Genomic DNA, 118,977 nt, shown 5'->3' with positions numbered 1-118,977 from the left:
CTGGGCTCCCACTAAAGTCATGCTGATCCCAGGACCTTGAAGTCCTTTTACAGAGAAACTAGCGTCCAGACAATATCCAGAAACCGAGGCTGCCCAGGCCCAGCTCCTCGGCTCCCTGACGTCAGAGTGCACCTTCCCCCGTGGAGACAAATAGCCGAGGACGCTCAGCTGAGAAACCCTCTGTCTCCTCGGCTGGAAGCAGCCCCAGACGCAGGCCCATGGGAAAACGCTGACCAGGAAGGCCACGGCACCCTCCCCTACCTAAAGCCCCAAATAAAAAGCCCCACCCGTTTCTTAACGGGGAGCTAGCAATTTGGGGGCCCCTGGCCCTTGCTTTGCTGCCCCTGACTGGTGAAGGAAAGCTTTCCTTTTCCCCCAAGACTCTGTTCTCGTTATTTGGACGGGCATCGGGATCAGAAACCAAACATTCAGTAACCAAGGGTGCAGCCGCCACGCTCCTCTGCACCCGTTCTCCTGGGGAGACTGCTCCGTGGGCTGCCCACACCCGGTGGTGTGCTCCTCACCAGGGACTCAGGGCCGCGCTGCTCCCCTCCCGCCTCCTTTCCGAGCCCCACTTCGCTCGTCTGAAAGAGGAGCAGGAGTTCCTGTGGAAAGCCAGGATTTGGGGTCCGCTCCCAGCTTCACGGCCTGCTTGTGCTGTCCCATTAGAAACATTTATTCAGTCACAAACGGCCCTGAGCACCTACTGTGTGCTCCTCCGAGTTTTCAGCGCTGGGAGTTGTCCCGGGCAGGGGGCATCGCCCAGGAGCCTTCCAAAGGAAATGGGTTCTGTCCAAAAGCTCACTTCTACGCCCTCTCTGCCCCTCGCTGTGTGTCCTGAGGGAATTCCTCCCCGTCTCTGGGCTTCTGCTTTCTCATCTGCAAAGCCAGGCTCTGGGGAAAAGGAGGTCCTGGACCCCCTCAGCTCTGACACAGTGGGGCTTGGTCTCAGAGTGTGTCTCCAGCTGCGAGTCAGCCCGTGAGCATCTCGGACAGTGACCATGATGCTCCAGAGGCGGGCTGGGCTGAGAGGAGGCCACAGTCACACAGTTGCTCATCTGAGTCCTTCCCCTTCGGGCCGTTAAGGGCACCCAGGGCAGAGGAGGATCCGGGGCTTTCTGAGCCTGTGCGGACCCTGGGCTCTGAGCTCCTGCGAGCTGCCCAATGCTGCTGCTGCGACAGAAAATCTCTCCTGGCGTGTTGGTGACTCCCAAGCCTGCCCACCACGGATGGTGAAGTTGTGGACTCTGAAAGGGAAGCACAGAGAGGCCACATGGCAGGAGGAGAGGATGAGGCAGAGGTCCCTCGGAACCGTCCATGTCGCCTGCCTCTCCTTCCCTCCTCCTTCCCGCCCACCCCTCCCTTCTGTCACAGCTCAAATTGGTCCGCACCCTGGAGGAGTGGAGACCCTGAGGCGTTGGTGGCGGAGGTGGGGTCCCTCGGAGTATGCTCAGTTCGGACCACTTCCTTTTTCTTCTGGTTGAGCCTACCTTCTCTTCATTCTTTGAACAGCTGGGGACATGAGTGAATGCCCCTGGTGCCTCTGTCACTCATTCGTCAGTTCTCTCGGCGCTCCTCGCCTTATTAACCCGGGGGTTCCCTACTTTATTCAGCTCATGCTCTTCTTTTGAACAAGATGGGAGATTTATTGGGAGAACACAGGGAGCCCCAGAACAAACAGAGAATAGGCTCACCGGCCTTCCCCAAAGAGCAGAGCCCGCGGCTGGTGAGACAGGAGAAGCCAAGCCTGCTCCCTTCCTTCCCCACCCTGGGGCCACATAGCCACCCAGGCCCCTCAGTCAATCCTCCTATCTTTTAAATCTGTTGGTTTCTCCCCACTTCCACTGCCATCACCCTCGTCTAAAGGACTGTCCTGTTTCACACTTGGAAAATTGAAATGCCCTCCGAATTTTTCTCCCCAAGTCCACTCTTGCCCGTTTCCAGTCTGTTGCCCTCCTCGCTGTGGCCAGTGTGACTTGCTGCAAATGGAGAATTTATTCAGTGGTTGTCCTTGCTTCTGGGATAGTCTCCAGAATCGTAGCGTGGTGTGGAACTGGATGATGGCTCCCCCAGGCTCAGGGCCCTTGTGGTGGCCCCTCCCTCCCTGGAGGATTTGGCAGCCCTATCCCTTATTGCTCTCGGGCAGGGCACAGGGGCTGAGCAGCTGCAAGAACCGGCATGGGCTTGACAACTTCTCCTTCTTCTGTGGCAACGATGGCATTCCCGACAGAGCCTGCCTTGGCAGCCTGAGTCCAGAGGGAAGGTGCCATGCAGCAGAGCCACATGGTGGACACATTGCGTGAGAGATGGACAGACCTGATAGTAGGCCCCTGAGATCGAGGTCTCATTTGTTATTAACCATAACCCAGCTGCTCCTCACTGATGCGCGTGGTCCACGTGACCTCGCTCATTGCCCCATCTCTGCTGGAGCCTTCAGTGCTCACACAAGCCTGTCCTCACTGATGCGCGTGGCCCACGAGCCCTCGCTCACTGCCCCTTCTCTCTGCTGGAGCCTTCAGTAGTTACACAACGTGCTCCTTCCCACCTGAGGACGTGGTCTGTTATTCTCTTTTGAAAGAATGAGAGGCACATGTTTTCCAACCACCCCAGGGGTTCAGGCCACTTCTGGAATAATCCTCATATTCTGCAGCTGTAGGAAATAATATTTAGAGATAGGGACTCACCCAAGTGAGATCGAACCTGAAGTGAGTTAGCTCACCCGTTACACAGCAAGCCAATCTCTGACACTGGGTGCGGTGGAAGAAAGTAGGAATTTTATTTTTGCACAACGCTGAGCAAGGAGAGAGGGCAGCTAGTGCTGAAATCCCAAACTCCCCAAAAAGCTAAAAGGAAGGGTTTTTATTTGGGGTTTTAGGTAGGGGAGGGGGAGCATATGGCCTTGCTGGTCGGAGCTTTCTCTCCAGCCTGTCTTTGGCCTTGAGACACTTGCAGAGAGGAGGGAGCCCATGACCTTGCTGGTCGGCAGCTTTCCCACCAGCCTGTGCTGGGAGGAGATAACGAATCCAGGTTGCTGTCCTTGGCAGTGTCTGTCCACATGGTGGACAGTGGATTCTGGAGCCAGGAAGCCAGGAGTAAACAGGGAATGAGTGTTTTGGTATTAACCCCATATATGCTGAGTTTGATGTAGGGAAACTGATATCAGGGCTGGTATCAATTCACCTCTATTTTATGTTCATCCCTCAATCTTGAGGGATTTGTGGCGGCAACTGATCTAGCAACTTCCTGCTGAAATGGGGCATAGGTTGTTTCATCTTACTGAACCAGTCTTTTCATAACGTGGTGATTCAGCTAGGCTCCCAAAGTTAGGCCTGTATCATGCAAGTAAGTAAGCAGGTATTTAATAAGAAGTTTTTCTAGAGAAACAAAAAGAGAAAAACAAGGTTTATGGTTGGAGCAAATTATAAACCAGTTCCTGAGCCCAGGGGGAAGATAATCAAGATTCCTAGAAGTCAGGGTCGAAGCATCTTTTGCAGTTTGAAATGTCTCTGATGGTGTCATCGGGCACTCAGGTAGCTTTTTGAGTGGCTTGCACAGCAGCAGACATGAATCTCTCTTAAGTTTACATCTGGTCCTCCAGCTTCAGTTTGTAAGGCTACAGGAAAAAAAGGGCAGGCTTAGTTTTCAATGATTTTTAATGAAAATGATGGGGAAAAAACCCCTGAAAATGTTAGTTTGGAGGCTTCTAGCCAGATATTTCAGGAAGCTAGAAGAATTCAGGATCCAGTCCAGTTAACAGATGTAACAAAAATCTTAAAGACAATTGATAAAACCAAAATCCAACATCCACAAATATGTATTATAGTCTTTATTGAAACACAAGTTTTCTCTCTCTAAAATCACCCTCAATTTCATTAGACATAGCTAAATTAAGACTAACTGGTTTGCAAAATAAGTCTAGTTTTAATAAATTTGGCATAATTATTTACGTAAGTACAGCAAGAATAGCAACTGATTATACAGGGTCTTTCAAATCTGCTTTGCTGGATTTTTTTATAAGGAATCTCTTTAAGGTCCTCCCCAAACCAGGAAAGTCAGACCAAGAACTTGTCATCAGATTCCGCCTGCAGTACCTACAGATTTGGGTGAGTTCCCCTGTTCACAAGATCCTCAAAATATTGAGGTTTCTTGTACCTGCCAGAGGGAGTGACATCCTTTGCTCAACCTTACCAGGTCACTGGAAACTCATAAGAATGGTACCAGGCCCATATTTCCAAGTGGCTTTATTCCAGAAAGTCAACCTTCATTCCTCAAAAGCTGTCTGGTCATATCTGAGCCTGTATGTTTTTCTCAAATATGATGTTCCAGTCAAAGCCTTGGTATTATAACTGGTGTTTCCAATGGTGTCCTGTTATAAGAAGAACAGATTCTTATTGGACTTATGCAAGCAACCATGTTGCCATGAGAATAAGAATACTTACTCATCAGGAGTTTTTACATTTTTGGAGGGCTCAGATAGGCAGAAGAAGATAAATGCTTCAATTTTGTTTACAAATTGCTATAAATCATAGTTCCTTAAGAGAATAGAGAAAAAGCTTTTCTTAAATCTGTAAAAAAACAAAAGCATCAAAAATCAGCAATACGTCAAGCAAAAAGCCATAAAAATTATAATCATCCGTATCAGTTTATTCTATCCTGTGTAATTGGTTCTGGATCTTAATCTTCTGTCAGCAGTTTCATGAAGTCATCAGTTTGTCTGTTAGAGTTCTGTAATTTCCTACCCAGTTCAGTTTTATAATCTGAAAGTTTATTGGAAACCTGTATTCTAGAGTGTCAGAGTCCATTCCATGAATCTCTCTGAAGATGAAACATATTTGCAAAAACACCAGAGTAAAACAACTGTCTGTAAATAACAAATCATTCAAAAATGATTACCATTCAAAAATGGTAAGTGACAAAGACACTTGACCATTCTTGTGACATGTGATACTTCGAGATAATAACCAGAATCATGGCTGACAATCTGAACAGATCAGAATTTTAGATAATTTTTAAAATACTTATATCAATAACACTCATTCACATAATACCATTTAAGAAAGTTTATCATTACTCATCTGACAACATTTCCCATGTAATCTAATATGCCAAATAAGCCTAATTAGCTTAGCATTTTTTTCTTATAGGAAGAGAGCAAATTTCTCTGAGAAGTCCCAGGGGCCCTCTGAAAATCCACAGAGAAACTCTCCCTCGTCTTCCAGGTCAAAAGAAAGCCTTTATTCAGGACTTGAATATTTGTGTGTGGTGGAGCTTGTCAAAAATATTAAAAGGTAAAGAAAAATATTTTTTACAACCTCTTTATTAAGAACAGACTAAAAGTTTAAGACGAGTATCTCTTTTTAAGAGAGAGAAGGCCAAATTTTAGTTTTGCACCCGTTTACGCTTGACATTGAAACTTATTTACTTAATACTTTTATTTCATCTCAGCCAAACTGACCAGACAGAACACTCTTTAGGGCTTCACTTTCACAAAGTTTCAGTTACCTAGCTTTTCCATCAGAATTTGTTCCAGTACTTTAGGACAAATTTATCTTTCTTAATTCAAGAAACAAAAATATTTCCACTCTTTATACCTTTTTTTTAACTGTAAACATACATTTTACTTTTCTTGTACACAGACCTTTTAGAAATGTGCGTTTTTTCATAGAAAGTTCCGCAGAACACATAAAACATGTTTATCAATAAACCTAAGCTTTGGGGCTGGCCCCGTGGCCGAGCGGTTAAGTTCGCGCGCTCCGCTGCAGGCGGCCCAGTGTTTCGTTGGTTCGAATCCTGGGCGCGGACATGACACTGCTCATCAAACCACGCTGAGGCAGCGTCCCACATGCCACAACTAGAAGGACCCACAACAAAGAATATACAACTATGTACCGGGGGGCTTTGGGGAGAAAAAAGGAAAAAATAAAATCTTAAAAAAAAAAAAAAAAAAACATTAAAAAAAAAAAAAAAATAAACCTAAGCTTTTCAGTTTCTTTGCTATAAGAAACCAAAAGCAGACAAAGCTATGCTTGGTAGTTAGCCTTTATTATTTTATCTTATGTGGAAATGACCTAGATGCCCAATAAACTGTTATTATTTAATTTAACCTAGGAAAGCTATAAAGCTGAAGTTTCCAAAAAGATTTTGGAAGCTGTTTTTTTAAGTATGCAGACTATAAAACATAATTATTGTACTTAAAAACTCTTACTCAGTTTTAACAATTATGTTTACATTACTCTTAAAAACTTCACGTGACATTACAGCAGTTAACTGTCATTTGAAGTTTTCTGTGCATACACCATAATACATATAATTATTATTAAAGAGTTTTCCCCAAAACTTTGATCCTTTCACATTCAGTTTACCTGTCTTTAGCAATTATATTTAGATCATCTACAAAAACCTCATGAAACATCAAACAAAATTAGTCATTACCCTGAGTTATCAGTTTTGCTGATAAAGTTTGTGGCAGAGATGGCGTGAGCCCACTTGCCCAGTAAACCCAGGCTGTCCGTCTGCGTCGCATCCGGTGCTGACAGCTCCGAGGATGCGTCTGTTCTAAATCAAAGCGGCAAACTGAAACAGGCTTTCATTCACCAAAGGTCGCTTTATATCATGCTAAATTACTTTTCTTTTAAAAGTTCCGACATATTCATCAAAGACTGCATTCCGTCATGAGAGATTTTGAATCCTCTCTTTTCTGAAACAGGTTTCGCAGAACGGACATTACAATTTTTAATTATTGTAAAAGTTTGCTTGTTTTTACTTGTTCAATTTTAGATCAGGAATGTCAGGGGAGTTGAAGTGGAGCTCAGCTTGCTGGGAAGCTCAGCGATAGAGTAGAGGAAAGCAGCAGATTTGGGGTCGGCTGCAGGCATGGTTAATTATTTAATTATTTTCTCGTAAAGAGGCAGTAAAGTATTTATGACTTTATTTAGAAGCCTTGAAAGGTTAAAATAGGTTTCCCATGGTTGTAGCTGGCTTTTTCCAATTACCTACATCAATTTGAATAAACTGAAACTGCCCCATTTTGACCATTTTAAAGTGAGATCTCTTTAGCAGGTTTAACACAGCCTGAGGGTGGGTTTCTAGGTTTCACAGAATCAGGCAGGGGAAACGTTCAGTGACACAGTGTTTATGCTCACAACATAATCTATAATACGATCAGACAAAGTGATGTAATCATTTTACAGGAAGCCCATATAAATATACCAATTTTAGAAAACTTTATCTTAATTTTACCAACTCTTATACTTTTAATTATAACATATTAGTATTCCATTAACAGGTTTCGGATTACAATATTATGTAGGGAAAGTATTCCCAGGTAGACACAAGATTTATTCCCAAAAAATCATTCAGGCAAAGTTGACATAACCTCTTCACATAATATTAAACACTTTAATCTCTACAGTCTTATCAACCTGAGCAGCCTAACTGTTGCCCCAAACAATTGTTGATCGTGTGTCCCTGTGATTTCTGCCTCCTGACCTTTTGCATTTTTTCAAACAGGAGTGAATAGAATAGGTCTGGCCGATGTCCTTTAATGTTGGGGGGCCACTAGGGGGTCCCTTTAGCCCATCCAACCTTACACAGTGTTTTATTAAAAGCTTTGTTTTAATTTTATTCATGTCTGTTCCATTTATCCCATTTTCCTTTGCAGTAACTAGCTAAAGATTTCTATCCAGTTGGGATGAGCTCTGCGACTCTTCCCTTCTGATTCCTCTTTGTTAACTTAATGTTTTCATTAGTATCTGTACGCCCACAAGAAGAAGCTGAGACCCCAAGTTTCATTAAGTTTTTAAGACTAGTCGTTATATTTTCTTTTTAATTTGGTCTTTTCATAGGTACCAATAAAACGCTATTTATGACGAGAGCTCTCCCAAAATTTCTCAATTTAAGGATCCATTGTTTGGCCATTTTCTCTCTGGAGTTTAAAGACTATTGTGGCCATGCAGTGTTACAAAAGAAAATTATCCCTTTTAGACATTGGCTTATGACTATAATTAGATAATTAGACCACTACTCAGAATTAGCCCCACTGGGCTCTGCTTGGGGACAGACAGCGTGTTTCTCATTCTGATACACAGAGACAGACAGACACACATATGCAGACACAGAAAAGCCAGGCATGAGCGAACCAGTTCCCAGATTTAGGGTAGAAAGTCCTACAACTGTTCCCACTCCGAATGCACGCCCAGATGCCCCTCTGCAAACAGAAAGGACCCCAGATGGTTCCTCCGTGAAGGACAAGGGACCCCAGATGGCCCCTCCGTGAATGGGAAGGACCCCAGATGGCCCCTCCATGAATGGAAGGGACACCAGAGGAGGGGAAGGAAGTTCACAGGTGTCCCCGAGGAGACTTAACCACATTTCAGACAGAGTCTACCGACTCCCCAGAATGAAGAACAAACAAACAAACAAATCTGGAGCCTGTTTCCTTGCCATGAGAAAATGTGCCCAGGGTCAGCATGCCGGGCCAGACAGAAAGTACTGGGACAGTCCCTAGGGCAAGTCACCCAGGCAGCTGCTGGACTGCTTCCCAGGAAATCCCAGTCGGCCCTGGGCTGTGGAGCCATGGGCAAGAGCCTCCTGGCTGGCACGCCAGATTGTTACTACCTACAAACATAGGTTCCTTACCCACCACAGAAGAGGGGCCAAATAAAAACTGGAATGCCTGGCTTATGGCAAGGAAAGGGTTTTTATTTCGGATGATATCAGCTAGGAGATGAGAGTGAGCCCTCAAATTTGTCTTGTTTCCTCTCGTCTCCCTGAGGTTCCCACCAGAACAGCCCGTAGGCCTTGGGACACTGCTTGCAGGGAGGAGGAGATGATAAGGAACCCAGGAGGCTGTCCTTGGCCGTTTGTCTCCATGGCAGACAATGGATTCTGGAGGCAGGGAGCTGGGGAGTGAGCAGGGAAAGAGTGCTTTGGTTTTAGACTCACGTACACTGGGTATGCAGGGGAACTGATATCAGGGCTGGCATCAGGGGTCCCAGAAGGAAGGCCCCGCTTGTGTCCCAGCCCTTGGGCCCCACCCCCTCGCACTCTGGGAAATTCCCAAGTTCAAGAGGGGCTGTGACTGCCAAAAAGAGACAGGGAATCTCATCTTCCTCTTGGACTTTTCAGGATCCAATAGCAAAGACATCAATTTTAGGAACAGCCAATTTTGGGGCTGGGCGGTGGGTATAGTGCAATACTTGTACAAATATTGTCCTGAATTCTCCCAACAGCCCCATTTTCTAGATAGGAATGTAAGGCTCGGCAAGGCCAAAGCTCACCCCAAAAGCCCACCCCTCGCCCGCCTCCCTTCTGCCCTCTCAAGGGAGCACCATCCAACCCAAGGCACAGAAATGCCAGTCCCGGGTGCTGGCTCGGGCTGTCCCTTCCCCCAGGACCTTGGCCCTGCGTGGTCAGCCTCCCTCCAGGCTTCGCCACCCAGCTCAGGTGTCCCTCCCTGGGGACCTTTCCAGGCCTCTCCCCTCCCCCATCTAGAGATAAGTTCTCCCTCCCACGGCCCCTGGGCCCTGGTCCACACTTCTGGAAGGGTGTGTTCAGCAGTGTTTTACTTGTCTCCTGACTGGTCCTTCTTCCCAGGCATGATGGGTTCCCTGGGGACAGCCCAGGCTCTGGCTCTGGGTGGCCTGACGGGTTTGTGCGCGGTCACCTTGGCTGAGCTGGAACTGAAGCTCCCAGAACGCCCTTCCAGCATAGCCCGGTTCAGCGGGGGCCCCAGACTTGCCCCCCGATGCACTCGATGTGAAGGCAGAGGGGGAGCAGCCACGTCCTCTCACACTCAGAAGAAGTGAGGGCGCCAGGGGCCCGCTGTGGCACTCACAGTGTTGCTCACCTGCAAGGGATGGATTCAGTGCCAGGCGGCCAGGCCACAGCTGCTCCAGCTCCTGCGAGACCTTCCTTGAGCCTTTCTTGACTCCTGGGTTAGGCAGGTGCTTAGCCCAGGAAGAAGGCAGCAATTTCTCCGAAGGTGATCCTACCATCAAAGGTGTAGGCCTGGAGGTGGGGACAGAGGCATTAGGGACCCTGTTCTTCCTCTCGGGCTCCAACTCAGCCTGTTGGGTCCCACGTGTCCTTGCTGCCCCCACTCAGCCATCTTCTCTTCTTCGTGCCTGTCCTGCGGCTCCCAGCACTGCACATGGCAGCCACTGCCTCCCTCGGCTGGCCAGCCCGCTCCCACATCGCGTGGGAAGGTTTGGGAGCAGAACTTCTCGGAGAAATGGAGAGTGCCAAGGCGCTGGGTGGGATGAGCTTGATGCTGGTGAGAGAAGGGCCGGTGAGCTGGAGCAGATGAGGGAGGGGAGGCCAGGAAAAGCCCACTCCAGAGAGGCAGGCAGAGAGACCGTGCAGAGCCCCTGGCTGTGGAGGGGAGGCAAGAAGGGACGGCTGAGGCACGTCTCGGAGAGCTCCCTCTGGCCGTTGTGTGGACACTGGTCTGCAAGGGACAGGAGAGCAGGCAGGTGGCCCAGAAAGGTCAGTGCAGCATCCAGGTCTGAGGTGGTGGCCGGCCCTGGGAGGGAGGGGACATAGGAGCGGACAGAGAAGGACACAGCTTGAGGCAACACTGAGGGGTCTAGCTGGGGGCACTGCTGTGAGGGAAGAAGGGATACGCCAGGACGACCCCAGATGGAGCTGGGGAGCTGGGGGGCGGGGAGGAGCGGGGATAAAGGCATAAAGTCGCGTCAGGTTCCAGGTGCCCATTTGCCACCCACTGTGGATGCTGAGAGGGCGGACTGCAGGGCATCGATGCACCATGGATGGTACTTAAAGCCCTCAGGATGGATGTGGGAGTGACGGGAGGAGAGGCGGGGAGCTGACCCCACATCTAGGGGTCAAGGAGACGAGAGGAACTGGTGAAGGAGGCCTCAAAGGAGTAGCCAGCAAGGCAGGAGGGAGGTCAGAAAAGTGAGCGTGTCTTGTGTAGACTTGCTCTTTATCTGATGGCAAATAATCTGAAACAGTCTGAGAGTAAATAGCAATTGTTAGAAACCTGGGACCTGGGAGGGCGCCCACCGTTCCTCAAATGATAAGAGCGCTCACGGCACCTAGACTGTCTGACAACGACGTGGGGTATGGTGCGCCTGCTCTCCGCGTTCCAGGGAGTCAGGAGCCTGGGCACGTGCCGGCCGAAGGGCCTCCGTGACCCAGCCCAGGAACGAGCCTGGGACCGAGACTCATGAGCTTCCCCGGGAGACAGCAGTACGCGTGTCGTCACACCTCGTTGCTGGGGGAACTGGGCACGTCCTGTGTGACCCGGCCAGGAGAGGTTCGAGGAAGCTTGTGTCTGGTTTCTGCTGGGCTTCACCCAGCTCCTGTTCCTTTGCTGATCCACTCTGTGTTCTTCTGCTGTAAAAACGCCTTAGCCATGCCTGGGTCCAATGCTGAGTTCTCCGGGGGCGTCCTCTACCCCGGGGGTGGTCCTGGGAACCCCAACCCAAAAGGGTTAAGTGAAATATGCTATTAAAATTATAAGCAGAAAATCTGTGACCTGGGAGTGATTTTCTTTGCAGAGCTGTCACCTTTTCTAAAGCCTATGAAAGAAATTTCTTTTTCAGGCCCCACACAATTCCTCATGGAAAAACTTTTAAACAGTTTCAATTGATCGTCTTTCTTTCTGTCCGAGGTGTATTTTTCTCAATCCATATGGACATTGGAGACAATTAACATTCTTTGACCTAATGTGAAATGTGAAAACTTCTAATTAAAACTGTGTCTCTGCCTCATGGGCCCTGGGAATTTTAAACGAGTGGACATGAGTGTGTTAGGAAGCCAGGAGAACTCCAGCCCTCTCCCACTGGGCTGCACGGCCTCGAGCCTGCATGGGAAGTTCTGGGCTTACTGGACCAAGGAGGGGGCACGAAGAACGTGCTGATCTCATTCAGTGTCAAGACTGTCATCACCATCTCTGTGCTGACAGCTCCCCAATTTATATCTTCTTCCTGGACTCATCTCCTAACTCCGAAATCATCTCCCAGCTGCCAGGGACACGGCCACTTGGATGTCTGACAGGCATTTCAATCTCATCTAAAATCACCCCCATGGGGCCCTTGTCCAGATCTGGAGGCCTCCTGTCCCGCCAAGCAAAGAGTAGCCAGCCTCCTCCAGGAAGCCTGCCCCTGATCTTGGGGCCCCGTGTCAGTATTCATTTGTTCATCTTTTTGTCCTAGCCCACGGTCATTGTGAGCCTGTGGTGCCGTGTGCCGGGCACTCTGCTGGAAGGGGTGGCGTGGGGCGACCCCACCCAGTGCAGGTAGCGGGAGACGCAAGAGTTGAGAAATGACTGTAGTCTCTCGCCTCCTCCAGGCTCCTCTTGTGGCCTCTACTTGCCTCCAAACCAAAGAGTGTGCTCGGGTGCCTTTAGGAAAAAAAGGGCGTTGTTGTTGGAAAGACAAAGTCAGCCCGCAGGCTGCCAGTGCCCCGTGCTGGGTGTTTGTGTACAAAACAGAGCTGGGCCTGGGCACAGGGGCCCGCTGTGGGGCGCACTGAGGCCCCCGGGCTTGTGTCCGTCTGACCGTCTCTGGCACAGACGACCGTGGAGGAGGGGGCAGGGAGGACACTGCTCCCGCGTGACACAGCCGCGACCCTGGGGCTGGATTCCCGCCAGACCCCAGTAACACAGTCCCTGAGAGTCAGCACTGCAGGGACCCCTTGACACCACCCAGGCCAGGGGGCTTCACGCTTGTCCCCAAACCCTTCCTTAAAGGGAACAGCACGTGGCAGTGATTCCAAACTAAGAGCTGCTGTGAGGGCCCAGGCCGGGGTGGGTGGGGGCCACGGACTTAGGAGAGGGGGCTCTGAGGACGCCCAGGGCTGTGGGGGGCAGGGTGTGGAAAACTCGGAGGCTGGCTAACCTCTTTTGTCACTGCTGCTGCTGTCGGTGCTAGGGAAATTGAGACCCACAGAAAGGAAGCAGCATGTCGAGGTCCCCTGGTGACTGGGTGGCCCATCCAGGCTGAGAAGGAACCCAGCTGCCCATGTCCTCAGCCTGGGCTCTGCCCTCAAACCCAGGCCCTTCCCACCCAGAGAAGAGGAACGTGCCAGGAGGTGGGTGGTTCTGGGGATGGAGTGGCCACCGAGGGTGCTTCGCTGGCAGAGAGGGCGGTGCTGGACCAGGAGACCAGGAGAAGGCTGCCTTCCAGAGACGGGTGCAGGAAGAAGTTGGAGGGGGAGAGGATGGGGGATCGTGGGACATCACAAGGAGCCCCTAGGTGCCCCGTGCACCTGCCCAGAGGAGGGCGCTGAGGCAAGTGGATATTGGCTGTCCAGCTTCAAAGGGCCAGGCTCAAGTTCCCTCTGTGGGGGGCAGCTGAGCCCCCGCCCCCAAGGGAGGGGAGACGGGAGTGTCGGGGTTGCCAGAGTCTGCTCCAGATGTCTGTCAGCACCCCTTCCTGAGTGTGTGCACGCGGCTCAGGCACCTCACTGGGCGCAGGCCGGCACTGGCCATCGCACCTTCGCAACCCTGTGAGTGAGGCCTGTGGTCCTTGTTCTCCAGGGAACCTCAGGCTTAGAAATGCTCAGGTGCTCATGGTGAGATGCTCGGCAGAAGGTGTGAGCCGACGTCCGGTCTGCGGGCTTTCTGGCCTCTTAATGCCACTGGGGACTCGGCCTGTGCTCAAGACCAGCAACCTGGCCAGCTGCGAGGTGGCCCTGAGTGCTGTGTGGTTTTCACCATCCGGGGCCCATGCTGCTTGTCTCCAGTTAAAGGAAAATAGCCCAAGCCTGCCCTCTCCAGCCTGTCCCTTTGGGGTCCAGCAGTTACATGGGAACAGAAGGGACATTTGGGGACTTGAGTAAATTCCATTTTTCTCAGTCAGGGGGACATCTTCATCTAGGGGTGAAATTGCAAATAGACTTGACAACACAATTATGGAGGATTCATGTGCAAATGAGTATGTCAAATTTCATTTCATTCATTCATTCATTTGTTCATTTATTTATTTATGCCACTGTCCTGTGTTTCTTTTTGTTTTTTTTGCTGAGGAAGATTTGCCCTGAGCTAACATCCCTGCCAGTCTTCCTCTACTTTGTATGTGGGTCCCTGCCACAGCATGGCTGACGAGTGGTGTAGGTCCGCACCCAGGATCCAAACCCACAAACCCAGGCCACTGAAGTGGAATGCACCAAACGTAACCACTGCGCCTCCAGGCCAGCCCCTGTCCTCCGTATTTTGAAACTGATTTCCACCTGGCCAGGATTCTCAACACTTTGACTTCAAAGGGGCATTGTAGCCAGGACAGACTCGAGAGCAGAGGTCAGGCCAGGGAGCAGGGACACAGCCACCCCCAGGGCAGTGTGGCCTCCAAACTGAGAGGTGCCTTGGTCTTGGCAGGCTGCCTGGTAGGAACGGGAGGCCACCTGGGGGAGGCCTGAGAGACACTCAAGGGTCCTGCTCCACGTGCCACCAGCTGCCTGCTGCCCACGATTCCTGGTGTGCTGGCCTTGTTCTAGAGACATCACCTTCCACCTGCCTTTCCTTGTAACACTGGTGCGTTTGCTTACAGAGTTGTCCTCTCTGATCCTAGTGGGGTCAGTCTGAAATACCAAACCTGGTGGAGCACAGAGGATTTTGTAGCGTTTTCTGTGGACACCCTCCCTCTGAGGTGGAGGAGTCCAGAGGGCAAAGGCGAGATCCAGGGGCCCTGGGAGGCTCCTGCAGGCACAGGACTGGGGACAGCCCCTTGGGCCAGGGTGCCCCCAGGGCAGCAGGGCCTCTCCTCCCATGCCCTTCACGGCTGGGAGATGGACGGGAGGCAGAGGGCCCTTTCGCGGGGGCTGTCCTCTGAGCTCAGCGCTGTGGTGGCACTTTGTAGACCCCATCACACTTTCCTACCCGCAGGAGAGAGAGGGCCCCTCTTACACGTGGTTGCTTTACAAGTAACGAGTTACCTACATCGGGCTGGGCGTGCAGTAGCCTATAGGAAACGAGGTCTACTACGCGCCTCATTTACCCCACATCCGTAATCTTCAAACCATCCTGCAAAGTGGATGTTATCACCATTTTACACAGGAGAAAACAGAGTCTCGGAGAAAACAAGGACCTTGTTCAAGACTACACAGTCAGAAAGCGGTGGAGGCGGGGCTCAAACTCAGTCCTGGAAATCCCCAGGTGGGTGGCACTTTCGTGCGCCGGCCAGCACAGGCGAGGTCCTCGGCGAGTCCTCGACGCTCACACAGGACGCCCCGGCGCGGGGGTCCAACCTGCGCCGCGCCCTGCAGCGCCCGCAGCCCCCGGAGCCCCCGGGCCGAGCAGCACTGAGCCGGCGCCGGGCGTGCGCGCGGGGAGGGGCGCAGAGCCAGCCCGGCCGCAGCCACCGTCCGCGGTGCCGCCCCGCCAAGGCGCCGCAGAGAAGGCGCGCGGCCGCCCTGCTCGCGTAGCCCCGCGGCGCTCCTTGGTGGGGTCACGCCCCGGGAGAGGCAGGGCAGTGACCACGTGGCTGCAGGCTGCTGGGTGACCGCGGGGGAGGGCGGCGGGAGAGGACTCAAGGCTGGGGGTGGCTCTGGGGACCCACTGCTCCACTTCCTGCCCGGGGCGGGGCTTAGTGAGCGCTGTGTTTATGTAAATAGAACCATACGGTTTAAAAATTACATGTATTATATATTTAACTATAAATAAAAATTGTATGTTATATGTAATTGTAAATAAGCAATTATATATATATATATATATATATATATATATATACAGCCAGCCCAGAAGCGCTTTCAAGGCAAGCAGCTTACTTTGGCCTCACAGCATGACAGAGACTCAGGAGATAGTGCTGCATCAGCCATGTCCTTTGGAGTGACCCCATTTTGGTTGGTGACGCTTTCCTTGGCCTTGCTCCTTGTCCCCACTTCCCCGGGGCATCACGTGGGAACACCCGCTCCGCTGCACTGCTGCGACATGTCTGTCCTCCCCAGTCAGCCGTCCGCCCTGGGCCGATGCGTCAGACCGAGAGGAGAACGGAGGTCGGGCCCTGGGGAGCCAGCGCTGGGGAAACATGAACGCTGTGTTTAAAGGGGAGAAGGCACCCGGGAAGCACAGTGGTCCCCAATCCGCGGCTTCACTTTCTGCGCTTTCCGGTACCGTGGTCAACGGCAGTCTCAAAATATTGAACGGAAAATTTCAGAAATAAACAATTCATAAGTTTTAAATTGTGCACCTTTCCAAGTAGCATGATGAAACCTCGTGCCGTGCCACTCCGTCTGTCCGGGACGTGGGTTGTCCCTTTATCCAGTGGATCCACACTGTACACCTGCCTGCCTGTCAGTCGTTTAGCCCCCTCGGGTCCCAGCTCCACTGTTGCTATATTGCAGTGCTTGTGTTCAGATAACCCTTATTTTATTTAATGGCCCCAAAGTGGGAGAGTGGTGATACTGGCAATTCAGGCGTGCCAAAGAGAAGCTGTAAAGTCCTTCCTCTAAGTGAAAAGCTGAAAGTTCTCCATTTAATAAGGAAGGAAAAAAATCATATGCTGAGGTTGCTAGGCTCTGTGGTAACTTTTGTTACAGTAGATTGTTATAATTGTCCTATTTTATTAGCTATTGCTAATCTCCTACTTTGCCTAATTCATAAATTAAACATCATCATGTACATATGTATGGGAAAAACCATAGTATCTATAGGGCTCAGTACTGTCTGCAGTGCAGGCATCCACTAGGGGGCTTGGAACATACCCCCAGTGAATTAGGAGGTGTACTGTATTCATTTTTGTGTCCCCGGTGCCTGGCACTGAGTCAGGCATGAGTGGTTCCTAAATTCTTATTGAATGGACCTGTCCTTCTGGAATCATCCTCCACACTGCGCTGGAGAAGTGGGCAGGCGCTCATCGCAGAAGCGCTTCGCAGGCCGTGTGAAGGCGTCGGGACCTTAACCGGAGAGCGCTGAGAGGCCCTGAGGCCCCACTCGAGGGAGGGACGCAGCTCGCAGCTCGCAGCCTGGGCTGCAGTATCAGGAAGGACAGAGGAGGACAGGACTGAGGCCTGGGGTGGGGTGGGCCTGCGCTGGCTTGCAGGCTGCTCCCGGCATCTTCTTAACACCGTTGACAGAGGTGCCAAACTGGCTCGGGACCTCGAGGTGAACAGACAGCCTTTTGCGTCAAGAGCTCCCCTTCTCTCAGTTACCTGCCCCATTAGGAGTCGGGTCTGCAGACCAGCCACATTCGGGAGTCTGCATGGAAGGAGGTTTTTACTATTTCACAAAACCCAGCTTCTTTCCAAGAGCGATGGATGTTGTTAAGGGGAAGTCTCTCTTGCTGGGCTGAGAGCAGAGCAGGAGCTAAGAGGGGCTGAGAAGGGAACTCAGAGGAGCTGAAACCTCCACCTGAGACACAGAGAGAAACTACGGTTTCCTAGAGATGGGCAAGTCCTGGAGGAAAGCGGCTAGGACAGAGGGAATGGGGACGGACGAGGAGGCCTGGCGGCCGGAGCCTGAGGCCAGCCTGTGTGGGTACAGTGCAGGAGCTCCTCCGGGGGGCAGGGGCTGGCGGGCTCTCGAGCAGGACCAGCCCTGTGGAGCAGCTTCGCTCTGTGCTGTTCAGCCCTTCTCCCCACCTGCAGAATCTGGTACAAGGAGCTGCGGGACGGAGCTGTCTCCCGTTCAGTTTGGGGTGGGCTGAGCCTCCACTCGGGGTCCTCGTGCATCTCGCAGGTGACGAGATGGGAGATGACCATAAGCAGAACTGATGCAGTGGAAGCAGGTTTGGAGCCAGAGGGGAACTTGAAAAATTCAAAGAAAACGGGGAAGGCCTTGGAAAGCCATAGAGCGCGGAACGGGGCTTTCGAGGCTGTTTGTCAAAGGGTCTTCAGCGCTGCTCAGGGAGAAGTGCTCACGTTTGTCTTCAGACTGAAATGTTTTCTTTGGTGATTCTGTGTGGAGACAGCCCTGGCCCTGCTGTATGAGCATGAAGGGAAGAAGGCCTTGCTCTGGAGTCGGGGCAAAGGGCTAGGTGCCCGCTCTGCCTCTTCCTTCCTCTCTGCTCCTTTTCCCCCCTTGACTTCTTCTGTCTCTCTGCAGCCTTTGCTCCGTCACTTTCTCGCTCTGTTTCTCACATTTTCTTTCTCTGTCACTTACCCCTCCCTTCTGTCCCACTACTAAACTGAGCAGGTTTATTTGAACAACAAAGGGCAGTATTTCTTTTAGAGAACATGCCATTTTGTTCACAAACAAGATTCACAGAGTCAACTCTCAGAACCTATTCATGGAAAAAACCATCGGGAGATCCCGCCGGGCGGGAGGGGCTCTGGGGGTGGTGGGCCCAGTGCCAGAAGTGGGTCTGGAGGGAAAATGTTCATAAGAGTTTTCACTTTCTGTCCTTTGACCTTATCCACCATGCCACCTGTAATAATACAAATAAATACGTAAATAATAATAATAATTAAGGTCACCATTCACTGCTGTGTCGGGCACTGTGCTAGCTGTTTTGCATACATCGATCTCATGGCCCCTTTAGCAGATGAGGAAACCGAGGCTCAGGGAGGTCACAGAACCCCTACCTGGCAGCCCGGGGCAAATCTGACTGACCCCAAGCCTGGTTGTTCTCTGCTAGGACGGCTGCCCTGTGCTGATTGCTTTTGCTTGAGGCTTTGAGGAACCTGGGGAAGGAGCTGGAGCTGCCTTGTCATTGTCCCCAGGATGGCAATGCACAAGCAAGGAGGGTGGTGCCCTGCCTGCGGTCACTCAGCCCATCAGCAGTGATGGATTGGAGGCCAGGCATCTGAGTCTGGGAGAGGGGCAGAAGGGGGCTTGGGACCACGCCCGTGGCTCCAGGAGGCCTCTTTCCTTGCTGTGTGGCCCCTCTCTGGGCTGCACCTTCCCCATCTGGAAGTGGGGGTCTTAGACTCCCCCGTGGGACCCTGTGGAAGGCTCCGGCCCGGGGCTGGGAACTCCAGGAAGAAGTCCAAGGGCTTTCTCTCTCAGACTGAAATTTCACCATCCAGCTGACTCCTGCCTGGGATTTTCCTAGCTGAGAGCTCGTCCTGTGGACGTAGAGGAGTCAGCGCGATGCTGTGAAAGAAAGCTCTCTGGACGCGGCTACAATGAAGTTGGGTTCACAGGGCGTCTCCTCCCAGCATAGCCTGTCCAACCCCACGACCAAGGGGACGATTCTACCCCACATCGCCCCCGCCTCCCAGGCCACCCTGCATCTGGGATCCACGGGGCTGCCAGGGTGAGACGTCCAGCACCTGTCGTGCGTTCATTTAACGAGTGTTTGCTGAGCACCCACCGTGGGCGGCACCGTTCTGACACAGGGGGCTCGGCGGAGGACAGAGCAGACGAGCATCCCTGCCCTGGTGGGTCTCACACTCTAGAAGAGAGGCAACGAAGACCAACAAACGGGACGAAATGCTATGTTAGACAGCGTCAAGTGATCAGGGAGACAGCAAAGAGAGGAAGGCAAGGGGGAGCACGCGGGAGGGGTCGGTTTAGACAGGGCAGCCTGGAAATCAGACCGCCTCGCCCAGGCCCCGCTCCCTCCGGGGGCCCCCACCGGGCCCGACCAGTCCAGGCTCCTTTCCCTGGGGCCCAGGCCCTTCCTGTTCTAACCTCAGCTTCCCACACGTGCTTTGCGGCCCCCGCTCCACACAAGCAGAACATCTTCCCTCCATCGCCTCTCCAGGTTGGCACACGCCCTTCCCACAGTTGGGAACGCCCTCCCTCCCGTCTCCGCTGCTTTAGAACGTGCCTGGGGTTCTGTTTTAATCAGGACTGGTAAGACGACAGACATGGAGATGAGTGCCTTGAAAGAAGAGTTCATTATTCACAATTCCCAAGAGGATGGGGCACGCCGCACCACACCACACTGTGCAGAGCCGCCCGTGGAGCCCAGGGCTGGTCCGAGACAGGAGGAGCCAGGGGAAAGTACGGTGGGAGCCTTTATTACTAGAGTGGGGGAAGGTGTGGGGGGCTGTTCCGCCACACGCCCAGCCGGGTGAGCAGTGGAGGCAGGTAGCTGGGAGACCAAAGACAAGATCCGGAGTTGGTGAACGAGACACATGGGTTTATCGGGAGGCGCTTACAGGGAGACCCAGGGGCGGCCGTCTGGACAGCAATGTGCACCCGCTACCGCAGGCGCGGAGGGGGCTCTTACAGAGGCAGGGGACACAAAGGCCATTGCCTGCCAAGGGGCTGTTCCTGGTACGCCCAGCGTTCCCAGGAGCAGTAGCTCACGTGGAGGGCTGTGTGTCCCTTCAAGACGCGACATTCTTAAAGTGAGATAAGGTGGGATCTGGGCTGGCCAGGCCCTGGATTGTGACACATCCCAGAAGCCGGGCGTCTTGCCCAGAAGGGAGCCTGAGGGACACATGCTTGTGGTGGGCTTGTGGGCTCTTGCTGAGCAAGCAAGGCCCCGGACACCTACACTCCACCTGCCATGTGTCCGAATGGCCCTCACAAACTTATCATGTCATTCTTCTGCTGAGTCCCTGAGCCAGACACACAGAGGAGCATTGTAACCAGATGCCACAACAGCAATAGAGATCACAGCAAGAGAACAAAATCAATAATAAGAAGGCAAGAATGCCAAAGGACACCTTTTGCCAGGTGGAGGGGGGAACTGAATCCAAGCCGAGACCAGGGCAGCGGACAGGGAGTCAGTAGCCTGTGTATGGGTGCGGAAGGAGGCCATCACAGAAGAAATGTTACGAGCATAGTCTGGGAGAGAGACACAACGTTCTGCCTTGATCAGAGCACAGGTCCTCCTGGGCGGCAGTGAGCACATCCAGAGCTATCCTATTTTGTAACATTACTTGTCTCATTTGGGATATTCCCTCATTCAACAGTGTTATTGCGTATGTGGTGTGATCAGAGCTGTCACCACATGTTGGGCGAGGGCAGACACGTGCATTCTACAGCAATGGCCACAGCTGGTAGGGTGAAGATGGCGAGAGGGTAAAGCCACCCTGCTGTGTGTAGCACACAGTGGCGTGCCCAGACTGCCTCCCAGTGAGACAGAGCTGTTGAAGGGAGGACAGGATGAGTGCAGGGTTGTAGCGGCACCCGCATGTGCACCTGCCGGTCCAATTACAACGCAGACAGGGCCACGCGTGGGCGCCACGAGCCCACAACCACCCCTGAGCAGAGGCACAGGCTCCTCTGACGGTGTTGTTTTGTCTCCCAGCCACATATCAGCAGTAATGAGAATTGTTTGGTTACACACTGCTTTAGGTGTCCACCCCATGTTTTTTTTTAATTGAGGTCATAATAGTTTATAACATCGTGAAATTTCAGTTGTACATTGTCAGTCACCATGTAAGTGCTCCCCCTCACCCCTTATCCGCAGCCCCCAACACCCTGCCCCCTGGTAACCTCTAAACTGGTCTCTTTGTGCGTTTATCTTCCACATAAGAGTGAAATCATATGGTGTTTGTCTTTTTCTGTCTGGCTTATTTCACTTAACATGATACCCTCAAGGTCCGTCCATGTTTTTGCAAAAGGGACGATTTTGTCTTTTTTTATAGCTGAGTAGTATTCCATTGTGTATATATATACACCACATCTTCTTTATCCAATCATCAGTTGATGAACACTTGGGTTGTTTCCACGTCTTGGCTATTGTGAATAGTGCTGTGATGAACATAGGGGTGCATAAGCCTCTTTGAATTGTTGATTTCAAGTTCTTTGGAATAGATATCCAGTAGTGGGATGGCTGGGTCATATGGCATTTCTATTTTAATTTTTTGAGGAATCTCCATACTGTTTTCTATAGTGGCTGCAGCAGTTTGCATTCTCACCAGCAGCGTATGAGGGTTCCCTTTTCTCTACACCCTCTCCAACATTTGGGTTTTTTTTTTTTTTTAAAGATTGGCACCTGAACTAATATCTGTTGCTAATCTTGTTTTTTTCTTCTCCCCAAAGCAACCCCCAGTACATAGTTGTATATTCTAGTTGTAGGTCCTTCTGGTTGTGCTATGTGGCACGCCACCTCAGCATGGCTTGATGAGCGGTGCCCTGTCCATGCCCAGGATCTGAACCAGCAAAACCCTGGGCCACCAAAGCTGAGCGTGCAAATTTAACCACTCAGCCACAAGGCCGGCCCCAACATTTGTTATTTTTTCTCTTAGTGATTATAGCCATTCTAATGGGTGTAAGGTGATATCTTAGTGTAGTTTTGATTTGCATTTACCTGACAATTAGTGATGTTGAATATCTTTTCATGTGCCTATTGGCCATCTGTAGATCTTCTTTGGAAAAATGTCTGTTCATATCCTCTGCCCATTTTTTGATTGGGCTGTTTTTTTGTTGTTCAGTTGTGTGAGTTCTTTATGTATTATGGAGATTAACCCCTTGTCAGAAATATGATTTGCAAATATTTTCTCTCAGTTGGTGGGTTGTCTTTTCCTTTTGTTCCTGGTTTCCTTTGCCTTGCAGAAGCTCTTTAGTCTGATGAACTCCCACTTGTTTATTTTTTCTTTTGTTTCCCTTGTCTGAGTAGACATGGTATTCCAAAAGATCCTTTTAAGACGGACGTCAAAGAGTGTACTACCTATATTTTCTTCTAGCAGTTTTATAGTTTCAGGTCTTACCTTCAAGTCTTTGATCCATTTTGAGTTTATTTTTGTGTGTGGGGAAAGATAATGGTCTACCTTCATTCTTTTGCATGTGGCTGTCCAGTTTTCCCAGCACCACTTATTGAAGAGACTTTCTCCATTGTATGTTCTTGGCACCTTTGTCGAAGATCAGCTGTCCATAGATGTGTTTTATTTCTAGGCTTTCAGTTCTGTTCCATTGATCTGTGTGCTTGTTTTTGTACCAGTACCATGCCATTTTGATCACTATGGCTTTCTGGTACATTTTGGAGTCAGGGATTGTGATACCTCCAGCTTTGCTCTTTTTTCTCAGGATTGCTTTAGCTCTTTGGGGTCTTTTGTTGCCCCATATGAATTTTAGGATTCTTTGCTCTATTTCTGTGAAGAATGTCATTGAATTGGGATTGCATTGAATCTGTAGATTGCTTTGGGTAGTATGGACATTTTAACTATGTTTATTCTTCCAACCCATGTGCATGGAATCTGTTTCTATCTCTTTATGTCATCATCAATTTCTTTCAGTAATATCTTATAGTTTTCATTGTATAGGTCTTTCACCTCCTTGGTTAAGTTTATTTGTAGATATTTTATTCTTTTTATTGCGATTGTAAGTGGGATTGTGTTCTTGAGTTGTCTATTAGTTTGTTATTGGAGTATAGAAATGCAACTGATTTTTGTAAGTTGATTTTGTACCCTGCAAGTTTACTGTAGTTGTTAATTATTTCTGTTAGTTTTCCAATGGATTCTTTGGGGTTTTCTATATATAAGATCATGTCATCTGCAAACAGTGAGAGTTTCACTTCTTCACTCCCTATTTGGATTCCTTTCATTCCTTTCTCTTGCCTAATTGCTCTGGCCCAAACCTCCAGTACTATGTTGAATAAGAGTGGTGAGAGTGGGCACCCTTGTCTTGTTCCTATTCTCAGAAGGATGGCTTTCAGTTTTCCCCCATTGAGTATGATGTTGGCTGTGTATTTGTCCTATATGGCCTTTATCATGTTGAGGTCCTTTCCTTTTATCCCCATTTTATTAAGAGGTTTTTTTTTTTTTTTTATCATAAATGGATGTTGGATCTTTTCAAATGCTTTCTCTGCATGTATTGAGATGATCAGGTGGTTTTCATTCCTTATTTTGTTAATATGGTGCATCACATTGATTTGACCTGCAGATGTTGAATCATCCCTGTGTCCCTGTTACAAATCCAACTTGATCATGGTGTATGATCTCTTTGATGTATTGCTGAACTCGGGTTGTCAATATTTTGTTGAGGATTTTTGCATCTATGCTCATCAGTGATATTGGCCTGTAGTTTTCCTTCTTTGTGTTGTCCTTGTCTGGCTTTGGTATCAGGGTGATGCTGGCCTCATAGAATGTGGTAGGAAGTATTCCATCTTCCTCAATGTTTTGCAATAGTTTGAGAAGGATAGGTAATAAATCTTCTTTGAATGTTTGGTAGAATTCACCAGAGAAGCTGTCTGGTCCTAGACTTTTATTCTTCAGGAGGTTTTTGATTGCTGTTTCAATCTCTTTACTTGTGATTGGTCTATTCAGATTCTCTATTTCTTCTTGATTCAGCTTTAGGATTAAGAGTCTAAGAATTTATCTATTTCTTCTAGATTGTCCAATTTGTTGGCATATAATTTTTCATAGTATTCTTTTCTTTTCTAATTCTGTGCTATCCATTATAATTTCTCCTCTTTCATTTCTAATTTTATTTATTTGAGCCTTCTCTCTTTTTTCTTAGTGAGTCTGGCTTAGGGTTTGTCAATTTTGTTTATCTTCTCAAACAACCAGCTTTTTGTTTCACTCATCCGTTCTACTGTCTGTTTCAATTTCCTTTGTTTCTGCTCTGATTTTTATTATTTCCCTCCTTCTGCTGAGTTTGGGCTTTGTTTGTTCTTCTTTTTCTAATTGTTAGGTGTAGTTTGAGATTGCTTACTTGGGATTTTTCTTGTTTGTTAAGGTGAGCCTGTATTGTGATGAATTTCCCTCTTAGGACCACTTTTGCTGCATCACATATGCGTTGGTATGGTGTTTTCATTTTCATTTGTCTCCACATATTTTTTTATTTCTCCTTTAATTTCTTCATTGATCCATTGGTTGTTCAATAGCATGTTGTTTAGTCTCCACATCTTTCTCAGCTTTCTTCTTGTAGTTAATTTCTAGTTTCATAGCATTTTGGTGAGAAAAGGTGCTTTACATGATTTCAGTCTTCTTAAATTTATTGAGGCTTGCCTTGTTTCCCAACATATGGTCTGTCTTTGAGAATGTTCCATGTGGACTTGAGAAGAATGTATATTCTGCTGTTTTTGGATAGAGTGTTCTATATATGTCTATTAAGTCCATCTGGTCTGGTTTCTCGTTTAATTCCACTGTTTCTTTGTTGACTTTCTGTCTGGATAATCTATCCATTGGTGTAAGTGGGGTGTTGAGGTCCCCTACTATTATTGTGTTGTTGTTAATATCTCCTTTTAGGTTTGTTAATAGTTGCTTTATGAACTTTTGTGCTCTGTTGTTGGGTGCATAGATATTTATAAGCGATGTGTCTTCTTGGTGGAGTGTCCCTTTTATCATTATATACTGCCCTTCTTTGTCTCTCTTTACCTGTTTTATCTTGAAGTCTAGTTTGTCTGATATAAACATTGCAATGCCTGCTTTCTTTTGTTTGCCATTAGCTTGGAGTATCATCTTCCATACCTTCACTCTCAGCCTATGTTTGTCATTGGAGATGAGATTTCCTGAAGGCAGCCTATTGTTGGGTCTTGTTCTTTAATCCATCCAGTAACTGTGTCTTTTGATTGGAGAATTCAATCCATTTAGATTTGGAGTGATTACTGATATATGAGGGCCTAATGCTGCCATTTTATCACTCGTTTTCCAGTTCTTCTGCATTTCCTTTGTTTCTTGTCCTATTTCAGACTAACAGTTTCATTAGGTAGTTTTATGCTGGTTTTCTTAGTCTTGTCCTTATTTATTATTTGTGTCTCTGTTCTAATTCTTTGTTTAGTGGTTACCCTGAGGCTTGTAAGAAAGATCTTGTAGATGAGATAGTCCATTTCCTGATAGCTTCTTATTTCCTTAGACTAAGCTGATTCCATCCCCTCTTCTCCTCCTCCTAAGTTATTTTTGTCACATCTTACTCCATCTTATGTTGTGAGTTTGTGGTTAAAAGGACAAGATTACATGTATTTTTAATGTTTTCCTTCTGTTTATCTTTATTGTTATAATTGTTTGCTAACCTGTTCTTGCAGAGAGCTCCAATTTTCTGATTTTGTCTACTTATTTATCTCCTTACTCAGGGCTTTGAACTCTTTTTTTCAGGTATGAGGGCCTCATTGACCATTTCTTGTATGGGGTCTTGTGGTGATGAACTCCCTCAGCCTTTGTTTATCTGGGAAAGTTTGTGGGTTTTTTTCCAAAATCCCCCCAGTATATAGTTATATATGTTAGTTGTGGGTCCTTCTAGTTGTGGCATGTAGGACGCCGCCTCAATGTGGCCTGATGAGTGGTGCCATGTCCGCGCCCAGGATCCGAACCATAGAAACCCTGGTCGCCGTAGCGGAGTACGCGAACTTAACCACTCAGCCACGGGGCCGGCCCCATATCTGGGAAAGCTTTTATTTCTCCATCATATCTGAAGGATAATTTTGCTGGATAGAGCATTCTTGGCTGACAGTTTTTGTCTTTCAGAATTTTGAATATATCATTCCACTCTCTTCTAGCCTGTAAGGTTTCTGCTGAGAAATCCACTGGAAGCCTGATGGGGGTTCCTTGTAGGTTAATTTCTTCTGCCTTGCTGCTCTTAATATTTTTCTGGATTGGTAAGTTTGGAGGTTTTGGGTGTCCCCTCCACGATGAAGGGTGTCACTGTGATAGCCTGGTTTAAGCCTATTCCCTAAGGGGCTAAGAGACCACCCCAGCAGGGCCCACTTGACAGTCCCAGGGCCAAGTGACCACATGGGTCTGGGTAGGAAGCTCTTGTGGCAGAGGCAGAAGCAAGTTGTTCTGAGTGCCCACCTGTGGCTGCACTGTCTCCTTGATTAGCTTTTGTCTGTAGATGTGCTGTCAGATCAGGTCCTTGTGTCAACATCTGATATGCACTGGGTTGGGTGTGTCTCTCATGTTCATTCACTTGACATATTGCAATGGTCAGGCATCTTATCCAGTGGGCTAGGGCACTATCTTTTGTCTTTGGTGTTTCAGCAAGCTATTCATTCATTCCACCAGCCCTGCAGCCGTGGGGCTGTGTGACAGGTGAAAATGTCAATGTATGTTCCTCTGATCAGCCCACATCTGTACTTGGTGGCCAGTTAAATGCATACCTCGGTCACTGTCAATGTCTGTGGGAACACCATACGTGGTACAGAGGTGTTCAGGCCTCTTTTAGTGGTCTTCTGTGTGGCCCTCTTGCTGGGGTATGCCTGCAGCAGTCCTGTATATGTGTCCACACAAGTAAGGGCATATTGACAGGCATCAGAGAGAGGCAAGGGCCTGATGTGGTCCACCTGCCAGCACTGAGCAGGCTGGTTGCCTCTGGCAACTTGGCCTGTGTCCCAGGGAATGGCCGGGGGTCTCTGCAGACTCAAACCCTCCTCTCCTAGAGTGAGTGGTGTTTTAACTAGTTGCTCTTTCAAACTTTGTAGTTCAAATCCTGCTTTAAAGCAGCAAGAATGTTTTGAAAAGATTTTATGGTAAATGCTTTTATAAACTATCACCTCCAAGTTTTGGTCAAACTTTTATGTTTATGTATTGAACTTGCTTAAAACCAGGCATACGGGTAATCAGGTGACACAGTGCACCACTTTCTTTAAAAAACTGATGAACATATGCACTGCATGTCAGCCAACAGAGACAGCTCTCTACAGAAACACATGTATTTTTGTAAATTTCTAGCCCATTACTACACCGGGCAATCTTGCCCCTCAGGACTTCTCTGACAGCTCAGCCATCCTCACATGCACAGGTAATATACATTTGCATCATTCCACAGTGCACCCTTCCTGTCCCACAGTGAGTCTGATGGTGGAAGACTTCTGCTACCACAGGAGGGGAAGATCACGAGAGCAGAGGCAGCATGGGGCTGGCTCAACAATTTCTGCCAGTCTGAGAGGAAGAGCGGCAGGCAGGTGGGTGGGTGGGGAGAAGTCAGTTTGGAAACAATGTTTAATCCAAGGCCCTTCAAAACATTGCAGAGAACTTGACTGGGAAACCCATCCCTTCTCTGCCTCTCAAGCCACACTTGCAGCAGCAGGCTTGCAGGCCAGAAGGCAGTGGGATGCTACAGTGATGCAAGAAAACACCTGTCAACCAAGCATTCTGTAACTGGCAAAACTGCCTTTCAAAAAGGAGGGAGAAAGTAAACATTTCTAGATAGACAAAAGCTGAGGGAATTCATTGCCACTGGACATGCTCTGCAAGAAACGCTAAAGGTAGTCCTTCAAGTCGAAAGGAAAGGACACCAGAGAGCAACCTGTAGCCATACAAAATATAACTCTTTCCAGTAAAGGTAAACACATGGACAAATACAAAAACCCAGTATTATCATAATTTTGATTCATAACTCCACTTTTTTACAGGATTTAAAATAGAAAGGCATAAAGAATAATATGTTAGTGGGTACACAATATATAAAGATGTAATTTGTAACATCAATAACATAAACAAGGGTGAAACTATAAAGGAGTAGTTTTTGTATGTGATTAAAGTTACTTAAAAATATTTTATCACTTTAGAAGGTTATGTGTAATCCCCACAATAACTACAAAGAAAATATCTATAGAATATATACAAAAGGAAATGAGAAAGAAGTCAAATATGTCACTACAAAAAGTTAACACTAAGGCAGGCAGTAAGGGAGGAAACGAGGGACAAAAACTCCCAGAAAGGGCAACGAAAATACTCCATATATTACAACTGTGGATATCTGCCATTATACATTTGTCCAAACTATGAACGTATACCACCAAGAGTGAAGCCTAAGGTAAACTATGGACTTTGGGTGATTACGATGTAGGGGTCAATGTGGGTTCATCCTTGGTAAAAAAAAAAAAAAAAAAAAAAAAAAGTACCATTCTGTTAAGTGATGTTGGTAGGTAATGAGGGAGGCTATTAATGTGTGGGCACAGGGGGCATATGGAAAATCTTTGTACCTCTCTCAATTTTGTTATAAGCCTAAACTGCTCTAAAAAAAAACAAAGTCTTTTTTTAAAAAAGCTGTAAGGGCTGGCCCCATGGCGTAGTGGTTAAATTCAGCGCCCTTCACTTCAGTGTTTGGGGTTTGCAGGTTCGGATCCTGCCCACAGTCCTACTCCACTCATCAGCCATACTGTGGTGGCAACCCACATATAAAGCAGAGGAAGACTGGCACAGATGTTAGCTCAGAGCTAATCTTCCTCAGCAAAAACAAACAAACAAAAACCTGTAAGACATACAGAGAAAAAATAAGAAAATGGCAATAAGTCCTTCCCTATCAGTAATCATTTTAAACGTTAATAGATTAAACTCCCCAATCAAAAGACATAGACTGGTGTAATGGATAAAAAAACCAGAATCTAACTATATGCTGTTTCCAAGAGATTCACTTTAGATTCAACAATATGCAAAGGCTGAAAATGAAAAAAATAGAACATATTCCATGAAAATAGTAACCAAAATGAGCAGCGGTGGCTATACTAATATCAGACAAAGTAGACTTTAAATCAAAAACTGTTACAAGAGATAAAGAAGGACATCGTATAATGATACAAGGGTCAACTGACCAACAGCATATAACAATTATAAACATATGTGTACCAAACATCAGAGCTCCTAAATATATGAAGCAAACACTGACAGAATTGAAACAAGAAACAGAGAGATTTACAATAATAGTAGGACAATTCAGCGCCCCACTTTCAATAATAGATAGAACTACAAGACAGAAGATCAGCAAGGAAACAGATGCCTTGGACAACACCACAGACTGACTGGACCTAACAGACACACACAGAATGTGCCAACCAACAGAATGTGCACTCTTCTCAAGTGCACTTGGAACACTCTCTGGGACAGACCACATGTAAGGCCACAAAACAAGTCTTAATAAATTTAAGAAGATTGAAATCATACAAAGTATCTTCCAATCACAATGGAATGAAACTAGGGAAGTCAACAGCAGAAGGAAAACTGGAAAATACACAAATATGTGGAATTTACAACACACATTCTTATGTGTTGTAACCAAGGGATCAAAGAAATAACAAGGGAAATTAGAAAATATCTTGAGACAAATGAAGATGAAAACACAACATACCAAAACTTATGGGATGCAGCAAAAGCAGAGCTAAGAGAAAAATTTATAGCTGTAAATGATGACATTAAAAAAAATATCTCAAATCAACAACCTAACTTTACACCTTAAGGAACTGGAAAAAAAAAAAAAAAAACCAACAAACTAAACCAAGAGCTAGCAGAAGAAAGAAATAACAAAGATTAGAGCAGAATCCAAAAAAAAAAAAAAAGAGAATATGGGCTGGCCCAGTGGTGTAGTGGTCAAGTTTGTATGCTCCACATTGGCGGCCTGGAGTTTGCAGGTTTGGATCCCGGGCATGGACCTACATGCCACTCATCATGCCATGTTGTGGTGGTGTCCCATATGCAAAATAGAGGAAGATCGCTACAGATGTTAGCTCACTGCCAATCTTCCTCACCAAAAAAAAAAAAAGAGAGAGCGAGAGAGAGAAGAGAAAACAATGAAAGAAAGAGTTGGTTCATCAAGAAGATCAACAAAATTGAACTTTAGCTAGACTGACTAAAGACTCCAATAGCTAATATCAGACATGAAAGAAGAGAGAATATTACCAATTTTACAGAAACAAAAAGGGTTATAAGAGAGTACTATGAACTGTATGCCAATAAATTGGATAACCTAGAGAAAATGGAAAATTTCCTAGAAACACAATCTATCAACACAGAATCATGAAGAAATAGAAACATGAATAGACCTACAACCAGTAAAGAGACTGAATCAGTAATGAATAAGTCAGTAATCCCAACAAAGCAAAGCCCAGGAACAGATGGCTTCACTGGTGAATTGTACCAAACATGCAAAGAATTAACACCAATCCTACTCAAACGATTCCAAAATACTGAAGAGGAGGGAACACTTCCCAACTCTCAGCTCTGCGGCCAGCACTACCTTGATGCCAAAACCAGACAGACAGTACAAGAAAACTACAGACCAATGTCCCTGCTGAGGACCGATTCAAAAACCCTCAACAAGCAGGGGGAGAGGGGTGGGTGACATGAGTGAAGCGGGTCAAAAGCTACAAACTTCCAGTTACAGGATAAGTCAGTCATGAGGATGTAATGCACACCATGGTGACTATAGTTAATAGCACTGTACTGCATATCTGAAAGAGAGAGTAGATCTTAAAAGTTCTCATCACAAGAAAAAAATTCTGTAACTATGTATCATAACAGATGTTAACTAGACTTACTGTGGCGATCATTTTGCAATACATACAAATATCAAATGATTATTATACACCTGAAACTAATGATGTTTGTCAATTATACCTCAATAAAAAACACCACCAAAAAAACACTGCTTTAGGTTAAAGTAATTAAAAAGTTATTTAAAAAATCACTTTAATTTTAATAACTCACTGCCCCCCCAGAAAAAAAGAAAACCCTGAAAAAAGAAAGTTAAACATATTGGCTTTCAAAATTGTCACTATTCAGTGTAAGAAAGTATGTCAATTCTTTAAAAGATCCACATCTTTAAAAGAATTGTTGCAAGGGACATTAAATGGGGACATTGAACAGGATAGGCGAAACCACTCTCAACAGAGGGGAAAGAGAGTTCCTTGTGTCCGTGTCTAGAATAAATAAAAAAAATCGGTAAGCCTATACTATTCACATGTAACTCAGTAGAGACTCTTTTCAGAAGGACTTTCTGAATATTGGCCACGACATAGATGATTATGTGCCAGGTGATTGTGAGGTTGTTCAAAGTAACGATCTCTAACAGATGCTTATTACCATTAGCATTAGAGTGAGGCATTTCCTTTTTTTTTTTATTAAAGATTGGCACCTGAGCTAACATCTGTTGCCAATCTTCTTTTTCCTTCTTCTTTTCTCCCCAAAGCCCCCCAGTATATAGCTGTATACTCTAGTTGTGAGTGCCCTGGTTGTGCTAGGTGCAACGCCCGCTCAGCATGGCTTGATGAGCCACCGGTGCCTTGTCCATGCCCAGGATCCGAACCGGCAAAACCCTGGGCCGCCGAAGAGCAGCGCATGAACTTAACCACTCGGCCAGGGGCCGGCCCCATGGCATTTCTAATTATTTCCAAGATTATAAACTCCTTGAAATTAGGATCATACTTTTTACACCTTGAGATTCCCTACACCATTAAGTATCATGACCTAAACATAACTGTTTATTAAATTAAATTGACTGCATAAGCTGAAGGTCTAATGGCATGGCTATGATTTTATTTTCAAATTCTAAGAAAATAAAATTTATTAAAAAATAAAATCTATTTCTCATGTTATAGTAGACTCACATGAAACTCGGAAAGCTTGTGAAATTAAAATGTATTATGATGGGGGACTGGCCCAGTAGCATAGTGGTTAAGTTCACATGCTCCCCTTTGGCAGCTTGGGGTTTGCCAGTGGAGATCCTGGACGCACACCTATGCGCTGCTTGTCAAGCCACAGTGTGGCAGGAGTCCCACATAAAAAGTTGAGGAAGATGGGCATGGATGTTAGCTCAGGGCCAGTCTTCCTCAGAAAAAAGAGAAGGATTGGCAGCAGTTAGCTCAGGGCTAATCTTCCTCAAAAAGAAAAGCAGCATTATGATGGGACTGGCCCAGTGGTGTAGTGGTTAAGTTCCCATGCCTTGCTTCGGTGGCCTGGGGATCATGGGTTCAGAGACTGTTGTGGACCTACACACTGCTCATCAAGCCACGCTGTGGCAGCATCCAACATACAAAATAGAGGAAGATTAGCACAGATGTTAGCTCAGTAACAATCTTCCTCAAGAAAAAAGAGGAAGATTGGCAAAAGACGTTAGCTCGGGGCCAGTCTTCCTCATCAAAAAAAAGTATTATGACTAAGAAAAAAGCTCTTATCAAGAAAAACAAATTTATATAGATACTAAACAATTATCCATCCCTTAACTGTTGCTTTAGTTGATCAACTTTGTATGTGGATAAGCTGTATACATTACCACATTTTCAAAAATAAAGAACTAGTATGAATTAAATTTCAGAACAGAGTAATTAGAGATAGCCTTTAAAATTCTGAACTTTTTTCATTAGAGATATTTGGTTAATTATTAACCTTTTATTCCTACCAGTAGAGGAAGGAAAGAGTCATGTTATAATAATTCACTGGCTACATACAATAACTTTGTGCATTATATCAAATTATGAAGTTGAATTAGACCACACTGCCACAAAAGCTAGAAAAACAATTTTGCATAATTAAAGTTAAGATACAAGTTGCTATTAGAGTGACTTTTAGGCTGTTTGTTAAGTAAGAAATATCTGTGAGCAGTAAGGTCTGTGCCAGGCTAGGAATCCTATGACGGTAACATATAACATAAACAAGAATGTGCATTCATCACAGGTATTCAATGTTGACAGTAGGGACGAGACAATATTCAAGTAACACTAATAAAGAGTAGGGATAAACAGTTTTAATCACTGTGATTAACAACAATAACAACAAAATCATGGCTTTATTCTAGGAAATGTTTTTTAAAAATCCGAAACAAAACAGTAGCCAACAAAATTCAACAGCACACTAAAAGGATTATACACCATGACCAAGAGGGATTTGGATGGTTTGACACACAAAACGCAATCAGTGGGCTATACCACATTAAAGAATGAAGGACAAAAACCCATGACCATCTCAATTGATGCAGAAAAAGCATTTGACAAAATTCAATACTCTTTCATGATAAAAACACAACAAACTATGAATAGAAGGAAATTGTATCAGCATAATAAAGGCCATATATGACAAGCCCACAGCTAACATCATACCCAGTGGTGAAAGACAAAGCTTTTCCTCTAAGATCAGGAACCAGATAAGGATGCCCACTTTTGAGACTTCCAATCAACACAGTTCTGGAAGTCTTAGCCACAGCAATTAGGCAAGAAAAGAAATAAAGATCATCCAAACTGGAAAGGAAGAAGCAAAATAATCTGTTTTTAGATATGATCTTACACGTAGAAATGCCAAAAGATTCCAGGAAAAATTGTTAGAATAAACAAATTCAGCAAAGTTGAATGATATAAAATCAATATGCAACAATCTGCTACATTTCTGCACATGAACAATGAACACACCCTAAAAGGGAATTAAGAAAACAATTCATTTACAACAGCATCGAAAAGAACAAAATGCTCAGAAACAAACTTAACCAAGGAGGCAAGACTTTTGCCCTGAAAATACAAAATGTTGCTGAAAGAAATTAAACAACACATGGAAAGACATCCTGTGTTCACAGATTGGAAGACTTAATATTAAGATATCGACACTCCCCAAAATGCCCCACAGAACCAATGCAACCCTATAAAAACACCAACGGTGTTATCTGCAGATATAGAATAATCCATCCTAAAATTCATACAAAACCATAAGGGATCCCAAATAGCCAAAACAGTCTTGAAAAAAAAAAAAGCTGGAGAACTCAGACTTTCTGATTTCAAAATTTACTACAAAGTCACAGTAGTTCAAAACAGTGTCACACTGGCACAAAGATAGATATATATAAGACTGACGAAATACAGTTCAGAGATAAACCTTTGCATACATGGTCAAACGATTTTTGACAAGGGTGCCAAGACTATTCAATGGAGAAAGGACAGTCTTTTCAACAGATGGTGCTGGGAAAACTGGATATCCACATACAAAAAAAAAAGTGAGTTTTATGCTTATATTACACCAAATACAAGTTAATTCAAAATGGATCAAAGATCTAAATGTAAGAGTTAAAACTATAAAACTTTTAGAAGAAAACATATGGGGAAAGCTTCACGACATTGCGTTTGACAATGATTTCTTCACTACAACAGCAAAAGCATAGGCAATCAAAGAAGAAACAGATAAACTGGACTACATCCAAACTAAAATGAACTGTGCATCAGAGGGCACAATAACCAGAGAGAAAAGCCAATCAATGGAACGGAAAAAATATTTGCAAGTCATGCATCTGATAAGGAGCTATTATCCAGAACATACAAAGAACTCTGACAACTCAACCACTCAGAACTTAGTTTAAAAATGGGCAAAGGATTTGAAGAGACATTCCTCCAAAGAAGACATCCAAAGCACCAATAAGAACATGAAAAGGTGCTCAATACCACTAATCAAACAGGAAAGTGTTGGTGAGGATTTGGACAAATTGAAACCTTTTTGCACTGTTGGCGGGAATGTAAAATGGTACAGCCATTAAGGAAAATAGCATGGCACTTCCCCCAAAAATTAAAAACAGAATTACTGTATGACCCAGCAATTTCACTTCAGGCAACATACTTCAAAGAACTGAAAGCAGGGTCCCAAAGAAACATTTGTACACCCATGTTCATGGCAGTATTCACAATAGTCAAAAGGTAGAAGCCAGCCAAGCGTCCATCAACAGATGAATGGATAAACAAAGCAAAAACACACAACAGAATATGTATCATTCAGCCTTGAAATGGAAAGAAATTCTGACACATGCTACAACATGAATGAACCTTGAGGACATTACGCAAGGTGAATAAACCAGTCAAAAAAAGGATAACGCACGCATGGTTCCACTTAAATGAGGTACTTGGAGAAGTCAAAATCAAAATTAGAGAGCGAGTAGAACGGTGGCTAACAGGGCTGGCAGGAGGGGAAATGGGAGCCACCGCTCAGCGGGTAGTTTCAGTTTTGCAAGTTGACAAGATTTCTGCAGACGGAAAGTAGTGATGATTGCACAACAAAATGAATGTACTTTTATTGCCACTAACTGTACACTTAAAAACGGTCCTTTAAGATGGCAGATTTTATGCATATTTTACATATTTACAATTAACTTAAAATAAAATTAATCAACAAAAAAACCTTTTTAACTGAAAAAAAAAAAGTGATTCTGCATCACTCCATCCAAGTGGTCAAAACTACCACCACCAATACTGGGACATACTAAAGGTTTTTGTTCTGGGGAGAAATATGCTTATCTGGAGATGACGAGGAAAGTGTCAGCAAGTTATTCATGTGATAAAGTACATGTGACAAAATGTCAACACTTGGTAAATACAGGCAAAGGGTGTATGGGCGTTTATTTTACCATTCTTGCAACATTACTGTAAATTAGAAATATTTCCAAAATCAGGGGGGAAAGTTCTGGTTGGCCAGGTTTGAGACTCTTAAACCATGCACCAAAGATCATTTAAACAGAAACCAGTAACTTTTTCTTAAACATAGTATAAGAGAATCTTTTATCATCTTGAATTTCTTAGGTATGATTATCACTTTACTTTCTAGCACCATGAGTTTTACCCTATATAGGTGAAGTTTTCCAATAATTGGTACCTACCCCATTAAACGCCAAAATACTGTATTAATAACTTGACAATTTTTCTTAAAAAGCACTACTTTATCTTTCTTGTTTAGAATATTTAATGATCAGGGTCATCAACATCTGCTCCAGCAGATAGCTGGGTTTTTTTCTGCTCTCACAAGTGTTTATGGGGGTATTTATATAAAGCAAAATGACACTGCAGAACGTGGGTTTCTGACCTGCATGACTCGCTATTATCTGATCATGTCTTTATGTGCCTGCTTTTTACAACTCACTTTCCAATTTGTGCTTTTAAGTTTGTTGAAAGTCAGTGTAGAGATCCTGAGACATTCTTTTGAGTAAAGTGCATAAACTTCATGCTATTTTGGCTGTTCGAAGGCTTTCATGGTGAGATTCTCACATATTTTTGAAAATCAAAGTTGCCAGATACCCTATCTCAATTTGTATCAGAGTAGGATTTATATAACTAAAATGGATTACTAATTCTTGGATTTAGTCATATTGACTAATCAGAGATTTCCCATAATTAAATCTGCAGAGACTATTAAAATAATTTTAAAATATCACAAAAATAGAATATAGCCGTAAGCTATAATTATATCCCAATTGCCCAACTGCTATCAGCAACTGGCAGAGTGATTTTCAATTATATTCACATATCCTCTACCACAGCATTTCTCAGTTTTTTTTCATTTCTCTTTCTAGGAGAAAATTTAAATTAATTAAAATAAAATAATTAAAATTCCCCCAACAAGAGAAATACTAAGAAATAAGATTTCATCAGTATTTCACTTCCACCCCAACTTGGATACTGCAATTCACTTCCACACTAACAGCCTGGAGCCAGCATCAGACTTCGCCAGTTTAAGGGCTCAGTCCTCCAGAAGACTGCCCCTATTTCGGACGCCAGCTGCAAGTGGAGTCCGTCCCCATTTCTGACTGACTGGTTACAAATATGGAGGCTCCCAGGATCCCCTCAGGTTCAAGAATTCACTAAAATGACTCACAGAACTCAAGAAAGCGCTATATTTACAATTAGTTTTATTATAAAGGATTCAAATTAGGGGGACCAGCCAAATGAAGAGACACACAGGGTGAGGTCTGGAGGGAAAGGCAGAGCTCGGAACCCTCTCCATGTGGAATCAAGGCACCTCAGCGTGTCCACCAGTCAGGAAGCCCCGCTGAGCTTCAGTGTCCGGAGTTTCTCACTGGGGCTTGACTGTTGAGGCATGACAGATTACACCACTGGGCACGTGACTGAACTTAATCTCCAGCACCCCTCACCCCGCAGAGGTCAGGCCTGCCCAAAGTCTCTAATTGTGTGGTAGGTCATTCTGGTGACCAGCTCCCTCCTAAAGCTATCTAGGAGCTTGCTAGGAGTCACCTCATTAGCATCACAAAAAACATTCCTATCGCTCAGAAAACCCCTAGGTTTTAGCAGCTCTCTGTCAGGAACACAGGATAGAGACCACACAAATTTCTTATCATACCACAATCAGGTAAACTGAACTTTTGAAAGGACACAAATCACTGTAATCTAAGATCTTTTTCACTCACCAAGAACCAATTTTCATCCCCACTGATAATGCATCCTCTAAGACAATGAAGAGACAGCCCCCCAAACCAGAAGGGAATTTTATTGTATAAAGTTTATAGAAGTATGACTAGTATTCCTCTGTACAAAGTTCACAACAAATGGTTTAAATACAACTGAGAGAAGTGCGAGTCCTATGACAACATTTGATACAAGCTGAACCATTTACAGATACACTAAAAAATTTTTTTAAAATATCTTCTTTCTCCAAAGAGTCCACTGCGCATTTCTTAGAGGTGAGGACACATCCCAGGCAAGGTCACAATGGCATCTTATTGCCCTCGATGCTGATTTTCACTGCATGTGCAGATCTGCTTTTTTTCCTGATATCTGTGAACTTTCTCATCTGTTTATCCAGTCGACTGATACCCTTTTTGGAGGTCCCCTGAAACTAAGAGTGGGGTAAAAATGAAAGAGCAAATTATCGACATACATAAATCAAACTCTGTTTTCACCTTCTTTTATCTGAAAGTTAGCAGTCAGAAGAGCTCCTAGCTGAGGAACAACCAGAATATGCTGTGACGACTCCAGGAACGACAGAGCAAATGTACTCAGCAGGGTGGAAAAACACACTAAACTCCCTCAGTGAAGAATTATGTTGTCTCTGCCTTATTTTCAAATTTTCCCTCAGTCCACAGAAATCTCCTAGAGAGAAAGGGGGAAAAATTAAAACTATGATTCCCCCAGTTGCATCAGATTACATTTTGACTGTATGTGCTCCCTTCCAAAGGCCAAATGCAGAACTGACCGCTTGACACATACACCTGTAAACAGTGTTGGCATAAAGAATAAAGACCTTCTCAGGCAAGGAAAAGTCATCTGAGAAAAGCCTTCAGCATAATGGATGCGGTCAGAGGATCAGTAAAGCAAACCCGTTTGGTGCGGGAGCTCTGGTTTGAGGTTTGGGGTGAACACCTGCTCTGCCTCAGCAGATTCCGTGACCCTGGGCAAAGCACGCCCCTGGCTGTCCTCCTGTCAGGACTGCTGTGAGAAGGAAATGAGATGCTAATGTCAAATACAAGCACAGAGGCTAGCACACAGTCAGTGCTCAAAATAACTATCAGCTATTACTATTGTTACTACTACTCTGCAACCAATTAGATTTATGTTAAATAAGTATACTTGACATGAAAAGAAAACTAAATTAAATCTCTTGCTCCAAGAGGCTTACTACTTTTCGCATCTCTTCCTGCTTGCCCTTTCTGTTTAAACGTTTGGTTATTAGGTTATTTCTTCTATGTTTTGAAAAGAGCGTCTGTCTTGAAAAGACGTGGTCTCCTAGAAATCGACACCTTTCAGAAATGCTGAAAAGGACTGCCATTTACATCAAAGATCACGGGGAACTCTTGCTGACTACAGTGTTGCTACCAACTCTGATCTTTAAGAATCCTGACTGGTTAAAGAGAGGTGGGTTTTTCTAATTCTTCTCCCCAGATGTTACTACTGAATCACCTGTGACGCTCAAGTCAAAGAATGCTAAAATAAGGTAGGGCCTAGGAGACAGCCAGGGTCAGTGCCAGACTGGTGAAATTCTTTTGAGTCGGGGAGCCTCCTAAGTCTTATCCCACCTCTGGACTCAGCTGCCACCTCAGACATGAGGCACGGAAGTCTAAGTCATTCCTGAACAAGAGCCATGTTGATCATCCTAGATTTTCTAAGAACACCGCAATTCCAAATATTATTTTGTATCAATTTTATACTTGGCACTAGTACTCTGAATTAGAATAAAAATTCTTTATCAGAGGAGAAAGAGCTACACAATTATCAAATACCCCAGATTTCCTGGACAGCAGCAAATATCTGGCCTCCTTTCAGACAAGGTGCTGTGACTTTTAGCACTTGTAGACAGTCCATATAGGAAGCCTTAGCTGCTAAGATCTCTGTCAATTAGCCAACTCCCAGCAGCTCTCCATACCAGCTTGGATTTCTCCTTGCCCACTCCCAGGACCTTCTGTAACAGGCTGGCCCTCCAGCCTCAGCACCTGAGACACACCCTGGCTGTGCGGACCCCCTCCTAGGTACAGCTCCTAAGACTTGTGGCCAGCAGATGCCAGGCTGAAAACACACGGAACACAGTACCCAACATGCCAAATTCAATGACCTCTCTCCTGATTCATCAATGCTGTACCACTTCCTTAGGATAGTAAAAGTGTATGCCGCATTGCTTATCAGTGAAAACCCAAAAGCAGCTTAAAAGATTAGCAAGGTGGGTTTGCTTAAAAAAATTATGGTGTACCTGTATTATGATACATTAAGTCACTGAAGGATGTTTACTCAACTGAATTTTTACCATGTTAGGTAAAACACAAACCCAACCAGGTATAAAATATTATGATCATAATTTTGCTTAAAAGTTTTAAAAAAAACAAAAAACCCCAAAAACCAGTAACAGTGCTTTTGTAGATGTATGAAAAGGACCAAAAAGAAATAACCCAAAATGTTAATATTAAGGTTTGGTGGGATTACAAGTCACATTAATTTGTTTGTGCTTTCCGTATTTAAAAGTTGATATAAAAACATGCATTGCTTTTGTTGTTTTAATGTTATTTTAAAAGCATTCTGTGGACTAAATTACCATATACACATACAGTGTAGTGTGGGTTACTGCATTATTTAGGAACGAAAAATCAGAAGCCAGAGTAATTAGTAAATCACATATTCACACAATGGACCATTATGCAGCCATTATAAATGATAAACATATAAGGTGGTTTAACAAGGGGAAGTGATCAAAATTATATACAGTATAATTTTAATTATATTAAAGTATCAACAGAAAAAGGCAAAAATATCAATTGCTTTTGAATTGTAATTTTCCTCTTTATAATCTCAAATTTTTCTACAATTATAACCATAAAAAACTAAGTTTGAAGCACTACCGGAAATACACTTAGCACATCAAACTGTTAAAAGTGGCGACTTAGAGGAAGAGCAGAACTCTAGGAATGGGGTTATTCTGTAGTGTTTTATACTATGTAATTTCAAAAATAAAAATGACATTTAAAACAAAGAGTTTCGGGGGCCAGCTCCGTGGCCGAGTGTTTAAGTTCGTGCGCTCCGCTGCGGTGGCCCAGGGTTGGGATCCTGGGCGCGGACATGGCACCGCTCACCAGGCCACGTTGAGGCAGCATCCCACATCCCACAGCTAGAAGGACCTGCAACTAAGATATATAACTGTGTTCAGGGTGGGGTTGGGGAGATAAAGCAGAAAAAAAAACGAAAAAAAAAAAAGGATTGGCAACAGCTGTTAGCTCAGGTGCCAATCTTTAAAAAATAAATTAAATAAATAAATAAATAAAACAAACAGTTTCATTTGAAAGCCACTCACTCCAATTTTCTTCTTGGAAAATGTTTTCTAATAATACTCATGCGTGTCTCTGGAATCTGGAAGCCCTAGGTGAATACAGCAGGACTCTTCCTGAGCAGGGAAACAGCATCAGGTGGTTTAAGGACAGTACACTGAAATGTGACATGCGACCACCAGCCCCCAAACTGTGCGTTATTTTTTTTTGACAGAGCTCTGTAAGTCAGACTCAGGCCCAGATAAATACCAGCACATTATGATCTTGGGAGCGTTAGGGATGAAGCAAAGGAACTCTGCTTGAATTTCCCTCTCCTCATGCTGGTCACCCCTCTGCTCTAGCAGGAGCCTGGGCCACTTGTTCCCACCTCGCCATCACCTACAGGGAGGGTGTGATCAGAACGAGCAATGCGAGCAGATAGGCATATGCCCTTCAGGACACAAGTATGTTCCAGAGTAGACTGGCCACTAAGATTTTTTATTACATTTTTTTACCATATTGTAATTCTCAATTCTCAAATATAAGTGTTCTAGGGAAGAAAAAATATTACGGAAGAAAGAGCTAAAAAGAGGGAAGAGCCACTGGAAAAAAAGCAAAAGTAAAAAGAAAGAGGGGTTGCTGGTGGGGAGAAGGGCTATCAGGGGACGTGGACATGGATAAAAGAAAGAACAAAGGGAAAGCAGCATAAATAAAGCAGTTCCTGGCACTAACTAGTGCTCTTCTACTCTTTATTTAGTCTCAGTAAATAAAGTGTGCTTTGTCCTGATAGTAGCTTAACAGCAAAGTGAACTGGCAGGAAGGTGAGTGTAGTCCATGGAAACAGGAGCCAAAGTAGGGGTCACGGAGAAGTCACACAAGGCAGGCAACACAGTCAGACTCTCAAGAGTGCACTGCAACAAAGGCGCCTCTATCAATCTCAGAGTGGAGCAGGCCCTGAGTGCAGCTTTAGGAACGTTCCAATGTCTCTTTCATTTTTGACCATGCACTGACTAGTACGAATCAAATCTACCTCCTAAATATTCAGTGCGAGGCTTTATGACTCCTCTAATGCATGTTGTGAGTCACTGACAACAGGGAAGAGGCCACTTCTCCTCCACCAAGTAGCTATTAACCAGCTGATGCACCTGTAATGCAGACCAGCATAATTCTGGGCCTTAACAAAATCCGTATTTTTTTATTTTGCTGAGGAAGACTTGCCTAGGCTAACATCCATTGCCAATTCTCCTCTTTTTTTTTTTGCTTGAGGAAGATTGGTCCTGAGCTAACATCTGTGCCAGTCTTCCTCTATTTTGTATGTGGGACACCGCCACAGCATGGCTGATGAGTGGAGTAGGTCTGTGCCCAGGAGCCAAACCCACGAATCTGGGCCGCCAAAGTGGAGGGCGTAGAACTTTAACCACTTGGCCACTGGGCCGGCCCATAAAATCTTTTAATAAAAACAGCTACCAGTCAGGAAGACCAAAATGCTTAACAAGGAAGTAATTATTAATCTCTGGGGTAATGATAAAGGAAGGGACTACCATATCAATTTCTAAATACTGAAGAGGAGGGGCCGGCTCCGTGGCTGAGTGGTTAAGTTCACGTGCTCCGCTGCGGCGGCCCAGGGTTCGGATCCTGGGTGCGGACATGGCACTGCTCATCAGGCCACGTTGAGGCGGCATCCCATATCCCACAACTAGAAGGACCTTCAACTAAGATATACAACTGTGTACAGGGGCGTTTGGGGAAATAAAGCAGAAACAACAACAACAAAAAGATTGGCAACAGTTGTTAGCCCAGGTGCCAATCTTTAAAAAATAAATAAATAAATAAATACTGACAAGGACTTGAGTGTCATTAAGTGCCTATTAGGATCACTATTTCAGATATTAGGAGGGGGCCTGGGCCTTTTGTGGCTCAGAAAGCATGCGCACACGTGTTTGTCCTTGAGCTGATGACAATTCAAACCCATGCACAGAGCATGCTTCCTTGGGGATACCTCCGGGATAAAGTCTGGCAGGGCCAGGCCTACAGGGGCATCCTGTTGCCTTCAATGCTGAACTTGACAGCACGGTGCACTCTGCTGAGTCGTTTCTGTTCTGCAAATCGCCTCTTATGCTTTTCCAATCGGCTTAGGCCCTTTTTAAGAATACCAGGCTAGAACGAGCAGTTTGAACGGAGAATAAAAAAAGATTACTGAGAAGCAATGAAGATCACAGAGTATATTTACAGTGATGACAGAGCAAGTGTCTACCCTGAATATTTCACAACAGAATTACTGCAAACAGTTGAAGAGAAAGGGAGGGGTAGACTGCAGGAGCAGGTGACTGCTGTTTCCCATGGTTCTAAAAAATGAATGTATCAGAACACTCGAAGCTGCAAGACTCAGTTGGAATAAAGGGATTAATAATAGGAAACTTCCTGGCTTGATACTGGTGCTTTAAGTCTGAGGTAAAGTTCATCAGCAATGAATGACCTGGCTACGTAAGAGACCAGAAAACAGCTCTTTAAATCAGATAAATCTCAGAAGCTGCTAAAGGTTATGAAACATGAAGTAAAAGACAAAACAGTAATTTGCATTTGGATCTGCCTTGATGTTCCCCTCTGGCTTACCCTGGATGACTCCATTTCCACATTCCACTTGGGCCTGACAACATAGTCCTTGTTTGAGGGCATGGGGACCCTCGCACGGGCACAGAATCCAGGATCTCCAGGTCTCAGAGCCCTGAGAACAGGAAGAAGAGCATGCTATTTACGGAGCCAATCATAGCTGGGCCCATCCCATTCAGCTGCAGACCTGTTTCAAACCTCCGCTGCCCTCTCAAGGTCACCCCATCCTTCCTCCTGCTGCCTGTCTTAGCTGGCCTCATCATCACTCCTGCTACCGTAGGCATTCCTCAACTTCCCTCCCAAAGCCAGCCTCCCCAGCATTTTCCTGATTCCTTGTCACCTCTCCTCAGTTTCAGGTACAATCTGCCCCTCTCCCTTCCAAGCCTGGTTCTTCCATCAGGATTCTGAATCCCAATTTCTCTAGTCTAGTGGAGTCGCTCATGAGTTCACTTGTGAGGTAAAAAATCAGGTAGTCAAAATGCGCCCCCAAAACTGAATATGCCCATAAAATAGTTTACATGGTTTTGCATATGCAACTCATACAGTAATTGTTTTGTCTGTTTCTTGTTTTTTAAACATTTTTGAGATAAGCATACACTCACGTACAATTGTAAGAAATAATACAGAGATCCAGTGTCTCTCCCAATGGTAACAACATGCAAAACTGTAGTGCAATACCTCAACCAGGATATGGATGCTGACAGAATCCACTGAATTTTATTTCCATCTCCCCAGTTTTACTTGCACTCACGTGTGTGTGTATTTAGGTGTATGCAATTTTGTCACACGTGGAGGTCTGTGTACCAACCACAAGGACCCCTCCTGTTGCCCTTTTGTAACATGCCCACCTCCCTACCCACTGGTGACCACAAATCTGTTCTTCATTTCTATAGTTTTGGCATTGCAAGGATGCTATATAAATGGAATACTACACTACATAACGTTTAGAAACTGGCTTTATCTACTCAACTCAATGCCCTTGAGGACCCATGCAAGTTGTTCCATCTATCAATATTTTGTTTCTTTTAATTGCTGAGTAGTATCCTATGGTGCAAACGCACTACAGTTTAACTATTCATCTGCTGAAAGACATGCGGGTTGTTTCCAGGTCTGGACTATTACAAAAAAAGCTATACATTCATACATAGATTTCTGCACAAACATAAAGTTTTATTTCTCTGGGATAAATGCCCAAGAGTACAAGTGCTGGACTGTATGGTGGCTGCACGTTTAACTTTATAAGAAACCGCCAAACTGTTTTCCAGAGTAGCTATACCATTTTACTCACAGCAATATAGGAGTGATCTAGTTTCTCTGCATCCTCGTCAACATTTGGTGGTGTCACATACAGTAACTTTTATGTACAAATTGAGAACTACCAGGCTAAAGTAAGACTATCGTTATCCAAAAGTAAAGCCTACTGTAGATGTCTGGCCATTCAAATCATTCAACCTTTAGGTAACTATCCACCATAGTGGTAAATGGAGAGTGAGCATATGTGTGTCTGTGTGTAGGATTGGGGAGAGGGGAGAGGGAAAAGAGAAGGATAAAAAATTCTAAATTGTTTCTACTCTTTGCATGGTTTACTCCATTCTTAATATCAAGCTTCTGTAACTCCATGTACATGACTAGATTAACTGGCTAGCCAAAGAAAATTTCCTGTAACTCTCATTTTCTCCCTGAAGCCACCATCTGTCTCATCATCAAACCCATCCATAAACAAATGACACTTGCCCCCTCTAGCTCATCTCCTCTTCTCCTCTTGCAGTCTGGGTGCTGCCTGATGGCCAACACTCATGGCACAAACCCCTATGCAGCATGTGCACCACCCAAACCCTTGGTCATTGCCTTACTTCAGCCACTCACTCTCCTCTAGGCTCTCCTCCAACACACAGGACCACAGCTGCTTACTTGCCTTCCCTGGCTACTCTGGCTACCCCCTTGCAAAACTGTTAAGTTTATTTCGTACTCTGTACTTTCTTGATTCAACAATCTTTTCTATGGAGGTAACTACCAAATCTATGTCTCAAATTCCAAGTTTCTAGACCCATGATATTTTTAGGACTATCTCACCAGGCATCTCACATTTAATATGCTCAAAAGAGAACTCACCTGTGTCCTCAAATCTATTCCTCCTCTCCATTTTAGTGAACGGTAATACCATCGTCTCAGTTACTTAGGTTAAAGTTTTGGTTGGCATCCTCAACTCTAGCCAACTCCTTGCCCACTAAGTCACCAACTCCTTGCAAGTTTGCCTCTACTAAGTCTCCTCAACCTTCTGCTTCCCCACTACAATCTCAGTTTGACTGTATCACTGCCTTTGGTTCCTCTGCCCTCCAACCCATCCTAATCCGTGACACCAGCATCACCATTCCAAATTAAATCCGATGTCTTCATGTCCATGTTCAAAAACTCTCTACGGAATCATAGAGAGAGGGAAAATTCCTCATCTTGATTTAAAGCCCATCAAAATTTGGTCCACATTTGCATTTCCAACCTTACCTTCCCCAATCTCAGGCACCACACTACTGCCCAACCACTCCAGTACACTTGCCATTCCTAGAACAGGCCTTGGATGCTTACCCTCTATCTTTGCTTAAGCTTTCCCCTTTGCCTACAATCTCTCTAAAGACTTTTTGAGAGCATCAACTATTTTTAATTAGATTTTGTATTTCCAGAGCTTAACACAGAATCTAACTAGGAGCAACAAAATCTTTACTGAGTCAACTATTTCTCCACTTCCTATATCCTCCAGAGAACCCAATACAATGCTTTGTGGATATTCAACAAATGTTAAACTGAAAATCATCCCCTACCATGTGAACCCAACATCATTTCATCTGCTATTCTTTTTGCGTTTTTTTTTTAGGAAGATTAGCCCTGAGCTAACTGCTGCCAATCCTCCTTTTTTTGCTGAGGAAGACTGGCCCTGAGCTAACATCTATGCCCATCTTCCTCTACTTCATCTGTGAGACGCCTACCACAGCATGGCTTGCCAAACAGTGCCATGTCCGCACCCGGGATCTGAACCAGCGAACCCTGGGCCGCCAAAGCAGAACATGTGTCCTTAACTGCTGCGCCACCAGGCTGGCCCCTGCTATTCTTCTTAAAGCATCAAGCAGAACATTCTTATATAGTCTCAGAAGAAAAAATTAATATAAAATTCTTACTTCTCCTCTCCTGTCAGCACCTTTTCCAGGTCTCTTCGGGGTGTCTGACCACCAGTGCTGGGAAAAAAGTAATCAGTGAGATACTAGGAATGTTAGAACCTTGTAACTAAGAAAAGAAGATCAAACTTAAGACTACAATTAGGTCCTTTACACTGGATCATGGAAAATAATTCCTAACCTTGTAAAAGTACTATTTATTTTAGTGATTATTTGCATACCAAGCATCATTATGGGTGAGCAGGACCTCCTATACATGTAACTAATGACCCTGCCATCCTGGATGTAACTGTATCCAGTTTACTGACACAAACTGAACGAGTAACATTTTTTTCCCTAAGAATCTGGGAATGGGACTAAGAAAGAGAAAGTTTTTTCCACAAGTGGCTGGAACAACACAAGCAAACTCCACAACTGTGGCAGAGGCCATATTCTACCAGAATGAACCAAAAGAGTCTGGAAGGGGGTGTGAACCTTCACTATACACTATCACATTTAAACCAGAAGGGTATTATGAACCACACAGACATATCAAGTTGAGAGGAAAAACAAAATCCTACCATCTTACAGGTTTCTTAATGATCTTATTTAGAAAAAAACTTACTTATCGCAACAGTAATATTTACTCCACTTACTCATACCTGTTCCCTCATACCTGTTCATTCTTCGTCGTTGAGGCATTTGTTCTAGATCTCTCTGCTCCCTTTCTTCTCTTGTCATTCCTTTGTAGTTTGAGGTAAGACCAAATATAGGCCGAGACCATTCATCTGTAACAAGGAAAAGTCAACTATTTAGTCCACAAAGTAGCATTTCTACTACTATTTCTTGAAATAATCACACCCTAGTGTGATGCCATATCCCAGGCATTTAGAGGACTCTTTTCTTAAAGATATCATTATTGCAGGACCATTGATAGGATAAACACAGCATAATACCAGTAACATAACCAGCTCCAGCTGATTGAGAAAATTCAGCGTAAAAAGATCAAGTAAACCTATAATCACCACAGAGGTTTACAGAAAGTAACATGTGACTCACTCTGACAGTCATCAACTAGCTGTGCTGGCATTTCATAGTCTAATTTCCAAATTTACTGAAAACAGAAAATCTCGAAATTCCTCTACTTTCTTATTCTAACCCAAAACAAGCTCCCTTAATTGTCAAAATGGTCTAAATCTTTACAAACTACATTTTAATAGTGCAAGTGTAGAGTCTGTACTGATTAAGTCTAAGAAAGCTGCTAAGGTGAACATGAAAAAAGTACTCCATGCCCACTGTCTAGTCAATAAAAGTCCAGAGGTGCCAGCTGCTGTTTCTGTTCTGAAACATAATGTGGCTCACTGCTGCATTTAATACACTATGAAAACAAGAGAGGGCCTTTACAGACAGAGCAGCAGGTGCTGTCAAACTAAGAAAGAAGCAGAGCATCTCGGGGTCCATATATCTTTAAAAACTGATCGCTGCCCCCACCCCTGGATTCAGAATCACTGTTGTAGTAATTTATGGGTACCAGGGGGCACATTCTACTTCTCTCAGTCTAGAGCAAAAAGAGGACCGGAGAACCACTAAATAATAGCATCAGAAGTTTATTACTTGATAGGCAATAATTGTAGACTATTAAGAAGATCAAACATGTTATATTTCTCGTTTATTAACAAAACTTAAATTCCTCTGAAAGCTTTTGATAATCTTAAAAATTCAACAGAAAAATAAATACTGTATTCAGATACAGAAGTAGTTACTTTTTTTTTTTTGAGGAAGATCAGCCCTGAGCTAGTATCTGCCAACAATCCTCCTCTTTTTGCTGAGGAAGACTGGCCCTGAGCTAACATCTGTGCCCATCTTCCTCTACTTTATATGTGGGATGCCTACCACAGCATGGCTTGACAAGAGGTGTGTAGGTCCACACCTGGGATCCAAACCAGTGAACCCTGGGCCACCGAAGCAGAACGTGCGAACTTAACTGCTATGCCACCTCGCTGGCCCCAGAAGCAGTTAATTTTTTGATCTAGCCTTAAGTTTAAAAAATTCCTTCCCAACATGAAGCACAGGAAGAGTTAATGAGGATGATGAAAATACACATGATTTTCATCCTCAATATTGAAGGATTTCATAAACAATATGCTGTTGTTTAGATGAACTTCAGACTCCTCGAGATTTCTCTGGTATCATTAAATAGTAACATGCAAAAGCCTTTGGAGACCATTATAAAAGTAACAATAAGGCAGTGGCTAACATTTCTTGAGCACTTACTATGTGCCAAGCACTGTGATTTATGTACATCCTTTCATTTCATCTTTATGATAACCCAAAGTAAACACATAATTCTGTGTTTTACAGGGACGAAACCAAGCTTAGAGCTGAAATCACTAGCCTAAGGATATGCAGTGAGGCAGGTGGTGAACCCAGGACTTGAAGCCAGGTCTGGCTGACTCTAGGGCCTGCATTCTAACACCTCTCTCTCTATATGTTCTTGATCCATGATCAGAAAATGCATGATTTTACTTGCTGTATTTACTACTGGATAGCACACTTAAATATACTGAGAAGCACTAAGTCCAAGGGGAAAAAAGCTGGTACCTATGAAAATTTATCTAAAAGCCTTCCTATTCCACTTTATTGACTCATTTTAAATGAATATTGGTAAAAATATACTGAGTTTTTATATATACATGTCTCTTTCTATACATAAACACAACAAATAAAAAGCAAAAGGTACATACTGATTAATTTCCCTGCCATGTCCTTGTTGGACCTTGATTCCTTGGGGTGTTTATAGAGATACATCACTGCTCGTCCAATCCCACTATGCTTCAGGGTTTCCTGGCTCACACTAGGCAGCTGGGGAACATAAACACACACATGCATATTAATCACTCAGAAGCTGGGAGTCCTGCCAATCTACTCTAGAGGACCTCTAAGATCAGGTTCATTCACAATAGAACAAATAACAAAGAATTTCTTTTTCAGGATCTATAGACATGGAACACAAAGATACTTTGTGTTCACATCAGGAGGTGAGAGTTCAGTATTACCACTCACTCAAAGTAAAAAACTTCACATGAGCAATTTAGAGGTTAGCAATTTAACACAAGAGTCAGCACAGGCCTCTGAACCAAATAAACCAAAGTCTGAACCCAAGCATAGCCATCTGCTAGCTATGTGAACTTGGACAAGTCATTTAACTTCTGGGTCTTAATTTCCTCACCTGTAAAATGGAGACAATATACCTAGCTTGCAGGTTTGTTATGAAGAATATATGCACCAAAACATATATAAAAGTCCTAGCACACATGAGGGTCCTCAGGAATTCCCTTGGAAGTTAAACAGCTTGCCCAAGGTGTCACAGCCACATAAAGGCAGCCCAGCTCAAGATTCAAATGCAGGTTTATCTGACTCTGAAATTGGTGCTCTTTCTATATCAAGTGCCTCCCTGGAACATGCCCACTACTGCACTACTCTTCTCAGATAAACCACAGCTACTCCAAGATCTTTCTCTTTCAATACTATAGTTACATGAAGTTTTAAAAGGCCTTCCCCCTTTATGCTCATTTTATTTGGTGTGTTCCTAATAAACATACTTAATAAAACCTCTCTTCCGGCAGGCTATGGCACAGAGAATGTATAAAACACAGAGATTGTGATAACACAAACCACATTAGGTAATTAAGGAAGAGCAAACATCATCTGCCTCTCACCTCTTGCAGAATCTTCAACAGCTCCTCTCGAATCTTCAGTGCTGGCAAACTCCTATCTGGTAGAGGTGAGAGCCATTCTTTGATGGCAGACATCACACCACTGTCAATAAATGTTTCTTTAAGGTCCTGCCTGCAATTAAAAAAAAAAAAAAGTCTATGAACTTTGATTCTACTGTAGCGTCCTTTCACTTTTCTTAGATATTTAGTGATGATTCCAAAAACTGCTTTTGAAGAGTTACTCATATACGCGATTTACTGAGTACCTATTCATAATTTGAAAAGCAATATGAAATTTAGTTCCTATTTGCAAAAAACAGACTTGACAGGCAAAGATAATCTGTTAAAAACAAAACAAACCCAAATTATACAAGATAGGTTAATACTGATATGAACGGCACAAAGAATAAAGAACTTCAATTATTACAACTAAAAAAATAATGTTTACTCTATCAGACTAGTGATTCTCAAACTGTTTCAGGTGATAGAGAACCCAGAATTGTGCTATTCTTTGCAGGACACCAGGAATAATACCATTATCCTAGTAGAAAAAAAGGTCAATGAAATCCTGATATTTAAATTCCATTTTATGTACTAGAATCAATTATATTAATAGAAAAAACATGACGTCATATATATGCAACATGGCACAGATAATTCTGCCTGTGGGGCTAGAGGTAGAAATTTTCTACTGGAAAGTCCTAGACCATGCTTGTTGGCTCACTGGTATATTAATGCATTTCTTCAGCCATCAACAGTAGGCTGTGGCTAGGCTCAAGGAGAAATCAAAGCTGTTCAGGACTAAGAGCAAACCAATGAAAGAGGTGGGTAGCAAGGATCTACCAAAGAAAGGCTTCTGGGGCCGCCCTGTGGCCAAGTGGTTAAGCTCACACGCTCTGCTTCGGTGGCCCAGGGTTTCGCAGGTTCTGATCCTGGTCGCAGACCTGGCACTGCTCATCAGGCCATGCTGAGGCAGTGTCCCATATAGTAGAGCCAGAAGGACCTACAACTAGAATATACAACTATGTACTGGGAGGCTTTGGGGAGAAGAAGAAAAAAAAAGAAGAAGAAGATTGGCAAGAGAGGTTAGCTCAGGTACCAATCTTTAAAAAAAGAAAAAAAAAAGAAAGGGCCCCTATTCCAGAAGGACCAATGGTGTAATTCATCATGTAATGGGCCACATAAGCCTTGTACAACACAGGTATCAAAGTCTCCCAGAATTTGCTCTGTTCTCAATCACGTCAGGAAAGCAGACGCAATTTTACCAGACTCAAAATGGTCTATAGAGAACAAAATTAGAGGCCGGCCCAGTGGCATAGCAGTTAAGTTCACACGCTCTGCTCTGGCGGCCCAGGGTTTGCTGCTTCAGATCCCAAGTGTGGAGCTACACACCGCTTATCAAGCCATGCTGTGGCAGGCGTCCCACATATAAAGTAGAGGAAAATGGGCAGATGTTACCTCAGGGCCAGTCTTCCTCAGCAAAAAGAGGAGGATTGGTGGTAGATGTTAGCTCAGGGCTAATCTTCCTCAAAAAATAATAATAAAATAAAATAAGTAAGAACAAAATTAGCAGTTTCCAAGTTTTTCTTTCCTTAATATTTGTTTGCTATTTGTTTTGTTTGCATCAGGCATCAAAGTTTAAGACAAATTTGTGAGGAAGCAACATAATGTAGGGAATTCCATTATTATTTTTCCATAAATTCATAGAAGGCAATCAATCTTCAATTATCTCTGGAACACAAGTACATAGTTTGAATATCATTCCATTAAAAGGAAAAAACTTTTTCAAGAAAACAGAATACGTACTTCTTAAGGTGCATGACCACAGTAGGTAATAATGTTAATTTTTTCAATGCTGGCTTTTTTTGATTGTTCAACTGTCTGTCTTCCTAACCAGAAAGAAAAAGATTTAAAAAAAAAAGCAATTATTAATAATGAATTATAACCATCACAATTCTAAACTTTAAAATAAAATCAGCAATGTCTCTGAGAAATTATAATTTTTCCTACAAGGAAGATAATTAAATAAAGAACGGACTTTTTGTACAGCCTCAAATTCTCTGTGTTGCTCAAACCCACACAACTACTAAAATAATTAGCTTCAAAATTACAAATTGAAAGAACAATTTTAATTTAAAATATTGCCATAATAGTCAAGTTTTCAGAGTTCATTCAGGGTAAATACTATATATGGGAAAATTTGGTTTATCATCGGGAATAATTTTCCAGCTATGAGGCTTGTAAGATAATGAAATATGTTACTAAAGAAGGGTTTAGTACTTGCTTGGGCATTTTTTTCTATTTTTTTAATTATGGAAAATATTGAATTCTACAAACATAGAAAACAAAATAATATAGTCCTGGCATGTACATTTCAACAATAAAACACACATGGCCAGTCTTATTTTAGCTCTCTCTCTAGCTACTTTTCCCTTCACCCTTGAATTATTTTGAAACAAATCATAGACACATATCACTGGATCCATATATACTTCATGAAGTATCTCTAAAAGATGAGAACTTGTTTTTAAGCATAATACTTGGCTGGAGGCCAGCCCCATGGCCGAGTGGTTAAGTTTGCGTGCTCTACTTCATCGGCCCAGGGTTCACAGATTTGGATCCTGGGCACAGACCTACACACCGCTCATCAGGCCATGCTGTGGCGGCATCCCACATAGAACCAGAATGACCTGCAAGTAGGATATACAACTACATACTGGGGCTTTGAGGAGGAAAAGAAAGCATAACACTTGGCCAATTTTTACAATTTGGGCAGAATTTTAAAATGCAATGAGTTAAACACAATCCCTTGATCAGAGGCAAAAGTATGACATGAGTTTATAGCATAATAAACAAGAATTTATAATTTTTTATATGTGAATAAACACCAAATTTTGTGGTAAACAGCCAAACCCAAGAGTAAAATCACTCCCCCATAAAACGAGGAAAGCCATTCAGCTAAAAAGCCTCATTTTACTTAATGCTTAGTCTTTTCACTTTTTTCCTAAACATATTACTAAAAAACTAAAATTATCTCCATGCTTAAAATTTAGAACAGCAAATGCTTTATTACAAAAATGAAAGTATCTTTATACAAGGGTTAAGCCAAAAGAAGAAGCCATACAAACAATTAAGTGGGAGAAAGAAAAGATGAAGCTGGAAGGGACCCCTCACCTCAGCAGCTTCATTCATCTTGACGATCATGGCGCTCACAACATCGTCGGCGTCGCTAATGAAAGTCCCCCCATCACGGTTGCGTCTGCGCTTGCCACTCATACTCTTTTTCCGCTGCAACATCATCTCAAAATCCGACAGAAAGTCCATACTAAGCAGTAACACAAAATCAAGTGAAATACAACTTCCCTTTTAAATACACATTTCCTTTCACCACAGTTAAGAACCACAACTTTCTTAATTTTAACCCAACCCAATGAAGTGCTACCTTGTTTTAAAGTGCAAGTACTTTTAATTTGCTTTTAAAAGAACCGGTGACCCTAGATTTTATGTTCAACTTCTGTACTACCCCAACTGTTATACAGTAAACACTAATGGCCCTAAACTTTCCACAGACTATATTCACACGTGCATGTATCAGCCCGAGAAGCAACATTTCCAATTTCACGTTCTCATTCAGGGGACGCTGCCTGCAATTCCATGGCTCTGTTTTGGTTGCACTGCTTTTGCGGGGAATAGATTGGTGTTCAACTACTTGAATATTTTTGTCTTACATAGCATAAGTAGAAAAAAAGAAAAATAACCTGCTGCTTGTTTTAATAAAAAGTACACTCTCAAAACACTGTGAGTGAGATAAAGATGGACATCTACAGACTTGCTACAGGCCTCAAATCTAAGTTTTCACCTCAATCATTACACTTAACAAGGCAGTTAACCTGCTCTCTGTCACAACCATATAAATAAGATGACATGATTTATATGATAATTTAATTTATATAACTTAATCTCCAAAGGTATTGTCAAACTCATTCAGTTCAATAATTCATGTCACTAGGAATTAAAAAGGAAACTATTTTTTAAAGCATTATCTTTACAACTATAAACAGTAACTAATGAATCATTCCACATTTCACAACTTTGAAGATATGAGATTGTTCTGAATACAGATTCCAACCATCTCAACAAAAGTACGTGAAATATAATCAATTACTTTGTATTTAAGACTTCAGGCTTATTCACCCTGGGACCCCAAAATTAGCTCTTCTCTCAAAAGACATTTTTTATTAGGTTATTTTTCAGAAGAGCTTACTCAGTAAGATATAAATTAAGAGCCTGGCACCATATAACTCCAGAAATTAAGACAGATGAGCAGAGGGCAAAGGAAAGAAAAATAACAAAAGCAATTAATTTTCAGACAGCCGAGGGAGGAAAAATGGACAGGCTCTTTCCTACACTTAATCAGGAACCAAAATGAGAAACAACAAACTCTGATAGTCTCTACCTGCATTTAAAAAGTTCTCTTTAACAAATTCCTTTTTAAAAAGGCAAAACAAACATACTGTTTTCCTCTCTTTATGTTATCATCAGAATCTGAATCTTCTGCTTCTTTTATCTGTGTTTCACTTTTTTCTTCTTCCAAATCTTCTTGGTTAAAACCCTAAAGACAAGGAAAGTTAGCCAGAGTTATCACAACCTCATAACAAATGATTTTCTTCTGTATAACTGCTCTTAATTCTTTGCATTTTTAAAGTAATACATTCGCAAAGAACAAAAATTAAATAGGTACAAAACGCATACAGAAAAGAGCTCCCCCAGTCTAGCCACTAGTGTTGTTTTCTTGTGTCTCCTCCCAGAAATAGCCTACATTTATATAAGCACTTCCACACATGTATACTTCCTACTCTCCTTTATTATACAAATGACAGCACACTATACACACTGGGTACAGAATACTGTTCTGCACTTTCCACATGTAACAACAGAATCTGGAGACCAACTCATGTGGTATCAAGTATCCTCGTTCTTTTTAAGGCTTTAGACTATTTACCATGATTGCAACTCCTATTTTTTAATACATTTCCCTACTGACACAATGTATATTTGAAATTTTGAGAAATATTTGCCACACTGTCTTCAATAGAGGTTGTACCAATTAACTCTCCTTCCAGCAAAGTGTGAGGTGCATCTGTTCCCCATCTCCTCACTACTATAGCAGGTTGTCAAACGTTGATATTTGCTAATCTCTGGACTGAAAAACAAAAAGACATCTCTATCGCTCTTTTTGCATTCATTTATTATGAGGAAGGCTGGGCATTTTTTCATGTTTAAAAGCTACCTGTAATTATTTCTCTGTAAACTCTCACTATGCTATGCCCATTTTTCTGCTGAATCTCTGTCTCATTGGTATGGAAAACCTCTTTAAAAATTAGGGAAATTAGCCCTCTGAAAGTGATAGGAACTACATAATCCTCGCATTTGCACAGTTTGATTTTGGTTATAGTAAGGTTTTCCAGGCATAATCTTTCATTTTTATGTAACAAAAATGGTCAGGGGCCGGCCCCATGGCCAAGTGGTTAAGTTCCCACACTCAGCTTTGGCGGCCCGGGGTTTTGCCAGTTCGAGTCCTGGGTGTGGACATGGCACTGCACGTCGGCCCATGGTGGGAAGGCGTCCCGCATGCCACAACTAGAAGGACCCACAACTAAAAATGCACAACTATGTACTGGGGGGCTTTGGGGAGAAAAAAGGAAAATTAAAATCTTAAAAAAAAAAACCACTCTTTAAGAAAAAAAAAAAGGAAATGGCCTGTCTTTTCTTTATAGCTTCTTTTATGCCATATTTAGAAAGGTGTTCCAGTGGTTCACCTAGCATGCTGTTTTTCTGACTGAACTGAACCTATAACCAAGTAGATGTTAACTCTCCAAATTAGAGAAGCCTATCTCGTTCCTGTCAAATGCTGCTTAACTGAGTGTAAGCTCCATGAGGGCCACGTCCACACAACCCCTGGCATCACAGCTCTCAAATACTTGTTGAACAAACTCTTCCTCTCTGTTTGCCTAGGGTTTACTTTGTTATTTTTCTACCATCTTGAATTAGACTCTAAATTCATCCACTTTAGTTCTCTCTTCCTTTAGGAATAAAAGTACTGATTTGTTTTTTAACTCAAGAACTATTTAACAAGGAAGTTTTAAATTTCTGGGGGGCAAGGATGTTTTGTTTGCTAATTTTATTAATTTTCATTTCATTGGATTGCATTCAGAAAATATCGTCTATACTTTGTACTTTTTGCAAAAGCTTGATCTAAAATTTATATTGAAATGCAAAAAACCAAGAAAAGCCAAGACAATCTTGAAGAGTAACAAGCTTAGAAGACATAAACAACCAAAAATTAAGTTAGGTATTAACGGTACTTTTACAGACTTTGGCAAAGGCCTATGACAACTTCAACTCCATGTATACCCCCAATTTGTTAGCGCTGTCACACATTTTAATTTTCTATGTATTTTAAACCACATCAGACGTGACTTTGTTTTGCATGGTCAATACTCATTTAGACTTATTCACATACTTTTGTTGCTCTTTTTTCCTTCCTGCATCCTTGATCTCCCACCTAAGATTTTCTTTCTGCCCTTAGTATTTGCTTCAGTTGGTATATTGATAAGATGACATAAGGAGGGAATCTTCATTCCTGAAAAGTATTTTTGCTGAATATAACAGACTTCTGAGTTTGCAGTTATTGGATTCTACTGTTTTTGTTGAGAAGTCAGCTGTTAATCTAATCGTTACCTCTCTGAATGGAATCTTTTCCCCTCTGGCTGCCTGTAAGACTTCTGCGTTTTGTTTTCTTGCAATTTTACTAGGATGTATTTAGGTGTAGATTTTTTCTATTTATCCTGCTTGTAATCTGTAGAACTTCTAGAATCTATGGCTTTATGTATCATTTCTTTAAATATTGCTTCTGCTATATACACTTTCTCCCTCTCTTTGTGGGGTTCCAATTCACCATGTTAAACCTTCTCACGTATACTTTATGTTTTATTCTTTTACATTTTCCATACTAATATATCTCAATGCTTCATTCTAAATAGTTCCTTCTAACCTATATTCCAGTTCACTCATTTTCTGTTCAAATATATCTGCTGTTAAACTCATCCACAGAGTTCTTAATTTCAGTTATTACATTTTTACAGTTCCACAATTTCTACTTGGTTCTCTTCCAAATCTGCCCTTTTTAAAAATTGTTTGCTCTAACAAAATTTTTAATCTTTTATCTCCCTGAATATATATACATATTTGTAAGGCAATATCTAAAATTCCTGTTATCTAGAGCCCCTAGGTCTATTTCTACTGTTTGTTATTAAGCTTGTTTCCTCTTAATGTTCTATGATTGTGTACCATACTGTGCATTTGAAAAACTACAGAAATAATGTGAGTTCTCTGAGTATGTTACCTTTGTCCTGAAAGGATTTTTGTTTGCATATGCTGTGTCCCTGAGAGCACTAGCCAATGGATTAAGTAGGTTACTGTCAAATTAAGTCACTACTCAAATTTCTGAGACTAAGGTTCTTTATGTTGCTAGATGACTCAAAGCTGGCCTAAAATCTGAGCAAAAGCTCCTTTACTTCCAGCTCACCCGTAATCTAAGAGCCCCAAGCCAGAGCATGGGGTTTTCAGGGTCTCCTAACCTTAACAGGCCCTGACCTCTAAGTTTTGTCTCTTGAGCCTTCAGGCCGTCAATAATATAATCAGCCTCTCAGCCTGAACAGGCAAACATCGCAGAAAAAGCAGTTCTAAATGCTGAGCTTACCTCTTTAGGTTTCTCTTTTGATGGTTTTTGGCTTAGTAATTCTTTGCTATCTTGCTCCTCTGCTGATGAGCAGATTGTTAAACATTTTGTCTAGCTTTTCTAGTTGTCCTTAGCAGAAGACTGGTCCAAATTATCTAGCCTGCCATTGCTAGAATCAGAAGTCCCAAAACTAGTGTCACTCTTTCTCTTTAGCATTAGAAAGTGCCTTTCGTTCTCCCTTAATGCATTTCCTCCTTCCCTTACTTCAATTTTGCCTGTTATTTTCCTTTTATGCCTGCGTAGACCCTTTTATTTCACTTTCTGAATCCCTTTGTTCTCGATTTTTCTACTGACTACATCACAGTTGCTTACTTCTACTTATTAGAATCACCTATTAGAGAACCACTGCCATAAAAACAAAGAAAAGCATAGTCAAAGAGGAAATATTTCCAGGGCCGGCCCAATGGCATAGTGCTTAAGTTTCCAAGCTCCACTTCAGCAGCCCAGGGTTCACTGGTTCGGATCCTGGGCATGGACCTATGCACCCCTTACGAAGCCATGCTATGGCAGGTGTCCCACATATAAAGCAGAGCAAGATGGGCATGGATGTGAACTCAGGGTCAATCTTCCTCAGCAAAAAGAGGAGGACTGGCAGCGGATGTTAGCGTAGGACTAATCCTCCCGAAAAAAGAGGAAATATTTCCATCTTAATACTTACTGTAAATTCTTCTTCCTCTTCATCACCAGATTCTCCAAATATGTCTGCAATAAGATTTCTGGAAGATAATATAAAAAAATTTCATCTGCTTTCTTTTTATTTGCAGAGGGACCATAAAATATTTTTCTAACAGTATACAATTTACTTATAGTAAAAATGTACAGATCTCAAGAGTCCACTTCAATGGGTTTTGACAAAAGTACACATTCATGTAACACTACCCTAATCAAGATACAGAACAACTCTCTCTCCCCAGAAAGTTTCCCTGTGGCCGTTTCTGGTCAGCCCCCGACATCAACATTCTACACCTAATCAGCACTCTGATTTCCATCACCAGATTAGCTTTGCCTGTTCTTGAACTTCACATACATGGGATCAGACAATACGTCCTCTTTCCTTCCTTCACTTAAGATAGTATTTTTGAGATTCACCTGTGTTGTAGTGTACAGCAACAGTTCAGGGACCAAAATCCTGAATCCCTCTAAGCTGTGCAATCGGGCAGGATATACTGTATTACACTTCAACATGAAATCTTAATATAAATCTAAAACTTAAAAGACAAACCCCTCTCTACCACTTTCTAGGAAATCTTGAAAACTCATGTTATACTGTCACTTACTCTTCTTCATTCCCTGACTCACTATCACTCCCAAACAGATCCTTCTCTTCATTTTTCTTATCAGATAATTCTTCTTTCCCTGCTTCTTCTTCACTGTCAGATGCTACAGTCTTCTCTCTTTTGCCTGATTTGTCTGATATAACATCACTGTCAGAGTCATCTGCATCAGAGACAACACGACTCTTCTTCGCTGCTGCTGAAAAAGAAAATTACCGTCAATCTTATCCCATCATGGTCATCGTACTGCTAAGTACAACAGGTACTCTAAAATGGCAGCACACGGCAACAATCAAAGGTCTCCTGACACACAGTTTAGGATAAAAAATTAACTAAAAGATTCATTCAGAGTCATCTTATAATTATTTGTTGTTGTTTACAAAAAGTGGCCAAAAGACAAAGAATGAAATCAACAGAAAAGCAGGCATCAACAGCTAGCTTTCCCTTTGAGGAAGTGAGAAAATAAGATGAGACTGATGTGCAGGACTAGGATCCCTTCTATGCTGCCTAGTATTAAGCAGAACTAAAAAGGCCTGGACATTGTTTTGTGGGATCCCCATGGCTCCCTGACTGTCCATGGTCAGGTTGGAATTTCTCATCTCCCTTAGTAAACCGACAGATGTGTGGTGCTCTTTCCTTGTATAACAACCGTCAGGTTATAAGGGAATATGTCTTTTCCAAAAAAGATAAGTTTCATAAAAAAGGTAATCAAGTAGTAAAGACTGGAATACTCTGCAGAGGCATGAAGTCTCTAAGTAGAGCCCCTTGATAACTTCCTTGAATTTGGGTACTCAGTCATGTTTAACAGATGGAGAGAGGTACCTGTGGGAGCTCAGTCACTGTCTGGATGGGATCTAGTGCATTAGCTGTCAAAGACTCACAGCTAACTCTGGATACGACTGCGTTTTCATGGAAACATATTTCTTTGAAACATTACCCTTTCTAGTTAAAAAAACCAAAAACACACTGTTTCATATTCCCATTGAAACTCAGTCAAGTTTATCATTTTGAGGAAGTCAGAACTTAACAAATGCTGCTGGAACAACTCAAAGTAAATTTAATACTAAGATTAGCTTTTGAAAACCAGGGCAAACCAGTAATATTTTAGAACATCAAGTTGAATGAGAGAGTACAGATACAACAGTCCAGAAAAAGAAACAATACTTCATAGTTGTAAGCTTAGACAGTAAGTAAAGCTACCTATACACAGCCCCAAATACTTCCTTACTTGCTTTCTCTTCATCTTCACTATCAGAAAGCACAGCAGCTTTTCGCTTCGCTACTTTCTCTTCCTCCCCCTCTTTTTCTTCATCTTCATCACTGTCCATTTTTGGCCTTTTGGGTTCTTCCTCCTCGCTGTCAGAACTGTGAAAACTTTTCCTGTCTATATGGCTATCTGAATGAAAGGAGTCATTTTGCATTTCTGCGTCCTCTCCCTTATTCTCCCCATCGCTATCATCTTCCGACTCTGGCTTCTGTTTGCGTGTGGCGGCATCCTCAGGTTCCGAATCACTGGCAGGCCCCTTCTGAGGCTCCTCACTCTCAGAGTCACTGACTCGGGGTTTAGGGAGCTCCTCGTTTTCAGAATCACTAGCCTGGTTCCTTGGGGGGTCCTCACTTTCTGAATCACTAATTCGGGGTTTGGGAAGCTCGTCATTTTCTGAGTCGCTGGCTTGGTGCCTTGGGGGGTCCTCACTTTCTGAGTCACTGACACGGGGTTTGGGAAGCTCGTCATTTTCAGAGTCACTAGCTTGGTGTCTTGGTGGGCCCTCACTTTCTGAGTCACTCACACGCGGTTTGGGAAGCTCCTCATTTTCAGAGTCACTGGCTTGAGTCCTCTGAGGCTCCTCACTTTCAGAGTCACTGACCCGAGGTTTAGGAAGCTCCTCACTTTCCGAGTCACTAATTTGCGGTTTGGGAAGCTCCTCATTTTCGGAGTCACTGGCTCGGTGCCTTGCGGGTTCTTCACTCTCAGAGTCACTGACTTGAGGTTTTAGAGCATCCTCTGTTTCAGAGTCACTGGCAGGACTTTTTGGGAGCTCCTCAATCTCGGAATCACTGGCAGGATGCTTTCTAACACCTTCATTTTCGGAGTCACTTGCATGCCCATTAAGAAGTTCCTCATTTTCAGAGTCACTAACAGGTAATTTCCTGGTTTCCTCACTCTCAGAGTCACTCCCTTGGTGAGTGACATCCTCATTTTCAGAATCACTTGCAGGAGGCTCTGCATGCTCTTCAGATTCAGAGTCACTGTCTTTTTGTCTTTGAAGCTCCTCACTTTCAGAGTCACTAGCATTAAGATTTGAGGGGTCATCATTCTCAGAGTCTGTCACATGATGTCTTTTGTTGAGGCCATCTTCTCGATCACTAGGTTCATTCTGAAAAATCAAGGGAGAAAAGATTAGGAAAGTGCAAAAAGATTTTGGTGGTGAAATGTTAAAAATCGTCAACATTTTAAAATGTAACTATGCAAACTTAAACATAGAACTCTTGTCCTATACCTATACAGAAACATCCCACTTTAAAGAGGGTCGTCTATTTACGAAATGGCTAACATGGTCTGAATCCCAAAACTGAGAAAGATAACCAGTCTTCACCAAATCTGTGAAGTACACCCCCAGATTACTAGAAAGGAGACATACTCTGAAGAGCTAAATTAAAAAAAAAGCCTAACATTCTCAAAATCATTCTAGCTACTAGATCTATTTTTCAAAGAAATATAAATAAACATGTACCCAAATTCTTTTAAAAGGAGCACTCTTGGGTTTTAAAGGTTAAAATTATTTTAAGGGAAAGAACTACAAAACTTTACGTAAAGAACCATATTATTTATAGGGCACATTCTTTCAAGCAAATCTAAACAAACCAGGAGAGCAGTTAATATTACTAAGGACCTAATAAGAGGCAAATATCATGCTAAGCTCTCTCCTGTTGGGTGGTGCATTTCCTCCTCACAACAGTGCATTTCCTAAGAAAACTGAGGCTTGGAGCAGTCTTGGTGATACGTACAGTAACTGTGGTACAGAAGTCTCAGTTTCAGGGAAAACACGACTAATTAACCACACTAACACGTGACGCTACATGAAGGAATCTGAAAGCACATGCTCTAGAGGACAAACTTGATCTGTGCGCGTTATAGCTATGTTTCTAAAAATGCAGAGGAAAACATACAAAATTAAACATACCAAAATACTAATAAGTAGGATCTGGGGAGTTTTTCCCCACCTGGCATCTGAACTTTCAATAACATGGTGATTAATATTCTGGTTTAAAAAGTGAAAGTATTTCTGTGTCTGAGTTTTCCCCCTTAAAAATTTACTGAGCCAAATATTTCTCCTCGGAATATATGACAGACATATCTGAACTTACCACAGATAATTTTCAAGGAGCAAAGAGTCTTTAATAATCTACATGCCCACCATCATGTTATGAAAATAATTAAGTGATTAAGAGAATTCAGTGACAAGATATATGGCATGAAAATGTTTCACCAAACTCATAAGTTAACTTGTCTCAGGCTCATTTAAAGAAGATTAAGTATGCTGTGTCTACAGCGTCAAAAAATTATAAAATAAACTTACAAAGCAAAAGTCTGAGGAGTTGTTTTCCTCCATATTTTATTACCATCTTGATAGCACCGAGTTCCAGAGAAACAGTAATTGTTATACATATTCATTCAAATATAACATGCTCAGGAAACTTTCTAAAATCATAAACTTTTCAAATTTCCCACAGGCATTTTTCCTACATTCTCACTGGGAACTCAGCAGACACTGGATTCCTTGTCAGTTATACATCTTATTATGCCACTGAAACCAGCATTTATCTACTAAATGTGATATTAGGACAAGAGAAATAACAGAGAATCTTGCAATACAGTACAATACTCCATATACTGCTAAAGGTTTACTTTGAACCATACTCAATACTTTAATTTTTATATTTTAAAAGAATGTAAATGAATCTAAGCCCTAAGAAGGCATGCATTTTTTGATCTGTTGTCTTCATTCAGGTATCTTCAGAGCACAGAAAGGTGCCTGGTACATCACACAGACTCACAATAAAGAATTCGTTGAATGAACAATAAAGGAGTTAAGTGGGAATAATTTAAAGTGAGGAATAATTAATTCAACAAGCATCTCTTTAATGTCTACTATGTGCAAGGTGCTAGGAATCAAAGCTGAACACATCTCAGTGCCTCACCTTAACAAGCTGTTGTCTAATGAGCCAACCAAAACAACAACATAGTGCAATAAGGACTATTATGAAGGTAGGCATGATGTTTTGAAAGCCTACAGGAAGTGATCTTTATGAGACTGAGCCATAAAAGGTATATAAACAAAGGTATTTGCCATTAGTTTGTGATGACTGAGTTAAGAAGTTAACTAGACTATTGGGGGTGGGGGCAGGGGGGAGGAGAACAGGACACACGATGACACACAAGTACCAGCAGAGACAACTAAAGCAGGAGGCAACAGAGAAAATTGTAACCGGCTTTTGGAATGCTTTCCACAACATACCATGACATAACGAAGAGCATGTTCATATGTGACAATTTATTTTAGCTGCAACAACAGAAACCACCTCTGGCTAGCTCCAGAAAAAAGAACAATCTTCTGAGCATCAAAGTGGGATGAATGACCAAAGAAAGACTCAGGAAGGGTAGGCACCAAGGCAGCTCAGAGAGCTTAGAAAAGGGAACTCAAGGACCTTTTCACTAGAGCACTGTCATAACAAGACTCAGCTTTAACCATGCTAAACTTAAGTGTCTAGGATCTAAATTTTAAGTTCCCAGGAGAGACGGATCTAGCTGGCCAAAATACCAGATGTTGTAACTCGGCGACTCAACAGGTTACAGCCAGAGCAGGGGCACAGCACTGGGAGCCACTCCCAAAGAAAGAAGAGATTCCGTGAACTGGGCAGTCATCCCAAAACTTATCTGCTACACTCTGCCCTGCGTTTCCTGACACGTGGTGTATGCATTCAGACCACCATTATAAGGACATTACATACAATAACCATCGTAAAGTTAGGAGTTCCCATCAGTTTTTGAGGAATTTTTAGACTGATTTCAGCAATTAATTTAAGTTGCAAACTTAAAAAAAAACAAAACACATTTTCTTAAATTCAGATATGAGTACAACAAATCACCAGTAGGAACTGCCATTTAAATGTCATTTTCTTAATAATGTAAAAAATTTCCTCACTGTAACTGTCAGAGAAATTGAGCACTCTGAGCCTCCTAGCTCCACAATGCCTCACACCCTCTGCTTACAATTGTTCACCTTGTAACTACTAGTTACCCATACTGAACCATCATGGTAGTTCATCTCTGCATACAAATAGGAATCCCACTCCTTATGGGCCAGGGCCACAATATACATGCACAGAGATAATTAACATTTTAAAATTACAAAGTAAATAAAACTACCAGAAGGCAAAAGTCAATTTGTAAATTTCAAAGTAGTACACGAATGTCAAATAGAAATCCTCACAAAAAAATCAAACAACTCAGGACACTTGTTTCTTCCCTATCCATTAGAAGAGTCAAACTCCAAGCTGTTGAACTTGCACACTTACCTACCATTATAAATTGGTAAAACACACATAGTAAATTCCACGAGGAAATATCTATAGGAGCATTTTCAAAAACCTGCACCTTAGTTCCAGAAGATATATTTGACATCCTCATCTCGGAGTCTGTCAAGTACATATCTTAATTAGGAAATAAAGGAATCTGAGAAGCCCAGGCATTAACCTACACAACACTGTGAATGCAGTGCAGCTCATGGAGTGCAGCAAGGCTGTGACTTTGAGAGCCCAATTCACAGGAGGCACACACACGATAAAATGAAGCTACGTACCAGAGTGACCTTTGTCTGTCAAAAGCTCACTGATCGTAGACTCAGTCAAAAACAAAAGCACTTCTGATGATTACTGGCAAAAGAAAATTCTACACAAAGCTTAAGAGTTTACAATAATGAGGCAAACTGCTGCCCACCTCTCCAGACTCATTTCTGTCCTCTCACCAACATCAACCCTATGCACAGCACCAGCAGTTTCCAAACCAGTATGCGTAAGAATCATTTGGTGAATTCTTCCACCAAGAGTGAAAAAACATACTGATTTTTGTGCTTCTCACCTCCACATGTTAATCCAGTAAGTCTAGGGAAGGGGTCAAAGAATCTACATTCTACATTTTGATATCTAATCCAAGGGACTCTAGGCTGCAGGTTAAAATTCTCCTGCAGACAAATGGAACCACTGACTTCATTATGTCACCTCCATGCCTTTATAAATGTTGTTCCCTCTGCCTAGAATATCCTTCCCCCACCATGTCCTTTTCATACCTCAAAACTGGACAAAAATACCCCATTCCTGAACTTCTTCCCTCTAGCTAGAATGGACTTTTTGCAACATAAGAACATGGACATCAGTGTCAGAAAGATATGGGACCCAAACCGTAGCTCGGCCACTTTCTACTGTGTAATCTAAGAGGAATCTTCTTAACTTCTCAAAGCATCAATGTCCTCAATCTGATGGAGTTAGGAAGAGTATCTATACCTTAGAGGGCTAGTCTGAGGATCAAATGCATGTAAAGTAGTTAGCACAGTGCCTGTGAGCACTCAACAAACGTTATCAACCATTCATAATGAAGTATCTTGTTAATTATTAATTATGAAGCACTCCCCCTTCAAGACGTGGCTCAAATATGTCATCTGTGAAGGGTGAGCTGGTCAATCATTCCTTCCTACATACCCCCATAGCATCTTGTACCTCCACCTCACTGAAAGGTGACTGTTTACCCATTTTCTCTTCATCAGAGACCAGTTTTTAAAAATGTTATCTTTTACCTTCAGTATACAGAAGACACTCAAAATAAATTCACCAAAACGAAACAGAAATTCCATAAGACAACTGCTTAAGAGAAAGGAACCAATGCAAAATAATATTTTTCTCTTGAATTTGGTAGATTTAAAGACAATTTGGTGGACTTAAAGACAAAGGCAGAAGCCTAACACAAAGAAAGGAAAGCACAGATGGAATCCAAAGAACTGGTGAGAAATAGGGCAAACAAGGAAAGAATGGCCAAAAAGAATTCTCTAGCTACTTTGAAGTACTCCCCCTGGGAATGCTTTCATTATATTAGTACAAGCTCTCTGTGGAAAGAGCCAAACGACAGGAGACTGCCATCTTTACTCAATTCAAAGTGACACTGGAGCTAATGGGGCCGACATCAACCTCAACAGCAGACGGATGGTTAGGCCCACTACACTTTGCCCACAGTCAGAATAACAATGAGAGGTTAGGCTCCATTTCCAAACAACCTCTTCCTCAACAGTCCCGTACACTATTTTTTTCTGTGAGACCCTCAGGAGGGGAACACTCTACTTTTCTATGCAGATGAAATCTACAGGTTCTGGATTTTAAATACATATATCCTTCAATATAGTTTCCATGGAACAGAAACCAGCTGACTACAACCCACATAACAAATCTCATGCTGTTCAAGAGAATATTCAAGTAAAAACAACAAAGATTAGAATTCCAACTAGTTATATAACTAGGTCACATTTGTGCTCAAACTGCTTTACTAAAAAATCATGTTTTCAGTGATGACTATTCAAAAAGATTTTTAAAATCTTTTCCCCTTTCCTTATCTGTCCTACCACAAAAGGTGTATGAAGAGTCTGAGTTCCCAAGTGCTCTACAGAGAACAACTATACTTGATGAAAATCCCACTGATGTTTACATCCTGCTTAGGAACCTAGTCAAAAAGATGTCAGTACCCTAAAAACAAATAATTTAAATATGTAATCAAGTTATTACTGCAATTGCTTATATATGGATTTCTTTTAAAGACCAAGCCTAAGCTCAAGAACACTACTTTTACATTTTATTTCAGGGCCCAGCCTAGTGGCACAACGGTTAAGTCTGCACATTCCGCTTCGGCAGCCTGGGGTTCACTGGTCTGGATCCCAGGCACGGACCTACGCAGCGCCTGTCCAGCCATGCTGTGGCAGGTGTCCTACACAGAAAGTAGAGGAAGATGAGCACAGATGTAAGCTCAGAGCCAGTCTTCCTCAACAAAAAGAGGAGGACTGGCAGAAGATGCTAGCTCAGGGCTAATCTTCCAAAAAAAAAAGGAAAAAATAAAAGAAATAAACTTTATTTCATATGATAAGTCTCTTTTGCCTTAAACTAGTGTAGCCTCAACTTCATAAAGATTAACTCTGGACTAGCCCCCCTAAGAAATAATATCTGAGAGTGACATCAGCATCACAGCAGAGTGAACTTGCCTAGGACTCTCATCCCTCCAACATACAACAAAAAGGGGCAACCATACTCCAAGAGAGGACATCCTAACACAACACAAAAATGTCAGACACACACACATGCAGCCATATGACGGAGGGCAGAGAGGCTGGAGCTCCCCTTGGAAGAGTTGGAACGGGGTAAGAGAGAACTTCGCTCCCTCCCCTAAAGACTGTGAACTGCAACTGCAGGAGGCTCCATGAGGGAAGGAATGGGTGAGGGGTCGCTTCTTTGCAGGAACAAGGACTCCCTAGGGCCCCTGCAGCCTAGAGGGAAGCCCTCTAATGGTGTGACCTCATCAAGCCAACACCCCAGGAGACCAGAATGTGAGAGCAGAGCGAGAAAGCCTGGAGGGCACGCAGGAGAAAGTGCCCTCCCCCGACCTGCCCCAGGCCCATTTCTCCGCCTGGGATCTCGGCTGAAGGCAGAGGGCTCAGAATAGGCGGCTCTTGACCCTCATTCAGTGGTGATAGGGGAAAACTGCAACCAAATAATATCACAATGTATAAGAGCCAACCCACCTCCTCTAGCACTATCAGACACTACACCAAATCTCCAGACCAGAGAGAAAATGACAAGCACCCAGAATTCAGTCCTGAGGACACAGAAATATGTAATCTAAATGACAATGGATTCAAAATAGCTATCATCAAAAAAACTCAACGAGTTCAAAGAGAACAGAGAAACAATTCAACAAGCTCAGGAGCTACTTCACAAAAGAGATTGAAACTATCAAGAAGAATCAATCAGAAATGTTAGAGATGAAAGATACATTGGAAGAGATAAAACAAAATATGGATTCCCTGAATATTCAAGTGGACATCAGAGAGGACTGTATCAGCATAATCGAAAACAGACATGTTGAAATGCTTCAGACAGAGGAGGAGAGAGAACTAAGACTAAAAAGAAAGAAAGAAGGTCTCTGAGAAACATCCAACTCAAGTAGGAAATGCAACATAACAATTACAGGTATTACCAAGGAGAATGGAGCAGAAAGCTTGTTCAAAGAAATAATAGCAGAGAACTTCCCAAATCTAGGGAAGGAAATCCATGTGGAAGAGGCTGCCAGATCTCCTAAATACGTCAATGTAAAAAGACCTACTGCAAGGCATCTAGTAGTGAAACTGGGAAAACTGAATGACAAAGAAAATACTAAGGGTAGCAAGGCAGAAGAAAATAACCTACAAAGAAACACCTATCAGGTTTTCAGTGGATTTCTCTGCAGAAACCTTACAAGCTAGGAGAGAATGGAATGACATATTCAAATCTTTAGAAGACAAAAATCTTCAGTCAAAAATATTCTATCCAGCAAAAATATTCTTCAGATATGAGGGAGAAATAAAAACTTTCCCAGACAAACAAAAGCTAAGGGACTTTGTAGCCACGAGACCCCACACACACAAGAAATCCTCAAGGCGGTCCTTATACCAGGGGAAGAAAAAGGGGGAGAAAGGTGTCACAAAACACAGAGTAACAAGATAAACAGGGAGACAGAATCAGAATAGGATAGCAAATACTCAAGTATAGCATTAAGCTAAAGGGAAGTAAAACACCAAAAACAAAGATAATCTTGTCATTTGAACCACAAACTCACAACACAAGATGAAATAAGATGTGAGAAAAACAACTTAGGAGGGGACGAGGAAGGGGACTGAAGCCATTTAGACTATGGAAATAAGAGGCCGTCAGAAAACGCGTATCTTACACATGAGATTCTGAATACAAACCTCAGGGGAACCACTAAACAAAAAAGCAGAACAGAGACACAAACAATAAATAAGGAGAAGACAAAGAAACACATCATAAAAAACTACATAATTCAATGGGTAGACCAAAACACACAGGATGAGAAACAAAGGAAATGCAGAACCAGAAAACGAGTGATAAAATGACAGTATTAAACCCTCATATGTCAATAATCACTCTAAACATAAATGGATGGAATTCTCCAATAAAAAGTCAAGAGTGGCAAGATGAATTAATGAACAAGACCCAACAATACACTGCCTCCAGGAAACACATCTAGGTCCAAGGACAAACACAGGCTCAGAGTAAAGGGATGGAAGAGGATACTCCAAGCTAATGGCAAACAAAAGAAAATGTTGCAATACTTATATCAGACAAAGTAAACTTCTAGATAAGACACATAAAGAGAGACAAAGAGGGGCAGTATACAATGATCAAAGGGACACTTCATCAAAAGGAAATAACACTTATAAATATCTATGCACCCAACATAAGAGCATGAAAGTTCATAAAGCAAGTATTAACAAATCTAAAAGAGACATTAATAACATCGCAATAGTAGTGGGGTAAACTCCACTCACATCAATGGATAGATCATCCAGACAGAAAACCAATAAGGAAACAGTGGAATTAAAGAAAAGCTAAACCAGTTGGACTTAATAGACATATACAGAACACTCCATCCAAAAACAGCAGAATACACGTTCTTCTAAAATGCCCATGGAACATTCTCAAGGACAGACCATATGTTGGGAAACAAGGCAAGACTCAATAAATTTAAGAAAACTGAAATAATAACAAGCATCTTTTCCAATCACAATGCTATAAAGCTAGAAATTAATTACAAGAAAAAAGTTGAGAAAGGGACAAAGATGTGGAGACTAAAGAACGTGCTACTGAACAAGCAATGGATCATTGAAGAAACTAAAGGAGAAATCAAAAATTATCTAGAGACAAATGAAAATAACATACCATACCATCTCATATGAGATGCAGCAAAAGCCGTATTAAGAGGGAAATTCACTGCAATACAGGCACACCTTAACAAACAAGAAAAATCCCAAATAAGCAATCTCAAATTACACCTAACTGAATTAGAAAAAGAACAAACAAAGCCCAAAGTCAGCAGGAGAGAAATAATAAAAATCAGAGCAGAAATAAATGCTCTTGAAACAAAAAAGGCAGTAGAAAGGATCAATGAAACAAAGAGCTGGTTCTTTGACAAGATAAATAAAATTGACAAATCCATAGCCAGACTTACAAAGAAAAAAAGAGAAAAAGCTCAGATAAACAAAATTAGAAATGAAAGAGGAGAAATAACAGACACCACAGAAATATAACCGATTACGAGATAATACTACGAAAAACTATATGCCAACAAAATGGATAATGTAGAGGAAATGGATAAATTCTTAGACTCTTACAACCTCGCCAAGCTGAATCAATAAGAAACAGACAATCTGAATAGACCAATCACAAGGAAAGAGATTCAAAGAGAAATCAAAAACAACCGAAGAATAAAACCCCAGGACCAGACGGCCTCCCTGGGGAATTCTACCAAACTTTCAGAGAGGATTTAATACCTATCCTTCTCAAGCTATTCCAAAAAATTAGGGAAGGTGGAACACCTCCTAACACATTCTATGAGGCCAACATCACTCTGATATCAAAACCTGACAAGGACAACACAAAGAAGGAAAACTACAGGCCAATATTGCTAATGAACATAGATGCAAAAATCTTCAACAAAATTTTGGCAACCTGAATTCAGCAATGCATCAAAAGGATCATACATCATGATCAAGTGGGATTTATACCAGGGACACAGGGATGGTTCAACATCCGCAAATAAACATGATACACCACATCAACAAACTGAGGAATAAAAACCACATGATCATCTCAAAAGATGCAGAGAAAGCATCTGACAAGATCCAACAGCCACTTAGGATAAAAACTCTTAACAAAATGGGGATAGAATTACCTCAGCATAATAAAGACCATATATAACAAACCCACAGCCAACGTCACATTCAATGGGGAAAAACTGAAAGCCATCCCTCTGAGAAGAGGAACAAGACAAGGATGCCCTCTATCACCACTCTTATTTAACATAGTACTGGAGGTCCTGGCCAGAGCAATCAGGCAAGAAAAAGGAATAAAAGGAATCCAAATAGAGAGGGAAGAAGTGAAACTCTCGCTGTTGCAGATGACATGATCTTATATATAGAAAACCCCAAAGAATCCATTGGAAAACTAACAAATAGTTAACAACTACAGTAAACTTGCAGGGTACAAAATCAACTTAAAAAAATCAATTGCTTTTCTAGACTCCAATAATGAACTTACAGAAAGAGAACTCTAGAATACAATTCCATTTACAATTGCAACTAAAAGAATAAAGTACCTACGAGTAAATTTAATCAAGGAGGTGAAGGACTTCTACAATGAAAACTCTAAGACATTACTGAAAGAAACAGATGATGACATAGAGATGGAAACAGATTCCATGCACATGGGTTGGAAGAATAAACATAGTTAAAATGTCCATACTACCCAAAGCAACCTACAGATTCAATGCAACCCTAATCAGAATCCCAATGACATTCTTCACGGAAATAGATGGGGCAACCAAAGACCCCGAATTGCTAACACAATCCTGAGAAAAAAGGACAAAGCCGAAGGCATCAAAATCCCTGACTTCAAAATGTACTACAAACCCATAGTGATGAAAACGGCATGGTACCGGTACAAAAACAGGCACACAGATCAATGGAATAGAACTGAAAGCCCAGAAATAAAACTTCACGTCTATGGACAGCTAATCTTTGACAAAGGTGCCAAGAACATACAATGGAGAAAAGATAGTCTCTTCAATAAATGGTGCTGGGAGAACTGGACGGCCACATGCAAAAGAATGAAGGGAGACCATTATCTCATGCCATACACAAAAACAAACTCAAAATGGATCAAAGACTTGAAGATAAGTCCTGAAACCACAAAACTCCTGGAAGATAATATAGGTAGTACGCTCTTCAACATCAAACTAAAAAGGATCTTTTCAAATACCATGTCTTCTCAGACAAGGGAAACAAAAGAAAAAATAAACAAGTGGGAGTTCATCAGACTAAAGAGCTTATGCAAGGCAAAAGAAACTAGAATCAAAACAAAGAGACAACTCACCAATTGGGAGAAAATATTTGCAAATCATATATCTGACAAGGGGCTAATAGCCATAATATATAAGGAGCTCACGCAGCTGAACAATAAAAAAAAAAAAAAAAACAGCCCAATCAAAAAATGGGCAGAGGAGATGAACAGGCATTTTTCCAAAGAAGATATACAGATGGCCAATAAACACATGAAAAGATGCTCAACATCACTAATCATCAAGGAAATGCAAATCAAAACTACACTAAGATATTACCTTACGCCTGTTAAAATGGCTATCATCACTAAGACTAAAAATAACAAATGCTGGAGAGGGTGTGGAGAGAAGGGAACCCTCATACACTGCTGGGGGGAATGAAAACTGGTGCAGCCACTATGGAAAACAATATGGAGATTCCTCAAAAAACTAAAAATAGAACTACCATACAACCTAGCTATCCCACTACTGGGTATCTACCCAAACAACTTGAAGTCAACAATCCAAAGTAACATATGCACCCCCATGTTCATAGCAGCACTATTCACAATAGCCAAGACATGGAAACTATCCGAGCGCCCATTGACTGATGATTGGATAAAGAAGATGTGGTATATATATAGAGAGTGGAATACTACTCAGCGGGAAAAAAAAGACAAAATCATCCCATTTGCAACAACAATGAAAGACTTGGAGGGCATTATGCTTAGCGAAATAAGCCAAACTGAGAAAAACAAACACGAGATGATTTCATTCATAGGTGGAACATGAACAGACCCACGGACAAAGAAAACAGTTCAGTGGTTACCAGGGGAAGAGGGTAGGGAGTGAGCACAGGGGGTGAAGGGGAGCACTTATGTGGTGACAGTCAAGAAATAATGTACAATTGAAATTTCACAATGATGTAAACTACTATGAACTCAATAAAAAAAATTTCCAAAAAAAAAATCTGCCCTACACACTATAGAGGATAATTGTAAGGTAATTAAGGGAAGCTAGATTCTGTCACCCTAAAATACGCCCCTTGACATAAAATTTTGAGCTGAAAGCAATTAAGCAGCAGCAAATGTGAGAGACGCTCTAACTCCCCCTTTTTTCCTGCCTAACAGCAGGATATAAACTCTCCTTTTACTGGAGGCAGGTTAACAGCTCAGAGATGCCACCAGAAGAATTGCACAAAAACCTTACTACATTGGTTTCTTCCCATCTCTCTACCTTCCCGGTTTGCCATCCTAGAAAGCCTAAAATTGCTTTTCTTTGTCCTGTCATTTCTCCAAAAAAATCATTCTTTGCTGAAGATGCTATATAAGCCAGAATTCTAAACCATCTCCTTCCAATCTCTTCTCTGTGTGAATTTACTTTAAAAAAGTAAACTAGGATCTAGAATCACAATAATTTAATAGCCTATATCTTTCAAGCAACATGCTGAATTTCCCCACATCACTAAATATTCTTTTAAAATAATGTGAATGGCTGCAATGCCATCCTTATTAATGTGCCAGTTACATTTTAGTCACTCATTTTTCATATTGTTGAGTATTGTTTCCTTTCTCATGCTTTCCATGCCTTGCTTGTCCATTTCCGTGTTCTCAACCTAAGGGTGGTTCTGGCTCCTCACCTAAAGGGACATTTGTGAATGTGAGGTGCCACTTTTGGTTGTCAATGACTGCAGAGGATATGCCACTAGCATGTCATTTAATGTTTGAGAACCAAGACCTAAATGTCCTGCAATATACAGGCCTGCCCCCAAAAGACAACAGCTGGCTTACTCAGAATTCTTTGTTTAGGAAAGCAGCACCAGGCCGCCGCTCTCTATGCAGGGGTGGCCACAGACAGGACCCATCCACACACAGGTAAGTGACTTAATGAGATGAAAGAACTCAAAGGGCCCAATAGAGATTATGGTAACATACAAGTAAAGTATACTGAGTCCTTCTAGAATTTGAATTGGGATATACAGAGAGGTTCAATTAGTAAAAGAAATGAAAATGAAGCCAAATGAGGACTTCTGGTATGAAAGCATACAAACCTCTGCTGACTCACTCTCCAGTGAAATTAGTTGACAGTATTTAAAAACAACCACTTAAAGAGTCTGGAAATGGTCCTAAAGGCAAAGAGCATATGAAGCAGCATTTATCCAAGAAGATCCAGAAAAATCTGGTAAGACAGGCAAGAGTCAACTGGTATCTGAACCAAGACCACTCCCCTTCCAACCTCACAGCTAGGCAAGGAGGAGACTCCACCTCAGGCTACTGCAACCAAGAACACAGGGTTCCCTCTCCTCCAGCTCCCAGGTAGAACGTGTGCTACCCAGGAAGAGCAGGACATCACCGTTTCTCATCTTGCATCCAACTTGCTGAGGCTAAGTTCCAGGAGATTGTGATTTAGAGTGGGGGCTGCCATCTTCTGTTCAGCCCTCAATCACAGAATGAAGGCTCTATCCTGGGCCCAGCACACTGAGAATACTGGGACCCTGCCCTTGCCCCAACTTGTGAGACAGGGGTTCCATGCCAAGAGGGGCAAGCTAAGAGCACCTCAGGCTGCTAGCCAATGTCCACTCCCCAATGAGAGCTCAGCTTCTGCAGCGGGGGTGTCACTCAGAGAGAAACCTGCCATCGCCCTCCACCACCAGCTCTAGAGCCTTGGCTCAAAGATTTTGCATGGGAAAAAAGAAGCTACCTGGCTTACTGCCTGCTAATTGCTCATCAAAGAAACTGGCTTCATTTGTTACCAAGCTTGGGGAAGTTGAGGCTAAGACACTTTCAAGAATACTGCAAGTTGTGGTTGGAGGCACTTGGGAAGAGAGTCAAGATGCAGGAAAAACGACACTAGCTAGTTTGCAGGAGAGGACTAGGGAATAAGACAGCTGGGAGAAGTCATCCTGGGGTCAGAACAAATCAAACACAGACCTTGGAAACTTACACCTCCAAAGGAGCCCCAATTTCATTGGATTAGCTCGTGGAGCAATTTTTGCTGTAGGGCACTGTTGAAAATAATAGAGCAATCAGTGGAATTTAACAGCTGACTGTGGTTAGGGAAAGAAAAAAGAGCCCTACTAATACTACTGTCATCCCAGGTGTCTGTGGGCATGCCCCAAACTGCACATCCCTAAGAGGCAGTTACCAGAGATTTAAAATTGTAGGTTAGGAAACAGACTTCACTAAAATAATCCAGCTAACCACTAAACAAATAAGCAAATAACAAAAAAAGCCCCTGCCGTGGGGGGGGGACCAGCACCCTGAGTTGGGTACAATAATTAGAGCCTCCAGTTTCCAACAAAAAATTAAGAGGCATGCAAAGAAACAACTATGTCCCATACATTAGCAGAAAAGAAGGCCACAGAAACTGCCTGTGAGAGCAACCAGATGTCAGATTTATCAGAAAAAAACTTCAAAGTAGCCTTTGTAAAAATGTTCACAGAAGTGAAGGAAACCATGATTAAAGAAGAAAGCACGATGTTCACATCAAAGGAGAGAATTTGTCTACCAGACCCACCATACAAGAAACACTGCAAGAAATTCTTCAGGTTGAAACCAAGTGACTTCAGATGGTAACTAGAATCTAAACAAAGAAACAATGCACACTAGTAAAGATAACGCAATCATAAAGAAAACATAAATGCATATTTTCTCCTTTCTTACTTTAACTAATTTAAATAGCAGTTGTATAAAGTAAAATGTATACAATGTATTGGTCTTTAATATATAGAAATGTAAGATATGTATATTTGCCAATGACAGTACAAAGGAAGTGGGTGGGATAAAAGATGGTTAAGGAAATGACTTAAGATAGTAAAGCAATAACTATAATAATGTATTGTTGGATGTGTAGCATTAACATACAATACGTATAACAATAATATTGTAAAAAGGAAAAAAGAACAGAGTATGAGTAACATTTCTACATATCATTGGAATTACACTATTGTAAATTTGAACCTGATTCTGATAAGCTATATGTGATAAACCCTAGAGCAACCACTTAAAATACACAGCAAAAATATTATTAAGAAATTAAAATGCACAAAGTATTAAAAATAACTACACTACAATAATTTGTTAACAGATACACAAGATAAAAAGATGGATAGTGTACCAAGAAAATTATAAAATGTTGAGGGGGGAAGAGTAAAAATGTAGAACTTTAGTATTCATTTTAACTTACCATCTTAAAATGGGCTATTATATTTGATGTAAGCCTCAAGGTAATCCACAAAGCAAAAACCTATAATAGATACACGAGAGACTAAAAAAAAAGGAATCTAAGCATAACACTACAGAACAGCATCAAATCACAAAGGAAGAGAGCAAGAGAAGAAAGGAGAAAAGGAATTACAAAACAGCCAGAAAACAATGAACAAAATGGCAATAAGAAGGCCATACCTATCAACATTGACTTTAAATGTAAATGCACTAAATTCTCCAATCAAAAGACAGAGGGTGGCTGAATGGATAAAAAAAAAAAAGACCCAAACATATGATGCCTATAAGAGGCTCACTTCAGAAGGACAGACACACACAGACTGAAAGTAAAGGGATGGAAAAACATATTTCATGCAAATGGAAACCAAATGAAGGCAGGGGTAGCTATGTTTTTATCAGACAAAACAGACTTTAAGCCAAAAGCTCAAAGAAGATACGAAGGTCATTTTGTATTGATAAAGGGGTTAATCCAACAAGAGAATATAACATTTGTAAATATCGAATATGCAGCCAATGTCGGAGCACCTAAATACGTAAAGCAAATATTAACAGACTTGAAGGGAGAAATAAGACAGCAGTACAGTAACAGTAAGGTACTTCAATACCCCACTTTCAACAATGGATAAATCATCCAGACAGAAAATTACTAAGAAAATACTGGACTTAAACTACATGTTAAACCTGATGGACTTAACAGACATTTACCGAACATTCCATCCAACAGCAGAATATACATTCTTCTCAAGTGCACATGGAACATTTTCCAGGATAGGTCCTAAGTTAGGCCACAAAACAAGTCTTAACAAATTTAAGAAAACTGAAATCATACAAGTCATCTTTTCCAACCACTTGGTATGAAACTAGAAATCAATTACAAGAAAACTGGAAAATTCCCAAATATGTGGAAATTAAATAACATGCTACTGAACAACCAATAGGTCAAAGAATTCAAAAATATCTTGAGACAAACGAAAATGGAAACACAATATATCAAATATGATGGGATGAAGCAAAAGCAGTTCTAAGATGGAAGTTTAAACACCTACGCTGAGAAAAAAGAAAGACCTCAAATTAACAACCTAACTTTACACCTCAAGGAACTAGAAAAAGAGGAACAAACCAAACCCAAAGTTAGAAGAAGGAAGGAAACAAAGATCAGAGCAGAAATAAATGAAAGAGAGACTAAAAAGACAACAGAAAGGTCAATAAAACTAAGAGCTGATATTTGGAAAAGATAAACAAAACAGACAAACCTTTAGCTAGACTTACCGAGAAAAGAGAGGACTCAAATAAGTAAAACTACAAATGAAGGAGAAGACGTTACAACTGCTACTACACAAACACAAAGGATCAGAAAAGACTGAGAACAATTATACACCAACAAATTGGACAACCTATAAGAAATGGATAAATTCTTACAAACATACAACCTGCTAAGACTGAATCATGAAAAAACAGAAAATTTGAACAGACCAATTACTAGTAGGGAGACTGAATCAATAATCAAAACCTTCCTAACAAAGAAAAGTCCAGGATCAGATGGCTTCACTGGCGAATTCTACCAAATATTTAAATACAAATTAATACCAATCCTTCTCAAATTCCTCCAAAAAAGCAGAAGAGGAGGGAATGCTTCCAAACTCATCTTACAAGGCCAGCTTTACCCTGATACGAAAACCAGACAAGGACACTACAAGAAAAGTACAGGCCAATATCCCTGACAAACATAGATGCAAAAATCCTCAACAAAATATTAGCAAACCAAATTCAACAATACATTAAAAGGATCATATACATTAAAAAGACCAGCACGATCAAGTGGGATTCATCCCAGGGATGCAAGGACAGTTCAACACTCACAATTCAATCCCATGTGATACACCACATTAACAAAATGAATAAAAACCAGATGATCATCTCAATAGATGCAGAAAAAATTCAACATCCATTCATGATAAAAACTCTCAAGAAACTCGGTAAAGAAGGAATATATCTCAACATAATAAAGGCCATGTACGACAAGCCCACAGCTAACATCAAATTCAATGGTGAAAAGCTGAAAGCCTTTCCTCTTAAGATCAGGAAGAAGCCAAGGATGCCCATTCTCATCACTTTCATTCAACGTAGTACTGGAAGTTCTAACCAAAACAATTAGGCAAGAAAAAGAAAATAAAAGGCATCCAAATCGGAAGAGAAGGAGTAAAACTGCCATTATTTACAAATGACATAATATTACATACAGAAAACCCCAAAGATTCCACAAAAAAAACTGTTAGAATAAACAAATTCAGTAAAGTTGCAGAATCCAAAATCAATATACAAAAATCAGTTGCATTTCTATACACTAACGACCAAAAAGAGAAAATAAGAAAACAATCCCATTTATAACTCCATCAAAAAGAATAAAATACCTAAGAGCAAATTTAAGCAAGGAGCTAAAAGACCTGTACAAAGAAAACTATAAGACAGTGATGAAAGAAATTGAAGAAGACACAAATAAAAGGAAAGATATCCTATGCTCATGGATTGGAAGGATTAATATTGTTAAAAGGTCCATACTACCCAAAGCAATCTACAGATTCAGTGCAATCCCTGCCAAAATTGCAATGGCATTTTCCACAGAAATAGAACAATCTTAAAATCTGTATGGAACCACAAAAGATCCCGAATAACCAAAGCAATCTTGAGAAGGAACAACAAAGCTGGAGGCATCACACTTCCTGATTTCAAACTATATTACAAAGCTTTAATAACAAAAAAAGTACGGTACTGGCATAAAAACAAACACAAAGATCAATGGAACAGAAGAGAGAGACCAGAAATAAACACACGCATATATGGTCAATTAACTTACCAGAAATGAGCAAAAACATACAATGGGGAAGTAGTCTTTACAATAAATAGTGCTGGGAAAATTAGACAGACACACGTAAATGAATAAAACTGGACCCTTATCTCACACTGTACACAAAAATCAATTCATATTGGATTGAAGACTTAAATTTAACACTTGAAACCATAAAACTCCCAGAAGAAAACCTAGATAGTAAGCTCCTCGACATCAGTCTTGTCAATAATTTTGTGGATTGGACACCAAAAGCAAAAATAAACAAATGGGACAACATCATACGAAAAGGTTTCCGCACAACAAAGGACACCATCAACAAAATGAAACAGCAACCTAAAAAACTGGAGAAAATACCTGCAAATCATATACCTGGTAAGGAGTTAATATCCAAAATATATAAAGAACTCATACAACTCAATAGCAAAAAAAACCTCCAATCTGATTAAAAAATGGGGAGAGGAACTAAATAAACATTTTTCCAAAGAAGCTATTCAAATTGCCAACAGGTACATGAAAAGGTGCTCAACATCACTTATCATCAGGGAAATGCAAATCAAAATCACATAAGATACCACTTCACACACGTTAGAATGAATGTCCTTAAAAAGAGAAAAGATAACAAGTGTTGGCCAGAATGTAGAGAAAAGGGAACACTTGTACACTGTTGGTGGGAATGTAAATTGGTGCAACCAATACAGAAAACAGTACAGAAGTTCCTCAGAAAATTAAAAATAGCACTACACATGATCCAGCAATGCCACTTCTGGGTATATACACAAAGGAAATGAAAATAGGTTATTGAAGAGATAGCTGTACTCCCATGTTTATTGTAGCATTATTTACTATAGCCAAGATATGGAAACAGTCTAAGTGCCCATCCACAGATGAATGGATAAAGACATTGTGTGTATATACATACGCAAAGCAACATTATTCAGTCATGAGAAAGAAGGAAATCCTGCTGTTTGCAAAAACATGGACAGACCTTGAGAGCATTATGCTAAGTGAATTAAGCCAGACAGAGGAAGACAAAAACTGCATGGTATCATCTATATGTGGAATCTGGAAAAAAACAAAAAAAGGCAAACTCAGAGAAAGAGTGAGTGGAAAACTGGTTGCCAGAGGCTTGGGGGTTGGAGGGCGAAAATAAGGAGAGGTTGGTAAAAAGAGCACAAACTTTCAGCCATAAGATGAGTACGGTCTGGGTATCTAATGTATAACATTTTCACTATAGTTGATAACACTGTATTGTACAACTGAAATTTGCTAAGAGAGTAGAGTGTAAATGTTCTCCTTCAAATAAATAAATATGTGAGGTGATGAATATGTTCATTAGCTAGATGGGAGGAAATCTTTCACCACGTATACGTATATCAAACCACCACAATGTACGCTTGAAATATTTTACATTTTTGTCAATTATACCTCAATAAAGCTGAAAAATAAAAAAGCATAGATGTGTCATGCCCCCCAAAAGATCTGAACTTCTGATAAACAGAGCATCCCAAAGGGCACTATAATGGTATGAGCTGATTGGTCTAGCAAAAGATTCAATAACTAAGTTGAATTATACTAATTTCTCTAAAGACTCTCGTTTTGCAATAGTAAAAAGAACTTTGATTTAAAAAAGAAAAAGAATTAAAATGCTACATTAGAAAATATTCACTTAATGAAAAAGAAAGGAGACAGGAAGGACAGAGAAACAAAAAGAGACATGAGACATACAGAAATCAAAAGTAAAATGGCAGACTCCAACTCTATCAAAACACTACATGTGAATGGATTCAACAAGCCAATCAAGGGACAGAAACTGGATTAAAAAACCTGATCTAAATAAGTTGACTACAGGACACACACTTTAGGTTCAGAAACAGAACATACATTCTTCTCAACTGCATATGAACATTCTCCAGGATGGACCGTATGTGAGGCCATAAAACAAACCTTAATAAATTTACAAAGTATATTTTCAGACCACAAGGGAAAAAAAAGAATTTTAGTAGGAAAAATGTTCAAGAACAATGTGACTATGAAATTAATGAAGCAATTTAACTTACTAATCATTAATGAGAATACGTAATTGGGAATAAATTTAACAAAGAAATGCAACATTTGTACACTGAAAAATTACAAATCACTGTTGAAGGAAATCAAGAAAGACCTAAATAAATAAAAAGACATTCTATATTCGTGAATCAGTAGACTTCCTATTGTCAAGATGACATCTCCAAAGTGACCTACAGATTGAGTGCAATCACTACCAGAAGCTCAGCTAACTTCTTCGCAGAAAATGACAAACTGATTCTAAAATACATCTGTAATTGCAAGGGACCCAGAAGAGACAAAAAATGTTGGAAAACAACAAAGGAGAACTCACACTTCCTGATATCAAAACTTACTCAAGGTACTATGGTACTGGCACAAGTGACAGACACAGACATGAATGGATTAGAACTGAAGGTCCAGAAAGAAACCCACATATTTCATGGTCAACTCATTTTTGACAAGGGTGTCAAGAATATCCAACGGGGAAAGCATAGTCATCTCAACAAATGATGCTGGTACAAGTGGACAGCCATATGCAAAAGATGAAATTGGACCCTTATCTCACAGTATACAAAAATTAACTCAGAATGGATAAAAGACCTAAATGTAGGAGCTAAAACTATAAAACTCTCAAAAATAAAACAGGGGTAAATCTTCAAGACCTTGGATTTGGCAAAGGATTCTTAAATATGCCACTAAAAGCACAAGCAACAAAAGAAAAAACAGATAAATTGGGATTCATTAAAACTAGAAACATTTGCGCTTCAAAGGGTACCAAAGTGAAAAGACAACTCATATAATGGGAGAAAATATGTGCTCATCGGTCTGCTAATAAGGAACACGTACCCAGACTACTTAAAGAACTCTTACAACTAAATAATAAAAAACACAAATAGACCAATTAAAAAATGAACGAGGGATCTGAATGAATGAACTTTTCTCCAAGGAAGATATACGAATGGCCAATAAGCATTTGAAAAGATACTCAACATCATTACTCATCAGGGAAATGCAAATCAAAAACACAACAAGATACTACTTCACATCCACTAAGATGTCTATCATCAAAAAGGTAACAACAAGAGTTAGCAAGAATATGGAGGGGCTGGCCCCGTGGCCGAGTGGTTAAGTTTGTGCACTCCGCTTTGGTGGCCCAGGGTTTTGCCAGATCGAATCCTGGGTGCAGATGTGGCACCGCTCGGTGGGCCATGCTGAGGCAGCATCCCACATGCCACAAGTAGAAAAACCTACAACTAAAAATACACAACTATGTACCAGGGGACTTTGGGGAGAAAAAAGAAAATAAACTAATACGGCGAAATCAGAACATCATACACTGCTGGTGGGAAAGAAAACGGGGCAGCCACTGTGGAAAACAAGTCTGGCAGTTCCTCAAACAATTCAGCATAAAGTTACCATGGCCCAGCAATTCCACTCCTAGGCACATACCCAAGAGAAATAACCTACGTCCACACAAAAACTTCTACATAAATGTTTACAGCATTACTCATAATAGTCAAAAGGTGGAAACAACAATGTCCATCGACTGACAAATTAAATAAAATACAGCATATCCATACAATGAAATATTATTTGCAACAAAAAGGAATGAAGTATCGATATATGCTGCAATATGGATAAACTTTGAAAACACTACGTTAAGAGAAAGAAGCCAGTCACAAAAGACAACGTTATATAATTCCATTCATACTAAACCCAGAAGCGAGAGGGGTTTGTGGGCAGGGAGATGATAAAGAGGTAATAACTAAAGGGTTTCTTTTTGAGGTGACAAAAACATTCTAAAATTGACTACGCTAATGGTTGCACTACTGTAAATACAGTCATGCAACACATAATGCTGTTTCGGCAATGACAGAGGTCCCATTAAGATTAGTACCGTATAAGCACCATGGCAGCATGAGTTCACCCGAGACTCTCTCCCCTCCAAATTACAACCAAAAAGAGTAACTGCTTTCCAAACAAAAAAAAATCCTAATAACAGAAATTGTCAACCACCCACAGGAGCCAAACAATGGAGGGTAGAGAGGCTGGAGCTGCCCTCGGAGGAGCTGGAATACGGTAAGAGAGTAGTTCACTCCCGCCCCTAGAGACTGGGATTGCTGCCGCAGGTGAGGGAAGGAGCAGGGGAGGGGCCGCGTGTCTGGGGATTGTCCAGGACTCCCACCACCGGTGCAGTGGAAACCCTCTAATGGGGGAAAGCTTTCACATGGGTGAACCCCAGCCAGGGCCCCAGGAGACCAGAAAGCAAGAGCTGATCCAAATCCAGGTCAGCACGCAAGAGAAAGTGCCCCTCCTCCCCCAGCCCGCGCCATCCCACCTGAAGGTGGAGGGCTCAGAACACATGGCTCTCGATCCCCATCTAGGGGCGACAGGCTGTAACTGCAACCGAATAACAGCATCATGCGTAAAAACCACTCCTCTACCATCCAGCAATTTATGAAGGCTCCAGTCCACAAGGAAAACCATAAAAACAAAGAAGTATGTCCCGAGGACTTGGAAACAGGTAAACTACGTGACAATGAATTCAGAGTAGCTATCATCAAAATACTCAATGAGGTAAAGGGAAATATAGAGAAACAACTCAACGAGTTCTGGAGTTACTTCACAAAACAGATTGAAACTATAAAGAAGAATCAATCAGAAATAGAAGAGATGAAAAACACAATGGATCAGATAAAACAGAATATGGATTCCCTGAATGCCCATGTAGACATCATAGAGGAAAAAATTAGCATAATCGAAGATAGACTGGCTGAATGGCTCCAGACAGAAGAAGAAAGAGAACTAAGAATTAAAAAAACTGAAGAAAATCTCCGAGAAATAGCTGACTCAATGAGAAAATGCAACTTAAGAATAATCAGAATTCCTGAGGGTATGGAAAAGGAATATGGAGCAGAAAGTGTGCTCAAGAAAATAATAGAAGAGAACTTTCCAAATCTAGAGACTGAGAGAGAAATGTGTGTGGAGGAAGCTTTCAGATCTCCTAAGAGTTGCCAGTGTAAAAAGACCTACTGCAAGACATATAGTAATAAAAATGGCAAAAATGAATGACAAAGAAAGAATACTCAGGGCAGCAAGGCAGAAGAAAATAACCTACAAAGGAACCCCTATCACACTTTCAGCACATTTCTCTACAGAAACCTTACAAGCTAGGAGAGATTGGAGTGACATATTCAAAACTTTAAAGGATAAAAATCTTCAGCCCAGAATACTCTATCCAGCAAAAACATCCTTCAGATATGAGAGAAATTAAATCTTTTCCAGACAAACAAAAGCTAAGGGACTTCGAAGTCACAAGACCTCCACTAAAAGAAATCCTCAAGAAGGTGCTCATACCTGAAAAGAGAAAAAAGGGAGAAAGAGGTCACAAAACACAGAGTAGGGAGACAAATAGATAGAATCAGAATAGGATAGCAAATATTCAACTACAGCATTAGGATAAAGGGAAGTAAATCACCAAAGCAAAGATGATCTTACTCTAACCACAAACTCACAACACAAGTTGGAATAAGAGATGAAAATTAATAATTTAGGAGGGGAGGAGGAAAGGGACTGAAACAGTCTAGGCTAAGGAAGTAGGAGACTACCAGAAAATGGACTATGTTATACACGAGATTCTGAATACAAACTTCAGGGTAGCCACTAAACTGAAAAACAGAACAGACACACAAAACATAAATAAGGAAAAATCTAAGAAACCCACCATAAGAAATTGCAGAAGTCAAGGGGTAGGCTAAAACATACACGACGAGAAACAAAGGAAACACAGGAAAACCAGAAAACGAGCAACAAAATGGCAGCATTAAGCCCTCATGCATCAGTACTCACCCTCAATGTAAACGGACTGAACTCTCCAATAAAAAGACACAGAGTGGCAAATCAGATTAAAGAACAAGATCCAACAATTTGTTGTCTCCAGGAAACACACCTCAGCTCCAAGGACAAACACAGGCTCAGAGTGAAGGGGTGGAAGATGATACTCCAAGCTAACAGGAAACAAAACAAAGCAGGTGTCGCAATACTTATATCAGACAAAACAGACTTCAAGATAAGACAGGTAAAGAGGGACATAGAGGGCCAATATATAATGATCAAAGGGACACTTCATCAAGAAGAAATAACCCTTATAAATATCTATGCACCCAACACAGGAGCACCAAAGTTCCTAAAGTAACTATTAACTAACCTAAAAGAAGATATCAAAAATAACACAATACCAGTAGGGGAGCTCAACACCCCACTCACATCAATGGACAGATCATCCAGACAGAAAATCAACAAAGAAACAGTGGAGCTAAACGAAAAGTTAAAACAGTTGGACTAAATAGACATATACAGAACACTCCATCCAAAAACAGCAGAATACATGTTCTTCTCAAGCACGTATGGAACATTCTCAAGGATAGAGCATATGTTGGGAAACAAGGCAAGCCTCCAGAAATTTAAAAAAATTGAAATAATAACAAGCATCTTCTCCAATCATAATGCTATAAAGCTAAAAATTAATTACAAGGAAAAAGCTGAGAAAGGCACAAGGATGTGCAGACTAAACAATATGCTATTGAACAAGCAATGGATCACTGAAGAAATAAAGAAGAAATCAAAAAATACCTGGAGACAAATGAAAATGATAACATGCCATACCAACTCATATGGGCTACAGCAAAAACTGTATTAAGAGGGAAATTCACCACAATACAGGCACATCTTAACAAACAAGAAAAACCCCTAATCAGCAATCTTAAACTACATCTAACCGAATTAGAGAAAGAAGAACAAACAAAGCCCAAAGTCAGCAGAAGGAGAGAAATCATAAAAATCAGAGCAGAAATAAACGCTCTTGAAACAAAAAAGGCAGTGGAAAGGATCAATGAAACAAAGAGCTGGTTCTTTGAGAAGATAAATAAAATTGACAAACCCCTAGCCAGACTTACAAAGAAAATAGAGAGAAAGCTCAAATAAACAAAATCAGAAATGAAAGAGGAGAAATAACAACAGACTCTACAGAAATACAACAGATTATAAGAGAATACTACGAAAAACTATATGCCAGCAAAATGGATAACCTAGAGGAAATGGATAAATTCTTGGACTCCTACAATCTCCCAAAGCTCAGTCAAGCAGCAGCAGACAATTTGAAGAGACCAATCACAAGGAAAGAGATTGAAACAGCAATCAAAAGCATCCCAAAGAATAAAACCCCAGGACCAGATGGCTTTCCTGGGGAATTCTACCAAACTTTCAGAGAGGATTTAATATCTATCCTTTTCAAGCTATTCCAAAAAATTAAGGAGGACTGAACACTTCCTAACACATTCTACAAGGCCAACACCACGCTGATACCAAAGCCTGACAAGGACAGCACGAAAAAGGAGAACTACAGGCCAATATCGCTGATGAACACAGATGCAACAATTCTCAACAAAATCTTGGCAACCCAAATACAGCAATTCATCAAAAGGATCATACATCATGATCAAGCGGGATTCATACCAGGGACACAGGGATGGTTCAACATCTGCAAATCAACGTGATACACCACACCAACAAACTGAGGAAGAAAAACCATATGATCATCTCAATAGATGCAGAGAAAGCGTTTGACAAGATCCAACAGCCATTTATGATAAAAACTGTCAACAAAATGGGCATAGAAGGGAACTATCTCAACATAATAAAGGCCATATATGACAAACCCACAGCCAATGTCATACTCAATGGGCAAAAACTGAGCGCCATCCCCCTGAAAATAGGAACAAGACAAGGATGCCCTCTATCACCACCCTTATTTAACATAGTCCTGGAGGTTTTGGCCAGAGCAATTAGGCAAGAAAAAGGAATAAAAGGAATCCAAATAGGGAGGGAAGAAGTGAAACTCTCGCTGTTTGCAGACATGATCTTATATATAGAAAACCCCAAAGAATCCATTGGAAAACTTTTAGAAGTAATCAACAACTACAGCAAAGTTGCAGGGTATAAAATCAATTTACATAAATCATCAGCATTTCTATACTCTAATAACCAACTAACAGAAAAAGAACTCAAGAACACAATACCATTCACAATCGTAACAAAAAGAATAAAATACCTCGGGGTAAATTTAACTAAGGAAGTGAAAGACCTATACAACGAAAATTACAAGGCTTTTCTGAAAGAAATGGTTGGCGACATCAAGAGATGGAAAGACATTCCATGTACAAGGACTGGAAGAATAAACATAGTTAAAATGTCTATTCCACCTAAAGCAATCTACAGATTCAATGCCATCCCAATCAGAATCCCAACGACATTCTTTACAGAAATAAAACAAAGAATCCTAAAATTCATATGGGGCAACAAAAGACCCCAAATTGCTAAAGCAATCCTGAGAAAAAAGAACAAAGCTGGAGGCATCACAATCCCTAATTTCAAAACATACTACAAAGCCACAGTAATCAAAACAGCATGGTACTGGTACAAAAACAGGTGCACAGATCAATGGAACAGAACTGAAAGCCCAGAAATAAAACCACACATCTATGGACAGCTTATCTTCAACAAAGGAGCTGAGGGCATACAATGGAGAAAAGAAAGTCTTCTCAACAAATGGTGCTGGGAAAACTGGAAAGCCACATGTAAAAGAATGAAAATTGACTGTTCTTTTTCACCATTCACCAAAATAAACTCAAAATGGATCAAAGAACTAAAGCTGAGACCTGAAACCATAGGGCTTCTAGAAGAAAATGTAGGCAGTACACTCTTTGACATCAGTATTAAAAGGATCTTTTTGGACACCATGTCTTCTCCAACAAGGGAAATAATAGAAAGAATAAACAAATGGGACTTCATCAGACTAAAGAACTTCTTCAAGACAAGGGAAAACAGGACTGAAACAAAAAAACCACCCACTAACTGGGAAAAATATTTGCAAGTAATACATCCGACAAAGGCTTAATACCCATGAAGAACTCACACAACTCAACAATAAAAAATTAAACAACCCCATCAAAAAGTGGGCAGGAGACATGAACAGACATTTCTCCAAAGAAGATATACAGATGGCCAATAGGCACATGAAAATATGTTCATCATCACTGATCATCAGGGAAATGCAAATCAAAACTACACTAAGATATCACCTTACATCCATTAGAATGACAAAAATATCTAAAACTAATAGCAACAAATGTTGCAGAGGTTGTGGAGAAAAAGGAACCCTCATACACTGCTGGTGGGAATGCAAACTGGTGCACCCACTATGGAAAACAGTATGGAGATTCCTCAAAAAACTAAAAATAGAACTACCATATGACCCAGCTATCCCACTACTGGGTATCTATCCAAAGAGCTTGAAGTCAGCAATTGCAAAAGTCCTATGCACATCTATGTTCATTGCAGCATTATTTACAATAGTCAAGACGTGGAAGCAACCTAACTGCCCATCAACAGATGATTGGATAAAAAAGATGTGGTATATATATACAATGGAATACTACTCAGCCATAAAAAAGAACAAAACCGTCCCATGTGCAACAACAGGGATGGACCTTGAAGGAATTATGTTAAGTGAAATAAGCCAGATAGACAAGGACAATCTCTGTATGACTCCACTCATATGAGGAATTTAAATGCGGACAAAGAGAACAGATTAGTGGCTACCAGGGGAAAGGGGGGTGGGGGGTGGGCACAAAGGGTGAAGGGTTGCACCCACAACACAACTGACAGACAATAACGTACAACTGAAATTTCACAAGATTGTAACCTATCATTAACTCAATAAAAAATTAAAAAGAAAAAAAACCAAAGTTGATGCAAAAAAAATTCATGATGAACACAATATGAAAATTTGAAAAACAGAGAGAGTATTACTGATTTTTCCTCTTACCTCAGGCTCCAATATAGAGCAGCAAAGCAGTTACTGATCCCGACTTTAAGATTTTGATATTTTGTTCCTATTTTTTGCATTAATTTTAAGCTTTAAAATATTATCTTGAGTTTTTTCAAAACCTTTCTTAGAGATCTAAAGAAATGCATGCAGAGCAAATACTGTAGATGAAATCAATTTTAAAAACTAGTCTAAACTCTGAAATGCAAATGGAAAAGTCTTTCTTTTTCCGGTATCGTTATCTGGAAAATCATGTTGTGAGTCCATTTTGTGGAAAGCAAAATAGTGCTCCTCCCCAAAGATGTCCATGTCTTAATCCCCAGAGGCAGTGAATATGTTGCTTTACATGCAAAAAGGACTGGGCAGATACAATTAAGGATCTTGAGAGAGGGAGATTATCCTGGATTATCTGAATAGGCCCAAGATAATTACAAAGGTCCTTACAGGTGGAAGGCACAAGGGTCAGAGTAAGAGAGACAGAAGCAGAGGTCAGAGAAACAGATTTAAAAAGTTATGGTGCCAGTGTTGAAGATGGAGGAAGAGGCCACAAGCCAAAGAATGCACGTGGCCTGTAGAGCTGGAGAAGGCCAAGGAAATGGATTCTCCCTTAGAGAAGGAACACAGTGCTGGTGACACCTTGACTTTAACCCAGTGAAATCCCTTCTGGACTTCTGACCTCCAGAAGTGTACGATAAGAAGTCCTTGTTGTTTTAAGCCACTACATTTGTGCCAAGCTGTTACAGCAGCAACAGGAAACTAATACACATCTTTTAAGGTTTGGGGCCTGAAACCTCCAGTGCTCCACTTCATACAACCGTACTCTTTTAACATGCCATGGCTTCTAGAAAATATTTTTAATGGGCAAATACAAAATTTCTGAGAAGCCACTTTAAACAGGCAAAAGAGCATTGATATTGGGGCTGGCCCTGTGGCCCAGTGGTTAAGTTCACACACTCTGCTGCAGGCGGCCCAGTGTTTCGCTGGTTCGAATCCTGGGTGCGGACATGGCACTGCTCATCAAACCACGCCGAGGCAGCATCCCACATGCCACAACCAGAAGGACCCACAACGAAGAATATACAACTATGTACCGGGGGGCTTTGGGGAGAAAAAGGAAAAAAATAAAAAAATCTTAAAAAAAAAAAAAGAGCATTGATATAGAACTCAACACTTAATAAGGGTATGACCAGAACTCTCAAACTACTAGTAGTTCAGCAAAATAAGAAAATGAAAAGTACAAAAATATGTTCATGGCAGACTTCATTTATAATACCTAAACGGTCTAAATGTCAACAATTAGGAAACTGTTGACTAAGTCATGGTGCAGTGATATTATGAAATATTATGCAACCAGTCAAAATTATGCTGTGACAATCTTGAGTGACATGAGGAAATACTTAAGTACAATCTCCACTAAAGACATAAAAATATTACACATACAAAATATACAAAGTAAAATCTCAAGTAACTTAAAATACATATATACATTATATACATAAGGGAGAATAAAAATGCAGGAAAATATAAAAAGCTAGTCATCTTTGTGATAGGAGCACGTTGATTTTAATTTTCTTCTTTAAACTTTTATATAACTTCCAAATTTTCAACATGCACATTTATTTATTTACAATCCATCTCACTACTAAAAATTAATTGAAGACACTTAAAGGTAAGCCTACATTATGTTTCTAACTGAAGCATGAATTCATGAGTCAATCTGGTGCTATTTTCCTAGGTGGAAACTTAAGATACTACACACTAAATATATTGTAATAATGTTTACATTATCAAGTAATTTCTACCTATCAATTAATATATTTATTCAAACTTAGCCTAAATGCTTAAGAGCACACAAAAAACTGAGAGCCATCAAAATAACTAAGTCTTTCTCCCAGTCCATCTGACCTCTGATCTCACCTGCCCCTTGCCTACTCCACTCTAACTACACTGGCTCCTTGGTGTTCCTTGAAGATGGCAAGCACGCTCCTACCACAGGGTCTTTGCCTGGAATGTTCCTCCCCTATGTAGCCATGTGAATATTCCCTCACCTCCTCTGACGCCTTGATTCGAATGTCACTTCCTTAATAAGGCCTCCATGTACCTCCTTATTTAATACTCAAACCTGCCCTCCATCCTGGCACCCTTCATTCTGTTTCAACTTTGTTCTTTCTCCACAGCATTTATCATCTTCTAACAAACTACAATTTTTTAAAAAATGTATGTTGTTCAACGACTTTCTCCCTCTACTGGAAAATAAACTCAAGAGAAGGACTTTAGTGGTGGTGGAACCTCATTTAGTCTCTGATATGTCAAATGAGCCTGAGACACAGCAGGTGGTCAATAAATATTTGTTGGATATGAATACACTAATGACATGTCAAAGGACAGAGTTAAGAATAAATCTCTAACAATCGTACCTACTATTTAAAACTGGACAATTTGCTGTGCATGTGTAATCAAGCAAAATATATGGCATATAAAGCTCTTAGAAGAAAACTTGGCCATCTGTATCATTCCTGTATGTTTCAGTTTGTGTTCACCAAAGACTTCCAAGTGACTTATTGAAAACATCCCAATTTTATTTTGTTAACACTGTGCAGTACAGACTGTATAAGCAGAGAAGCAAATTAAGTAGGTTTAAAAACATTTATGTATTAGGCCAAATAGGCTGAAATGCTGTATACAAGATCCAATAGTACTGTGCACTATTAAGCCAAAACAGCTTTTTAGATTACACTTGCTGTTATCACACACATTATAGACAGTGGAACAGTTCAGATGGAGAAAGCCAAATCCTGGTATAAATTCTGATACGTGATAAACCCCTATAACTTTCGATTTCAACTGATACTTGTCCAGATTGCAAATGCTCATTGTCCCAGTAAGACATCATTTTGGGAACGGGGAAGCCCAGTCAAATATCAAAGGCCCGGCCCATTTTATGAATCAATATGCACAGGTGAAAACTGCTTAATACCTGAAATGGAACCCAATCAGAACTTACTTCCCTCTGATGTCATAAGTAACCAGACTCTCCCTATTTATTTACTTACTTTTAAAGCAATTCTCAACTTAAAATGCTTTACTCCCAGGGTGTGAGGTATAAACCCTGAGCCAAGGTCTCTATAACTCCTCAACAAAACAGGTCTCACAGAATGCAAGGGACAAGTCTCCCCGAAGATGCCGTGTAGCCAATACCTCTGAGTGACGTTCTACACTTCCAGTGTCTGATCCAGAGTGCTGCTCATTTACATCATCCTCACCGTCTGACCCTGAATCCCGTTCATCCTGCACTGGGGTAGCGCCACCATCATCTGCTTAAAAATAAAACAAAAACCCACTTAAGGTGTAAGATGGATGACATCTACAGCTGAAATGAACACAAATGAGTCAAGAACAATGCAAGAGCAAAGGTTACCACCGATGAGGCAGAACTAGTGATGCTGACACTGTGAATAAGACAACAGGATAACACTTATACAAATACCAACAATCATGACATGTATTGAGACAAATGTGGCAGCAAAAATACATCATAAAAGGAACATGAAGCTTAAGAAACATCACTAAGGACCAAGTGGACAACCTCTAAGTAACAGTGTGCTCTTTAACTATTTCAACTTTCTGTGAAAAACTGCGTCTGTTCTCTCCACAGCACGCACTTACCACCTCCTAATGTACTATGCGACTTACCAAGTTATTCTGCTTACTGTGGGTCTTTCCTCACTTGAAGGAAAGTGCCAAAAAAGCAGGGATTTTGGCTCACTGCTGAATCCCTGGAGCCCAAAACACTGCCTGGTACCTGACGTACAGCATGTATTTGTTTATAAAACAAGAGCACAAGGAACTCCAGTCCAGAAACAGTGCAAACTCAAAGTAAAGCACGTACTATACTATTACAAAGTGGTAAAAAAACAAAATCATTTGCTACCTACCTTTAACCAATACTTTAAAGATATAAAGCAAAATTGAATTGAGAGGAATTTAGGACTGTTGGAGGATATGGGAAGATTTGGTTAGAAATTTAATAAAAAAATTTTTTAAATGAATCAGTCAACTACAGGAAAACCAAAAAGCTACATAAGGATCGAATTATCTTACCAATGAGCTACTCTACTTAGCTAAGGAGGAAAGAATCCCTATATAGTCACAACAAAAATAATTAATTTTGAAATGTAACAATTATGCTGCAACAGTGAGAGTATGGGGAGAAGAGAGCACGTAAGAGGCTAAAATACTGTCCCAGCGTAAGAAATCATTACAGAATGCCTAAAAATGATGCAAAAAGAGACAGCATAAGTTAGTAATACGAAGGTAAATATCAAAAAAATCTAAAAGAAATGGAAAGTGGGGGAACTAATATTTTTCATGTCTTTTTAGCACTTTATATACATGTAGTACATATAATTACTTATTTACAAACACAAAGGAACTGAAAACTATTTCGAAAACATCAGGAAGACGTTTTAAGCCAGCAGCGCGTGCTTGGAAACACGTATGCAGTCATCACTATCCGCTGTCATATGTAAGGAATCGAAGCGAAGTCAGAACAGAAAAGAGGTTAACGTTCAGACAGTTACTGAAGCAGTTCTGACGGAGGGCACTCAATGCACCCAGGAGCCTAGGGGAAAGCAGACGGAGCGCGTTCTTCCCCACCAGGCCCCCTCGTCCGTCCGCATCTCCGGTGCCGGCAGCACGTGAGCAGAGGGGCGCCCAGGAGGTGCTCACGGAGGAAACAGGAAAGAGAGGAGAGCAAACTTCAGCGGGGAGAGAGCAGAGACCTCACGGGGAAGGAAAGGACAGAACGCCGGTGCCAGAGGCACACGCCTTACTCCACGCTGTTCATACAGCTCAGACACGGGGCCTACGTTCTCTTTTCCGGGAAACCAGGGTCACAGGCGAGACCAGACTGGCCCGAGCTCGCAGTGAAGAGTGTAGGGAAGGCGCAGCACCCCCGCCGACCAGCCCCTTGGATTCCCGAAGAAACACTCAACTCCCGAAAAACTCCCCCAGCAGGAGAGCCCGCCCCCAGGACTCTGCGCACGGGAAGCGCTTCAGCGGAGCCCCGGCCGGCGAGAAGGCGGCGCTCCCGCCCGCACCCCTCTCCCGGGGCCTCCCTCGGGCCGCCCCGCGCCGCCTCCGCCCGCCCCGCGCCGCCCCCGGCCCCTGCCCCACCTGACTGGTCGCCGCCGTAGTACTCCGAGTCCATGGCAGGCGGCTCTCGGCGGCGAGGGTCCGCGCCCCGCGCCGCCCCGTCACCTCCTTCCCGCGGTGCGACCCCGACGGCGCGGCCCGGTGCTCAGAGGCTCCCGCCGCTAGACGGCTTGGAGAGCGCGGAGAGTAAGACCGCAGCAGCGACGGACGCCAACACTTCCACCCGGGAGCCGCCACAAGAGGCCGAGCCCGGCAGGCCGGCAGGCGTGCGGTCGCAGCGCCACTTCCCAGAAGCACCTCTGGGGCCAAAATGGCGTCTGCCCACGACCCTCAAAGGAATGCAGCGCGCAGGCGCCTTCACCTGTCATCCGGCCAATGAGAAGACGCAGCGGTAATAACGCACGGCAAGGCCGGAAAGGAGTCTACAGGGACAATGAATGGGAGCTCCGGCGTCAGTTAAATACCTTCCCTTGCAGGAGCCTGGTTTGTCCCCCAAGGAGATGGCAATGTTACTTTGCTGGTTCTCTCTCCGCACCTTGTGTGAGGAACTTCTGAGTTACTCTTCCGAAAAATAAAGACCCGCTATAATTACATTTCCCATCATACGGCCAATTAACTATCGTTCCCATCATGCAACGAGGCTCCTCATTCCCGCCCTTAATCCGGGAAGGAGGAGGCGCGCTGCTCTCTGGGACTTGTAGTTGGAAGTCTTGGGAGTTATGCGTTACTGACTGGCGTGATCTAAAGGGTTTCCTTTCAAGGTATTTTCTTCTTTTCCTTCTTTTTTAAAATAACGACTTAATTTCTATCTTAAGAAACCTTGTGGTCAACAATAGGAAGTACAGATTTTTGCTGCCAGAAAGGTCCCCTGACGAAATCTTGAGGAGGAGGGTGCCGTTGCGCTTGACTTCAGCCCTGTGCTTCCCGGAAACAGCGATGGTTGAGAAGCCCCCTGACCGTTCCCAGAACACTATAGAGAACCGCTGTTCCCCCAATGCCTTAGAGAAAACTCACCCGCCGCTGTTTTTCAGGACTCCCGTCAGACTTGTGGATGACTCTCTTGTTTACCCATTGCAAGGCCAAAGACCTTTCCCCTTTCTTCTGAACCTTCTCCTAAGGGAGGACTCAGACCTCTCCACTTCCTGTTCTTTGACTCATGAATGATTAGCTGAGTGAGAACTCTTTACCCTCATAAAGCCAGGGAGACACAGAGATAAACATTTTCTGTCCACTTGACTGACTGAAATTTCTGATTGCAAATCAGTCCCAACTATAAATCATCCCACTGAAACTGGCTCAACAAAAGTTTGACATAAGGGAAATCATCTTGTAGAAAAGAGACCCTGTTGTAACTTTGAGTGACCTCTGACTAACTAACCCAGCTGGATTTGCACCCTCCAGGAGATCCACCTGTTCTGTAGATTCCATGACCCGTGCTTGTGCATATACCTCCCAGCTGTGATAAGACGATAACGCCCTTCTTTTGAGTCCCTAGGAATGTGATGACCTCCAAACAGAGAGTGTATGCTGATAGCCATCATCCGTGACAACTGAAAGACCTGATGTGGCAACTCCCAGCCTGTAACACCAGAGGGTCAACATTCCCAACCCTCTCCCCTAAAACCCACTGGCATATATAACTGCTTCAAGATTCTGTGCCGCACCTGCCTTAAGATGGTTCTTTTGGACATTAGTCAGCCATCTTACCTCTTGCTAGCAAGCTGTAATAAAATGCCCTTTCTCTGCCACCATCTTGCCTCTTGGTGATTGGCTTTTGTCTCGTGGCAAGCGGGTCATGCCCTTTGTACGGTAACACCACTTTTGTTCCTGCGAAAGTCTAAGGCAAAACCACACTGCCTAGACACTGGTCTTCATATCTGGGATGATTTCCCTATTGCAATACCCTAAGTAAAATCCATTTCCTTATTTGTTTGCTTTTGTTGTAGAGAAAGAGAAGCATAGTCTCGCCTTTTGATTGGAGGAGGGCCAGTGGAGGTATTAGCAAAGATTCCTCAGGAGACATAGACTTGCAGAAAGAGGGCCTTTTGTTAGTTGGCAAAGCACACACCTGGGACTGGATTTCTGGGCATTCCTATCCTGCTATAAGGCATCATGTGGTGTCCTGGAAGGGCCACCTCCTACCTTGGAGTTGAGACCTGTGCATTCTCTGATGCCAGCTCTGCTATAAGTTCTCAGAGTGCTCTTTGTCAAGCCACATCCCAGCCTTGATAATCCTTGAACCCTTTGTTAGCCAGTCAGAATATGCTGGCAGAACTCAGTTCTAGGCTCCAGGAAAGGACATGAGAAGAGAAAGGAGTGGTTTCTGTAAATTCCCATTTTCTCATGAGACAGTTCGTGGACATTCCCTCCCCTCTATAGTGGAAACAGCTTTGAAATCCAAGGCCTTCCCTTCAGCTGTGGGAATGACATCTTCTCAGGCTGTTGTGAGAATCAGAAGAGCAAGGAATGACCAGTGCCTGAAACCAAAGCTACGAAATTAAAATATTCACTTCCCTCCATCTGATAGAAGAGACCCCAGGTCTAAGCTGTCTTCTAAAGAGAGTGGGTGAGGTTGTACTTGTGTAAGTAAGGCAAGGTGAATAGGGCAGAAGTCCAAGAAGAGGTTCAGTCAAAGGAAACCTAGTGAAAATCCTATAAATAAAGGTCTTGTAATTTTACCAGAGGTACAAGACTAATGGCCATAAAAGCGGTTGAGCTAAACGATGCAATTATGAGAGGATAATTATTGAATTTTAACGTAAGTTTCTAACTGTCCTGGTAGTTTGGAAGGAAGATACAAGCAGACTGAACACGCAGCAACGCTAAGCCCCAGAAGGCTGCAAAGAAGTGTCAGATTTTTGTACTCAGGAGGCCAACGATTTAGTGAGTAAGACAAGACACACCTTTGGAAATACATGTAGAGCCTGAGTTAAAGTGGTGTGCTTTTGATGCAAACACAACTCCAGGAGAGTTTCCAGAGCCCCTTTTCATCAGCTGGAGTCCCTCAGGCCCCCTGATAGAGAAATGCCGGAGCAGCACAGATGTGCCTTTCCAAGTCTTGGCCACTTTGCATTTTGAGGACTGCTGTCTCTGCAACCCCCACTCCGAACTCCAGCCCCAGCACAGTTGGACCATGCTGGTGGGGGTGGAGAGGCACCCAGAAGGGAGTCTGTTTTTCTCACCAAGCATGCTAAGGATGGAGAAGTGAGGAAGGGAGAGTGAGCTTGCAGCAGTGCAGAACTCTCTTTCCCTTGACTGATAACCCAGAGACGCTGAGTCCCTAAATGAATGAGAGATTTGTTTGGCAGCCTGTTGAGACACTGTAACTCGCTGAACATGTCAGAGAGTGAGAGGCCACACAATTTAAGGAACAGCCTGGCACTGGCAGAGCTGCAGACTAGGGGCTCAGAGCTCTGGGTTCCGGACCAAGCTCTGGGCTTATTGTGCTTGCTGAGCTGAGACAAGCTACCAGCCTTCTAAGAGTCTCAGTTGCCACATGTGAAATCAGAAGATCTCAAGGCCCCTGAGTTTCATCATTCTGTCAGCGAAGCCAGGTCTCCAAGTTGGACCCTCCTTGTCCTTGAACCACTAGGGGGCCCTGCAAGTGAAAACATAGATGAAACAAGTTCATTCTAAGCCTACTTCCCTGGCTCTGTGCACTTTCTTACACATCCCAGCCTCACAACTCACTGGGACGCAGGCAAGATTTGTCCTGCCTAGTTTCGTAATGCTGAAAACTGGAGCTCACTTGAAAGCCCGTTAATAGCGAATCACTAAACATCAGTACCATAGCACACCACACAGCCACTAACACAACTGAACTGCATCTTCACCTCTCGCATAGAAGGATGTCCAGACTATAGGAAGTGAAAAAAAAGTCATAAAATGCTATAAATGGCATGAATTTATTTATGTGAACAACAAAAACGGCAAACAAAAACCCAACCTAAGAATTCCTTAATAAATATACAGGGAAAAGGACTTTTCAACAAAGATTCAAAACCATAGAAGACTGAAAAATTTCACTACCTAAAATAAAAACTTAAAAAAAGCATATGCATGGCAAAAACAACACACCATTAGCTAAATTGAAAGAGGAATAATTAGGAAACCAAAAAAAGGGCTTTTTTCAACTTATATCATAGACCAAGGGCTAATCTCCCTAATAAATATAGACCTCCCAGAAATCAATAAGATTAATAACTCAATAGAAAAATAGGCAAAGAATATGACAATTTATAGAAGAGAAAATATTAATGGCCCTAAGATACATGAAAAGATGTTCGCCCTAAAATAAGATAAAAGCAAATTAAAATCATATTGAGATACTATTTTTCACTTTTCCGGTTGCAAAAATCTGGTAACATAGCTTTGATGAGGCTTCTGAGAAAGAGACCCTCTAGACGCTGCTGGTGGGAGTAGATTGAAAGCAATTTGGAAATATTTATAAAAATTACAAATGCATAGACCCTTTTGGCCCAGCCACTTCACTTCAGAAAACATATCCTACAAATGACATAACCACAAAATTATTCATTGCAGCACTATCTGCAAAATATTGGAAATAACCTAAGTGTCCGGGAAGGAATGACCACAAAATGGTGATACACCTGTACAGTGGAATAATATGCAGATAGAACAAAAGATGATGAAACTCTCTTACATGCTGATATAAAAAGATTTCCAAGCTGGATTCAGTGAAAAAGTGCAAAATACAGAACAGTGTTAGAGTATGCCATCTTTTGTGAAAAGTGGAAGATAACGTATATTTGTTGTTGCTTGTAGCTGTATTTTTAAGATTTGAAAATTGTATAAGAAACAGAGTATTGATTGTCTGTGGGTAGAAGGGAGGATGGGGGAAGAGGGTGGCAATGAGCCTTTAAGGTTTTTTAATAACATATACTACTTGCTCTTCCTCCACGTAACCTCTCCTCGATTCTCTTTAATTTTGTCCTGTCATATCAGATTAACTTCACAGGCCATTGATAGGTTACAGTCCCTAATTTGGACACTGGAAGTGCCCGCCTTCAGTTGCCCATGGTGTGGAAAGTACCCAGGCCAACTTGCTATGATCAGGCCCCGTCTCCAGGCCCGACGATCTGGGCAGAGCTGTCTTCATGGACTCTGGCCTTGCCTGGTATGGAATTCGTAGATGTGCGCCCTGCCCTGAGCCAAGCACCTCTCCAGTGCATAATTATTTGTGTGTGGCTGAGTAATTATTCAAGTTGGAAAAGAATTCTTTGTTTTGTTTTGTTTTAGTTTAGTTGGCTTTGGTTTGGGTTCTGCTTTGTGGTCAGCTTCACATCAGTGAGAGTGTGCGGGCAGAGACAGCCAGCGTCTAACACAGGGATTCAGCCTCACATCAGTGAGAGTGTGCGGGCAGAGACGGCCAGCATCTAACACAGGGATTCAGCCTCACATCAGTGAGAGTGTGCGGGCAGAGACGGCCAGCGTCTAACACAGGGATTCAGCCTCACATCAGTGAGAGTGTGTGGGCAGCGACGGCCAGCGTCTAACACAGGGATTCAGCCTCACATCAGTGAGAGTGTGCGGGCAGAGACGGCCAGCGTCTAACACAGGGATTCAGCCTCACATCAGTGAGAGTGTGCGGGCAGAGACGGCCAGCGTCTAACACAGGGATTCAGCCTCACATCAGTGAGAGTGTGTGGGCAGCGACGGCCAGCGTCTAACACAGGGATTCAGCTTCACATCAGTGAGAGTGTGCGGGCAGTGACGGCCAGTGTCTAACACAGGGATTCAGCTTCGGAACCATGGTTGGACCAAGCAGGCTTCACAGCATTTTTTCAACTATTTTTTTATTGTGGTACAATATATGTAATGTAAAACTTGCCATTTTAGTCGTTTTTAATTGTGCAACTCAGTGGCATTAATTACATTCACAATGTTATGCAACCATCATCACTATCTATTTCCAAAATTTTTCATCAACCCAAACAGAAACTAATTAAGCAGTAATTCCCCATTTTCCCTTCCCCACAGGCGCTGGTAACTTCTAAGGTACTTTCTTTCTCAATGAATTTGCCTATTCTAGATATTCCATGTAAGTGGAATCATACAATATTTGTTCTTTTGTAACTGGCTTTTGTCATTTAGTGTATTTTCAAGGTTCATCCATGTGGTAGCATGGATCAGCACTTCATTACTTTTTATGGCTAAATATTATTTTATGTATATGTCACATTTTGTTTATCCATTATTCTTTTGATGGAAACTTGAATAGTTTCCACCTTTGGCTACTGTGAATAATGATGCTAAGGGCAGCAAAGTTGCAGGGCACAAAACTGACACACAAAAATTAGTTTTATTTCTATGCACTGTAGTGAATAATCTGAAAAGAAAGTTAGGAAAACAATTCCACTTATAATAGCATCAAAAGGAATAAAATACTCAGGAATAAATTTAATCAAGGAAGCATAAGACTTGAGCACTGAAAACTACAAAACATTGCTAAAAGCAATTAAAGAAGACATAAACAAATGAAAAGATATCTTATGTTCATGGATTGGAAGACTCAGTATTGTTAAGATGGTAATAATATCCAAAATGGTCTACAGATTCAATGCAATCCCTATCAAAATCCCAATGGTATTTTTTTTTTTTTTTGCAGAAATGGAAAAAACTCACCCTAAAACATATGGAATTTCAAGGAACTCCTGGAGAGTCAAAACAGTCTTGAGCAAGAACAAAGTTGGAGGACTCACACTTCCTGATTTCAAAATTTACTACCTTAGTAAAAATGTTCAAAGCTACATTAATCAAAACAGTGTGGCGTTGGCACAAGGATAGATATATAGACCAATAAAATAGAATTGAGAGTCCAGAAATAAACCCTTACATCTATGGTTAATGGATTTTTGAAAGGGTGCCAAGACCAGTCAGTGGGGAAGGAACAGTATCTTCGACGATTGGTGCTGGGAAAAGTGGATATCCACATACAAAAAAAATTAAGTTGCACCCTTCTCTTACACTATGCAAAAATTAACTCAAAATGAATCAAAGATCTAAATGTAAGAGCTAAAACTTTTGGAAGAAAACATACAAGCAAATCTACAGGACCTTGGATTTAACAATGGTTTCTTAAATATAACACCAAAAGCGTAGGCAGCAAAAGAAAAAATAGGTAAAGTGGACTTCATTCAAACTAACAATTTCTGTACATCAAAGGATCCCTATCAAGAGAGTGAAAAGACAACATACAGAATGGGAGAAGTCTTCTGCAAAATGTGTATCTGATAAGGGCTTAATATTTAGGATATATGAAGAATTCCTACAACTCAATAACAAGAGGGCAAATGACCCAATTCAAAAATGGGCAAAGGACTTGAACAGACATTTCTCCAAAGAAGATGTACAAATGGCCAATAAGCACCTGAAAAGATGCTCAGCATCGTTAGTTATCAGAAAAATGCAAATCAAAACCACAAAGAGACACCCCTTCACGCCAAACAGAATGGCCATAATCAAAATAATAGACACTAACAAATGTTGGTGAGGATGTGGAGAAATTGAAATCTTCATACGGTTGCTGGCAGTAAAGTTGTGCAGCCGCTGTGGAGAAGTCTGGCCATTCCTCAAAAAGTTAAACATAGGATTACCATATGACCAACAACTCTACTCCTTGGTATGAATCCCAAAGAACTGAAACAGGGTGGAGTTTTTGTTTTTTAATACACTTTTAATTTTGGAATAATTTTAGATTTGCAGAAAATTTGCAAAGAGAGCATAGTTTCCATATATTCCTCATCCAGTTTCCCCTAATATTAACATCTTACATTACCATTTGTCATTACATTTGTCAAAACCGAGAAACCACCACCAGTACATACTATTAACAAAATTCTAGACTTTATTTAGACTTCAAGTTTTTCTACTAACATTGTTTTTCTGTACCAGGACCGCATCTAGGATACCACAATGCATTACTTATGTGTTCATAAATATGTGTTCTACTGTAGTCAATGCCTGAGATTTACATATTGATTTATGTTATATAAAAATGTAAATGATTACATTATTTCCCTTTTGTTCTTTTTCACATCGCAGAGCAATATATTGATATTATTATTTATTTATTCATTTTTATTGAAGTAACATTGGTTTATAACATTATATAAATTTCAGGTGTACATCGTTGTATTTCGATTTCTGTGTAGACTACATCATGTTCACTACCCAAAGACTAATTACCATCATCACCATACACATGCGCCTAATCATCCCTTTCACCCTCCCACCTCCCCTGTTCCCCCTTCCCCTCCGGTAACCACCAATCTAACCTCTGTATCTATGTATATGGTTGTTGTTGTTCTCTTTATCTTCCATTTATGAGTGAGATCATTCGATATTTTTCTTTCTCCATCTGACGTATTTGACTTAGCATGATACCCTCAAGATCCATCCATGTTGTCACAAATGGCAAGATTTCATCTTTTGTTATAGCTGAGTAGTAGTATTCCATGGTGTATATATACCACATCTTCTTTATCCATTTGTCCCTTGATGGGCACTTATGTTATTTCCAAGTCTTGGCTATTGTGAATAATGCTGCAATGAACAAAGTGGTACGTGTATCTTTATGCATTCATGTTTTTGTGTTCTTTGGATAAATACCCAGAAGTGGAATTGCTGAGTTGTATGGTAGTTCTATTCTTAATTTTTTGAGGACACTCCATACTGTTTTCCAAGGAGGATGCACCAGCTGGCACTCCCACCAGGAGTGTAGGAGGGTTCACTTTTCTCCACATCCTCTCCAACATTTGCTATTTCTTGTTTCGTTAATTACAGCCGTTCTGACAGGTGTGAGGTGGCATCTCATTGTAATTTTGATTTGCATTTCCCTAGTAATTAGTGATATCAAACATCTTTTCATGTGCCTGTTGGCCATCCCTATATCTTCTTTGGAAAAATTCTAGTCAAATCGTTTGCCCGTTTTTTTTTTTTTTTTTCCATGATTGGCACCTGAGCTAACAACTGTTACCAATCTTTTTTTTTTTTCTTTCTGCTTTTTCTCCCCAAATCCCCCCAGTACATAGTTGTATATTATAGTTGTGGGTCCTTCTAGTTGTGGCATGTGGGACGCCGCCTCAGCGTGGCCTGATGAGTAGTGCCATGTCCGTGCCCAGGATTCAAACCGGTGAAACCCTGGGCCACTGCAGCGGAGCGTGCGAACTTAACCACTCAGCCACGGGTCCGGCCCCAAGCCTGTTTTTTAATTGGGTTGTTTGGTCTTTGTTGTTGAGTTGTATGAATTCTTTGCATATTTTGGATATTAACCCCTTATCTGATATATGGTTTGCAAATATCTTCTCCCAGTTGTTAGGTTGTCTTTTCATTTTGTTGGTGGTTTCCTTTGCTGTGCAGAGGTTTTTAGTCTGATGTAGTCCTCTTTGTTTTTCCTTTTGTTTCCTTTGCCTGGTCAGACATGGTGCTTGAAAACATGCTACTAAGACCAATGTTGAAGAGTGCACTGCCTATGTTCTCTTCTAGAAGTTTTATGCTTTTAGGTCTTACATTCAAGTCTTTAATCCATTTTGAGTTAATTTTTGTGTATGGTGCAAGATAATGGTCTGCTTTCATTCTTTTGCACACGACTGTCCAGTTTTCCCAGCACCATTTTATTAAAGAGACTTTCCGTTCTCCATTGTATGTTCTTGGCTCGCTTGTTGAAAATTAGACGTCCATAGATGTGTCAGTTTATTTCTGGGCTCTCAGTGCTATTCCATTGATCTGTGTGTCCGTTTTTGTGCCAGTACCATGCTGTTTTGGTTACTATGGCTTTGTAGTATATTTTGAAATCAGGGAGTGTGATACCTCCAGCTTTGTTCTTTTTTCTCAGGATTCCTTTGGCTATTCAGGTTCTTTTGTTTTTCCGTATAAATTTTAGAATTCTTTGTTCTATTTCTATGAAGAATGTCGTTGGAACTTCGATAGCCATTGCATTGAATCTGTAGATTGCTTTAGGTATTGTGGACATTTTAACTGTGTTAATTCTTCCAACCCAAGAGCCCAGTATATCTTTTCATTTCTTTTTGTTTTCTTCAATTTCGTTCAACAATGTTTTCTACTTTTGAGTGTACAGATCTTTCACCTCTTTGGTTAAGTTTATTCCTAGGTATTTTATTCTTTTTGTTGCAATTGTACATGGGATTTTATTCTTAATTTCTCTTTTTGCTACTTTGCTGTTAGTGTATAGAAACACAACTAATTTTTGTGTGTTGGTTTTGTATGCTGCAACTTTACTGCATTCGTTCATTATTTCTAAAAGTTTTGTGGGGGATTCTTTAGGGTTTTCTATATATAAAATCATGTCATCTGCAAAAAGTGACAGTTTCACTTCTTCCTTTCCAATGTGAATCCCTTTTCTTTCTTTTGCTTGCCTAATTGCTCTGGCTAGGACTTCCAATACTATGTTAAATAAGAGTGGTGACAGTGGGCATCCTTGTCTGGCTCCTGCTCTTAAAGGGATAGCTCTCAGGTTTTCTCTGTTGAATATATTAGCTGTGGGTTTGTCCTATATGGCCTTTATTATGTTGAGGTACTTTCCTTCTATACCCATTTTATTCAGAGTTTTCATTATAAATGGATTCCATATCTTGTCGAATGCTTTGTCTGCACCTATTGAGATGATCATGTGATTTTTATTCTTCGTTTTGTTAAGGCGGTGTATCACATTGATTGATTTGAGGATGTTGAACCATCCGTGCATCCCTGGGATAAATCGCCACTTGATCGTGGTGTATGATCATTTTAACATATTGTTGTATTTGATTTGCTAGTGTTTTGTTGAGGATTTTTGCATTGATATTCATCAGTGATATTGGCCTGTAATTTTCTTTTTTTGTGTTGTCTTTGTCTGATTTGGTATCAGGGTAATTTTGCCTTTGTAGAATGAGTTAGGAAGCTTCCCCTCCTCTTCAATTTTTTAGAAGAGTTTGAGAAGGATAGGTGATAAGTCTCCTTTGAATGTTTTGTAGAATTCACCAGGGAAGCCATCTGGCCCTGGAGCTCTACTTTTTAGGAGGTTTTTGATTACTGTTTCGATCTCCTTACTGGTGATTGATCTGTTCGAATTCTCTACTTCTTTTTGATTCAGTTTTGGAAGGTTGTATGATTCTAAGAATTTATCCATTTCTTCCAGATTATCCAGTTTGTTGGCATATAGATTGTCATAGTATTCTCTTATAATCCTTTCTATTTCAGAGGTGTCCGCTGTAATTTCTCCTCTTTTGTTTCTGATTTTATTTGAGCCTTCTCTCTTTTTTTCTTGGTGAGTCTAGCTAAAGACTAGTCAGTTTTGTTTATCTGTCAAAGAACCGGCCCTTAGTTTCATTGAGTTTTCCTATTGTTTTTTAAGTCTCTATTTCATTTATTTCCACTCCTATTTTTATTATTTCCTTCCTTCTACTGATTGTGGGCTTTGTTTCTTCTTCTTTTTCTAGCTCCTTTAGGTGCACTGTTATTTGAGATTTTTCTTGGTTGTTGAGGTAGGCCTGTATTGCTATAAACTTCTCTCTTAGTATTGCTTTGATATTTTTAAAATCATACGTGTAGGTGTGTTTTATTATCTGATAATTTCAGGATAATAATGGAAATGTCACAAAATATATTTAAAAAAAAGAGAATGGGTCTCTTCAGATTGAGAACCACTTACCTTAGAGTAAGAATTATAGTCTGAGGAAAATTGAATCCAGTAGGAGAGGTAATAATAACTTCCATTTATTAAGTATCTACTGTGTGCCAGTTATAGGCTAAAGGTATTTTCCATGAGTTTATTTATTCCTCACAAGCCACGCCCCATTTCCAACTATGAGGCAGAAAATGAGGAACCCCAGAAGAGACTCAAAGAGGAGGTGATTGGACCCGTAGAATCCCAGGCTGGAGATGTGTGGTCCAGCTCTGGGTGTGCCACCCTTCGCTGTTCTCTAGAGCAATGGTCTGTGAACTGTGACTGAGCCCAGAGAGGGCTCATTCCCAGAGAATGGGCTGGTCTCGTAGCCTCTACGTGTGTGTGGCTGGGGGCAGGGGCGGGAGACTGGAAAAATCTCCAGGTGCAGCAGTGAGCCTGATGCAAACCACACTCACTCGATCATCAGGCCTCCTTAGTCTCCTCTGGGCTGTCACAGCATCTCAGACATCCCTTGCTTTTCATAAGGTTGACAATTTTGACAGTTCTGAGGCATCCTGGTCAGATATTTTGTATAATGTCCCCCAATTTGTTTTGGCCGATGCTTTTCTCATGATTAGACTGGGATTATGGGTTTAAGTCATATAAGCTTTGAACAAAAGGAGTAGTAACAGTCGTAACAGTAGAAAATAGCAGCGCACATGCAGCACTGAGCGTGGGAGTGTTTCACATGCATTACTCATGTTCGTCTAGACTTCTTCAACGCTTTGCGAGTTGCTCCTATTATTTGCACAGAGGAGAGAACTGAGGCTTCATGAGGGGAAGCTACTGGCCCAGGTCACACAGCTATAAGTAGTGACAGACCCAGATTCAGACTCTAGCCCTCTAACTACAAATTTAGCCTGGGAAGGACGTTGGGGTGGGAAAGGACAGGGTTTGCTCCTGAGTCAACAGGCAGGATGGCTACTGTCCCCATCCTGAACTCACAGGAACTTAGAGTGCTTCAAATGGGCCACCTCAGGGCCTTTGCACAGGCGGGTCCTCCCGGATTCTCACCTCTTACTTGGCCTGCATAGTGTGTGCTCCTCCTTCAGCTCTCAGCTTACGAGTGATGAGCCCCTGGTGCCCTGGGCAAACTTCAGCTTCAGCCCGTGCTGCTGTATTCCCGAAGCCCAGCAGGGCATCAGGTGCCCAGCAGAGTTGGTATAAACACGTGTTCAGTGAATACTGTCTTCCTCCAGTGGGAAGGCTGGGCTGGGCAAAGGAGACAGCACATGTGAAGGGACAGGGAGAGGGGGTACTGGGCGACGGCATGTGGCCCCACAGGCTAGAATCCAGGGAGGCACTGGGGAGGGGTGGGGAGTGTGGCAGATCAGGAGGTGAGGCCCCCAGGATGAGCACCAGTGGAAGGCAGCAGGGAACCAGAAAGGACACAGGCGTTTGTTGTCTGAGCTCAGAGCAGGCCTCGTGATTCCAGTCAACAGCAGATGCCTCGAAAGCACATCCCAAGGCCTCCGCAGACGATGCTGCTTCCTGCCTCCCCTAGTCCGCTGACCAGTCGCTGCACGTCTCCTGGGCTGCCTGGGCAGGGCAGTTCCACACTCCGGGGATGTTGCCAGCCTCAGACACACACACCTGGCTTGGGAAAGGAGCTCTGGATCCATGACCCCTCCCTGCTGTGCGATGTCAGGCAAATTCTACCCACTCTGGGCCTCAAGTTACGTACCTGTAAAACAGGGATATTAAAAGTGAGAGAAGGAATGAGAAAAGCACAGCATTTTGGAATAAGACAGGTGTAAGTGAAAGATAGGCACATCTCCATATCTGGTCTTGACACAGGTGGTAAAATAAATTTTATTTTTTGAAAGGAAAAGATTCTCCCTGAGCTAACATCTCTCTCCAATCTTCCTTTTTCCTTTCCTCCCAAAGCCCCAGTGCATGGTAGTACACTGTAGTCATAAGTCCTTCCACTTCTGTGTGAGACACAGCCACAGCGTGGCTCCTGACAGACGGCTGGTGTGGTTCTGGGACCGGGAAATGAACCCGGGCCTCGGAAGCGGTGACAGCACTGAACTGGAACCCAAGGCGTCAGGGCTGCTCAGAGTGCGTGTTGTTGAATGAAGAGGCAGATGACCGAGTGAGTGGCTGCCCTCTTCCCTCCTTTCGCGTCACGATGAGACTCACATGCACTGAGTGCAGATGGCATCTCCTGCCTTTGCTGAAAGGCTTCCCCAGAGAGCTTCGTGTCCCCACAGGCAGGGCTCCGGGAGCCCTCTGCAGCAGGCCCAGCGAGGAAGGACACTCCATGTCACACGACCAGGCCACCTGCCCTACCAGCCGGGGCGGCCACCGTGGAGGCAGTAGGCACTGGGGCCAGCGCGTGTCATGACACGGGCAGTGCGGCTACCCGCTCCAGGGCGAAGAGGCCCAGAAGGTTCCTTCCGTAAATGTTCCCTCGTCAAAGATGTTCGTGGCACAACAGTCAATGCGCCCTGGATCGGGCAGAAGGCAGCAAGCGTCCTCCAGAACCGTAGACACGGTCCCACCGGAGCCGCCCGCCCTGTTTACAGGCTTCTGCTGTGCCCTTGGTGACAGTTACGAACTCTTGGACAGAGGATTTTCGGAAAGGGAGGACGAGCTTAGGATGAGAATCACACATCCCAAAGGTTCCGTAGATCCTGCACGGTGTGAGTCCTTGGTGGTGCTGAGTCGGGGCAAGTCCATGCTCCAGCGTAAGGCGGCTCACCTGCTGGGAACTGCCCAGCCTCCCCTCCCGGGAGCACCAGGGGTGGCCGTGGGGACTCCCCTATCCGTGAGATCCGGAATCCTGGAGCCTTCATTCCCCTGAGGCATTTCTCAGCCACCCCAATGAGCCCAGCCTGGAGCGAATTCTCCCACCTGCCCAAAAAATGAAAGGGGTCAGGTCTCAGGGGGAGGGAAACCAGAGTGTGTGCAGGGAGACAGCCAGCCAGGAGGGGAAGGGGCAGGGAGCAGGGGCAGTCAGGGCCCCGGGGAGGGCGGAGTATGGCTCTCCACCACAACCGCTGAAGAACTGCGGGTTTCTCAGGACGGAACGGCGGAGCCCAAATGACAGAGCTCCTGTCCCTGGAGTCTGGGCTGGTGGAGAGGGCGTGCAGCGCAAATAAGGGACTGGCCTGTCTCCAAGGCCCTTCAGCCATCAGGAGACGCCAGGACCCTGAGATCTGACTGTCCCTCTCTGTTAAGGCAAGTCCAGAAACTCCTCCTGGGGGGCAGTGCGGTCAGCAGAGTGAGGAGAGTCCTGCAGGTGACACAGCCCCAGGACGCATGCACTTCTGTTAGTCGGTGCTTGTCCTTCCACAGGAAGCATCCACACAGCTCAGCCCGCTGCCTGGTCCCGGGACGGATGTCAGCAGAGTTCAGCAGAGAGCCGCTTGCTCAGGGCTTGGTGTGTGCGAGGCTCCTGGAGGGGACAAAGCGGGGGTCAAGAGACCCAGGCCGCAGCGTCAGGGAGGCAACCGGAGAGGCTCCTGGGAGGAGGCCTGAGGGCAACAACTGCCTGGATGACAGCACAAAACGTGTCTCCCCTCCTCCAGAACCTGGGGTGGGCTACGCAGGCCCCACCCACACGACTGCAGGCACGGAGAAGTGCCGCTGTGTGCAGGACACAGCGTATAGAAGCCGGGACGAGGGACGGGACACATGCTTCCTGTCCAAATGACATTTTGGAGGGAAATGTTTGACACTTTCTTCTTCCCTCCTTCCCAGCTGAGCCTCAGAGGCCAGCAGCGCCTCAGCCTCCAGGCTGAAGTTCACCGGGGAGGGTGGGGCCTGGGGAGCAGCTGCGGCCACGGCCAGGAGGTGCTGCAGCAGGGCCAGCACACAGTGGGTCTGTTTCCATAAAAGGCTGTGGAGTGAGGACAGAGGGGAGAACGTGATGTCGTGTGTGGGACTTCAACAGAGAGCACTGACAAAGAACGTCCAGGCCACAGGGAGCCACTGTGGGAGCCGGAGCAGGGGAGCGACAGGAATGGACACGGGGCTCCCCCGCAGTGACCCAGCCCTCTAGCCAGGTGTGCACAGCAGAGCAGGATGACAAGAACAGACATGCTACTGATGAGCACTCACTGAGAGCGGGTGAGGGGCCAGGCCCGTTCTGAGCCCTTCGGGTCGATGACTTCATTCTGTCCTGGCGCGATAAGTCTGCGTGGTGGGGACCACCACTGTCCTGTTTGTGCAGACAGGCAAAGCGACCCCCCGAGGTCACCCTGCTGGTCGCAGTGTCCCCGGGTCCCTGTGTAGCAGCTCTGGGCCGTCGTGTCCAGCGGGCCGGTGTGCTCGCTGCCTCCTGGCGTGTGTCTGGGAAGATCGTCAGCATCCCGGGCTCACTGTCCCCATTTGTGCCCCGGGAGTGACTCCTGCCCGGCTCTCAGGGCAGCTCTCTCTGACCCCAAGACCATGTAGCACCGTCCCAGCACTGCAGGCCAAGGCCGCCCGGGGACCCTCACAGTCTCATCATCTTCAGGAGGCAGGAAAAACCTCAAAGGGTTTCCTTGAAAGGCCCCTTTAAGCCAACTTGCTGTCATTTTGAGATTTTTCCTCCGGAGATGAACATGGAAGGAACTGCCTAGTGCTGACAAACTTTGGGAAACTTCCAAGCACTTTGGGATTCCCTTTCCCTCTCGGTCCTGCATCAGCCTGTCACCTTGAAAGGACATGCGACACTCCCTTCGGCCAGGCAACCAGCTGGGGACCTTTAATATCCCTTGGCCAAGAGCTGCAGGTCAGGAAGAGGGCAGAGCCCCTGGCTCTGTGTCCCATGTCCCTCTCAAGACCTGGCTGAGCCGCTGGTCCTCCCGGCCCCCAGGGTCCCCACCCTGGACAGAGGCCAGCCTCGGGGCTCCCAGGGCCCTCCAGCCTCTGGTGCCGGTAGCCCTTCCTCCCTTGGGCCAGCACCGCATGAGGCAGGGGCTGCTCCACTCCCAGGTCACTCCTGGGGACCAGCCCCCAGCAGCCTCTGCAGCGGGATGCCAGGGCCCTCCTGCCCCCAGAGGAAGGCAAACTCCAGGAAGGGTGGTGCTCAGGCCCTCCTCTGGGCTCAGCACGGCCCTCGGAGCATCCCTGAGGGCTCTGAGGACAATCTCAGAGGCCTGGACAGGCAGGGCTCACCAGCGGCCACCTCGCCTCAGCCCAACTCCAGAAGGTTCTGCTCCTGTTTCAAAAGAAGGGTTTCCACCTCCAACAAGAATCAACAGGGGCTGGAAACCAAGCGCACGTAATCAGACCAGCTCCCTCCCAGACCCGAGCCTGGCAGGTCCACCTGCCTTCTGGCTCATCTGCCCAGCTGCCTGTAGATGTCACAAACTCGCCTGGCCCAAGGTGTCTAGGTGCCTGTCCCCCCGTCTCTCCACCCACATCTCATCCCTCAGCCCATCCTGGTGGCTCCACCTGCAGAACCGCCCAGAATCTGCTCCTTCCGCATGCCCCCCGCCCCAACCTGGGCCAAACCACACCAGCCCTCCCTCTAATGCCTGTGGTCCCTTGCTGCGCCCGCACCTCCAGTCTGCTCTCCACACACCACAGCCTGACCACGTCAGCTCACATCCTCCTCTGCTCCACACCCTCCGTGGCCACCCTCCAGGCAAAGCCCGGCCCTGCCAGGCCCTGATGACGAGCTGACCTCATTTCCTGCCACCCCGCTCCCTCCTGCCCATCCCACTCCAGCCGACCGGCCTCCCCATCTTCTCTCACACACCAAGACCATTCCTGCCCTTGCTCTTGCTGGTCCTTCCTCTTAGAACACTCTTGATGTCCACACGGCTCCCTCGCCTCCTCCAGATCTTTGATCAAACGTCATCTCCTCAGTGAGGCTTTCCCTGACCTCCCCTTCTCACCACCTGAGCCCTGGGCAGGCTCAGTCTGTCTGCATGTGACACGTTCCCCCCACCACCTGTGAGCCCCCAGGAGCAGGCCAGAATGCCAGGGTTTGAATCCTAGCTCTGCCACTTACCAGCTGTGTGACTTGGGACAAGGTGCTTAACCTCTCTGTGCCTCCATTTCCTCCTATGTAAAATGTACCTTCACTCTAGGTCGTTGTGGAAGCTAATGAGTTAATACGTACAAACTGTCTGGAATGCAGAGACGTCCGTTAGCCATTACTCGAATCGTTATGATGTGCTGTGGACCAAGGCTTCCTGGCCAGTGGTCCGAAGACCTGGGCTGTGATCCACCTCTGCCGCTACTCTCCACGTGGCCTTGGGTGAGTCCCTTTCTGTAAAAGCTATTTCCTACAGCTGCAAAACACGGGGATTGTCCCGGCGGTGGCCTGAGCCCCTGGGGTGCTTGGAAAACACGTGCCTCTCATTCTTTCAAAAGAGAATAACAGACCACGTCCTCAGGTGGGAAGGAGCACGTTGTGTAACTACTGAAGGCTCCAGCAGAGAGAAGGGGCAGTGAGCGAGGGCTCGTGGGCCACGCGCATCAGTGAGGACAGGCTTGTGTGAGCACTGATGGCTCCAGCAGAGATGGGGCAATGAGCGAGGTCACGTGGACCACGCGCACCAGTGAGGAGCAGCTGGGTTATGGTTAATAACAAATGAGATCTCGATCTCAGGGGCCTACTATCAGTCTGTGCATCTCTCACGCAATGTGTGCACCACGTGGCTCTGCTGCATGGCACCTTCCCTCTGGACTCAGGCCGCCAGGGCAGGCTGGGTCGGGAATGCCACCGTGGCCTCAGAAGGAGGAGAAGTTGTCAAGCCCACGCCGGTTCTTGCAGCTGCTCAGCCCCTGTGCCCTGCCCGAGAGCAACAAGGGGCAGGGCCGCCAAATCCTCCAGGGAGGGAGGAGCCACCACAAGGGCCCTGAGCGTGGGCGAGCCATCATCCAGTTCCACACCACGCTACGATTCTGCAGACTATCCCAGAAGCAAGGACAACCACTGAATAAATTCTCCATTTGCAGCAAGTCACGCTGGCCACAGCGAGGAGGACAACAGACTGGAAACGGGCAAGAGTGATAATAAATTGGGAGAAAAATTGGGAGGGCGTTTCAATTTTCCAAGCGCAAAACAGGACAGTCCTTTAGACGAGGGTGATGGCAGTGGAAGTGGGGAGACACCAACAGGTTTAAAAGATGGGAGGATTGACTGAGGGGCCTGGGTGGCTATGTGGCCCCAGGGTGGGGAAGGAAGGGAGCAGGCTTGGCTTCTCCTGTCTCACCAGCCGCGGGCTCTGGTCTTTGGGGAAGGCCGGTGAGCCTATTCTCTGTTTGTTCTGGGGCTCCCTGTGTTCTCCCAATAAATCTCCCATCTTGTTCAAAAGAAGAGCATGAGCTGAATAAAGGAGGGAACCCACGGCTTAATAAGGCGAGGAGTGCTGAGTGAACTGACGAATGAGTGATAGAGCCACCAGGGGGATTCACTCATGTCCCCAGCTGTTCAAAGAATGAAGAGAAGGTAGGCTCAACCAGAAGAAAAAGGAAGTGGTCCCCACTGGGCATACTCCGAGGGACCCCTCCTCCCCCACCAACGCCTCAGGGTCTCCACTCCTCCAGGGTGCGGACCAATTTCAGCTGAGACAGAGAAGGGAGGGGTGGGCGGGAAGGAGGAGGGAAGGAGAGGCAGGCGACATGGACGGTTCCGAGGGACCTCTGCCTCATCCTCTCCTCCCGCCGTGTGGCCTCTCTGTGCTTCCCTTTCGGAGTCCACAATTTCACCATCCGTGGTGGGCGGGTTTGGGAGTCACCAACACGCCAGGAGAGATTTTCTGTCGCAGCAGCAGCATTGGGCAGCTCACAGGAGCTCAGAGCCCAGGGTCCTCCTCTGCCCTGGGTGCCCTTAACGGCCCGAAGGGGAAGGACTCAAATGTGCAACTGTGTGACTGTGGCCTCCGCTCAGCCCAGCCCGCCTCTGGAGCATCATGGTCACTGTCCGAGATGCTCACGGGCTGACTCGCAGCTGGAGACACGCTCTGAGACCAAGCCCCACCGTGTCAGAGCTGAGGGGGTCCAGGACCTCCTTTTCCCCAGAGCCTGGCTTTGCAGATGAGAAAGCAGAAGCCCAGAGACGGGGAGGAATTCCCTCAGGACACACAGCGAGGGGCAGAGAGGGCCTGGAAGTGAGCTTTTGGACAGAACCCATTTCCTTTGGAAGGCTCCTGGGCGATGCCCCCTGCCCGGGACAACTCCCAGCGCTGAAAACTCAGAGGAGAACACAGTAGGTGCTCAGGGCCATTTGTGACTGAATAAATGTTTCTAATGGGACAGCACAAGCAGGCCGTGAAGCTGGGAGCGGACCCCAAATCCTGCCTTTCCACAGGAACTCCTGCTCCTCTTTCAGACGAGCGAAGTGGGGCTCGGAAAGGAGGCGGGAGGGGAGCAGCGCGGCCCTGAGTCCCTGGTGAGGAGCACACCACCGGGTGTGGGCAGCCCACGGAGCAGGCTCCCCAGGAGAACGGGTGCAGAGGAGCGTGGCGGCTGCACCCTTGGTTACTGAATGCTTGGTCTCTGATCCCGATGCCCGTTCAAATAACAAGAACAGAGTCTTGGGGGAAAAGGAAAGCTTTCCTTCACCAGTCAGGGGCGGCAAAGCAAGGGCCAGGGGCCCCCAAATTGCTAGCTCCCCGTTAAGAAACGGGTGGGGCTTTTGATTTGGGGCTTTAGGTAGGGGAGGGTGCCGTGGCCTTCCTGGTCAGCGTTTTCCCATGGGCCTGCGTCTGGGGCTGCTTCCAGCCGAGGAGACAGAGGGTTTCTCAGATGAGCGTCCTCGGCTGTTTGTCTCCACGGGGGAAGGTGCACTCTGACGTCAGGGAGCCGAGGAGCTGGGCCTGGGCAGCCTCGGTTTCTGGATATTGTCTGGACGCTAGTTTCTCTGTAAAAGGACTTCAAGGTCCTGGGATCAGCATGACTTTAGTGGGAGCCCAGCGGGAGCCCATCTGGACTTGAACAATTTGCTAATTCCATTTGGCTCTAGAGCTCAAGGGGTCACAGGTCACAGAAACAAGCCTTTACCTATGAGTGTCACTAAGGACCCAGGGCCCTGGGGATGTGGGCCTTGAGTTTTAGCCCATCTCTGCTAGGTTCTCTGAAGGGGAACCGACGGCGGGGGTGATGTGAACTCAGAGCCGGTCCCACCTTGGCCCGGCCAGGCACCCCATCTCCCACCTGGGAAGCGGGAAGCAGTTAGGGCTGGAATCCTGGGGAAGAGAAGTTCTTTCTCTGTTGGGCTGCTGATGGGTGCTGAGGCCAGCCTGGGAGTGACGGTGGAGAGCTCCCCTGAGCAGGACAGCAGCACACAGGGCAGGCAGCCAAGCCAAGAGGCTGGGAGGGCCGATCCCTGCTGATGGCGTCGAGCACCCAGGTACAGCCTCACCTGAAGCTCTGTGCCTTTAGACGGCCTAGTTACAGAAATCATTCTCTCCTGCTTTGTTCGTTTGCTAGTTCAAGCCCCTTGGGTTTCTGTCACAGGCTATCAAAAGAATCCTGGGGCCGGGTCGGCGGCATAGTGGTTAAGCTCCTGCACTCCTCTTCAGCGGCCCCAGGTTTGCAGGTTTGGGCCCCAGGTGCAGACACTCACATCGCTCATCAGCCCATGCTGTGGCAGGTGTCCCACATAGAAAATAGCGGAAAATTGGCACAGATGTTAGCTCAGGGCCAATCTTCCTCACAACACAAAAGGAAAAGAATAAAGCTTCTGACTGTTCCTTTCAGCTGGCAAATGGAGCACTCTGGCATGGCTACAACATGGAGGATTTAGGCTAGCTTCAAGGAAGAACTTCCAGGTAACACTGCAAGGCTCCAGTCTAACCTGGAGCCCAACTGGACTCAAGCCATATCTGTTGGGGGCCTGCTATAGACTGTTACCCAAGTTAATCCTCGTTTTGGAGGACAAGACTGAGGCTCAGAGAAGGGAGGCAAGTGGCCATAGCGAGGATGTGTGGACCAGGCAGCAGGCCCAGACGCTGCTGCTGCTCTCTGGGGAGCTGGCCGAGGTGGCTTGCCCGTGTGCCGGGGGCTCTGGCGCCAGTGGCACGTGCGCTGGGAGCGCCTGAGCCATGGTGGCTGCACGGGCTGCCCAGAGGCGCCCAGAGGGTTTGCGCACACAGGGGGCCGGCTCTTGGCCCGGCCCCGCCCGGCTCCCCTCCCGGCTTTGTCTTGCTTTGCTTGGGGGAATCACGCTCAGGCGACCACCAGGCCCAGTGTCTGGAGCCTGTACAGGGGAGGCCACAGCCTGCGCCGCCCGCCGGCCCTCCGGACACCCCTTCCTTCCTTCGGGCCTTGCGGGACCCTGTTCCCCACTTGCACAGCGGAGGTCTTTCCAGAATACGCAGGGCACCTCGCTCCTTCTGGAATGCGATGGGTCCCTCGCTGCCCTTTCCGCGTCACCCTGGAACGCAGCTCGGGTCCTGCTTTCTTTGCCTCGTGGCCTCCAGATGCCGCCACAGGAGGGCCAAGGCGGACGGTGCACCAAGCTCAGCCCCCAAGGGCCCTGAGGTGAGAGCTGCCCACCAGGGACCTCGCACCAGCTGAGGAGGCTGCTGAGGCCCCGAGGGGCGGACACAGGGCTCGGGCCAAAGGGACCCCAAAGGCTTCGTGCTGGCTGGGGGCTTCTGGCCGTGCTGGGGGTCGAGGTCCCTGCGGTGTCTGAGGGCCCGCTGTGTGCAGAGAAGCAAGGACAGCGGCCGGCCCAGAGCTGTTCACAGCCCAAGCGCGGACGAGCCAGCCAGGCAGACAGAACCACAGCTCACGGGCCGTTTCCAGGGGTGAAGGGTGGCGTCGGGGCAGAGGCCCACGTCTGCTGGGGAACTACTTAAGTACAGAGAAGTTTTAGCTGAGACTTGCAGGCTTCCAGTGAGATATGAGTTTGGCTCAAATAATGGAAAACTCTATTAAGAGTGGCTTAAACCACAAAGACATCTAATTTGTAATGTTTATAAACGATGTGAGAGACGGGAAGTCCAGACGTGGTCTGGTGGCCCGACAATGTCATCGGTGACCCAGAAGCCACCCCCTCTCTATCCCACCATTAACAGAATGTTAGTGTCACTCCCTCATGACTGCAGTGTGGCTGCCTCCATTCCAGCCATCATATCTGCACAGTCAGGGTTCAACCCGGAAGCAAGGGGGCATCTCAACTCAGGGCGCCAGGGCAAAGGTAGATTTTCAAAGCTCATTCTAATACTGAAAACCTGGAAGACTACAGACCGAACGCCAGGTGTCAAGCTTTTTGTTGGTATGAAATGTGAACGGCTGGCCACCTGCGACAGTCCCTCTCGGAGACGCTCTTCTGGAGCTGAGCTGGAGCCGCTCTCTGGATGGAGCATGTGTTCCCAGCTCACCACAGTCCCCGCCACTCCCTCAGCTTGCCTCTGGCCCAGGGCCTCACCCACCTCTCTGGACCTGACCCCTGGAGGCATCTGAGTTTGCGGTCCTCCCGTTAGCCCCATGGAGCTTCACTTCTTCACCCGAGACGTGAGGACAGCAGTGTCCGGCCTGGGTTAGACGCACTGGGAATGCAGCCTCAGAGCAGGGGTTCACTGAGTGCCCCGAAGGCAGCTGAGACGAGGTGGGTGGGCGAGGCCCGGGACCAGGGGCTCAGGGAAGTGTCCCCGAGGAATGCTGTGTCTTCTGACTCCAAAGCTGCACCCTGACCTCCTGCCCGTCTCCCACTCCCTCGTGCATCACTGCAGCCAGGGATCCCGCAAACCCTGGGCACGCGGGGGCCACGGCCCCGGGGTCAGCACCAAGGGCACCAGCAACAGGCACCCATCCAACACTCCATCTCCAGCAGCTCAGAGAGCACAGCGCCCCCATGAGGTACCACTGCCAGACCCACTTATAGAGAGAAACTGAGCCTCCAAAGGGACCAGGGACCCGTCCAAGGTCACACAGACTTAGAAAGCTAGAAGCCAGGTCTGCCGGTCTCTCACACAAGCAGACATTCCAGCCTCAGGCGATGACAACCAGGTGACCTAAGCACAGAGCGGGCTGCGTGTGTCATGGTGGGGGCGGGGTACTGGCCGGGCAGGCTGGGGAACAGATGCCAGAAGGGCAGAGTCTCGCAGGGTGAGGGCACTGCTGTCTGGAGAGCAGAGGAAAGGCGCTCCTGCTGGAGGACCAGCTCATGCTAAGGCCTGGAGGTGCGGCGGCCTGAGAAACACGGCTTGTACGTGAGAGAGGGGCCTCTGGAAGCCACCGCCCTCACCTGTGGAGGCCCCTGGACTCCCCCTCCTCCCGGCTTGACCCCCGCCCCGGCAGCTGTGCCTCCATCCATCTCTCTGTCTGCCCTCCTCCGGCTGCCCCGAGGCCCAGCCCCTGAGCCGGCTCCTCCTCAGCATCCTGCTCTTTCCACATTGTCCGGTCTTGGCTCAGACACAACAGGTGGGTTCCCTCCCTTGAAGTGATAATTAAGTTTCTCATTACCGAGGGATACCCTCATGACATGTCCTCAAAGTTTAAAAAGAATTAAAATTGAGAAAAGAATCCAGACTGCTAACGGTCTAAATGAGCACAGGATGAGAGAAGGTCC

General features: G+C 43.5%; 1 protein-coding gene and 2 long non-coding RNA genes across 19 annotated transcripts; 1 reads left to right on the top strand and 2 right to left on the bottom strand.

Moving 5' to 3' along the window:
- Positions 1-3,357: 3,357 nt before the first annotated feature.
- Positions 3,358-5,705, bottom strand: LOC138918737 (uncharacterized). The gene is made up of 2 exons (XR_011428444.1): positions 4,189-5,705; positions 3,358-3,613 (listed from the first exon to the last, which is right to left on the bottom strand). It is a non-coding gene; the product is annotated as an uncharacterized lncRNA (long non-coding RNA).
- A 29,764-nt stretch (positions 5,706-35,469) lies between these two features.
- On the bottom strand, positions 35,470-95,170 carry IWS1 (interacts with SUPT6H, CTD assembly factor 1). 17 transcript variants are annotated; one of them, XR_011428665.1, is made up of 15 exons: positions 94,850-95,168; positions 92,873-92,991; positions 60,712-61,861; positions 59,487-59,682; positions 58,868-58,925; positions 54,923-55,020; positions 53,583-53,733; positions 52,215-52,297; positions 50,412-50,541; positions 49,437-49,554; positions 47,355-47,480; positions 46,717-46,773; positions 43,550-43,661; positions 42,936-43,093; positions 37,086-38,046 (listed from the first exon to the last, which is right to left on the bottom strand). XR_011428665.1 is itself a non-coding variant. In XM_070242315.1 (15 exons), exons 1-14 carry the CDS (start codon positions 94,881-94,883, stop codon positions 42,965-42,967), a joined length of 2,544 nt encoding a protein of 847 aa, XP_070098416.1. In that variant the 5' UTR covers positions 94,884-95,170; the 3' UTR covers positions 37,086-38,046; positions 42,936-42,964. The 17 variants fall into 17 exon arrangements, 12 of the variants coding, with proteins under 12 accessions (XP_070098416.1, XP_023478426.2, XP_070098419.1 ...); XM_070242315.1 differs by having other exon boundaries at positions 47,369-47,480; positions 92,873-92,988; positions 94,850-95,170; XM_023622658.2 differs by having other exon boundaries at positions 47,369-47,480.
- A 268-nt stretch (positions 95,171-95,438) lies between these two features.
- Positions 95,439-96,579, top strand: LOC138918840 (uncharacterized). Its single transcript, XR_011428669.1, has 2 exons — positions 95,439-95,589; positions 96,324-96,579. It is a non-coding gene; the product is annotated as an uncharacterized lncRNA (long non-coding RNA).
- The last annotated feature ends 22,398 nt before the right edge of the window (positions 96,580-118,977 follow it).

This window comes from Equus caballus, chromosome 18, assembly GCF_041296265.1.
Source record: "Equus caballus isolate H_3958 breed thoroughbred chromosome 18, TB-T2T, whole genome shotgun sequence".
In the NCBI taxonomy this organism is placed as follows: domain Eukaryota; kingdom Metazoa; phylum Chordata; class Mammalia; order Perissodactyla; family Equidae; genus Equus; species Equus caballus.
This window is presented reverse-complemented; position numbering and strand designations above follow the sequence as displayed.

Bases quoted from the DNA above. Each gene is read 5' to 3' on its own strand.
- IWS1 (XM_070242310.1), bottom strand. From the start codon at position 94,883: ATGGACTCGGAGTACTACGGCGGCGACCAGTCAG. The intron at 49,555-50,411 runs GTGAGAGGCAGA...TATGTTCCCCAG, and splicing joins TGTTGAAGATTCTGCAAGAG to CTGCCTAGTGTGAGCCAGGA. The intron at 40,817-43,549 runs GTAAGCCAGAGG...TATATATCTTAG, and splicing joins TGGAAATGGAGTCATCCAGG to TTGCAGGTCCTTCTAGCTGT.